The following is a 144,179-nucleotide window of genomic DNA, read 5'->3' as shown; positions in this document are numbered from 1 at the left end:
CTGTCTCAGGATATGCTACAGTTAATCGCGTGTGTTGAAGTTTATTTAAGATTTTTATGGAAAGATTTGAATTTCATGTTTTATAATATTTTTATTTTGTCCTCTAAATATCCTTCTCTTATCCAAATTATATGTAATGGTCTACTTTTTGTTTTGTTTTTGTCAATAATTAGTTTGAGGTGTTCGAAGAAATTTTTCCTTCGGTTACTAGAAATGCGCTCTCTGATAATCATAAAATTACAATGCAGTTTATTTATTCATATAATTTATTTTTCCATATAATTTTATTTCCATTTGTTTATTAGCAGTGACATAATCATCAATAAACGTAGAATTTTTTAATAAATTCGAAAAAAATTAAATAGTAATTCAACTATTCAATTTTTATTTTAAACCTAACCACATAAATTATGAAAAGATTTTTATTTGATGCTTTATCATACTCGTTTTGGCCGTGCTTTACTTACATATCTGTATTTACAAACAAATAAAGTTCTACTACTTCAAATTCATATAAACCTATGTTCAGTAATATGGTTGAATCATTAAAATTAAAGTTTTCTAACTTGGAAATATAAAACCTTTTTTTGGGGTGTACATTCGTAAAGGATGTTTAAATTTTTCTTCATCCAGTTTAGGAATTTGTACTGATTAATAACATTCTGCAATTATCCGATACATAAAACTATTTTTTCTCATTTCTTGGTCAATCCTATAATGAATATAACAAGATATATCTTATTAGTCAATCTTATTAATGATTTAAAATAATAAGTACGTGTCTTATTTTGATATATCTTATTTGAAGACATACGTGTTCCAATAAGATACATCAAATAATGGAAGAACATTTTCCCGCTCCTTTTTTTTTACCTATTAATCTAAAACATGTTTTTTTTTTTATATAATTATTTACGTTAATATTCACTTATACAATCTTCCTACCAATAGAATCATACCTCGGTAATATTATATATATAAATTAATGACAAAAAATTCATAGTTTAAGGAATAACTAGTTTTAGTTTTTGTAAATACTAATACTCTTTCGTTGATAAGGGACGTTTTTGATTTCTTCGTGTCAAATGACCTACGTTATATCAGAAAATCTAAATATAGAATAATGTGTGTATTTTTAACTGATTTATAGTCTCAGGATATACAAATAATCATGTGTGTTGAAGTTTAAGATTTTTACGGAAAGATTTGAATTTCATACTTTATAAAATATTTATTTTGTCCTCTAAATTTCCTTCTCTTATATCTAAATTATATGTATGTAATATTACGAAAATTACATCATGTTTCTGACTTTACTTTATAATACAGGATATTCTAAAAAAAGATGATGACAAGCAACTATCTCTTTTAGGCATGAAGCATCTCTTCACATTTCGTGGCGTTAACCATTTAATTTTACATACAAATTTTAACGAATTTCTTTTTTATTTCTTTTTTTTTTTTTTATTTAACTAGCAGAACTACTCTTTTAATATTCTGACGTTGAAAAAGTTCAAATGAAATTAACCTTTAATAATTGTTACCATAATAATTGTGTATATAATTTATTATAAAGTTTTGAAGAGTTTGAAGATTATATATATATATATATATATATATATATATATATATTCAGGTTGATTCTAAATTGAAAACGGTTAGTTATCGAGTTTTGGCTCGCAAAATATTTAGCCCTGCTTTCTGTTCTCTCTGTGAAATTAAACCGTACTAAAATTATTGGGGTACAAAGTAGATGGAAATTTTGAAAGCTTCCTTATTGTTTTTGATCTAAGAAATTGAATAAACATGGTCCCAGATCTTTATCACTTATCTTTAAAGAAAAACGGGATAAAACACGAAAAGGTTTTGTCGGAAAATGCGCTTGTTTTAGGTTTGGAATAAAATAACTGTTAAATTTACCAATCAACAAATAAATATTTCTAATTAACTTGGTACAGAAATTTAACTTTAAGAAAATTTATGTAAACAACGTCTATTTAAATTAAACATAAATTTGAGAACTTCAGATTTAATTAAATACAAAACGCACAACTCACCGGGCCGGTTTAGTGGTTAACGCGTCTTCGTAAATCAGTTGATTTCGAATTTGAGAGTTCTAAGGTTAAAAGCCTAGTAAAGGCAGTTGTTTTTACACGGATTTGAATACTAGATCGTGGATACCGGTTTTCTTTGGTGGTTGGGTTTCAATTAACTACACATCTCGGAAATGGTTGGCCTGAGCTATACAAGACTACATTTCATTTATACTCATATATATCGTCCTCATCCATCTTCTAAAGTAATACCGGAGGCTAAACTGCTACCGGAGGCTAAACAAAAAAAGTAAAGAAAAAACGCAAAAACTAGATCGAAAAAGCGATTTCAAATAGAACAATTTTCATCAAGTGTTTGAACAACATAATTTAAATGAAATCAAATAGAAAACTTATCAATAACAGAAAAAATTAAATAGAAAATAGAATTTAAAAAATAAAAATCATACTTTTTGGCTTTTTGTAAAAATTATTACATACGAAATGGTTACTTGATAAAGCTGCAAATATTTCTTCAAAACAATTGATCAATGGGGCTGCCGTTCTATTCAAAGCACAGTTAGAATCTATGCTAGCGAGGCACGTCTAATAGCATCATTATTATTTTCCAATACTGGAGCCTAACAGTAGTTCCATCTTCTATTATACGATGTCTCAATTCCTCTTGTGAGCTAGTACGAGAGGAATAGACTAACGACTTCATCCAATTCCAAAGGAAAACGTCCGCTGGCATGAGATCGAGGTAACCATTTTACTTGTCCGCTTCGACCAATCCAATGCTTACTAAACGTGTTACTTAAAAAATGGTGCGATATCATTGAAAACCCACATCTACATTTTACCTGCATGTGGAAAATCTTCCAAGAGTTTCATCAGATTTGTTTGAAAAAAAAATTCAAGTGCCTTACCGGTAAGGATAAAGAGCCTATAAGATTATCACAAAGAAGACCACTCCAGACATTAAACGAAAAATTGTGTTCGAAATGATTTGTAGCAGTCTCATTGGGATATTCTTCTGCCACAGTGTGAAGTGAACGTTTCGATAATTTACAGTGCCATTTCTTGTAAAACAGGATTCATCAGTAATCAGAATATTATTTAGGAAATCGTGATGCTGTTCACATTTTCTAATTAACTATCCACAGAATTTCATCCGTTTATCAAAATCAGTAATAATAACTCTTGTACACATGTTGTACGGCATGGGTATAATTATTGCTCCCTTATGTTCGCCACATACTTGATTGCGAAACATGAAACGATGTGACAACCTTCTGGCACTATAATTGGGAAATAATAGTACTGCATTTAATATTGCTTCTTCAGGAACGTAGCTTGTGGCATTTCTCACAAAACGTTCAAGACCGGTATTGTCGTTGTGGTTTAAGCGTAACGGTTTCTCGAAGTCTCCTCTCCAAAGCCTCAAATGTTTTACGATCCGGTGCTCTTCGGTCTGGATAATTTTCCCGGTATTCACGCACAGCAGCCAATCCATTTTTATTTATATATAAATAGAGTATCCATTTACCAAAAATTGTATTTTTATTTTTATTTGCATTTTTATTTACTTTACAATAAATTAACATGTTCGTCAACTCTCAACATTAAAAAAAAAAATTGTGGTATACCCACTGTGAATGACTGACTGAAGAACAAGCACAACACTGACTAACAGCACCAACACCGGTAATGAATATTCAAATGGTAGACGCTAAACTTAATACTGTTGATCAGCTGAACCTTATTGCTAACTTTGAAAAAATATAAATTTTTAATATATTTTAGAACGATGTCTTTAAAATTTATTTTTAGCATTTGTATGTAAATTTTTCTGTTTAAAATCGTATCCATTTTCCGATCCAGTTTGTGTGTTTTGTTGGTAATTAAAGTTAAACTTCACAAATTTGTGTTTAATTTTAATATACGTTATTTAAATTAATCTTCTCCAATGTTAACTAGAATTTTTTATTTGTTTATTCGTAAATTAACAAATAAAGTTATTTTATTTCAAATCTAAAAAAGTGTATTTTCCGACAAAACTAATTGAGATAGAGGTGTGAGTCTTCTTTTATTCGATTTCTTAGATCAAATCAATAAAGATGCACCAAATTTACCCCTCGATTTGTACCCCAAGAATTTTAGTACGGTTTATTTTACAGAGAGACCAGAAAGCAGGGCTAAATGTTTCGTAAGCCCAAACTCGCTAACGAACCGATTTTTGACCTATGATTATAAGAAATTTCCTTCTTATTTTCAGCTACAGAATCATCTCCTGAAGGATTTCTGTACAATTTAGAATCATCCTAGCAGTAACATCTATATATATTACTGCCTTTTATCGAATATGTAACCGTGATTGTTATTTTAGTTTAGCAGGTAATATCAAGAGTAGATATTTTTTTTTACAGAACAAAAATAACTTTATATGTACGTAAAACACAGGTGCCGTTTTTTATTTATGACCCTAGATTGGTTCCTTGCCCGTTTCACAGTATTAATTCTAACATTATCAAACCGTTGTCCAATAAATATTATAAAATAAGGTATCCAGGCCGTGTATATATATATATATACCAGACAATTTGTATGTAAATTGCATTTTTATAACGTGTGGTTAATATTCTCGTTTAAACAACTAAATAATAACAACAATAACACAATACGAACAACATCGGAATCGTATTGTAATTATATCCCTAAGCCGTCCCCTGGTTTCTGTAAAGCATTCACCGTTCGTTGTTTATTAAAATCGCCATCAGGGGTGCTTTAAGCGTAAGCATAAATAAAACAAGAGTAGGCCCATTCACACACTTAATTTAACAACATTATTAAATCCACTTTAATTATTTCAATGCAATGGTGTAATGTAATATAAATTTGTTATGCAACGAAATACGATGATGTTATCATAAAATTCATTATTGCTTCGGGCAATTTTATTTAATGTATTAGTTCCGTATTGTATGATATAACAATTTTGTTAGTTATTTGTTATTATTATATTTAAAAGGCAAAATTATTTATATTTTTATTTAATTAGTAAATAAATAAATAAATAATTATTATTATTAATTTAATAATATTTTTAATGTATCATTCATTTTAGGGTAAAATGATTTTTAATAAACTTTTTTTTTTACAAAACCTCAATTTTTTTGTTTTCATAATCTATAATAAATATTGTATTGGAACAGCCAAGGGATTTATTGGCTTTTAACCTTTCATAATGACGTCATTAGGCGTAGTTACTATGAGGAAAATTTATAAATAAAAATATTATCAGCTATAAAAATAATTCAATGCAGATTTTAGTTTATCTTTTACAAAAATGAAAATAATTAAAGAAAATACTTTTAAAAAACTTTGAGAACTTTCTTACTTTGAAAAATGAACGTTAGAATCTTAAAAAAATTAGACAGCCTTTTAAATTTGATTTTGGAAAAGTAAACACTTATTCTCCATTACTTCCTTCGTTACTTATTCAAATTAGCAAAGTTTTCGATATCTCGTTCAAACGACATCTGTTGAATCTTTCTTAGAGTTAAAGTAATCAAGATTAGTCTACAACATAAAAAGCATTAGGCTTGCAATTTAAATTATGTATGTAATTCTGATTAAATAAACAAATAATTTTTCAAAAACCTACAAAAAAGTATAATTCATCTCTAAAATTATTCTTTATTTTTATCTTTTTTCAATACAACCTTCGTTTAAAATTATTTGTTTACATTATTTTTACTGATTATTTTTCGTTTATTGATTTATTTTAGAATAATGTTCAAATTTATATTTAATAATATTTTCATGGTTATTTCTAACGGATTATTTATATTTTAAAAGAACTTTTAAGCACAATGTTGTTACGGAACAAAGTTTAAGCTATAATTTTTTTTAAATTTTCAGGAACAGTTATTTGACGACCAACTTGTTGAATTTCAAATAACTGACATTTATCAGGAGAAAACCCAGAATTACCATCCTCTATTTTTATTTTCACATTTTTCTGTGTCATTCATGCATTTAAGAAGAATATATTACTTAATTCATGACAGTTTTTGCTGCCATAATGTTTTATATGTAAATGAACAAACAACAAAGAATAATAAAATATATACCATCGAAACTTATTATTCTTTACGAATAGATTAGTAAATAATCAGAATGCAATTCATATTAAATCTACAGTGCATAGATAATCGAATACTAATCAGGTTAATGACAGATTATAATAAAGCTATTTAAATTTCTTTATGACTATTGGTAGTGAAGTTTAGCTGAAAAATAAAGTTGTCTAGTGAGATTGTTAAAAACTGTCGAACTACTTCTTCTACAATTCTACCAACTCATACAAAACATAATGAAAACATCAGGCGGAGTCATATGATATCATGGTATATCTCCATAATTTATATATCAAGTAGGTTTGATCTCAGTGGTTTGATAAGGCATCAAATAGTATATCATATCGTAAAGAAGTATCTAGGTTCATAAGAACCTAAGTGTTTTGTTTGATGAAAAGTTACCGTTTAGCAACCACATTAGACAAGTAGCGGCGGACGCCGTCTCAGTGATGCACAAACTTAGGAGGATTGCTCGGAAAGACTATGGGGTTGTCGGGCAGTCAAATGTAATACCAAGGTATAATGCCGTTAAAAAAAATGTAATGCCGTCAAATAGCGTACCGAGGTGTCTTCGAAAGCATGATCTCATACGCAGCGCCCTGTATAGGTTGAATATGAATAGAAAACTTGTTTAAAATTTAAGGAGTGCCCAGCGCAGAGCCTAAATTGTATGCACTAGTGTTTTTAAAACAACCTCCTACGAGGCTACCACCATATTGGGAAAGGCTCTCCTAATCGATTTAGTGGTGAAAGTTCGGGCAACCGTGTGGAGATTGCGAAGAGACAATGACTCTTCGCATGAATGAGAGATTGGAAGGCAGAGGTATTTGGGATGCGGTTTCGAGCCGGGCCAGTACCGGAGCGGAACGGTGATCACAATGCACCGGATATAAATTTCGTTCATTTGCCCATCTCCTGCCTGCGGAAGAGGCTGCTGCAGAGCCTTGCGATGGAAACATGGCAGCTGGAATGGAATGCCACGACTAAGGGAAGATTCTTTTTATAAGTTTATACAGGATCTGGGGGATAGTATGTCTCGAGCTTGTTTTTGAGGGAAACGGGTGTCAGAGTGCTCTCCAACCATGTTAATTTAAACCACTATCTGTTTCGCTTCGCTTAGAATAAGGCCAAAATCCAATTTTTTTGGATTTTGGCCTTTTTCTTAACTGCAGTAATAAGCCCTCGTCGAGAGATTTTCAACAATATATGATAAGGGGTACTTATTTTCATCGATTCCAGAGTTATAGCCAAATAAAATTTGAATTAATGAAATATTTCGATCTTAGAAGAAGCTAGATCAGTTCGAATCAAAATTCATCTCCTTTTTTTAATTTTTTTTTTTTTTTTTTAAATTTAAATACATTGATTTTTTTAATTATTAACCTGTGATTGCAAAACAATTTTTACAATAAATAATAATTCAATAATAACACTTAAAAAACTAAAATAAAAAAAAATATCAGAAGTTATTAATGACATAAAATTTTATGTACTTTACATTTAAAAAAAAAAAAACGTGTATTTGTAATTTAATAGATGTACAAAGAACCCACCGGGCTGGTCTAGTGGTGAACGCGTCTTTCCAAATCAGCTGATTTGGAAGTCGAGAGTTCCAGCGTTTAAGTCCTAGTAAAGCCAGTTATTTTTACACGGATTTGAATACAAGAAAGAAAGAAAGAAAGAAAGAAAGAAAGAAACCATGTAGTGTCCAAATCAGATTTTTTTTAACAATTTTAATTAGATTTATGATCCTAATTAATTTGTAAAATTCCCATAAACAAAAATATATTATAAATCCATGTAATACAAATATAAAAAAACTTCTCTTTACTTTAACCGACATCTTTGATAATATAGGTTTTCTTCAATTTTTTATTTAAATTAAAAATATATTGAACATAGAGTAAAAATCTAAAGCGATGTGGTTTAAAATATACAAATTTGTTGACGAAATTCTTATTTGAACGCAAACTTAAAATAATTGTGGAATATTATATTACTATCTATTACAGTTGTACTGGGAAATATTCAATATACAAAGTACAAACAAGAGAATAAAAAGTAATAAAATATTATAAACCTGATGATAACTAGTTTGTTTAGAAAAACGAATTAGTTTGATTAATATTAAAGTGGCAAAATACAATATACCTCATATTTTATTATTTTGGGAAAAAATAAAACTGTGGGGGAAAACTGCTGAAGTTTTTCCCCCACATATAATAATAATAATGTACCATTATTATTATTATAAATTATTGTGTTAATATAAATTTAAACAAACTTTAGTATAAAAAAAAATTATGAAATATTTCTTTAGACATTTCTATTTGGACTGTGATAAGTGAAGTATAATAGTTAATTGCAGATATGCCATAAATTTATATCAATATATTAAAATAGTTCAAATCGTAAACTAATTTTTCTCTCTTTTTTTCTTTTTTAATTGTTATTGTCTAAAGTAATATTTATACCATTGTTTTTAATAAATTGTTTTGCGTTTGTATAAAAATGCTTTGTATAAAAATACAATTCTCTTTTATGTGTTGGCAATTGTATTTTTTTATTGTAAATTAAGTAATATCTGGCCAGGTGGCTTCGCCTTCTAGATCCCCGCTGTGTTCGTAATTCTCATGGTTATAATAATAATATTGATAAATAACAATTAAACTCTGAAAACCAACGTTTCTTTCCTCAACGTTTCCCAGGTTTTTGATGTAGACTCTGGCTGTAGACGAAGCTACCGCCAGAGTCTATTAGATACTTTTTTTAAAAATGAAAAAGTTTACTTCTCTTTCTTGAAATCATGGTTTTTAATTTTTAACAATCCAGTATCGACTGTCAAAATAAATAATCAAAACCTAAAAACAGTTCGCTAAATGTGGTAAATAAAATATATAAATAAATATATAATAAATGTAAAGTAAATAATAATAATAATAATAATAAATCATACAATAAAATATTTAAAGGTATTTATCTTTTTTTTCCTGTTTAGCCTCCGGTTAGAAATTACCTTTCAGATAATACTTCAGAGGATGAATGAGGATGATATGTATGAGCGTAAATGAAGTGTAGTCTTGTTACATTCTCAGTTCCATCATTCCTGAGATCCAACCACCAAAGAACACCGGTGTCCTTGATCTAGTATTCAAATCCGTGTAATAATAACTGACTTTACTTTACTAGGACTTGAACATCGGAACCTCTCGACTTTCAAATCAGCTGATTTGGGAAGACGCGTTCACCACTAGACCAACCCGGTGGGTATGGTATTTATATCTGAACTCAGAGATCTTTTTCTTTTACTGTGGTAACAGAAATATAATGAAGTAAAGGGTTAATTTTTTTTAACGATTATCTTTAACACCTTAACTACCTTTAAGAATATAGTGATAATTCTAATTGGAAATAATAACCAAGCCTCTAAGGTATAATTTTACAAAGTTTTACTAAAGTCTGTCCATTAGTTTTTGCGTGAATCGCGCATAGGGACGACCCTAGTTATCTTTTTATTAGATGTATAAAATATTAAAACAATTTTTTTTTAAGTTTTTCAGTTTACATTTACCTTTATTAAATTTCCTTGCATCTACTTATGATGATTATTTACCGGTTGAAATACGCATTAATCTCCATATTTCTATTTCAATCAAAACCAAATGTACATAAACAAGCTGTGAGAAAAAATGTACAAAACGTTTTCTTAGCTCTGTCTCTCTCACTCTTTCTTTCTCTCAATATATATATAACCATTTACCATAGCTTATTCTTTTTGCTTAAACATTAAAATGATTCAGTCACAATCAGATAACTCTGAGTTTTAAAGAAAAACCTTTCTGGAGAATATAATTAAAGCAGTCAACTGATGTAAAAAAAAAACCGGTTTTTAAATATACTAAGGTAATCAAGATATTTAACAGACAGTAGTCGAAAAAGTAGGATTAAAATAAAATTTTAAGATTTTGGTAAAAAAAAATATATATATATATAAAACTTAAATTCTTTAAGTAACAAAGAACTCTGTAAAAAATAAACCTCATACATCATATATATATATATATATATATATATATATATATATATATATATATATATATATTAATAAAACTTACCCGTAAAAATTATATGAAAATTAATTAGAACTGAGAATAAAAAGAATTAAATTTTTGTTTATAAAATCATTTCTTTGTGTCGATAGCATCTAGTTAGTCTGTTTCATGTACTACCATGAAATTTACAGAACTCCGATTTAGAAATGTGTATAACTTATTTACAGCCGCTCTCTGTATTATTATTATTATTTTTTTTAATGCATACTGTGTAGGCACATTGTAGAAATAGAATTTTTAATTAAATAATTTTAAATTAAATCAATTCTTTTTTTCTCCTATTACAAAAGCAAAGATATTATAGTTATTCAAAAGGATTTTGAAAAATCTATAATCAGCATATAAATATAAGCATGCAGACATTTTGAACAAAATAAATTTAACCTGAAGTAAAATTACACGGTGTAGTTTGTATTTTATAATATTTATTTTAATACAGTTAGTAAAATATATAATATATATATTTTTTTTTTATTAGTTAAAATAGTGTCTGCAGTATTATGTGAGCATGACTGAAAAATGATGCATGTAAATAAGTCATGAAGATAAGATTGGTTGTCACAGTCTGAGTTTTATAGATGTTGTGATTCTGTAACAGATATTCCGTGTAAATATATTTCCTTTTCTTGCATTTATTATTAGTTACTTTTGTTGTAGTTATTTCTATTACAATATTTAGATTGCAAAACATGTTAGTTTGTTTTTGTTTATGTATACCATTATACATGAACGTTGTTCTTTCACTTGTAATACAGCGACAATAATTCCTCATAACTCCCTTGTATGTTATCAGGCAATTTTCCAGTTATGCAATAAAATTTATTTATTTTTTCAAGCTTATACGCAAACCTTTGTGTGTTTCTTGGATTTCTTTACTTAGTAAATTTCCATCAATCCTTAGTTCATCCACTCTTTCATGTTTATCCTTCATGCTCTTTTTTTCGTACTTTGGCACTAACCGTTAAGTTAACAGTATGTCTGTCTGTGTTTTAAAATAAACACGAAAGCAGAATGCTAGCTACTTATTACATCATATTGCTATGTACACGCACATTGCAGCTTGTTCTAGTTCTTGCTATATTTGTTGGACAGTTGTATACACGCACGCCCGCACATACGCATAAAGCTACTATCGCGAATCACCTGTGTTTAATTGAATTTATTACGGATACAATTTTCTTCCTTTCGTAAACAACCCTTCCCGCTATACTTTAATTTACTTCCCCCGCCCATCCAACCAACTTATAATTACAACGGGTAACTCAGTTTACGTTAATTTAATCAAGGTTAATTCTACTTTTACAAATGTATAAATGCCACGCAATAGTATAAAAATAATATGGAGGTATATAACAAACTTAATTTTGTTTAACATTTTTTTTTTATTTTTTAATCATATTATACTCTTGTTAAAGAGCTTTATTTTATTACTCTTTTTTTTAACTACATAATGTTTCATGTTTACTTAAATTTTTGTTATGTTATTTTTTATCTTTATACGGAGGCTATAATTTACGTTAATAGCTTGCGTGAATATGTGTAAGTAAGCCTGTTAATTGTAAATAATAAAATAAATTTAGTACTTTTTAAAGAAAATATATTCGGAATTTAGATATCAAATTATATCCTTTAATAAAAATATTATTTACCAAATTATTATTATTATTATTATTATTATTATTATTATTATTATGATAATAATAAAATTTATTTCATTTTTGAGGATTCGTAAATATTATTATATATTATTAATATAAATATATTAATATTTTATATTATTATAGTACAACTTACTAAGTTTGCGTAAGTACAACTTACGTAAATGCATTTAATTGAATATCTAAGCTATTAAACCTACAAACTATATTATTCTAAAATACTTATACAGGCTTTAGGTCTACTCTCGCATACGCTGATTTTCTCTCACATACATTCACAGTTATTGATTATATATAATCAAACGTAAGACATCTGGTATTTTCAGTTATTTCAATACACTATTAAATTAATTTTAATTGTTGCTTTAATGTAAAGTTTTTAAATAATTATCTAATACATCACGTACCAAATACAATTAAAATATAATTAACGTAATAAAACTATTTAAAATAAATAAAGCACAGAAAAAGCATATATTACAGTCAAAATTTACAATGTCGCAAAATCTATCAAAAAAGTAAAAAAAAGCTGAAAAAAAAGTTTTTACACTTTCCTGGAACTGGTTAATTGAAATAGGCGTTTTAAAAATTTAAAAGATTAATACTTTTTACTTTAATCGGCTTCCCCATCCCTTACACTGCCCCACAGTATTTTTTGGCGGCCAGTTGCATTACTACTATGCTTAGGAAGAAATGTAAAAATATGCAATAAATAAAAATATAGCTTTTTTCGAGTTTTGGAGAAGGGGAGAATTTGGGGGCAATTTTGTTTTAATGGTAAGGTAAACATGTACGCATGCTTATAATAAATGCTTTATATAAAGAGAGGTTATGTGTGCAAAACTTAAGAAAATTGACCCCAAACTTTTACCAACAAATTGCCCTATTTACACGAGTCTCGGTGTCAGATTTCATCAGAATCAGTTTATCTATTAAAAAGTTATTCAGCTTCAAACAACTCAACATGTACATACATTCGTACGTCGGTGAAACTATTAACCCCAACTTCTTTTGTTTTTGGATTCCGGGTTATAAAACATCAGAAATGCAAAAAACCTAGATCCCATTTTTTTATTGATACCATCCCATTTTTTATTTCCTACTGGCAATTCATCTGTAGAGCTGTGACAGGAAACTAAAAATGTTAAAAAAGAAAAGGAAAAACATATAGATTCTGGTATTTGTATTTTCTAGCTCAGAAATGGTTTAAGAGTTTAATATAAAATAAACAACCAATATAAAGTAAATAAACCACATATGACGTATTTAATTGACATGTTGCCTACCAAGAATCCATCAACGTATCTCTCGACAACATAGATAAATAATTTCGATAACTTATTCCTGAAAAATATTATTTTTATAAGTATTTTAATAAATAAACAACTCGTTTTATTTTATTATCAGTTGCGAATTATTATTCAGAATAATTTCCAATGACTCATGTTAAATCTATTTCAAACAACCTATATCATATTAATACATTTATTTATTAAAAAAAATTTCAAAATAGTTTTATTTTATATTTTGTTTATTTAAAGCGTTTATGTTTTATTTTTGTTCCTAATTTTACTAAGCTATTTTTTGTTTCTTATAAGAATATATATTCCTTTGTTTTTAATTTTGAAACTATTTTCAAGATATTGTTACGGAACCTTACTATATATATATATAATAAATGATAACTTCTCAGTTGGATGTTAAAATAACAAGAACATACAATATTTAATCCCAAAATAATTCACTACGCAAAAAATAATGAAATAAATATAAATACGGAGATAAAATATCTAGCTCACAAATATTCAATATTAAAATTCTTCAGGAAAAACGACCATTTTACAATATTATGATATTATTACTTAAAATAAAACAAAATACAAAACAATAACACAAATTAAAATTCTTTAACGAGAGTGTAATAATGATTAAAAAATAAAATATAATGTTAAACGAAATTAAGTTTGTTGTGTTATACCCTGAATATTTTGTGTTACTGTTTTATATATATATATATATATATATATATATATATACATACAGAGTGGTTCAGGAGGAAAGAAGTGTAATTTGGGAACTGATTTCTAGAGGTTGAAATAAGGAAAAAGTTAATACAAACATGTATCCGAATAAGCTTTGTTATCGAAAAATTTCGCTTGAATTTAAGAAAATTATATTTCTGACTGGAGGCTCGTTTTGCTTGTACTAATTGGCATTTTATATCGCTTCTGCTTCGTCTATCTTTAGTAATTTTACTTCCCAGTAAATTTAAGTGGTCAGTACAGAAAAACGGGCGGTACTTACAATTATAAAATCACAGTCATAACTTCAACAATAGCAAACTATTCAAGTTTAAATGATCATTTAAAAGTAAATTAGAATTTTTAACTTTATTAATTTCGAATGACTCTAAAAGTTTCAATTTCAAACCTTTGTTATCAACATGAAGTACTTAGAAATTATTATTAAAAACATTATCTTCATCAATTAAATGACAGGCATAATTAGAAACCCTCTTATTATTGGATAAAAAAAAGTGTGGTGCCTTATACGTTTTTAAAAAGAACTACCAGTCTCTCAAACGTAAATATTTTCACAAGTACCACATTAAAGTTTGTAAACACCTGATTTGTTTTAGTTTATTAGCTTTACTTTAATTATAGGTAATAAATTTATTTAGAGAATTATTAGTCTTGAAAGAAATGTCAACTTTGTTTCTAAAAAATTTACTAATTTTTTCTGTGGGTTTGAATTTCCTTTTATTGGAATGAATTACTTATCAATGGGAAAACTTTGCTAATTATAATTTATTCTGAAACAGTTGATCAACTGCTTCAGAAGTTAATGGTTATAAAACGAGTTTATTTACCGCTATTTGGCTCATAATATTAAGTTCTTTACTAAAATTATCATCTAGAATTGGAACATTTAACAGTCTTATGAATTAGCCGCTAATTTATCTGCAAATGGGTGTAGTGATGTATTATGAATGACAGTTTCAGTTTTTTTTTTTTTTTGGGGGGGGGGGGGGTGAGATACATACAAAACCCAATTTGTTATTGATTTTAGTAATATTAAAATCTAAAATGACGATAAAATCATTTGTTCTACCTCCAATGTGTAATTTGTTAATAAAATTCAAAAATATTCCTAACTGTCTCAAGCTACCAATAAAACTAACTCAAAATATCATCCATGCATATATGCCAGAATTTGAAATATTTAAATAAAGGATAAGCACAAATTTTGTTTTATAAATCATCTATCAAAGTTTCAGCAGCTAACGGACTAAGTGGATTGATTACCCATAATTAGAAACTCCTTCTTTGTGTAAATTTATTGTTAAACCCAATAAAACTTTGATTAAAACATTCATTCAGAGCCACAACTATCTCAGTTCTTGTAAGTTCATTATTTTTCTAGGTAGTCGGTTAATTGTTAACAGTATTAAAAAACCAAATTTTATGAAATATTAAAAAACAATTTTTTACATCAAAAGAAAGTAGAATTGAACTATCCAGAATTTATAAATCCTTAGTATTTTCAACAAGGTAACTTAATCCGTTATTTTAATAATAATATTTATTTAATTGTAATATTTTATTTTATTTTTGTTAAAAATTTTAAATCTGAGAATTCAACTAGAATGAAGAACTAAGGTATTCATAGATTTCGATTTTATTGTAGAGGATATATTCAGAAAGCGAAGGTATAACGGAATATAGATGTAGTAATGTGCATAGCCAACTAAATATAGTTATAAATATTTAATTATAAGATTCATAAAAATAGTCATTAAAATTATTTATGATTCTGCTACATAATATATAGATTTTACCGATTTTCTACAACATCAGTAGAAACTAAGGTTTTATCAAATTAAAAAATCATAAGTAAAAATATATTACGCGTTCGCGTTTTCAACTAGCGCCACTTCACTCAAAAAAATAAAAATAAATTATACAACTTATTTAAAAATTTATATATACTGTAATTATCACACGTTTATCAATAAAATTTATTGACAAAAACCTGTTTTTAGGTGGTTCTATTACTACATATTTATAAAAATTAAGAGAGAAAAAATTGTAACATAATGTAAAGTTAGTTGTTAAAAAAAAAAAAAAAAACATTGAATGTTGGGTATGAAATCCATTAGGATAAGTGCAATAATAATTATAATGACGTGTAATACCACATGGACCAAACTGATAACGAATAAACTCTGGGTGGGAAGGAGGAAAGTTGTTTATTAAATGGTTGGAAAGGCACACACGATCATCTACACCCAAACTATCTCTTCTATTACTGGAAGATTGGATAATCATTTATTTTTACGTCGAGATAATTTTGACAAACTGTACTTGCTGTAACACAGAATTAGATGCGTTAATACTAATGATTTTGGTTTGGTTTTCGGGCAAGAAAACCTACAGTTATATAATCGTTTTAGCACAATTAAGAAAACTATTTTCCATTTATTACTAGCCCACCGGATTGGTCTAATGGTTAACTCGACGTTCCAAATCATTTCCGTAACAGTTTATTTTAGAAGTAAAAGGTTCTGAGTTCAAATCCTTGTAAAAGTTAGTTGCTTTTTTAGGGATTTGAATACTAGATCGTGGATACCGGTGTACATTTGGTGGTTGGAGTTCAATTAATCGCACGCCTCAGGAATGGTTGGCCTGAGAATGTACAAGACACTATACTTCATTTACATGTCAAACATATCATTGAAATCTCATTGGGTGGTGGCGGGAGGGATTACTTATTGTTCATTAGTTGACCAGATTTAAACGTACACAGAAGAAGAAAAAAATAATTTTTATCAGTAAATATATATACATATATTTTGTTGCTACAGGAACTTTAGTAATAAATAATCATACCTGTTATAGCGGTTTTAAGCAAAATCTGTGAACTGCTAATCTTGCCTTTAAATGAAATTTACGTTAACTTTACCGCAAACACTTTTCTTTCGATCGTATTATTACTTCAAATCAACATTTACCTTCAAAAATGTAGATTCGCAGAGACGGATGAAATTTACATATATTTATAAAAATAATCTCTTTCCAAGTACACATCGATGTTGGAAATAGAGAGGTAATGTACATATAAAAATCAATCGCCTATTTTTTGAAATTAGCTGGATACATTTTACACCCTGACATCGGAAATTTACACATAGTAACAGGGTTGTCACGTGAAAATAGCTAAATTTTGTATCGGAATATACGAAGTCTGTCCAGAAAATAACCAAACTTTTTTTTATAATCTTTATTGTTAATTTTACAGATTATTGGTTTTTGTTTCCTTCAAAGTAATTCCCTCTCTTATTCACACACTTTTCTCAGCGGTGTTTCCACTTCACGAACCAGTTCTTTAAGGCATTCTTAAGGTTCTTTAAGGCATTTTCAAATGCCTTTAAGGTCCGTGGTGAATTTGTTTTAATGTCATCAATGGTCTCAAAAACGGCGTCCTTTCATCACTGATTTTAATTTTGGAAACAAGAAGAAATCGCAAGGAGGTAGGTTTGGCGAGTAGGGTGGCTGAGGGAGGACAGTCATCTGATTTTTGACACAAAACTGACGAATTGACAAAGTTGAGTGTACGGATGCATTGTCATGGTATAGGAACCAAGAGTTGTCTTGCCACAATTCTGCGCTCATTTTGTGAATTTTTACACGTAACCGTTGTAAAATACGTAATATTATCGATTTTCGTTTTAATAAACATATCGCCAAAATTAGTATTATCAAATGGTTTGTGACAAATCCATCAGTTAACTATCTATATTTGTCTCACCTACTCTTTCCCTAAACATCTATATATATACCTTACAGAATGCACTCCTTTATCTAGCAGGATGCCGGAAAAAAAACATGTATTATCAAAATTATGGCTGCTATCTTATTTTATATACGTTGCATCAACTCTTTTTTTTTAAGAAAATATTTTTTTAATTTATTATTTATTTATTTGTAATATTCAGTGCCACGAGGGGAAGGTAAACATGTTTTTTTAATAATATAAGGAAAACTGAGGTATTCACTATTAACTTGTACGTACAGTAATTAACAGTGTTTACATCTATAATATTTCTTATCTGTTACTTTGATATTTTTTTTATATATTTGTAAAGAATACAGTACACAAATTTAGATGGTAGAAAAAAAGATATTACCTTCAAACGATTATGTAAATATTAATTCAAAAATATGGAATTTTGTTTTAAAAAAAACTGCGTTCAAGCATTTACGTTCCCATTTACCTTTCAACATATTATGAAAAAAATAACGAATATGGGCAGTTTAAGAGATTTAAGGCGTATTGAGAAGCTGTACAAAGAACTTATTATGAAAAAGTTCAGAAATCTACAAGTTCTACAGTGAATATTAATTCCGTACTATTTGCTGATTATTATGAGGTGTAGGAACTTATTAGAAAAGAACAACGTAGGATCCAATCTGCTAATAATGTATTGACCCCCAAGAACAGATGAATTTCAAATAATTTTATCAGGTGTCAGGTACAACAAAAGCTAATTAACGAAAAGCTCAAAGATTGTAAGATTAGAAAATAAGATTTCAAGGATGTAGTTAAAAACATAAAAAAATTCAGAATATCTTACCAGTATAATTTATTACGCCAGATAGCATGATGAAGGCTAGCCTTTGAGAAGGGCTCAAACGTACTGATTTTTAATAATATAAAAGAAAATATTTGTGATTAATCCCTCTTGTTGTAAAGAAACATTTTAATAAAATCCTTTTGTCAAGAAAAAAATAAATGGAAAGTTAGGCTTACTGAAGAGGTACGGCATCTTTCTATATACGAATACGAGGAACATTCAATAATTAAAGAGACAAATTGATGTAAAAATAAAACATTTTGTAGAAGGAGTTTCGTACTTTCATCACTTTAGGTTGGCATCACTGGGATGAACTAAAAATGGCTGACGGATAAAAATTGTTTTGTTTATAACTTCAATATTGCATTTAACGATGGCGCGTCCGCTTGAATTTTCCACATTAGTTGAACAACGTTCAATGATCCGTTTTTTGCTTTCTTAAGGTGAAAATCCGGCTAAAATCTTTTCTCGAATGATTTTACAGTACGGTGAAAATTGTATGAACCGCGGAAATTTTTATAAGTTGGCAGAACAGTTCAAAAACGGTCAAACCTCAGTGACTGACGAACAACGTCCTGGCCGGCCAGTTGAAGTGTCAACTCCTTCGCTAGAAACCCGCACAGACGACATTATTAGTTAAGACCGACATATAACAGTAGAACATATAGGAAAAACAGTTGCAGTAAGTGTTGCACAGTTCATAACGTTAACATTAAGAAGTTGAAGTACAGTAAAACAAGTGCAAGAATTTAAAGTGTTTGCAGACTTGAACGAACGCTATGAAAGGGGAGGTGATCCTTTTCTAAACAAGATTTTAACGTGTGGTGAAACTTGGGTTCACCATTTTGAACCAGAGTCCAAAAGACAAACCATGGAATGGAAGCACACCAGCTTACCTGCCCGAAAGAATTTCAGAACCCAAGCATCAGTGAGAAAAGTCATGTTGACCGTCTTTTGCAATGCCCAAGGTGTCGTCTTTTGTGGTTATTTGGAAAATCAGAGTACAATAAACAGTGTCTACTACTCAGACATGCTGATGAAAGAAGTCAGCAATAAGAGAAAAACGGCGCACATCTCAAAGAAAAAACGTGATATTGCTACACGACAATGCTCGCCCTCACACCGCCCAGCTCATCCAAGAAACTATTGGAAAAATGGGTTGGGAGATACTACCACATCCTCCCAACAGTCCAGATTTGGCTCCCTCGGATTTTAATTTGTTTGGTCCACTCAAGGAGGGATTACCCTAGAAAAAGGTTCAGCAACAACGAAGAGGTCAAAGAATTTGTGGGAACGCGGCTCAAACAACACGACAGAGACTTCTTTGAATCAGGCAAAAAAGAACTAGTTCGTCGTTGGGAAAAGTGTATTAATATTGGTGGGGATTATGTAGAGAAGTAGTAAAAGTCTCATTTTGTAAAAAATACAAATTATTTTTTGTACATCAATTGTCTCATTGTACATCAATTATATATATATAATTATCCATTTAAAATTTACTATCTAACCAAAAATAACCGAAAGATTCTAATATTTTTCTCTTCATGGAGTTGCAAGTTTTATAATAATAGATTAACTATAAACAAACTTTTCTAAATAATAACAATTATAATATCAAAAACTCGATTAGTTTCATTTAATTTGATTTTTTCTAAAAAAATAAATTATGTAAAAATTGCAATAAATTTCTTTAAACCCAAAAATAAATGAAAATATGAAAATTCAAAATTTAGAAATACTTTCATTTTACTTAATAACTTGTATTATTATTAACACTACTTTTTTTTTAACTAACGACTGAACCAGCATCTTTATTGTCTCGACAAAACATTATTTAATAATACATACCATCGATTATTCAAAAATAACTTATGGATAAAAATTGAATAAAGCAAACTAGAATATTATATTTATCATGAAATCCTATTTATCATAACGCAAACATATCTAGTTATTAAATAGTCATGATATGTCATATGTAACAATGTACTAGTAATGTATGTGTGCGTGAGCGCTTGAATAGAGACTATCTCGTATAGTTAGACTACTAACATGTACCCGATTACTGAAAATAATAGCACATATCAATTTTTTAGTAATATTCCTAATGAATTTTTAAAACAACTTCGACAATTTGAATACGTAACTAAATTATTCTTAAAATATCTTCTAATCCTGCTTTGCTTAGTATAGGGAAATAAATTTTATTATCGTTATTTAATATGCATTTTATATATATATATATATATATATATATATATATATATATAATATGCATTATATATATATATATATATATATATATGTAAGGTAATCGTTAATTAATGCTTTATAATTGTTTTATTTAGAGAATTAAATAATTGTAATTTAGATATTAAATCCCCCGTGTAGTTTATTACTAGTAATTATTTAACTATTATTTATGGTAACATATCATGATTTATAATGAAGGGTGTTTAGTCAACATCATTGCTACCAGATAAAACAGCTAAATTATTGTCCGTCTCTTAACTTCAAATACTTTATAATAAATCAAACCCATAAGGAAACTAGAACAAGTAGCGTAAAGCAACAACTAATGAATCCTTATTTAAAAAAAAAATGTTTTACATTACTTCTACTCAACAGAAGATAGGGGGAAAATGGTTTGCTTATGTGAATTTTTGTGGATGTGACTTAATGAAGTATGTAAAAATGACCTAAACGATTTAAAAAATTATTTTTAACTATAAAAATTTGGATAAACATGGATTATAAAATCCATTTATAAAATCCATAAGTGGCATATTAGAAAATTAAAGTTTTTTTTTTTAATAAAACGTCACAGCAACTTTACAGTGATCAGCAAGATAATTGAAAAATAAGATCTATTTGAACTAACATTAAGTAGCCACAGACGCAGCGGCTGGTAACTTAACGAAATTAAGTAGAAGGGCACTTCGCCAGACCATGAGGCCACCTAACTAAAACTAAGGATACCTTCCGTATCACTCTTGAAAGATCACTGACCGTGTTATCCAATAAATGACCGCCAAATAATTCGGGTGCCGATCCAAACTATTTTCATATCGTAGGCTGACCACACAGATATCCTGCCGAATGGTTCGCAACTTAAGATCATTTTAAATGAGGCTATTTAATGCTTATGTACCAGGGTATGTTTAGTATTTTTTGCAATGTTTTGTTTGGTAGCGTTCAAGTGTGTCAATATTGGAGTTGTATGCTGTACCCCACAATTCAAGCCCAGGCTTCAAAACTGATTTATATATCAATAATTTACTTTCTACTGAAAGCCGATCTATGTCCGATCAGCTAGTACATGTTTTTGAACATGAGATCCAATTGTTTCCGCTTAGATTTGATATGTTTCGACTAAATCGTCGGTTAAGATGAAACCCCAAATATTTACAGTCCTGAGATCTTCCGAATCGGAACATTGAAGATAGAAACAGGAGGAAAGTGTTCCTTTCGAAGGATGAAGTGACGTGCTTTGATTTTGTTTCGCATATTTTCATTTCCCAATATGTAAGCCACGACTCGAGGAGAGTGATATAATCTTGAATAAAACGAGATACAGTAACCGGATTCTCGTGGACAGCAAGAAATGCAGTATCATCAGCAAACGTTTCTCAACTGTGATATCTACTGTAGTAAGTCAGTCGTAAACATAACATACAAGATGGATCCGAACACGCTTCCTTGAAGTACCCGTCGTGATTGTATAAGGAACAAAACCGTCGAAAGCTCTCCATGTTTAAACTGAAAACATCTGTATTCAGCACTACGTAGAAAACATGCGGTAAAATCTTTTTCTGTTTATAGAGCAACCCTACATTCCAAATCTTGTCTAAAGCCTGACTGACAATGAGGAAAACCGCTGAACAGTACTGTTTCTAGTTTAGATTAAATCATAAGTTATAACTTTTTTCGTTTAAAATTATTCAAACCCGGGACCTCCGCATGAAAGTCTGAGACGCTAACACTCCGCTACGGAAAACAGCAGCATTATTATTGGTCTGTGGTGATTTAATCTTTACACGTCAACACAAAAAGGAGTGTAATGTTATTTTAGGGTGTAAGTATATATGTATATTTGTTCCACCGTATCAGCTCAACGACCGGACCGATTTAGATTATGACCCCGCGTTGGAATCTTTACCTTTCCGGGAGTGTCATACGGCATATAAATATGCATTATATAAACGGAAATATCATTTTGACCATCCCTGAATCCATTTTGATTAGTGTGGGCGTGACGTATGCACGAATGTGTCTCGCATAACACAAAAACTATTAACCGTAAAATGTTGAAATCTTCGATTTATGACTGTTGTAATACCTAGCTGTGCACCTTTCCTTTTGATTATAATCGACTGAACAGAGTGTCCAAAAAAGCCAAACAATCCAAAATAATTTGGATTTTGGACTTTTTCTTAACTGCAGTAATAAGCCCTCATTGAGAGCTTTTCAACGGTATATCATAGTTGTACTTATTTTCATTGGTTCCAGAGTTATAGTCAAATCAAATTTTATTAATGCAATATTTGGATCTTACAAGGGGAAGTGAAGGCATATGAGTTCGAATCCGACTTCATATACATTTTTTAAACTTTTTTTTCAAATTTAAATATATAGATCTATTAATAATTATTAACCTCTGATTGTGAAAAAACATTTGCAATAAATAATAATTCAATAATAAAAAAATTTAAAAAACCAAAAGTTATTAGTGAAATAAAATTTTATGTACTTTGCATTTTAATTCAAAGATCTTTACAATGGTTAATAATTATTAATACATCAATATTTAAAAAAAAAAAAAAATGGTTAAAAAAATTATGTATATGAAATTGGATTAGAACCGATATGTCCATGGTTATTGAACCGACACGACGTCACACCACATAACAAACTACTTAGCAACGTAAAACAAAATTAATATATAATGCTGATACTGACACCAAAAACAAATATGATACGATGTGGTGTCCACCACAATGCAATTGTGAACTGTCCACTTTATTAACGAATTGTATCGCATTTTCAAATGAAATAATTTTAAATGAAGTGCAGTAAAAAATGTGTATATGTAATTTAATAGGCGTTCAAGGAAGTCATGTGGTTCCACATCAGTTTTTTTAATTTTAATTTAATTAATAATTTTTTATTTGATTTTTTTAAAAATAAAAATATAGAGCTAAGTAGAAAGTAGCTGATTGTTTATTCCTAGAGGTTTATAATTATAACTATCAATACAGGCATATTAGATATATCTATAATTAAACCTGTTATACTTAATAGCGATCGTTCTATAATATTTTATTTTTTTTAGATGTTTTTTTGTATTTTGATATAACAATTAATAGGTTAGATTTACTTTTAAAATCTTATTGAAAAATATTTATCAGCTACATGTATCTGTAAAGCGAATCTATTTCTTCCATACCTATACTTACAAATATTATTAGAAACGGATTGTATCAGTTTTTTTTTTTTCATCAGCATAAAGTAACTTATTATTTTCTTCTCTTTCTTCATTAATTGTAACCAATATATAATAAAAATAGAACTGGACTTAGTTTGTACTTATAGATACGCTAACTAATATATGAACAAACAAAATGGGACTGAGAATTTCTTACAACTTCTTTTTTCTTTCTAATGAGATTTTCTATCTGTACTTTTTTTTAAATAATGTGCTTGTACCGTTTTGTATAAATATATTTATGCTGACAATGTATATTTCATATAGGATATACATTTAATTTGTATTTAAATTAGTGGAATTTTTTTTTTCCTTTTTGAGATGACGGACATTGATTGCTTTGGTCATTCTGGCCTATGAGAATAGAAATTTTAGTATATGAAAAATGCCATACTTGACCAAAATTCGAACCCGAGATTCTCCGGCTTATGAATAAGTACTGTGTATTTTTATAGTATATTTTAAACAGTACTGAACAAGGATACAGGATTAGATATCTATATCTAATATATTTATAATTCATAATAATTATATTGAATTAAATAAATCTATTTTACACTTTGTAATTCTGAGAATTCTCTTTCGCCAAAATACCTTCAAGTTTTATAAAAAACTAGCGGACCCGATAGACGTTGTCCTGACGTGGCATTGTTCTGTAATAAATGCACAACACATAAATATAAGTAACTTATTTAAGTTAAAATTAGCAAGAATGTGGACGAAATTTCATTAATATGACTATTAGTATGACTATTATCAGTTTGTGATTGTTGTATTATTGTAATGGGTTTATTGATTATGTGTAGTATGGTTAATATTTATTTTCACTAAATATTGAGATATCTGACGAAAATCGAAACGTCGTAAAATTAATAATTAGTGTAATTAATAAATTTTGGTACTTACGTATTAACGCCATCGCAGCTACAGCTTTATTTAAAAACAAAGTAGTCAATCAGATTTCGGTGGAAAATGGGCCGATATAGAGTTTAACATAGATTCAAAACAGTCTCTTTATTAATTTTAATAATGGTTATTTATATTTATTTATTTTATAAATATAATTTAACCAAACTTAACCTACGCTGGCTTCTCTCGCTAACCTTGATTAATTAACAGGAGTGTTTTGATTATTTAAATAATAAATAATTGCAATAATTACTGAATTTATTAAATAAATACTCAAAAAATTACGGTATTAATTAGTCAAGGTTAGCGAGCGTAGGTTAAGTTTGGTTAAATTATATTTATAAAATAAATAAATATAAATAACCATTTATTAAAATTAATAAAGAGACTGTTCATTTTCCACCGAAATCCGATTGACTACTTTGTTTTTAAATAAAGCTGTAGCTGCGGTGGCGTTAATACGTAAGTGCCTAAATTTTCATCCACGTTACTTCTAATTTTCACTTAAGTTCACTTTAAAAAAGTACCTCCTGCATTTTTTTTAAATTTAATAAGTTTCATAACCATGTGATAGCTAAATTAATCAATTAATAAAAAATTAAAGCACTGTAAAAAAAGCAACGTTGTAATTTTTATCAATTAATTTTTAAGCAATATTAGTAGAAATTTTTATCATTTTTCTCATTCTTTATTTTAACATCTATTTTACCAAATTTTAGATAATTGTAAATTAAAAACAATTTTAGAAATTTTTTTATAAAATTAATCAGCTACAAAAATTATAACTTCAATTTTTGTAAATATACTTTAAACTATAATTATTATACGTAAATTATATTTTAATTTTATAAATGTTATAATTTATTTTAAAAAATGACATTTTTATTTTCAAAGAGCCGTTCAATACTTCATAAGTTGCATAGAATCAAAAGAGAACTGACAATTTAAATTTGTAGGTTAAGTTGATTGTTATTGAATGCAGGTGTGTACATCATTAAAATTCATGAAAAATCATGTAAAATACTCACGTCAATACTGCATCTTACAAATTTGCACAATGTATATTTTTTAATTACACTTAAAACGTTATTTAAATAAATAATATTCTCAGTAAGCGCGCAATTCTAGCAGACTCGGCAATGCTTCGCTATTGCTAGATTTGAGTATACATACAAACTAAATGAACACAATTGAAAGTTTCATAAAACCTTAAAAACAATGAACATTAGGAACTGCACAAAATTTAACCTTTCACTTTGTAAAAGTCAGAAGGTAAATAAATCCAAATGGCAAAACAACAGCACTACCTATCGGATTTAATTCACACCACTCTCTAATCACATAATTCGGTGGAAAATAATTTTTTAACGAAAAGAGTTGTGGCTGCTAAATCATTACAATTAATACTCAACATTAAGAAACTTACTAAACATTACGGAACTTCACAAAATTTAACCTTTCACTTTATAAAAGTCAGAATGTAAATAAATCCAATTGTCAGAACAGCACTACCTATCGGATTTATTTCAAACTACTCTCTAAATTCAGTAGACTGTTAAAAATACGAATTTTAATGTAATAATAACATTAAGCTACGACGCAAGTAACTGATATGCGAAAAAGCAATAAAATAAAAAATTTCCTAGAATCCGATCGCACCACCAACTACCGGTTCTGACTGATATGCCAAAAATTAAAAAAAAAAATCTAAAACGCGATCGCAGCGCTGGCTACCGGATTTAATTGTAAACCTTAACCATCGCAAGATCAACAACACATAAATAAATAAATTAATTAATTAAAAAAACATTTTCTATCGGATCAAATTGTGAATCTAAACCATTCTCGAATCAACTTAATTACACACAAAATATCATCAAAATCTGTCCAGCCGTTTAGGAGGAGTTCAGTGACATACACACGCACAGGAGAAATATATATATATATATATATATATAAAGATTTAATCAAATTATCAGATTAACTGGCAATTTATGTACTAAGAGCAGCAGCGGAAAATGAATTTGAACAAAACTCTCTAGGTTGATTCAATGGAATTCTGAATGAAATTTATTAGGTTGACTTTGTAAAAGTCAAAAGTGTTGAATAAAAGTATTTTCTGAGCATATGTCCAATTGCTTTACGGGGGAAAAAACATATTTTTTACCATCTATTTGTTCGGGTGTATTTTAGGTAAATATTAATAGAAAAAAAATTAAAAAACATAAAATTTCCGATGTAAAATAAGGAGTTGGCTAAAATGTCCAAAGACGCCGTGCTTATCTGACGGGCAACGGGCCAGAGAGAGGCCTTCAGGAGCTGCGATCGGTCTTCCGATATTAGACACCATGTTGAAAGGCCAGTAGTAAGTACACCACTTTGAGGCGGTCGCAGGATTCGTGATAGGGGTCCTGAAAACCAAAGTCCGGGAAGAGAGGAACTGATTGATGCTTCCAGGTGGATATTCTAGTACCACAATACGAAGTCCTCAGACTGAGGCGGAAGAACATAACCGGAGGATCGGAGGGTGAAAAATAGCTATCTATGGAGCCGTCGTTCGTCCATGCTTGCGTGGATGGGCAACGGTGATGAAACACGGAGACTCTGGTTCCCTATGGTCCAAAGACACCTCCCGGGGTTGTGCAATGTTTAATTGTGAACCCGACACCAGAAGGGGAGGATCGGTAAGATGATGTTTAGTCGGTAGAGCCCAGGCACACATCCGCTCTCTTAATAACGTCTACCGGAACCTGTTAGCGAGTCTGACACTCCACTCCGCCCGTAAATGGGGTTCGTTAGACTCATCGAAAAAAAAACCAGCAATGAACAATTCTATAACAATCTGGAAGTTTATTTTTTTGTAGATTTGGAAGTCTTTATTAATAGTAAGTAAGGATTACAGGAAGAGAAAATATAACCGTAATAATTTAATAATCCTTTATTTTTAATATAAATGTGTTATTTTTAAACATTTATTTCTGTTTGTTTGTAAATATTAAAAACAATAAATTTAAATAATAGTATTTGTGAATTTTTCTCTTATCATTTTCTGTTACAATACTCAGAAAGAGTTACTGTGAAAAATGTAAAATAATTTTTTTTTATTCTAATATTTTTTTAGTAAATATATTTTTTATACTGTAAATGTTTACATAAATTAGGTATGGCAAAATTTTATATAAGAATTCGGGTTTAAATGATTTTTATTATTAAGTTAAATGTAAATCTTGTTACCTAAACAGAATTGCCTATTTTCTTTAATTTGAATAATAATTTCAGATCAGGCTTTAAATTTGAAAAACAAAAATGGTAATAAATGTGAATACAACATAATTTAATTAATCCATGAATAATTTAATTAATTATACAGGTAAGAGATAAACGTTTTAAGAAATGATACCCTAAATTATATTACATTTATTAAAAATATTTATTTATTTAAAACATTGAGAAGTATTTTTGGAAATAACTTTTATCTTATACATTTTTTTATAATATAATTAAATTGAATTCGATATATTTTTAAACAGATCCTAAAATTTTCTGTTTAACCTCCGGAACCACCGTAAGGTATTACTTCAGAGGATGAATGAGGATAACATGTATGAATGTAAATGAAGTGTAGTCTTGCATAGTCTCAGGCCGACTATTCCCGAGATGTATGGTTAATTGAAACCCAACTACCAAAGAACCTCGGTATCCACGATCTAGTATTAAAATCCGTATAAAAGTAACTGCCCCTTCTAGGATTTGAACCCCAGAACTCTCGACTTTGATATTCTAAAATCTACCTTTTCAATACAAATTACGATTACCTATTTTCTTTTTTTAATTTTATTAGAGAGTAGATATTCTATCACAGTATTTCCAAAGGACATAATTATTGAAAAAGATAAACTTTTACGGAGGTAAGAATAATAGTTAGGCCATATTGTTATTTGCATCATAAAGTTCTGATAAATTTTTGACTAAATTCTATGTATCGAATTCAAGTAAATTTATCTTTAAAAATCTAGAATTTAGTAAACTTTATTTACTTAGACTATAGACAATATCAAATTCATATTTTACATTGTACAGCAAATTTATCAATATCTGTGTTAATAGTATATCTATTATTACTGTATTAATAGTATAGCTATTTATTAATAATCTGTGTTGCGAGTGAAAAGTGAGACATTTTTCTTGACTACAACATTTTTTTTTTCAGTACTAAAAACTAGTTTAGTTTTAAGTAGTTATTAATATTAAAAAAAAACAGGAAAGTTATAAATATTAAAAACTTATTTTTTTTATAAAACCGAATTTACAGTAAAATCTCAAAAAGTAAAACATTTTTACTCAAAAACCGTTCTTCTCAGTTAACGTACTTTGGATTAGCAACACAGAGAATTTACATAATCAATTCCTGTAACTGGATTTTAGCAAAACAATTAGAGTACAATTATAGTAGAATAAACATTTTTTTAAATTTTAACAGTCTCTGTGTGATGTAGGCTTATATTAAAAATTATTAACTAGAAAATTAAAAAATATTTATTATTTATTAGTATTAGGAAATAAGGCGAAGTAAACTACCCTGCACTTTTTTACTACGAATATTCAACAAACATAATTATTAATACATCTTATGTATTAAAAACATTGGACAGAAAGCCTGTTTCCAGTCCATCTGGAGATTCTATTGGACAAATCGAGCTGATTTTTTTTTTATTTTGCTCGAAATGATCCACGAATATATCATCAAAACGTCATCGGACTCCAAACTGAGTCTCCTCTGAGAAATCCTAAAAAAAATCCTCATTTGTTCCTTATTCGAAGAAATTTCAGAGGTTATTATTCAGAGGAAAATCGCTTTGAAACTCCGTAGATGCTTGATTACTTATCTTCGGGCCATACCGACCGGAATAAAACAGAAAATTAGCCCGATCCATTCAGAAGAATGTCTGAATGGACTGGAAATAGGTTTTGAGCACGTAATATGAAAACTAATTTCCAGTCCGTTCGGTTGTTCTACTGAACGGATCAGTTGATTTTTTTTTTAATCTGCTCGGAAAGACCTATAGATTTGTCATAGAGCAATATCAGACCCTAAACTTTAGTTTTCCTGTGAGAAATCCTCAAAAAATTCTTATTTATTTCTTTATTGAAGAACTTTCTGAGGTTTTACTCACACGACATATATGCGGACCTTTCCGAGCAGAATAAAACAAAAAATCAACCTGTGGTAGAAAAGGAAAGAGATAGAGGAGATTGGAAGAAAGACATATTGTAAATTGAATAGGTTTTTAGCTGATCTTTCAAAAATATAACAGTAATTTTAATAATAAGGCTAGCAGAACGGCTCTACTGGGTTTTTACCCGGAGTAGGATTTTAGCCGATTTTTAAAAATATATAACATTATTTTGTAATAATTTATTAGCAAATTTATAATTACTACTCCGATTTTTTAATAAAAATGTTTACTGTTTAAAGATTTTACTGTAAATCCGTTTTTCACAAAAATAAGTTTTAAACATTTTATAACTTTTCTGCTGAAAGTGAAACTTGGAAGATCGGAATACCTGAGTATTAATATTACTACTAAAAAGTTTATAATTTCTATGAATATTTTTTCTGGATGAGAAATTACACAATGTCTTCACATTTAATCTATATTTTATTTAGAAATTCGTCACGTATCGTAAGCCTAATTAAAAGCAGTCAGGATTTAAAAATTAGCTAATTTTTCAATTACAAATATTAGACCTAATAAAAAAAAAATTAATGTAGAGCTAAATTAAAATTTAATTTCTACTATAATTTTTTATTACTCCTACATCAATTTATTTTTTAACTCGCTAATAACTTATTTTTAATTAAATAGTTTAATCATGTTGTACATTAATTATTCTTAATAATATAAGTAAATTACGAACGGTAAAATTTTATCATTTAACAGATATATGATTAAGTCTAAGATTTTAATTTGGATTATTCGAAGAAAAAAACATATATATACAAATTTTCAACTTCTGCTCTAAATTTCAGAAAAATGTAAAGTCTATTCATATTAATTCCGCTTCTTATTTGTTTACTTCTTTCCTTCGAAATAGTACAGAAAAATGCAAATAAACTAAGAGTTCAAGAGTAGTATAACATTATTACATATCTTTTTCATATCATATTAAAAATAGAAAATCGCTCTATTAATTGTTAAACAAGTACTAAGAAATGAAAATTAACTGCAGTAAGATTGTTGTATTATTAGATTAAAAAAAACAGTAATACGATTAAAAATGAAACACGTAAAATACCGAGAATTAAATATACAAACCACTTAAATTAATTTGCTTCTTGTTTATTTAGAAAAAAAATTATGTATTATCTTATAACACAGTATGTGATCTCTAAATAAATATACATTTACAAAAACAAGGCAGCTGTGCCATTAAAAGCTCTCTGCTCTTATATAATTACACGTATGATATTTATCACTTAAAAAAAGTTAAGTATCTGCTCAAATAGAAAACTTATAGAAGGATAATTTATTGTTAAATAAGCATGCGAATGCCGAGCCTCCATGGCGCGAGTGGTAGCGTTTCGACCTTTCATCCGGCGGTCTCGGGTTCGAATCCTGGTCAGTCATACCGTTTTCACACGCTACAAAAACTGTCATTCGTCTCATTTTCTAAAGTTATACTTAACGGTAGTCCCGCAGATAAAAAAATAATAAATAAAAAAGCATATGAAACAGTCTCCATCTACATAAGATTTATATTGTATTGAGTTTATTGATTGGTGTCTTAAGTTGAAAACTATTTCTGTTCGAAATCAGAATACACATTTTTGTTGAAGGCGATGAGCCAGGTTTGTGCGTGCCTATCTCATTTAATTCTTCATATTTAAATTTTGCATTTTTTTTTAACTTCACGTATGTTTTCTGCACGGTCATATTTGTACGGGTATACTTTATAATCTATTTATCGATTAAGTTTATAGTAAAGATACTTTAATTTTATATTATTTTACAGTGCTTTTATTTTTACATTATTTGTGTTGTTTCTGCTTTTTATTAAATATTGTGCCGTAGTTACATAATCATTTTTATATTTATAAAGATTATGCCAAAATTATGTCAATCAAACTGAAAATGAAAATGATAATAAAATATAATTTTTTGTTAAATAAATTTATGATACAGTTAAATTTTTATAAATTGCTATACATTTGAATTCGGGTTTGTTTTTTGATAAAACTTGTTTGTTTGTTATGAATGGGCGGGCATCAACAACTATGGCCATTAGCTCGGTGGAAATTAATAGCGTATTAAAACATGCCTTGCCTGACCGGGATTCAAACCCGGGACCTCCGCACGAAATGTTGAGACGCTATATACTCAACCATGAAGGTCGGCTAATATATCGTTGTTTATTTAAGGAACCACTTCTGAGCAATTTTTGCTTGAAAAAAGACTCCAACCAACGATCTAAGGCTACAAAAATTAACTTACTACTAGGCTACATATTTAATTTTACAATATGGATTTTTTGTTTAATATATATTTACAATATTCTATTTTTTTTTTTTTTTTTTTTTTTACAAAAACGACATACATGAAATATTTTATCATTCTGTAATGTGTTACGTGAACAAATTTAATATTAATTTTCTTTTTAAACATACACTAATGAAATTATAATATAATTCTGCAGATTTAATCATAACTGGAAAATATTATTTTTTTCTTTTAGGTAATTGTTAGTTATAGCGTAAGTTTGTATTGTTTTTTTAAATATTATTTTTTATCATAAAATTCAGAAAAAATTCTCGATTACCGAACGATGTTAAATAAAATTATCTTTCTTAAAAATTAAAGTATGATTATTTTAATTATTTTGATTGATAAAGTTTGTATTAACTGGACCTTATAGTCTTAGAAAATGTTTCTTTTTATTTGTTTGTTTACTTTGTACTTATTTGAAGATGTCTTTTTATTGATACTGTAATTAGAAGTTAATAAAAAATAAACAAATTTCTTTCGGCACGCCGGAAGGCCCAGGTAGATTTCACCGGCGCTAAGTAGGGAGATAAAAAAGATTTCCACCTTAAAGTTAAGAACAACTTCAAATTTACTCAATGCGACAGTGGTTACATGTGAAAAAGGTTTCACATGTTTGGCATACGATAAGTCCCATCTTCTTACAATTCCAGCTACATTTTGTTCATCCCTTACCGTAAGGGTTAGTCATATGTTTCAGACAAAAGTTTTAGGTAATGTTTAGAGGACTAACGACCACTTTTAATCCGATTCGATACTTTGCCTATTAAGGGAGGAATGATTTTTTTCTCTTCGAAACTCCATTTTTTCACCCCCAGGGTTGGTGATATCAAAAACTTTACTTAAATACGTTTTAGGCCCTTAGCTAAAAGATAATAGGAACTTTAAACGAATTCGATAGTTTTCTTAATAAGAAAGTAATAGCGATATTTCGTTTTTTCGAAAAAGTCCCCCATTTCCACCACCATGGTCCGATTTTGCTCATTAATTAAATCGACTGAGATTATTGGTCGTTATATTTTATGTATCAATTTGAAAGTGATTGGCGAAAATTACGGCAGTTAACGTGTCCACAAGAAAATGAAATATATATATAAAATTTTGAACTGACGGTTGTTTTTGGGGTCTGGGGGATGTGAAACGCGATATGTCGAAATTTTTCGGAAGTCGAATCATGGTACCCGTTACAATAGGTAGTTTCTCATAAAATCTACTTAAAAGAGTAATCTTAAAATATTCCTTATTTTTAAATCTAATTGAAATTTTAAGGATGTTTATTAAAAAAAAATGAAAGTAATCTCTACTACAGAAATGCATTAATAGTATTTTAATTTTCTTTTAGCGATGTAAGCATTATTTGTTATTAACATTAGTCATAAAACAGTATTGAATTGGCTTGCATCCTGCGTAGACTGAACTAAAAATTATATAAAATATTTGCTACCAACACGATCCGAATGAAATATCTGTAATTTTTTTTTAATAACATAAAAAAATTTCGATGCTAGTAAAAAAATAATTACTTGTATTTTTAACTGATATAACATTCCTTGTAAAAATAATAATTTTATGTATATAGTTATATTACATTGCTTACAACTTTGCCGTATTAGTTCCTTTAACACAATCAAAACAAACCACATCTTAAGTTATTAAAATAACCACAAAATGTAATGTAGGTCTAGATTAAGATTTGCTTATCTACGTAGTGTAGCTTATCTATCCTGTGTATTATACAGATTATTTCAAGTAGTAACGGACTTAAACAACATTTAGTTTTCCCTAAATTTTTGCTTCTTTTAATTTCGTTTACTAATAAATTATTAAATGCTCTAAATTATTGCCAATTAATGAGGTTGATGTAATTAAATTATTAGTAACTTATTATTGATTTTTTAACTCATTAAATACTTCTTTCAGATATTATTACACCTTATTATGTTGCTATTTATTAATCTTATTCTGTTAAATAACATGGTTAACATATATATATATATATATATCAGTTAATTATTAATCAACCTTACAATTCTGATTAAGCAATTATTATTAAAAAAATACAATTATTTATTACAAAACCAAAGAAGCCATTTAATTTAATTTTCAACTGGCTGATAGGCCACAAATTTCGGCTTTCAGTAGAAAGTAAATTATTGATTTATAAATCAGTTTTGAAGGCTGTATGGACTTTACGGGTTTGAATTGTGGGGTACAGCATCCATTTCTAGTATTGATGTACTTGAACGCTACCAGGCAAAAACACTGCAAAAATTGCTAAACATACCGTGGTATATAAGTAGTAGCCTCAAGTAAAATAATCTGGCGTATAATAAGTTGCGAACCGTTCGGCAGGATATCTCTCTGGTCAGTCTACGATATCAAAATGTTTTGGATCGCACCCGAATAATTTGGCGGTCAATTTATTGAATAACACGATCAGTGATTTTTCAAGGTTGCTAAGAAACAATATTCCCCGTTAGCCTTATCGTTTCAGTAGTGATTTTATGGTCTAATTCACCGGGTTGGTCTAGTGTGAACGCGTCTTCCCAAATCAGCTGATTTGGAAGTCGAGAATTTCAGCGTTCAAGTCCTAGTATAGGCAATTTGACTTTTATTTGAATACTAGATCGTGGATACCGGTGTTCTTTGGTGGTTGGATTTCTATTAACCACACATCTTAGGAATGGTCGAACAGAGACTGTACAAGACCACGTCATTTACACTTATACACTCATACATAACATTCTCATTTATTCTCTGCAGTAATACCTGATCGGTAATTACCGGAGGCTAAACAGGAAAAAGAAAGGTGACTTTATGGTCGGCTGTACGGAGTGCTCTTCTATTTCATTTCTTTCGTTTCGTTGTTATCGTTAAGTCACCAGTTGCTGGGTCTGTGACTACTTAATGTTAGTTCAAATAGATCTTATTTACTTATCTTATAGATCTTATTTAATAGATCGTAAGATCTTATAGATTTTATGATTATCTTGCTGAACAGATTGTAAAGTTCCTGTGTCGTTACAATAAAAAAAAATTCAACAACATTTATTATATAATTATAATATCTTAAAAAAAGTAATTTAATGATCACAATAAAAAGAAAAGTTGGTAACGAAGTTGATATACTTTTCCGGCAATTTACTTAAATTCATCGTAAAATATTTGCAAATTATAGGTAAAATATGGAAATTAAAAAAATTTTCAAAAATTTATGATAGGAGATTTTATTAAAAGTATCCGTGTGTAATTATATTAAAATTTTTACCATTTCCAGCTGAAATATTGTAAAAAAAAATAATAATAAATAGATAAAATTTATCCTTGCAATTTTGGAGTACGGGTGTAAATATTTAACAATTTTTTTAGCTGAATGTTTAGCAAAATTTAATCTTTATATTTTGCTATTTTTTTCTAAATAATTTAAATAAAATGCCAAAAATTGAAAATTCGCAAATTTTCTCCACCTCTTTGGAAAGTTTCCAAAAGATTTTATTAATAGAAACCTATAAATATCCCTATATTGTGGTTACCTAATGACCCAGTTTGACCAAAATCAGTTCATCAAAACCGAAGATATTTAGCGAAACGTATTATGATATACATACATAGATCCATCCGTAAAAATGTTGGTTTTTGTCTTTATTTAAAATTTTTAAAATTTTCTTTTTATTAATTTATTTTTTTAAAATTATTATGTATTATTCTCAGTGTTTTACACCTTCGAAGTAAAATAGTGAAATTTGTTAAAAACCTGGTAGCTGATTTTTTGACTGATACTAATTCCCCATTATATATATGATTCCCTCATATATATATTTATATATATATATATATATATTCACGCGGAAACGTAAAAGGAAACTTCCGTTTCATTCTCATTATGAAAGAGTCTGATGTTGACCCCACATGACTTCTTGTAGCCTACTAAATTATATACACAGATTTTTTTTTTAAATGAAAATTTTACTTCATTAATAACTTCTGATATTTTTCTTATATATTTTTTTATATTGTATTATTGAATTATTATTTACGGTAATAATTATCGTAATTTATTGTAAATTTGTTTTTACAATCAGCGGTTAATAATTATTAATAAATCAAAATATTTAAATTAAAAAAAAAGTTTTAAAAAATGTACATGAAGTCGGATTCTAACCGAATGTGCCTTCCCCTTGTAAGATCCTATCAATAATAAAATTATATTTGGCTATAACTCTGAAACCAAAGACAATAAGTACCAGTTATGCTATATCGTTGAAAAGATCTCAATGAGGGCTTATTACTGTAGTTAAGAAAAAGACCAAAACTCATTTTTTTTGATTTTGATCTTTTTTGGACACTTTTGTCCAGTCGATTGCACTCAAAAGGGGAGGTGCACAACTAGATGTTACCACAGTACTAATATACGTCATCAGTTTAATATACCCAGCAGCATTCGTGATATCTTGTGCAATGATGGCGGGATTTTGGAACGGATGTTTCTCTTTTTACATAGTACTGGGTTACTGCAAAGGATTTAATATACTCATATGTTTTTCTGTAAAGAGAGTTTTTTAAATAATTTTAACCTTTATTTTCGATTTGATTTTTTAGTTCTGTGTTTAATTTTACTATCCGGGGAGGGGATTTTTGCACAACCCATCGGAGTTGGGTAAGTTTTTATACTTTCTTATAAGCTATTATTTTAGCTTTTATATTTTATCAACTTTGTCTGTGGTATTAGTTTTGGGTTTTATTTTGCCTTCTTGGCTTGTTTTAATAAATTTTTATTATATGGTTAATATTACGTTTAAAACTTGTGGTTTATTATTTTGGAGTTATTTTACCCTTTTAATAATAACTACCGGGCGATGATAACACCCAGGCGTTTTTCGCCCACAAACAAGAAAAAAAAAAACCACAGTACTAAGTCGAAGATTTCAACATTCTACGCTAATTGTTTTTGAGTTATGCGAGACACATAGGTATGTATGTACAGACGTCACGTCCATACTATTCAAAATGGATTCAGGGATGTTTAAAATGGATATTTCCGTTGATATCTGAAAACCGAGATTTTTGGTGATCACAATACTTCCTTTACTTCGTACAAGGAAGTAAAAAGATAAAGCATGTTAAACAAACAAAAATTCCTAAAAAGTTGATACAAATCTAATTACTTGGAAATTGTTTTTGAAATGATGGATTTAACAGAAAACTTTATCGTAAAGGTAAACATTTATTTCCATCAAGATAGATTAGGGATTCTTGATCAAATTCAAAAAAATTCTTTGAAACAGATATATTTTACATATCTATGTAAAATATATATTTCTAACAGATTATTAAAAATTGGTTTTCATTCTAAAATTTATTCAAAGCGGAAGAATATCAAATGAAATCATAATAGACCTATTTAATGGTGGAAGCCGCAGCCTTTCAAAATAATTCACAATATTTTCAGTTTTATAGGTAGAAATATTTTATGAGTTTTTGTAGTTTTCTTTGAAAGTTTTTATATTTGAAAATCCATTTTGAGTAAGGAAACTTCAATAAATAAACTCCTTTTTTATTTAATATAATAGAGGTGTAACCTTGAAGAAAAAATATTAGGAAAATCCTTCTAGAAAATCTAGTGACTACTGAATGTGGTAAAATAGTGACTCATAAAAAACAAATATATTTCCTAATTCTGAGGTTAATTTGATTAAAGCAAAACTAAATGAATTGTCATACACTGATTTTCAATTAATTCATAATAATTAATTTGCATGTTAACAGTTACATTTTCCTTAAACAACATTTTTTTATGAAATTATTTCTCTTCTAAGATTATAGCAAGAATTTTAAGTAAGACATATATAAGATTTATGGTAGTTTTGATTCTAAATCAAAATCATAATTTAATCATAATTTTTAGAAATAAGGCTGTGCAATCGGTTCATTTGATACCCGATATCATCACATAACTATATTGAATCCCCAAAACATCAACGCCGTAAACCTCTACAGGGAGAATTTCCAAGAAGCCTGTGAAATATGAAATAGAGAAAATTTTTCCCTTCCCTTGACACAAATTTTCGCATAATAAAACACTTTTTTAACAGGCTATAATTTAGTCACTTGTTACTCACACTTAATTAAAAAAATTAATAGTACCCTATTAGAAATAAATAATTTTTGGATTTATCGTATTTTTTATAAACTTAAACCAGAAGCAATATTAATACAAAAAAAAACTTGATTTTAAGTATATTTACAGATTAAGAGATTTTAAAACAGTAATTAAAATAGTCCGACATTATATTCATTAATTGAAACCACAAGTTATATTTATGTTCAGTGATAACGTTACAAATAAAGATATTGTTAAGAAACATATTTTCCCCGTGGGTTTTGTATAATAAAGGTTGATAAGATTCTTTGTAATTAAAGTAATTCAATAACCTAATACTTGGATTTTTGAAATTATCCTTTTTTAAGCTATATGATAATAGAGGTTAGAAGAAATCAATATTAAACATTAAGTATATTACATCCCAATTATTATCTAAGTAGATAGTCTTTACGCATATAGACTACCCATTAAGTACGCATGCGTGCACACATCAACTTATACGTTCTCGTGTATACAACAACTCGTAAGCTGTTATAGAGATTAGTTCATTAAAATTATTAATAAATTTATACGATCAACAATGATATTTGGTAGCCTACAAAAATATAGGCTGATTTCATCATAGGTAATACTGAAGATGGAACTTTTTCGATTCACCCCCCGAAAACGTTTATACGTTTTACACCTGAAAATAACAGGAAATATTGATATTAACAATAACCAGGTTGGAAAAATAACCCAATAACCAGATATAACAATTTATATTACCAAACTCCAAATAGCAGGAAATATGGCGGTCATTTTAAACATTTTACGTATAAAATTAAACTTATTAAATTACGTATAAATTATAAGCATTATAGCTTATAAAAATATAATCTAATCAAGTTTAACCTAAGTTCGCTTCGCTCGCTAACCTTGACTAATTAACAGTATAATTAACACTACTGACTGACTATATTAACTCTATAAATAATATGTTTTGATTATTTAAATAACAAATAATATCAATAATGAAAAAAAATGAATGAATTTGTTATTTAAATGCCCAAACCATTACTGTTAATTAGTTAAGGTTAGCGAGTATAGGTTTAAGTTGGTAAGACTATATTTCTTCATCAGGATGTCCCGGGTTCGAATCCCGGTTAGGCATGACATTTTCACACACTACAGAAATTATCATTCATCTCATTCTCTGAAGAAATACGTAAGGGTAGTCCCAGAGGTTAAAAAAAAATATATATATTTTTAAATAAATATAAATGGTTGTAAAAATGGTAATATAAATGGTTATATCGGATTATTGAGTTATTTTTCCAACCTGGTTATTGTTAATATCATCAATATTTCCTGCTATTTTGGTTAATTTGCAGGTAAAATACTTGCAAATTTTTTTTGGGGGTGGGAGGGAGAAACGAAATTTACCCTGAAGTTTATAAGAGAATACGTTAGTGATTTTAATTGGATCTAATTAATTCATTTTAATCTTATTTACTGTGAAACTTTGTAAAAATACGTATAACAGTCAATATTTTTTTTCTTTTTTTTCAAAAAAATATAACCGAATATTGTTTTCAATTAGCATTACAAGTCCTATACGAAAATTAAATATTATATATGATTCAATTCAACAGTAATAAAATATTATCATTTCAAAAATTAAAGCGATTAATTAACAACATTCATAATGTAAAAATATTTTTAATAACGATACAAATAAATAAAAATATTTTATAATAATTAATATAATAATATAATCCTAATAAATAATATTATATTTTGTTTAATGATATAAATTAATTAATTCCCTATTGTTCACTATATATTATACTTTCATGCGAAGATAAAATTTAGTTAATTAATTTATTTTAAATAAATTAACATATACTGGCTGGTAGGACATAGATCTCGGCTTTCATAGAAAATAAATTATTGATTTATAAATCAGTTCTGAAGCCTGTTTGGAATTACGGGCTTGAATTGTGGGGTACGGCATGAAATTTCAGTATTGACATATTTGAACGCTACCAGACAAAAACACTGCGAAAAATGCTAAACATACCCTGGTACATAAGCAATAGCCTTATGTATAATAATCTTATAGTTGTTTACCATTCGGCAGGAAATCTCTCTGGTCAGCCTACGATATCAAAATCGTTTGGATCGGCACCCGAATTATTTGGCGGTCAATTTATTGAAAAACACGGTCAGTGATCTTTCAATATTGCTGAGGAACAATATTGTTGGTGTGCCTTATCGTTTCAATTAGGTGACTATGGCTGTACGGAGGCTTTTCTACTTCATTTCTTTCGTTTCGCTGTTAGCGTTAAGTCACCAGCCGCTGGGTTTGTGACTATGTGGGTATGTTAATTCAAATAGATCTTATTTACTTATTGTTCGATATCTTGCTGAACAGATTGGAAAGTTACTGCGTCGTTACACTCAAACTAAGTTTGATAAATTATAATAACTTAGTGTCATAACATTGCCAGAATATAAAATATGGCTATATTAAAAATAATTACATACAATGCATTATCATTTTTATTTCAAATTTCTATAATAATTTATTTCAAAACGTTTGCTGTTTTTGAATCATAAATGCAATCTATATTTATTAATGCAATTATTATGAATTATTTTTAAGTTATGTTGTTTTATCTATTTTTTGAATATTATAAATTGAACACAGAAATATAACGATAAAGAAATCAAAATTAAAAATATTGTTTTCAATTTATAATGGCTACATAGATATAATTTAAATTAATATTAAGGTGAAATTTTTATATATGCAAAAATATGAAATTTAATAACACTGTTTGGTAAATAAATTAAAAATACTTATATTTTTTATTTTACGGTAATGTTCCTTCGATAATAATGTTTAGATAACAGTTGTAAACAACTTACTAACAAGACGTTTTTCTTTTAACGTTGACTTAATTCAACAATTGACAATCAACTCTTATGAAGATAATAGTTTTAAATTTTATTTTCATTTTAATTTCTATTTATAAAAATTTATATTCACAACTACAAAATTCATAATTAATCACACTAATCCGTGATAATGGAGGAATAATCCGAAAGCGCATGAATAATCAGTACTCACAATTGTTGGTTAAGTGAACACCCTATTTTTATATAAATTATATATAATACCAACTGTGCCAAATGTTAAGAAAATTAAACCTTAATAATGCTTAGAACAATTATATATAATTATTCTCAAATTTCAGTTTTAACACTAGATAAGACACTCTTTGAATCATTCATACGATTAAATAGCATGATTTTCTTATATAAGAATTATTTTTTATAAATTAATTATTGAAGATTGTGCGATATGATTTTAAAATGTATTAATTTACAAAGCATAACAGTATAATCCAAACAGTATAATTTTTACTGTCATATTTATAAAATTTTTCATCACTTTTACATATTAACTTAATTATAACTATTGTTTAATATTTTAACGTATTAATATTAATAGATAAAAAATATATATTAATATTATAATTTTATCTTAATTCTATTTATTTTATTTTTGAAAAATTATATTTTACACGAATTGCTATTTCTTTAATTGCTTTATGTATAACCACCATTATATATATGTGGCTTTCCTCCGAAATTTAAACAGAATTTGTGGTTTTATGACGTTCAAAATTGTATTATCGGTTAGACTAGATAGATTAAGTAAATAAATATACCTTAAATTAGTTAAGTTTTAATGTTTAATCTTCATTTACGTACGCAAAAAAATAATTATTACCGATAAAATTAGTTGTTTAATTTCAATATTGTATTTCTCACTTAATGATTAAAATTTACTTCTATCATTACGCTTGTTATTAATACTTTATTGTTATATAGTTTTTTAATTTGCCCGATTTCTCTTCCCTTTGATAACTTACGATTTATTAATTTAAATAAATAATCTTTTACTCTAGTTCTAATTAAATGCTTATTTAAAATTTTAATTAGTAAAGTAATGAAATATTAGTAAGGAATGATAGCTTTATATATACATATCATCTGCATCAATTTGTTTAGAATGTATGTAAAGTCTACTTAAGTATAAAGGCGAGAACTGAACCTAAACATGGACTGCACAAGTTAAATTTAAATTAATTTTATTATCATTTAGGCCTAATAATCAGACTGAATAAGAAATCTAATTATAAGTTAACAATAAATTAAATTACAGAAATTTAATTAGAAATTTATTTTATAATTCGGCAATTGTATTATTAGTTTATTTGATTTATTGACCTAAATTAAATCTTATTAGCTCATAATTAATTAATTAATTATATTCATTTTTTAATAAAATTAAAGAATTATTTTGCTTTATTTTATAATAATATTCTATTGTTTTTTTAACTGATTAAATTACCACGTAAATCTATAATCTATTATTATTGCCTATATTGTGGATTTATTTAATTATTATTGATTACTTATCAAATAAGGAAAAGTAAATCTTAATTATTGTTTTTTTTTGTGTTTTTTTATTTTTAAATTAATGTTAATACTTCCGTAAATAGATTTTGATTAAATTAAGGAAGATTTCAATTAAATTTAATAAGGCCGGTATTTAGATCATAAAAAAAACGTTTAATAAATGATTTAAATCGTTCCAAAAAATAAAAATAAATAAATTATTGAATAAAGTAAAATGGGAATTCTTACGGATAAATAATAATAATATACTTTTTAATAGGCTTTAACAGTTGTATCGTTTTTTCTAACAATTTAGAGTTTAATTTTTTTATAATTTATTTAATTATTAAGAAAAATTATCTTTTTATTAATTGGTCGATTAATTTAACTACTAATTAAGCATCTACTTTTAAAAAATTTCTAGTTATTAGAAAAGTAAAATTATTAACTGGTATTTTGGCGTTATTCTAACTTTTAACTTCAACATTAAAATTTCTAGTTATTAGAAAAGTAAAATTATTAACTGGTATTTTGGCGTTATCTTAACTTTTAACTTCAACATTTTAACTTTATAGTATTTCAAATTTACTCTTAACTACTTTTTAAAAAAAATAACGGTATCCGAACTGAAAAATTCATTAATACGAACAAAATTACTACTTCAGTTAATTCTTTTCATTATTTACTTATTTGTTTATGTTAGTGTATTGAAATTATTCTAACTGCAGTAAAGAAAAAAAACGCATTTTCTGTTATGCTTTGATACAACTTTTAAGTATTTACAGTTTTATTATAATTTTTTACTATTTATGATCTCGTGAACAATACTGGCAACTCAGAAATTGTATTAATATAGAATAACAAAAATGTTTTTTATTTTCATGGATTTCATTGAAACCTTCTCGTAAAAGTTTTAATTTTATTCATCTAGTAACAATGATGAGTTTTAAAATAATAATGCTGATTATTTAAGCGATTATACCTAGCAGTAATTAATTTAAAAAATATTATTAATTAAAAAGATTATCGATACAAAATATAGTTTAATTATTTTCAGTGTAATTTATTAATTACTATTAGCCTCAAAGATTTACTTTGGTTGTTTTCATTTTTCATAGGCTCTCTTTAAATATAATTAAAAATTAACGTTTAAATAATTAAATGCAGCTCATTATTTCGATTAAAAAACAAAAATCTGATCAAAATAAATAAGAAATATTTCAATGTTGTTTATATTGAGGTTATGTATGTACATACCGCTTGATTCGGTGCTGTCCAGTATTTGTTGCGGGGGACGAAGTCCTAATATCGCGTCGATCGAGTGGTGTCTAGGTACGGCGGTCGTATTAGACGCGTGGGTCGTTGTAGTAGTTTTATTCAGTGCGATGTTTAAATTATATGCGGTTACAGCAGCTCGATGTTGCTGGAGCAACATTTCCAAACGGGACTGCTCGGCGTCACGCTCCATCGGTACTGAGGAACGGTCGGTCAGGAACGAGCAGCGACGCGATCACCGTGACGAGGAGCGATGGTATGCCATCGTGTGGTCCAGGGGGCGTGACGTCACAAACGCACGACCAATAGTATAGCGGCAGGGGCGTCGCCATGGTGAATCGACCCGATGCAAGGGACGATGTGTGTTTTGGAATGTAATAATGGGAGCAACAACCAACCTCTCTCTTTCCCTACACCGACATAGGGAGTTTAGTTTTGGTTGTGTGTGCTGCCTTTTAAAAGCCCCACATTCAGTTAATGTCGGTACCCATCATGGCTGGGTAAATGAAGTGGGACGGGGCAGGCTCGGATACAACACAAAAACCACATCCCTATTAAAGTGTCATGACCATTATATTATAATTCGACATTCTGAACTACCACGGCTGCTGCTGCTGCCGCCGTCGTTGCTACTGTTACTATTATTATTGTTACTATATGTATATATATATATATATATATATATATAAAACCCGATTCCACTGGCATCATGCCGGCCACCGATCCGACAACTTTAACTTTTATTATCGTGTCAATCTACGGTACATAACTCTATATGGACAAATTTATTTAAACTTGTTCATAATAACTTATTATTCATAATAATAATAAAAACAAAACAAAAACAGCTAATATAAATCACACATTTTGACAAAGAACTCATTTTATTAAATGTATATAAATAACGTTTTTAATTTAGTTTTTTAATTAAAAATAATTTTTTTTTAATATTATTAATATTTATTCTGATTACACAGAAGTGTTTTCATTTTGACGTAATATTTTAGGCGAATTTATTTTTTTATTAGGAGATAATAGAAATAGTCTTAAAATTTAATTGGTAGACCTAAACTTTAATACTTAATATTGAATTAGGATACATCCAATTTTTGGATGGTTAATAATTTTTTAATTCCTAAAGTAGTAACATTTTGAATATTATAAATCTGTCAATTTGCCATTTTTTAAACTGAACTTCCGTCTCTAAAAATTGTTTAGTCTTACATTAAAGGATTTTTACATTTTCTTCTACAAATATATTTATTTATTTAATTTTTAAATAGGAATAATAACCTATTTTATCTAAGAAGAAATTTATACTCAAGTTTAATTTACAGATTTTTTGTTTATTTCAATATTAAATACATCATCACCTTTTATATTATTAATGTGTATTTTTATAAATTACCATAGTAGCATTATCTCACTAAAATCAAATATTAAATCATTTAATAAAATGTGGCAATGTTATACAGCTTAACGCTTTAAAGTTACTAAATATTTAGACGCTTTAAACGTCTCACTTAAAGAACAATGAAACTTCTTCTTCTACATAACTTTTGGTACTACTTATAAGTTTCCAATTCATTAAAGTATTTGGTAGAAATATTACGAACATCTCTCGTTTTAAAAAATAAGTTAGGGAGCCCTTTAATATGTAATCAGATAATAATTAATTAATTCAGCAAAACAGCAGAAGCCATGATGCTCACTTAAAAAATACAAATTAATAAATACAAAAAAAAAACATTTCATAGATATTAATTAAAGTAACAATAATACAATTATTATATTTACAGAATCGTAATTTGTTTTTTAACCTTGGTAAAGAGAGATCTCCGTGAAGTTAGATTTAAATTCCCTGCTACCCGCCTCAGAGAAATCAATTATATTCCAGAAATTAGTCGCCATTGTCTTACATCTCTTGTAGGGAGCCAGACAGTTGCAGCCTCGCAGCGTTAAACCATGTTCATTATTATGTAGTTCAGCCAGGTCAAAGAACGTAGAAAGGTTTAGAAATCTTAAGACGACAGCAAATGTGGAAAATTGGGGAACTTCCATCTCAACCAAGACAAGAAAGTTGTTTGAACGCTTTCCAGATCATTGCTTGTAAATGTCCGTTTTCTATTCCAGGTTGGAGTAGCACAGAACAGGTGTCATCGGATTGGCGAATTGTATAATGTGAGACACGAACGGACATTCACAAATGGTTGCAGATCATTTTAATTGGACCTAGATTCCGTTCGCTTTATTTATGGCCGCCTTTACATGGCTTTTCTTTAGCCTCCGAAGTAACCGTAAGGTATTATTTCAGAGGATGATATGTATGAAGTGTAGTCTTGTGCAGGTTTCAGGTCGACCATTCCTGAGATGTACGGTTAATTTTAAATCAAAGCACCACGGAACACCGGTATCCACGATTTAGTATTCAAATTCAAATAAAAGTTAACTGCCTTACTAGGGTTTGAACTCTGAATTTCGAAATCAGCTGAGTTGTGATGACGAGTTCACCGTTAGACCAACCCAGTGGATTGCCTCCACATGGCTAGACATCATCCAACAAGACACCAAATATATATTTCTTTCTTTTTATTAGACAATAATAATAATTGATCAATATAATTTTATTCGTATAACGTATTACTTTTATAAAATTTTATGTTTGTAAATTTCATATTCTTCACGTGTATAAAGATTTTTATCTACAAAATCTGCATATTATAATTAATGACTTGAATATTATAAAATTTTCTTAAATACAAAACTTGAAAAAGAAATATATAACATGATATAGATCGAATACACAATATTATTTAAATAAAGACTTTCCTAACCTTTTTAAGACAGGTTCCGTTTTTAACAATGCTATCGGATGTTTAACTGTCTACTGAAGATGGAGCTAATGTAATCCTTTGGAAGAAAAAGTTCTATTAATTTCAAAGTGAATTATTTAATATTTAAAAACTTTCAATTTTTTTTTCAATTAACGATGTCTATATAGATTTTACGAAAATAGTAAATCTGATTCTCAATGGATGATTAAAAACTCTTCAAACTTTTCCATCGGTGAGTTATTTTATTTAATTTTTCTTTATATAATTAATTGAAATAAAAATTAAATTAGATATTTGTATATCACGGAGTTCGTTAGAACTTCGTCGGTAAGAGGTGTCGAAGTCAACGAACTACGTTTACAGTTTTAAACATGACCTAACCTAACAGTGAAATGAAAACGGGGGAAAAATAAGGGTTAAAACATTATATTTCAGTTCAATTAGATTTGTAATAAAGAACACTTTCAAAAAATAACTCGAATTTTGTTAGACAACTTTTTTTTCCATTTGATGAACCGAGGGAATAGAATATGTAATTTTATTCATTTTTTAATGTAACTTTACAAATCGGGCCGCTAGATAGCAGTACTTGATAGTACTAGGTAGCGTAAAACAACTTAATAATGTACTTGAAATAATAAAATTTAAAAGAAAATATACTACACCTTATTTTAATACTAAATGCTGTTATGTAAATGAAAGTACTGAAGATGAAACAATTTTTTTAATTCCCATCACTTCTTTAAAAAAAAAAAAAAATTATTAGTTTAAAAGAGATTAAAAAAGGAATAAATAAAACAGAAATAAATTCGAGTGGTAAAATCGAATTTAACGATAAAATCGAGGATTACATTTACAAAGTAATAGGTGCAATATTACAATATTACATCACGGATCTACGATTCGTAAAGGTCATTATACTAGTTTTATTAAAAATGGAAAAATATGGTATGAAGTGAATGATATGACCATCAAAAAAAAAAAAAAAAAAAATGGCCGTGAAATTCGATTTGTTTGGTTTAAGGCAATAAATTTTAATCATAAATCCATAACATAAAAATCAGTACTTCATAAAATAATAATCTAACAAAACGCAGTGATATCCCCAAAAAATTACAATTAAATTGTAAACAGTACGGTAAGAGTCTCGCAGATAACATTTCTTCCGCTCAAAAAAAAAAAAATTCAGTAATAAAGATAAAACTGTTTTTTAACAAAACGATACTGATATCAAAAAAGGTAAGACACTACATTTTTATTATCAAAATCTGTTATTAATTTTGAATTTTGTTTAAAAAAAATCATGTTAAATATATATAATAGACAATAGATATACAATAATAGATAACAAACGATGTTTAAAAGTTCCATGCAAAAAAATAGAAAAAATTGTTACAAAACTCTTATCGGCCGATTTAATTTATATGTAATACATATCACATTTACAGAAATAATACAATTCTTATGATTATTCGTTGTTTAATAAATGAAATCGGGCCGGTAAGAGTTTTGTAACAAATTTTCCTCCTTTTTGCTTATTATATGGTATGCTTAAACATTTCTTATATCTATTATCTATATTTTTAACATGTATTTTTTTTTTTTGAAGAAAATTCTAAATTAATATCAGATTTTGATAATAAAAATGAAGTGTCTTACATTTTTTGATATCAGTATTATTTTGTTAAAAACAGTTTTATTTATATTACAGAAATTTTTGTTTTTTTATTGAAAGAAACGATATCTGCGAGACTCTTACCGTATGGTTTACAATTTCATTTTAATTTTTTTTGGATTTATTATTACTCTTATAATTGTAATAATATTTTTTTTATTGTCTCAAACTTACAATCGGTTACATTTACATAAACCTTTAGTAAATTGGATCACATCCCAAATCACATAAGTAGTCCTCAGTGAAATTCCTCAAAAATTACACATTAGTATAATAAAAACTTTTATGTCAAGCACATACAAATAGCCACTATAAATTTTACTTTGGAACAACAGAAAGAAAAATAAGATAAAAGTAGAAGTAGATAAAAAAGTGCTGAACAAAAAAAAAAACCGTAACGAATATGTAACAATTTGAAATGAAAATTCGAATAGATAATCCATAATATATATATATATATATATATATATATATATATATACATCCGAGTTAACTGTAAACATTTAAAAAAAAAAAAAACCATTATGACTAAATAACTGTATTAAGACTAAAAAAAAGTAAACATATTAAGACTCTATGTAATCATACGTTCACTTCCTACGTAAAGTTCATATTATAGGCGAACATTTTGTATATATATATTTTCGCATCCTAACATTTCATATATATATATTTTTTTTTCTAAGTACACCAGGTGTGTAATGTATTTGAATATTATCTTTTACTTTGGTTTTTGCGGTTTTAGCTGTACGTAGCGATACACTGATGTTTATGATTTACAAAACGATTCATTTTAATTGACCGATTTATTTAGCGTATGGCACCAATACACAATACCAGTTACAATAAAAAATTACAAACAAACATCTAACAAATTAATATAAGCTACTGATTCTGGAGTCCCCATCAGGCCCCTTCAGGAAAAATAATTAAAATAATTAAATTTTCATTAACAAAAATAATTAAAATAAATCAAAAGAATAAAACAAAATATATGAAAAGGATAAGAAAGGTAATTAAATTTTAAAAAGTAATCATAGTAAAAAAAAAGATTTAACAAAAAAATAAAAGTAAACAATTACTAAACTTTTATCATGATTCCAAAGCTATGGTCATACAAATACCAACCGTAATCTTACCTTCAGCTTTATTCATTGCGTGGGAGCAACAGTTTGCGACACGAGAAACGCCCGGGAATATATGCCCTATTTTGTGGCATATACAGCAAGCAATCAAAACTACAACGTACATAAAACCCTTCAAAATTACCTGATTCAGCGTAAAAATCTTTAAAATTACTCTCCTTTTATTCTTATTGTTTCTGACAGTTTGTAGTTGTCTTCTCGAAATACTCCTGTTTATCAAAGTATATCCGAATAAATAAACAAGACATTTGTCTCATTTTAGTAAAAATAATTAAATAATATTCACTCCACATCGTATTTCTTACTACCTCTTACAGTCGAGAAATCGAATTATCTCTTCTTCAGCAATCGATGTTTGAGGTAAATCTAAAGTGAAAGCCCTATTTTATCAATGATATCTTTAATTCCTCAACTATTATTGCACTTTATTAAACATAGCGGCAAATAATTTTGTTATACCTCAATATTTAACAGTGATTTTATGAATTATGAATGATTACTCCATTGCTAATACGAATAAAAACTATTTTTATACGTCAAAAAATCGATTTAACCACATTCTCTAAAATCTATTAATTTGTTTTATTAAAATTCAAAATTATTAGAATAATGCATTTTTAAATCCTGATACGAATCGGCAAAGGAAATCCAATTATTGTTAATCGCCTCTTCATTGTCACTAATTCCAATGTACCCGTTATATATATAATTATTTGCATAATATCGTTTACTGCTCCATATGTAGTCCAGAATTGGCTATTTTTTCATTGATATATTTCATTTTAAATTATTTTTCATACTTATATCATCAGAGAAGTTATATCCATGGATTATTAGTTTTTTCTTCAAACCTGCGAATAAGATCTTAAATAATGTTTGTGTAGTGTTATGTTTAGTTCTGGTCTAAACTTAAAGGTAAAAAAAAAATAAAATCACTGGAGATTCATTAAAGAAATAATTCAAAATTGATACTGAAAAAAATATACGTCAGGTTTGTGTAAAATTAAAATGAATTTTGATTTTTCATTATATTTTAATATTTTGATTTTTCACGAATATAGTAAGAAATATCTTATCATTGGAACTGGGTACATACTAATATACTATATATTTTAACATTATGAAACCTTTACGGATGATTATGGAATAAATAATTATGTTGTCAGAAATTTTATGGTTTTTGCTTCTTCTTTCATGGTAAGAATAATTTGTTTTCTTTTATTCCAAATAGGTATTTATACAATAAAACTATTCCATTGTAATAAGGAGTTTTTCGTACATGAATTTTTTTTAATTTTTAAAACAATTTCTTTTGTTTTTTAATTCGGATATATTTTTAACTTGCATCCTAATCACATATAAAATATATTTTTGAGTAATTATTTATCTTCATTATGATAAATATTTATGACGTAATTAATAGGTTAAAAATATTAAGTTTCTATAAATCTACGTATTATATCCTCTAAAATCATGGAACAGTTATGGATTAACTTACTGGTAAATGCTAAAGCTAAACATTAATGAATTGAAAATAGTTAATGTATAACCTAATTATAAATAAAAAATCTGATGTGGACACCACCTGAATTCCTTGTACGCCTATTAAATTACACATATACATTTTTAAAAAAAAATGGAAAGTACATAAAATTTGTTTTTATTAATAACTTCTGATATTTCTTCATATTTTTTTCATTGTTATTATTGAATTATTATTTATCGTAAAATTCTTTTACAATCAGAGGTTAATAATGGGGGCTCATTACGGAATAAATTTTCATTATGATACAATTGTTCAATCAATCAAAATCCTACTTTTTTCAATCACTGACCAATCATTAGCGAATATTGTTTAATGTTTTTTTTACTTCGGTTGTAATCTGATTTAAAAGCGGAGATTAATTTAAAATTACACCAATATGTAGATAACTAAAGTTTCTGTATTATGCCAATATCCTTTTGTTAATTATGTCGGATTCTGAGGAAGAAATGTCTGTATACCCATCGATATTAAAGAAAAGGCAAAACATATGGCCTTACCTACTGGCACAGAAAAATTATTTTTTAATATAGAGTATATTATGAAAAAAATTTTAAAAAATATTTCGTCAACAATATAATTCTATTATTAATTTAAAAACAATAATTCCAGTATTTTCTGAGCCGTAGAAAAAATAAGGTATGCAAATCTCCATAATGCCATTAATGTACTCTTGCGAAGTTAACGTCACGAGCCTTAGCGAGTGTCGTAACTTACTTCGCACTAATGCATTAATGGCTATCATTATAGGTTCGTTGCATAATATACTATTATAAGTTGTGTTTTTCTAAATGTACCACTGGATTATGTTTTATTACAATTATTTTGATACATTATTAGTTAAGGAAAAGGTATGAGGCTTATTGTCATATAAGTCATCTTTAAGTATTATATAGCCAGCCTCCGTGGCGCGAGTGGTAGCATCTCGGCCTTTTATCCTGAAGTCCCGGATTCGAATCCCGGTCAGGCATTCTATTTTTACACGCTACAAAATTTTCATTCATCTCATCTTCTGAAGCAATACCTAACGGTGGTCCCGGAGGTTAAAAAAAGAAAAAAGTATTATGTAGCATGAAAAATTTATTTCCATCATGGATTGTTATCCTTCTCGAAGAAAGAATTCTTTGCTTACGTTTTTAATACGTTAGTAAAGTTTTAACATTAAGTATAAGAAGGGAATTTATTAGTTATAGTAGTTTAAAAATAAAAACTTATTTTTAAACAGATTTAAAGATGTTACTGTAATTGTAAAGGTTGATAATTGAAAATTTATTTAAAATCAAAAAGATATTCTAATGTCAACTTATAGGGTTTTCGTGATCGAATGAAGGAAATAGAAAAGTGAAGTTTTGACGTGTTAGTTCGGATTTATATAGTCATATGGTACTGTCAAGGGCGAACAGTTTTCTACTAAGCGTTCAGTTATAATAATATTATTCACTAAAGCCTATTGATTTATTTTTCTTATTTTTATATTTGAATTACAAAAATAGTATGCTTTTGTTAAACGACAACAGTAATTTTATTTTTTATAAAAGATTATAATTATACGATAATATGCGTTGAAATATTTTAACTAATTTCTTAATAAAAGCTAATGTTATTTATAATCATTAATGAAGTTAAACCAACGTGGGTCTCCGCATATTGAATGACGCGGATGTGGTATGACTTTTTTACGGTATTACTTACGTAGAAGTATGATGATTAATAATAAATAAAGTACGTAATATAACTTAATTTTATTATATTATATTTTATATATATATATATATATATATATATATATATATATATATATATATTGCCGCAGTAATTAAATAGTTAAATAACAATATTTTATTATTTATTTTTGGTATAAATATAGGAACACGAAAAAAATTTCAAATTTTTTAACCTCGTGCTCTTGAAAGGTAAAACATTTTTCAATAAAAAAAAACTGGAAGATCTTTTTTAACAGAAACATGTACGTTGAAAAATTGCACGTGTAACATAATTTCGAAGTAAATTTCCTTTCATTCACAGATGAAAAACGGACTTATAAAATATTGGAAACATTTTTCTTACCTTAAAAGATATAAATTTTTTTAATTATTAATAATAACAGAAACGTTTATTTGTAGACTGATATTTTTTTTTAAAGTTTCAAATTTTTTCTTTTACATAGTCTTTTTTTTTTTTTAATATTTGAAGATCTATTTGTTAGTTTCTATGAAAATATATCTTTGAAATTTAAGAACTATTAATTCAATTTGATTGAATGAAAGCTTCGGTTTTACAAAGTTTTGTTATCAGAAGAAGTAACATATTAAATAGAATTTCAAAAATATTCCTATGGGTGGCGTCAATTTTAGGTAAAAAAAAATCATTCCTCACCGAGACTTCACCTTGCTTTTGAGAGATTATATCCTATATAATTTTTTAAAAAATTAAAAAAAACGTTATCAGTCCAGTACTTCAAAAGTTCTTCTGTAATTTCTTTTATTGTTTTAATTCATTCTTACAGGCCCCTAAAAGGCTAATTTACATTTTAAAATACTTTTTTTAATTATTTTTTTAAACTTAAATGTGGTTTTTATTTTTCTTTAAGTGAAAAATGCTATTTGATTTTTTATTCGACGTTTTAAAATAATATTGAAAAAAATGCAATATTTTTGCCGCAATTTTTAATTTAGAATCGGTTCCAATTTACCGAACTTATAAGTAAATTTGAATACAAAATAATCATGACATGCAGATAAGGGTTTCTATTGAAATCCCTCAAAGAACTGCATATCTATATAAATAAAAATGTAAATGTTGGTTTGTTCAAACTCTTAAATCTCCGAAAGTTCTTCACAGATTGCTTTGAAATTTTGACACAACGTTGCATTCGAATACGCGCGTTTTTATATACCTATTATACTTATTACTTGTCACACCTGTGACAAGTAAAAACATCATTTTTTTGAAAAACAGAGCTACTTCTGGACGTAAAAGCAACACACGCTTTACTAAATATTGTATGATTCCATTTCAGTGTTTCCGGTATGTGTGTCCGCTATAAACTAAAAAACTACTGGATCGATTTACGCGCTGGGAAAAAGAGAGAAAGGAAAAAATGGGAAAAAGGAAAAATCGAAAAAATTAAAAGGAAAGAAGGTAAAAAGGGAAGAGGAAGGTATAAAATGGGTAAAAAATAAAAAAGGAGGAAAGGAAAACTGTAAAAGGAAATGTAAAGGGAAAAGGAGAAAAAATAAATGGGGAAAGGGGGAAATATGAAGGGGAAATAAGGGAAAGAAAAATGGGAAAAGGAAAGGGAAATGGGGGAGGGAAAGGTAATATAGTAAAAACAAAAATGGGAAATGGAAAAGGGTAAAAGGGAAAAAGAGAAAGGTTACATTTTTTTGAAATTCCGTAATTTTTATTTTGTTAATGTTTTATCAAACTTTCAATTGTGTTAATTTAATCTATATATATATATATAGATTAAATTAAATAGATTAAATTCTATATATATATATATATATATAGAGCAATAGCGAAGCATTGCTGTAATAAAAATAAATAAGTACATAAAAAGGGAATATTGATAAACTTCAGAAGATAAAAAGCAAAGAAAACATAAAAAAATAATCTTATCAATCACACAAAGAATAACTAATCAAAGAACAGTGAAATAAATCAAACAGCACAAAAGTAAATAGCGAAACGAAATGAAGAATTTTGTCAGTGTACAACACCCTAGGGTTCCTGATTCGCCTTAAATCTTGAGGAACTTACACATTTAATATATGCAGTCGCTTTAGGCGCCTAACGTCCTTGCTGTTATCCAGGAGGTTAACCGAAAGCCAATTCACATATTTGTTCAATCTCATTTTGTATTTTGTATTGAATCGCCGTATCTCCTACCGAACGTTTGGCAATCCTAGATAATCGTGTATTTCAATGTTTTTCGCAAACAACGTCGCTTCTGTTATATTTCCCAGTAGTTTGTTCTGGAATCGCTGTACGACTTCGATATTACTCTCGCTTTTTGTATCCCACAGTTGGATATCGTTAGCTCCAAATCGGTTTTAGGATCTCTAATTACAGCAATTTTTAGTTAAATAATGATAATTACGACCCCGTGCCTAGCAACCAGTACATCTCCCTGAACTTAATGTTAAGCTGCGTCCTTTTCTTCCTGATATGACTCTTCCACGTCAGACGGCGATCCAAATGTAGTCCTACGTCGATAACTAGGACTACAATCATCGATTATGTTAACATACTCGATGAATACGCCATTAAATTGAATTCTCGGGCAGTTATACTTTCCTCATCGAAAAAGTCATATGCTAGACTTAGCCTGATTAACCTTCATTCCACTAAGCTAGCCAGTCGTTAATTGTGGACTATTCAATTTTTTTAGTTTTTTTTTCATCTTAGGTAAGATCCAATTTTCACAGTTCGGTTTCAATTAAACTGTGTCAGTAGTGGAAAAGTCATTTTTTATTTATAAAAGTAAACTATTAACTTTTCTACTAAAATAAAAATAGGATGAAACAACACGTATCAACTTGATGTGACGGGTAAGCTGATAATACTTTTAAACCAATAAATTAACTAAAGAAAAAGTTTTATACCTTGTCTCCTGTTAAATTTTGCATAAATCATTCCCGAGTTAGCTGATTTTCAACTTAGAATTTGTTAAGACTCATGTTTTATTTCCTCCTTTTTTATATGTAGAAATAAGGATTTTCACTTTTTTTCTTACTCTTTACAAAATTTCACTCTTTCTTTTACTATTTATAAATTCTTACTTTTTTTGTTCCTCTTATAAAATGAATTTGTCTAATGCTCTACTGTTAGTCAGTCTTGCTCCATCCTTCAAAGGCTCAATATGTGTTCATTATTACTGTAAAATTAATACAATAATGTTATATATATAAATTACAATTACATTTACAATTTCAATTACTTTGAAATTACAATTTCAAAGATTATAATAAAAATAATTTATATTATAATTACTTTTATAATATATATAATTATTACTATTTATAGTTTATAATATTAATAATATAGTTTATTTGTAATATATATAGTTAGATTATAATTATATTAATATTTTATATTAATGAAGTAAAAACTTTTACGTATTTGAATGAATTAGTGAATAATAAAACACTTCGATTACTTAAATCTAACCGAGGTATTGTACCAAGGCGGCGTATTATTCCACACGTTTCATCATATTTAATATACATAAAAGTACTTTATTATATTGAATAAAGTGAAATGAATAATTATTGTAAAAATATTGGATGACATTAAGATTGAATTTCTTCGTGTTCTTTATCCTGTGAAAAACAGCCATTTGTAGTGTAATAAATAGCCTATTAAAGTATTATAGATCTTTCTTAATAGTACAGAACTTACGTGTTTGGACAGAAAGTATATAACTATTAAGAGGTCGATGTTTGCGTGCTCCCTTTTTTTTGTCACCTTAAATTAGCTTCCGTATATTTCTCCGATATAAACCGTATTATTTGACCTGTTACTTTTTATGAAAAGTAGGGGACTAAAAAACAAACGCAGAAAAATTTCTGGTAAACTTCAACTACTGGTTGACTGAAATAGTTTACTTCGCTTCACTGTAAACCGAATGATAATTTTTTTTTAAATTCCTTCACGTAATTACATTTTATAATGTTTGCGTTTATTTTTCACTGATATTATAGCAAATTTAATATAATTATAACATTTTTAATTTAAAAATATACGTTACTCATACTTAATAAATATATTAGAAGCCGATGACAGCTGATAAAAGGTTAAAATTAGTCTAAAGGTGTGATAAAAAATAATATTTATAGATTTTTATTGGATTACTATTATCAATGACTGTAACGTAACAAACATGTATGACCTGAAAAAGTGACTGTTACTCATATCATCAGAATCATTATTAAATATTTTAACGATCTTTGATGATGTTTGTAAAGTAATAATCATTTAGTCATGATATTTAACATTCAGCTGTATAAAATTTATGATGAAAATAAGTATTTTAGCTTAATCCCGTAACGAATAATTTTCTTTATTAACTTAGATTTACCACTTTTTATAATAAAATTGTAGTAAACAGTAAACATTTTTTTTTTTTGTATTTAAAAGAATGTTTGACTATTGCCCTGCATTTAACCACATTTTGCAATCTTAAATTTTTAATAAAGAAGTTATATATATTGCCGCAGTAATTATAGTTAAATAATAATATTTTATTATTTATTTTTGGTATAAATCTAGGAATACGAAAAAAATTTCAAATTTTTAAACTCGTGCTCTTGGAAGGCTCTGAGTTTATCCTTTTATGTATTTTTTATATATTTTTTGTGTGTTACTCTTCACTAGGTTTTGTTAAATTTTTGGTTATTTTATAGGTAAAGTTAACTCGTACGTAAAACTTTGGTCCTGTTTAACTGATTCAATTGTAAACATTTTCCAGATAAATACAAGATTTTTAAACTTGATTTTTATTGTTTCCATAGACAATTTGCGGATGTATTTAACTTTACATTATTATTTTATAAAAATTTATACCTTAAAAAAACTAGAGTAAAGTAGAATCCGTATTTCCACATTCTATAGCATTTCATGTTAAACCTTTACGCCATTTCTGTAGATTTCTTTCCTTATTTTTATCAATAAACAAAAACTTAGATTATTTTAACAAGGTAGAATAAACGTACGAAAGAGAAATAAATAAAAATAACTTTAAAAAAACATCGCAATAAAACTTTTTTTGTTCAGTTTTCCTTCAAATTTTGGCGCCAAATTGATTTTAGTATGATGTTAGTAGTTGTTTTTCGATTCGCATCCGATTTTTGAGGTTGAATTTTAAAGAAAAATGAAAGCTTTTTTTTTACTTACAGTGCAATTTTTTAAAATTTGATTTTATTATAATTTTTTAAGTTCATTTTATATGTCTGCTATGGTAAAATATATTTGTGAGAGTTCATTAGATAAAATATTAAAGACTGAAGAAATATGTTTAATCTATATTTTTTTTTTTAACAAATAAAAGTTAAAGACGTTGACAATTTATCTACTATTCAGACTTTTTTCAATAAAAATTTCTTCCTGCAGTAAAAAGTGTTTTGTGATAAAAGTTTTTTCTTGTGTACCTAAGTAGTAGAAAATCATTTTTGTCGCCGAAGAAAACTGATATTTCTGATCACTGGGAATAAGCTTTATGAAGTAAAAAAAATATGACAAAAAATTAGTACTGTGAATTTTTTCCAATTATTTAACTGAAGAATAAATGATTTTAAAATCTCCAAATGCATAAAAACTTTTAAAATTAGTATATTTGATTTAATATTAGTTAGTTAAAAAGGTATTGTAATAATTGCTGCAAAAATAGATGTTCTTTATATTACTTAATTATCATGTTTCATTATTAGAATTGTAATATCGCGAAAAAATTCTTTATTGAGTTGATCAAATTCATAGTATACTGAGCTTATAAAGTAAATAAATGTGTTTTTTTAACCTGACTACTGCTAGTTATGTACAAGATATATTTCCACCCATTAATTTATTTTTTTCATTTTACATCATTCATACATAATGTTGGCTACGTCGATGTCATTCTTTCTTAAGAAAATTAGTTTAAATCTTAGACTAACCTATGGTAACAATAAATATTTCCGTATTTTAGATAATTTCATGCTAAGTAGCACTGTCTTTGCGCAGTTTCTGTGGATTTATTTTTTTTTACCAAGAAATATAATCTTAAACAAATTATTTTAACAAGATAAGCTTAAAAGATAGAAATAAAAACTATTTTATAACCTCAAAATATTTCATCCTAAATTTTTTGTTTCATGTATTAGAATACTTGAAACAAATAATTTGTTGATCTTCCTTTACAATTTTTTATCTTTTTATGCCTTAAGATAAATTGTTACAAGACATTTGTCCTTCTCTCGGTTTTTGTTAAAACTTGTTTTATAATATTTTTCTATCACCCAATGTAGCTTCAGTGTCTTTCGGTAATATCACATTTAAAGAATAACTTTTGTATTTCTAACAAATTATCGCTGCTATGACCAAAGTAGTAATCTACATTAATCTTTGCATGAAACTATAACTCATATATGTTAATCTGATTTTAAAATACTCTTTACTTGAGCCATTTTTTAAATATTTTACTTTCTAGATAGAATTTTATTCTATCACATATCTATTTACCTTAATTATTAACTTATTATTTGTCATATTTTTCGTATCATTACTTCTTTCATTTTTATTCATCTTCAAATTGAGTTTCTCTACTATAAGTGAATCTATAACATCAAGAATTTATAATATCTCATTTTTGATTTCCTCTAAAGTAACAATGTCATCAATAAATGAAAAACTTACTCTTTTTGTTTGAGATGTTAATTAACATTCAAATTCATCCAGCAGTTTTCTTTATTTTTCTTTTTGTAAATGAGTTTTAGGGGATATTCAAGATTATAAATTAAAGTTTTTTTCTTCTTCTAGTGATATTAAATATTCTCATTTATTCCATTGTTTTTTGAGATAAATTACAAGAGACATAAAAAATTACATAACCTTTTACAGTTTTATTTTTGCGATTAAAATTCATATTTATCATTATAAAGGTAATATGTCAAAAAACAATAACAATAGAATGAAATAAAATATTATATTGTTTACAAAGAACTACTGTTAATTTTTTATTTAATAATTTTTTTTTGGAAAGCCTTTACAAAAAATCACACGCTTTCACACACAATTAGAACTATGTCATCCAACTCTCATTAAAATAAAATTTATATATATATATAAATTTTATTACGTGAAATTGTGCATAATATGTTTTTAAAGTAAACAGCACTCAAAATAATGTCTGTATAAACAGACGGAATTTTTATGCTCCTCATCTTCAATATATGTGATCTAGTACGAAGATAGATTTATACAAACTCATGTAGATGAGTTGGTGATAGAGCGCGTGTTTTAATAAAAAATAATTGAAACATTAAAACTCTTAGTTTTAATAGAGCACAACACTTAAGGTTTTAGTCAGTATTGTGATATTCAGCCGCCTTCATTCAATAACTTCCTCAATCGTTGTTGCACAGTAACTTGAATAATGTGTTTATCTCTCCCTACTCTTCCGTTCTTGTAACACTGTCATAACCTTTCGCTGTATTACCTTCACTTCTGACTAATCGATTAATGTTACGTGTTATATAGACACACATCGACCCTCCTTCTCTTTAACTTTATATGTCTTCTGCATCCTGATTTTGATGACTTACTTACTTACTTAGTCACCTACCTTAATTATTTCTAATTATATTTGTATGTAGACTGTAAATAATTGGAATTATTTATTAATTTCACATTATTATTTATTAGGAGTATAGTGTGTGTGTGTACACATATATAAATATATATATATATATATATATATATATATATAAATAAATAATTTCATTTATATTATCCTTTTTTTTCAATAATTTTTTTTTAAATAACTCTAATTTTTTCATTAAAAAAATAGATGTTGCATTAAATTCCGTAAAAAAAACAAGAGAAATAAAAATAAGTTATAATAAAAATTTTCAACAGTAAGCCAAAATATTAATTACACAAATTGTATTAGCGAACTGCTAATTAGATTATTATTAATAAAATTATTACATAAAAATCTATCAGTAATAATCATATTATATAAATCTTGAACTGGGAATCGAACAAGAACGAGTTTTTATTTCTTTATAAATTTTACATATAAATGGTTAAAATTTAACCTCATTTTCAATGACGAAACATTTAAATAACGAAAAAAAATCATATTTTAGAATGATAAATCAATCAGATTAAATATCGAAATCATTCTCTGAAGTTATAAAACTCATTTCGCATTCAAACCATTGACATTTTTTGAATGTTATATATAAATTTCAGGGTCTTTTTTAAACTAATTTTATTTAAAAACCTATATTTAAAAATAGCCTATAGAAGTGGGTTTTTAAAAATTAATTTTGAAAATGATTTTCACTATTTTGATAAGGTAAAATAATTCACGTTTAATTAAATAATTTTATAGGTATTTATTATATCTATAATATAAATTAAAAAAAAAAAATTACGTCATACAATAAGGGTACATAAAAGATTACTCTATTGTTATAGGTTCGCTTATTACCAGGTTCCCTTATATTAATAATTGTTATTATTAAAGTAATAATATATTTTATTTTTGTTCCGCACAATTCTGTTTTAAAAACAAAAATACAATTTTTTTTTAATATGGAGAAGAGGTTTCCGTAATTGATATTTTTTGGATTGATGATTAATTCACCACAGAAGTCTACAAAGAAGCTTTCACGTGAAAATTGAACTAATGAAAAATTCCATATCTGACCGTATTCGAATCCGGTACCTTCAAGTAAAATTCCTAGACGCTCTATCACTCCGTCACGTAGCTCTATCGTATAACATTAACACTTCAAATTTATAAACTAGCGCCAGTGGTAGCATCTCGGCCTTTTATCCGGAGGTCTCGGGATCGAATCCCGGTCAGTTTTTATTTTCCACACGCTAAAAATCATTCATCTTATCCTTTGAAGCAATACCTAACTGTGGTCCCAGTGGTTAAACAAAAAAAAAAAAAAAATAAAAAAATAAAATAAAAAGTAAGAGTAATATTATAAGAAAAGTGGAATAAGTGAAATTTACATTTTTTAATTTATTATTAACTTATTTCACAGCAGTATTTAAAATATATGAAAAAGGAAAAGCAAATGAAAATCATTATAATAAAATAATTCTCGTATGATTATAATTAATGCGCTTACTAAGCAGTTATAACTGCAGGAAACTAAAAAATAAAAAATACAGATTCTTTAAATATATTTAAAAAATGTCTATTAATCCAGTGATATTTACTAATGATTCTTTAAATAGATCTCAATATAATTTTATTAATTCTTTAATCCATTTTATTCATCTACTGATGACAATTATTTTCTTTAAAATGAAAAGTATTTTTCATCAGGTAGGCAGTAGACTACCTGTTTTAATTACTTTTGTTATATACTTAAGATAACAATCGAAATGAAAAGAGGTAGTCTGTAATTAATAAAGGAATGAAACAAGGATTTAGTCTTTCCCTCTTGCTTTTCAACTTGTAAATTATATAGAAGAAGCAATAGAGAAATTTAAGTACAGAGTTGAAAGTAGATTAACTCTCTACGGAGAGAAGATAAAGACAATCGCTAAGATAGTCTTGTTTTAACAAAATTAAAATTCAGAATTAGAAGAAATACTGAGTTGTATAGATTTTTTGTTAAACAAAAATTCAATTTACAAATCTATAATAATAAAAAAAAAATTGTAATGAAATGTGATAAAACAATAAGGGAATAGAAATTAAGGTATATAAATATAAGTAGCAGATAATGAAGAATGTTCATGTTACATCCAAAAAAGAATGGCACAAGAAGAGTGATTTTTCGTATAAGTAAGTTGGGTAAAAATGCCATGCCTGAGCGGGATTCGGCCTTTCATCCGGAGGTCCCCGGTTCGAATCCCGGTCAGGCATAGCGTTTTTACACACGTTACAAATCATTCATCTTATCCTCTGAAGCAATACCTAACCGTGGTCTCGGATGTTAAACAAAAAAAAAAGGTTGGGTAATGTTAAACAGGACAGAAATTTATCAGTTAGAAAAAAAAGATGTAAAAGATCTGATGTGTACAACACATGACTTCCTTGTACGCCTATTAAATTACATATACACACTTTTTTTAAATGAAAGTACATAAAAAATTATTTCATTAATAACTTCTGATATTTTTTTTACTTTCTTGTCCGAAGTAAAGTAAGTATTGTAATCGCGAGAAATTTCGGTTTTCAGATTTCAACGGAAATATCCATTTTGACCAACCCTGGATCCATTTTGACTAGTTTCGGTGTAACGTATGTACGTATACATCTCGCATAACTAAATACGAATTGCCGTAGAATGTTGAAATTTGGATCTAGAACTGTTGTAACTTCTAGTTTTGCACCTTCCCTTTTGATTGCAATCGACTGGACCAAAGTATCCAAAAAAGCCCAAAATCAAAAAATTTGAATTTCTTATTTTTTCTTAACTGTAGTAATTAGCTCTCATTGAGAGCATTTCAACAATATATCATGAGTGGTACTGATTTTCATTGGTTCCAGAGTTATAGCCAAATAAAATTCAATTAATGAAATATTTCATTAATCCGGCATTAATCTAACCGCCACATAGGTTAGAATCCAGCTTCATATACATATATTTTTTTAAACTTTTTTTTAAAATTTAAATATCTAGATTTATTAATAATTACTAACCTCTGATTAAAAAGTAAAAAAAGAAAATAAATAATAATCCAACAGAAAAAAAATATTAAAAATAAGTTAATAGTAAAATACAATTTTATAAACATTTCATTTTAATTCAAAAAAGTTTACAGAGGTTAATAATTATTAATAAATCAATATATTTAAATTCAAATTAAAAAAAAAGTAAAAAAAAATATATATGTATGTGAAGTCGGATTCAACCGATGTGTGCATGGTTCGGATCGAACACTTTCTCACTTAAACTACATAACTACTTGAGCGGCATGAAACAAAATTAATATATAAACTAATATAAAATATTGCATTCGTATCGGCGGCATCCTGGCTGAGTCTTGGCTGAAAGATATTATTGCCGAGGTACTGAAGAAGACCTCCGGTAAAGGCCATAGTGACCTAGGTACAGAGGGGGTGGTGTGGCGACCGTCACATTGAAGGTGTCTTCCCCTACTGGGTCAGGATGATACGGACACCAACAAAAAATGTGATGCAATGTGGTATCCACCACACTGCAATTGTGTAACTGTCATACTTTCAAAAGAAATAGGTTTAATTGGTTTAAGTGCAGCAAAAAATGGGTATATGTTATTTAATAGGCGAGCAAGTGATGTAGTGTACATATCTATTTTTTTTTTTTATTGTTATTGATTGAAATATCGTTTATCGTAAAAATATTTTTACAACCAGTGGTTAAGAATTATTAATAAATCAATATACTTAAATTAAAAAAAAAGGAGATTAATATTTTATTTGATGTAACTCTGGAACAATTAATAATAAGCAACACTTATGATATATCGTTGGAAAGCTCTCAATGAGGGCTTATTTCAGTTAAAAAAAATTTCAAAATTTCAATTTTTTTTTTGATTTTGGGCTTTTTGGATACTTTTGGTTCAGTTGATTTCAATCAAAAGCGGAGGTGCACAACTAGATGTTACAACAATCCTAAATCCAAAATTTCAACAACCTACAGCTAATAGTTTTTTAATTATGCAAAATATATACGTACGTACAGACGTCATGCCGAAACTAGTCAAAATTGATTCAGGGATGGTCAAAATGGGTATTTCCGTTGAAATCTGAAAACCGTAATTTTTCGCGATCACAAAACTTCCTTTACGTCGTACAAAGAAATAAATATCTATTTATATAAATTTTAGCGTTTTATTACAAAAAACACAGAAATATAAATGAAAAAAAAAAAATAGGCTTATAAAATGTAATTCTGCAAAGATTTGAAAATTAGGCGAGCTAATAATTTCTAAATAAAGTGGTATTATGGCAAACAGAGGTGATAAATTTTTGTGGTAGGATCTTGTCAAGATATGAACTAGGATAATAGCCATATAATAAGTTTTCCAGGCGTATTTTTCTGTGTTAGTTAACTTGATAATATAAACGTTTAGGGGATAAAAACTGTAGCACTAAAAGAACATATAATAGATAATGAAGAATGCAGAAAGTGATAAATATATTGAAATTTAAAGTTCATTTCGTAATAGAAAGTAGATGAGAAATATATAAAATCATTTCATTGATTGATGTTCCAAATAATAAAATACTACAAATATGTCATTGTATTGCTAAATTAATTGCATTCCTACCCAGAATGGATAGTATATTTTCATATACAATGTTATTTCCAATGTTGACGTGACATTAATGCGATGGACTCAACTAGTCAGGTAAAATATACCAATCACGTTTTTGAGAATAAAGAGAAATTAACTTTATTGGAGTTATATAAAAAATGTTATTTTGGCTACTAATTAAATCATTGTAATATTATTCTTAAACAGTATTTTATCTTTAACGAGGATATCAATGAAATGATAAATTAAAAAATATCAGACCGAAATGATCATAAAGTTGGATAAACCGTGATTTTTATGAAAATATCAAAATTCTCAATAGGATATCAAAATAAAATCAATAATAAATAATTCTCTAGTAATAAATAAACAATTAAATAAATATTTCATTAAGATTATAAAAATTTTCTATAGATAAATGAAATAATAACTTACAGAAATTGTTTACGCCAACGCGTAAAGTTGTTTTATTCCAATAAATTCAAGGTTATGGTCGAGTCTTGTAGTTTACAGGCTTGGTAAATTTATTTCGCATTTTTATAAGGCTTGTACCTGTATTTTTAAAATAGGTTGTTTGGGTTTGTTTTCGATATCATTTCTCTCAGGCTCCAGCTTGACTGACTGTTTCATCATCATATTGGTGTCAGCTTATTTCTATCACGCATTATTTATTGCTGTTTAGTCTTAATGTATATTAGTCTTAAATGTTTTTTTATTCTCATCAATTTCAATATTGTCATAGTTCCTAGAAGTCTATTTCTCTCTGTCTGCCCTGATGTCATTTCTTCAACTTGTGCGTATTCAGAAATTATTTTTTCAGTCTTACGTAATTCTTTAATGGTTTGCTTGGTTGTAAATTATTTTTGTTTGTCTTTGTTCCCGAATTCCACGTTTTCTCTAATCGTTCTCATACTAACACTTAAACACTACTCTTGTTGTCAACACATACACACTTCTGTCCATTGCTTTGTTCGCTTCCCCTACTTCTCACCACGCCACACTTTTAGCATTCTAGTCCAAGCTTTCACGTTGTGCGGATCCACAAGTCTGATCCTCCAGCCTTGGAGGATCAGCTTGCAATTGTCTCTCTCGTATAATGTTTAAGTACTTTCATCGCATTCAAACTCTCATAAACGTTGTGGTATTTCTCTGTCGAAATATTCTCTAGTTCTTCTCGTCAGTATATCGTGATTTCACCGATCTCTAGGTTTTGTTTTGCCACGTTTCTTTGTTAAGTTAATCTTCAAATTCAGTATCTTACGTCTCAGTTGAAAGTGTGTCAATCACTACAAACTGCCAATTCTATCGACGCCGAATCTTCTCCAGCTGCTGATTTCATTTTCATCGATGCAATTTCTCTTCAAACTCGTTGCTGCATATCTGAAATGCTACGTATTTTTCAACTTCTAATCACAAATTGTTACCTCTGTTATTTTTGATTCGCCATTGTAGACCACGCCAAGGATAAACTGTATGTATATGTGCACTTTAATTTCACGAGTTCATTTTTTACCCATATTCATGTTATTATTGTTCATGTGCAACATATTTTAGGTGCTTACTTATACAATTTGTTTTTATTGTAATTAACTCTATCATTTAATCTAACTTAATTTGTTAATCGCAGAGATTAATTCTTATCTAATTCATGTACTGAATTCATATTACGTTTCTTATGTTAATCTAAAAATTATATCTCCTGAAGTGAAGTCGTAATTGTAGACTTCTCTGTAATTATTATTGTAAATTGTTCTAGTAATATTTATTGTTTTTGTATCCCATCCTGTAGTTTGAATGTAGTTATTTAAACTTTTTACCCACGTATTTTAATGCAATATTTTCAAATTAATTTTTTGAAACAAGTATATTTATGTTTTTGTCGCTTATTATTAGAATCGATATGTTGTTTCAGCCGATATTATTTTGCATAAATTCTGCATAGACATAAGTTAAGTTTGTCTCGCAATTTCATTTAATTTCGTTTAAGTATATGATTGTAAATAAGATGTTTTATTTTCCTTTGTTTTTTCAGGCTTTGTTTAATTGTAGATTTTCTACAACTATTATTTGAAAAATGTTTATTTTCATTTGTTATGTATTATTATAAGTTATGTTTATTAAGTATTATTAAGTTATGTTTATTTCATAATTTCTTTTAATTTTTTAAGGTTATGATTTAACATAAGTTCAGTTGTTTTCTTTCCAATTAAAGTCCAATTTCTTTTAGCAAATACGAGCTGTGTGTTCTTTTATTTTTATTAACTTTACCCAACAGAAATAATATTGAAATAGAAATAAAATTTTAATATTTATTTCATAGTGGGTTTAATGGTTTGAAAAAAAAATTAGTCGAAAATTTAGTTAAAACAATTAATTGTTGAGTTATAGACTAGACTAACCTCTGTTTACTCAAGTTTGCAAGATCTGTCCAAAAACAAACTATGGACTCGTTTAAACGCTAATTTATTGCTATGAAGACGATCTCACAAGTCAAGAAAACATCCCGAAGTTATAATCTATGATGCGACAATAATAATAATAATGATTTTTTTTTATTAGACTCACCTCCATCGTCCCTTAAAATGAATGATTCCTTACCTCCCTAAATGGGCATAAATAGTCGGGCAGTAGGAATAAATAAGGAAAAAGGAGACAGCAAAACAGTAGAAGCCATGATATACTTAATTATTTAGCCGGCCGCACGCTGTAGTCGATTCATAGCCTCAAGTGTCGCTTTCTCCATCCCGTCCTGACCACCGCCAGCTCCTCCCTAAAACCATCTCATCATCTTTTATTGGGTCTACCCAAGAAAAGATGGTGATTGGGTCTTCCCAATGGTCAACCAGACGGTGGCCACCTTCAAGTTACTTTACATTTCTCAGTTTTTCTAGTTTGTATCTTGGAGTTACAATCCGAATTTTTAATGCTCACTCCTACCAGACGAATTAACTTCCCAGGAATTCTTTCCGTAATCGTCCAAATTTACTGTCTATCCAGACTGTTATAAGTCCTACTGATATCCACAAACATGCAATACATAATAAACCCTTACTTTCAACACTACTCAATATTTGCCGTGTTGTGAAATTTTGATCTGTGGTGGTCTTTCCCTTCCTAAAACCTGCCTGATACTCTCTAATCCTATCCTTAATGTTTGGGCTGATTCTTTTTAAAAGTGCTTTTAGATAGTACTTAGTACGTTGTACAAGAAATGCGATAAATAATTGCTCTATACTTACTACATTCATTCTTATCACATTTCTTACTGATTGGGCATATCTGCCCTCATACCCTTCTCTCAGTTTTTAAGGATTTTCTCCTCTCTCCACATTTTTAGTATCATTGCACTTCTAGCTTGGCAGCACATTCACCCCCGTGTTTCATAAATTTCGCTTTAACTCCATCGTTTCCCTTGCCATTTCCCAGTCAAATGTTTTAATTGTCTCTCTCGTTTCATTTAACAATGGCTCCTCTACCAAATTTTCAAATGTCAGAACTAACCCCTGTTCCGAAGTTTCCGCTTCTGGATGTCTACATTAAATAGCTTCTCAATATGTTCTCTTCAAACTATTAAACTCTCCGCATCATTCACAACTAGGTCCTTCCTTGCATTCATGATTTAACTTACAGTCGACAAGTACCCCTTCCTAAGTCGCATTGTCCATAAAACGTTATTTACGTTACCCGCATGTTTGTCCTGTTCAGACCTTGCTATGATCTCCTTAAAGAATCCCCTTTCATGTGTTCCGACAACTTTCCTAGTCTCCCTGCTAATGTTCCTGTACTGTTCCACACATTCATCATCATTGTCTTCCAGCATCCTTCCCTTTGTCCACCTTTTTACCTCTATACTTCTCTTTTATTCTTCATCAAACCGTTTCTTCCTATTCCTTCTCTCAGTTTTAATTATTCTGTCAGCTGTCAAAATATAACTCATCATTATATTTTTGACGAGGAAAGTAGTCGTCGACACCTTTTGATTCGAGCGTCCTGAAACGATTCCGTATCTCCACCTGATACTTCAACCATTCTTTAATAAATCTGCTATTCTATATTAAATGACTACCATTTTTAACTAAATATGTGTTTATTATACGTTGACTAGAAGGCTTTTTACCACTTTTTGCACCCTGACTAGTTCTAGTAACAATATTACTGCACTTTGATATTTCTGTTTATCAGCTTTATCAGTACCAGGTAGTGATGCCGGTCCGGCACCAGGAGGGGAGGTAGTGAGATAGGAAATTCAGGCGGTAGAGCGCAGGTACACATACGCACTTAAAAAAATCTTGCGGAACCTGTTGCGAGTCCGAGACTCTGCCCGTAAATGGAGTTCCTCCGACACATCAAAAAAAAAAAAAAAGGTAGTGAGTTGATCCGATCTCCGCACTCCTCAGGGATCTTGAATTCATTTCCCAGCTCCTGCTTCTCTTGTCCACCAGCATATGTTCTATCTGCTTCCTTGTCTTTTGATCTGGGAATGCCCATGTTTATTTATAGATAGATTTATAGGAGAAGAAGGTTCCCATAATTCTATCTTCTTTTTCAACCGAAAATTTCGCCAATGTTACCCTGTTGTTATTGGTAACGTCATCAACTAATAGGTCAGCTGATAGGTCAGCTTTTCTCCACCTATCTTTACATTTGCATCACCCAGTAATAATTTAACATCATACCCCGGCGTTCTATCATAGACCTATTTCCAGCAAATTTTAGAAATCACTCTTAACCTCCCCATTGCTATCCTCTGTCGGAGTATGTTAGCGTATTGCAGAGATATTCCTGAAATGGCCTTTAAGTCTCAACCAGCAAATCCGCTCACTTTCAACCTCAAACTTCATGATGCTTAGGATGATTTCCTATGGCAAAAACTCATGCCAACTGGTGGCTATTATACTATTATCCCTCATCCCACTATACAGGATCGTGATCCTGCATCATATACTCTCCAGGTCATTGTATTTCCTGCGACGCCACATAGTCCTTGTCAAATTAAGCAAGCACATCATGCAGCATCTCCTGTGTCCCAGGAGCATAGAGCAACCTCTATTTATTCGTTATCCGATTATTAATCCCATAAGTTACTATCTTATCTGAGGCTGTGTTTCATAACTTTCGGGTTTTATGAGACGGAATGTCATCCCAAAGCTCAACTCCCAACCTGGAGGACCAGTTCCGAGTCGTGTGGCTCTAGCCTACCTCATCAGTGCTAAACCCACCAAAGAGGCGTTTCCCATCCTGCATTACGGAGACGTACCAGCGCATAATCTTTGCTCCCGCCCTCACTTTTGCTCCCACAGGTGCTAGTAATATTAAGAGATCCACCAGTAAAAGAAAGTGGCTCTGTCCAAAGACAGCCATTGGTAAGGCAAGCTATGATATGCTGAGTAAAAAAGAGGAAAATTACATAGTATTAAAAAAAGTTCAAAAATGCATATAACGCTAGCCAAATTAAAATAAAAAAAGTTAAATTTCAATTTTATTAGATTATAAATAGCAATAACAATAATAAGTCAATTTAAAATCATTTTCAGTTTAAAGATTCAAAATATTCTTTAAATCTTGCACGTATTATATAAAAGACAATCTTATTTTTTAAATATTTTGGGCTGATCATACGTTGGACGGCAGAAGATACAGTTTGTAGCCGCAAACTAAACGGAGAGAAAGTTCTAATATTACTCTTGGACTCTGATTGAGACGCTACTAGGAATAGTATTAAGACCAAGAGTCAAAAAAGTCTCTTCTACTGGACTAGGATGACAATCCAAACGCCGACAGATATCAATGATGTTTAATTGTCAATCAAATTTGTGATGCAGCCAATGTAAGAAATTATTCTGAACACTCTTTGTCATTTTTTGCAGAAATACGCAATCTATTCCAGTTAGTAGTGCAATATTCAACCTGATTACGAACTAAGGATTTGTAAAATATCAGTCAGGTGTTAGGATTTTTAAATGGTCTTGCCAACCATTTAATTACCCCAGGTTTGCAATTACTATCCATTTCCCTTATTAACAACTCCATCTATATGATCTTTTAAATAAAGCTTGGTATCTAATAAGGTCACAAGATCATATTTATTCAGTCAAAATAAAACAATTTTTTCAAGTAAGTGAAGTTGGTATGTTAGAATAATGTAATAAAAAAAGTTAGATTTTGCGTTCAACTGTCTAATAATATTGTTAGACAGTTGGAATATGATTTGCTTTAAAACTACAAAAATATTAATTTTTGGAATATCTTTTTTCAGCGTACATTATAATTTGATAGACTAGGTTGTGTTTTGCTGTGGATTTATAGGCTTAAAAGGAAGACTAGAAGCTAATAAAAAGCCTTTTAGACTTAAGTTGCCTAAGATTTGAAGCATTCTTCAAAAATATTTATTCTATACATATGCATCCTATATAAATTGCATTTTCTTTAGAGGTTGGTTTCCTTTAGAGGTCTTATTCTTAGAAAGAGGTGAGGTTGATTGCAGATCCACTGTGGCTGAATTGTGTAGTACTCACGCGAAATAGGGTCAGTTGATTTTGGTATTGAATGAAGCTACAATGTTTGTCAATCTGCTTTTTAATCTTACTCGTATTTCTCTTTGGGATATTTTTAGTAATTTTTCAAATTGATTATATTTCATATGAATTAAATCTTTTAAGGAAAACTTTTATGGCACTGTTCAATCACTTAAAGGCATATTTCGTGCTTAATCAATAAAATATTCATACCAAATCATAATTTAGAATGATAATATGTTTTAATTCTTATGTTTTATTTGTATGTTTAATTGCAATCCTAAATGTTTCGCTTTTCAGATTTCAACGGAAATATACATTTTGACCATACCTGAATCCATTTTGACAAGTTATGTTGTGAGGTCTGTACGTACGTATGCATCTCGCATAACTCAAAAACGATTAGCCATAGAATGTAGAAATGTTGAATTTAAAACTGCTGTAACATTTAGTTGTGCTCCTCTTCTTTGGATTGCAATCGATTGGACCAAAAGTGTCCAAAAAGTGCAAAATCTAATACATTTGGATTTTGTAATTTTTCTTAACTGCAGTAATAAGGCTTCATTGAGAGCTTTTCAACGATGTATCATAAGTGGTACTTATTTTTATTGGTTCCACAGTTATAGCGAAATGAAATTTCAATTAATGAAATATTTGGACCATGCAAGGGGAAGGCACATCGGTTCGAATCCGACTTCATCTCCTTTTTTAACTTTTTTTTAAAATAAATATATTGACTAGTTTCGTCGTGACGTCTGTACGTACAACTGTATCTCGCACAACTTAAAAACGATTAGCCGTAGAATATTGAAATTTTGGATTTAGGATTGTTGTAACATCTAGTTGTGCACCTCCCCTATTGACTGCAATAGATTGGACCAAAAGTGTCCAAAAGCCCAAAATCCAAAAGAATTTGGATTTGGAGTTTTACTTAACTGCAATAATAAGCCCTCATTGAGAGCTTTTCAACGATATATCATAACTGGTATTTATTTTCATTGGTTCCAGAGTTATATACAAATAAATGTTTAATTAATGAAATATTTGGACTTTACAAGGGGAAGCCACATCGGTTCGAATCAGTTCTTTATCTCAATTTAAATTTTTTTTTTTTTAATTTAAATATATTGATTTATTAATAATTATTAACCTCTGATTGTAAAAAAAATTACGATTAATAATAATTCAATAATAACATTAAAAAAGAATTGAAAAAATATCAGAAGTTAGTGAAAAGTAAAATTTATGTATTCTCATAAAAAAAAAATGTGTTTATGTAATTTTATAGGCCTACAAGTGTTGTACTGTCCACATCAGATTTTTAAATTGAAAAAGAATTTATAAATTTGAAATTAAAAAAATATATATATTCTTTTGTTATATTAAATATGCTTGTACTATTTCTGAAGCAGTAATAATACTAGCGTTTGATTAATATATTATTTGCCTGCTATTGATTATGTTCTTCACTTAAAAGTAATGCAGAAATATCATTAATTCTTTGAAGAAAAAAGTACTAATGTATAATAATTTTTTCATAAACTTTGGTTCAATGTAAAATGATTTGCATCCAAATATTTAGTTCGACTCTATGAACATCAGCAAACATGCTTAAATATGTCAGTTCAGTTCCAATAACAAAGTCTACTTGACTAAATCATCAGTGATTTTTGAACCGGGAAATATATGTGTAAGTATTTGTTTAACAACTCTTCAAAGATTCTTCTGTTAAAATTACGTATTAAATAAATACAATATCCCGTAACGCATCAGAGATCTAAACTAATAAAGTTAGTTGTGTTTAAATTAAGACAAATTAGGTACCTGTTGAAAATACAACCTTTTCAGCCTTTAGTGTATTATTTTGTTACATTATAAACCGACCTGGCAAACACGTGGATACATACAACACGTAGAGTCCACACAATAAATAAATGCAGAATAATGAATCCCAGGAAATTGCTCCTAAATGAAAATATTTGCATACCGCGCAATTATAGTGAATACGTTGGCTACCATTAGTTAAAGTATGTTAAGTGTAAAATTGTGTTCAACATTGCGTAAAAATGTCTACGCCAGATTTATATATGTTAGATTCTTTTGTAACAAAAATAATTTTAACGATTCAAATAAAATTGAATTTCATTACTCTGATAAAATATAATAAATAAAAACTAAAAAACTTTATAAATTGAACTCCTGTTTGCATTCATATTTTTTTTTATTTCATTAGTTATAACTATTACATAGAAACGAGGCAGGTTTAAACACACTTCAAGGATAACAATTTACCAAAATATTTTTGGAATAAATATTTATCACTATATAAAATATTTCTATACATATCTCTTTGCTTCAATCACCAGAATATAAAATTAAATATTGACTAGTCTTTACTAGTAAATGAAAAATCCATGATGTGTTCCATTTATAAATAAAAACAAATACGTGTATGCTATGAATCTATTTCAAAACAGAAAAAATATTTTTGAACGTTTACGATAATTAAACTATATTAAAAGTATCATATCAGCTTAATTTTGGTTTAGTTTTTCGTACATGACACTGTTTGTTATTATAACTATTATATACAGAGCGTTTCATAATGTTCTTAGGAGTTACAAAAATTCAGTATAAAAAAAGTATTTCACTTAGCTAAATAAAAGTTGTAGGAGCTGATACAGGGACTCAAACAGTTTTTGTTAAAATCTATAAATGCTCAATATGTGGTCCTCTGGTGATACGGCACACATCAACACAAAAGTCTAGCTCTTGCCAAACTCGTTCTAACATGTCATTGTCGATAGAGTTGATTGCATTGATTATGCGATCCTTTAGCTCAGCGATATCGTGCGGCATTGGTGGGATAAATAACTTTTCTTTCACGTAACCCCAGAGAAAGAAATCACACGGCGTGAGGTCTGGTGATCTTGATGGCCATAATGTGTTGGTCTTCTTCAGACGCACGTCCTATCCAGCGCCGAGGTAATGTTGTGTTAAGGTACTGTCGAACCTCGTTATGAAAACGGGCAGGACAACCATCTTGCTGAAAAATGAAGTCGTTGATTAGCTGAGGCATAAGCCATAATTTTAACATATCCAGGTATATCATGCCGGTTACTGTCGTTTCCATAAAAAAGAACAGCCCATACACTGCCTCACGAGAGATCGCATAAAAAACGTTTACTTTCGGAGAATCCCAAATGTGTTCCACATAAGCGTGTGGGTTTTCAGTTCGCCAAACTCGCACTTAATGACGGTTTACTTTGCCGCTAATATAATAAAGTCTTTTAAAATAATTTAATGCATTCTTTCTAAACAGCTAATTTTTATTATTGTATAACCCTAATAAATCAGTTTTATTAATCCAGATAATGAATTACTGATATAAAAATTCTGATTTGGTCACTACATGACTTCCTTTTACGGCTTTTAAATTGCATCATATGTACAAATTTTTTTTTAAAATGAAAAGTACATAAATTTTATTTCATTAATAACTTTTGTTATTTTAAAAAAATTTTTTATTATTATTGAATTACTATTTATCGTAAAATTTGTTTATAATCAGAGATTTCTGATTTAATTTTTATTAAATTAATTAATTAATTTGGTTTAAATTTATCAATAAATCAGTATATTTAAATTAAAAAAAGGAAATGAAGTCTGATTTAAACCGATGTGCCTTCCCCTTGTATGCTCAAAAAATTTCATTAACTAATATTCTATTTGGCTATAACATTGGAACCAATGAATTAAATACCACTTACGACATATCGCTGAAAAGCTCTCAATGAGGGCTTATTACGGCAATTAAGAAAAAGTCCAAAATCCGAATTGTTTTGGATTTGGGCGTTTTTGATATTTTTGGTTCAGTCAATTACAATCAAAATGAGACGTGCACAACTAGATGTTACAACAGTCCTAAATCCAAATTTTCAACATTCTACGGCTAATCGTTCTTGAATTCCGAGAAATACATACGTACGTACAGACGTCATGCCAAAACTAGTCAAAATGGATTCAGGGATGGACAAAATGGATATTTATTTGAAATCTGAAGACCGAAATTTTTCGCGATGGCAATATTTCATTTACTTTCTACAAGGAAGTAAAAAATCAAAATTCAATAAATCTAAATTTCGCTTATACAAATGAAATTGCACGTATTAATAAAACCTTTTTGCACAATGCTTACGAAAAATTACTGTTACATTATTTTTTGGAATGGTTCCCATGATCATCTAGACAAATTTGCATGCGTTTATTTTTCTTCTCGGATACTCTCATAATTTGTTCACATGGAATTTTTTTGATGAAATCACGAATAACAGTTTGAAGTATCTGTAGTCTGTGGGGATTTTCCTTGATAAATATTACATTTTGCATAAAAATTCGGTGGGCTTAAGTCTAAAGGACGAGATGGTCACAAGCTGTTAAAAATTCGACCTCTGTAGTAACTTGATGGATTTCGCGCCGTATTGTTTAATCAAAGCATCATTAATTTTGTTCTCGGTAAGCTCTTTAACGTACTGATGAATCATTTCACAATAATAAGCTGATTTTATTGTTTCTGTGACGAATATTGGACAGAATCATCTTCTCCTGGATACTGGGATCTACATCTCTAATCTTCTGGTCACGTACGATTTGGGGGTGACAAATTTCGATATGTGGGTTACGAGGACTCAAACTCAATATAAACTTATGTTTATATTGCAAACACCCTAATACATGCCTCGTCCGAGAGAAAAACATAATCCAAAGTATTATCAGAATTGACCACTAGAAACTGTTGAAACGATCATAGTAAATTCTCAGTGAATTTTTTTTCCAATGTCTGTAGCCAACTGTTGAACCTCTTTCCCATTATAAGGGATGAGACTGAGCTTTTTACGGACTGTCTTGGGTGCAGTTGCAACACGATGTTTTTCTGTTTGGCCCACCGCATTGACTTGGGATTACGTTGCATAGCAGGTGATATCTCTTGCAGTTTTTCTAAATTGAGTACTGATGGTCTACCGCTTCATTCATAGTGCTTTATCGATCCCCTTTCCGTAAATTTCTCGATTATCGCTTTTACGATATGTTGATTAGGATCTAATGAAAAACTGCTATTTCTCTGTTTGCGTGTATTAATTATGCTAACAGAAGATGTATTCAGTTAGACATATTCCATCTTCTAATGACAACATTACACTGAGTGCACACCTCCCAAAAGACATGATCTCGATTCTTCAAAGGTAACGAATACAAAATTCATCAGCAGACTTTTAAAGAAAAAACTGCATACAATGCCGGATCACCAATAGTTGCTGCAAACATTACTAGCAGTGGATGGAATCTGATTTATGTAGATGTATAGTTACTTTTTGAACGCACGGGTATTTAAAAAAAAAATATATAGCAAATTGAATGATGAGATCATTTTTGAATTATTAAGTTAACAAACTCATTTCAAAACTCAATTCTTCAGACCTTAAATTTTAGTCAATACCCACAGACATAACAGTATCGTTGGAAGAGCTCATTAAATCTATTGATTAGTGTGATAACATGAGCAGTTGTGTATAATCTTGTTCATTAGACCATCCATCCTTGGATTATTAGACTATGATGTGTTTTTAATTAGAACACAACAATTGTGATGATAGGGACGCTACTGAGAAACCATTAGCTTTGAAATATAATCGGTAGACCGTCCTCTACAGGAAGTCCTCTACTTTACACGTTATTCCACCATACCGTACGAATGAACCTATTATCAACCAAGTAGGATAACATTTTGATGGGCATAACTTACTTTTTTGGCTATATTAAACATTCTAAGAAACCTTAGATAAAAATAAAATTTTAACTTAATCTTTAGAATTTTACGCATCAGTAATGTAATATTAATAGTGTTAAGTTCACACTCAATTGAAATTAACATTTTCTCTCATGGGATGAGAGAAAATCGAGAAGAAATCCAAATTAATTTTTGAAAAAAATAATTTCTAATACTTGTGTTTGATTGAAAAACTTATAGAACACGTAAAAATTAAAAAATAACTTTTAAAAAGAAGTGTAAATTGAATTTCATTGGTCTCCAAGATATGATTAATTGTGAAATGAAACGTTGATAAAGACTAATATTATAAATTTAATATTATCAGTTAAAATACACTTTATAATATTAAAAGTTACTTGCCAATAATATAATATATATATATATTATGTTTTTAATTATGAATACAAATTCAACTGTGAATTCTTTCTTTAAAAATACTCCCATTGTAGATATAGATCAACGAAATTCTGTAAAATATAATAGTGCTTGGGAAAATTTGTACAGTGGTCGGGCTAAAGGTATCCAAAAGTAACAGTTTTATATTAAGAGAACCAGTTAATATAATTTCATAATTTTGTACACAAGAACTCAGCAAGTTTTATATACGTCAAGTTCAATGTGTGCACTATTGCAGCTCGGCAGACGTCTAGACGACAATCTAACTCTTACCAGGAATTTAGGAGCATGTGAGGTGTTATTAGACCAAAAGCTTCAACAATTATCTGTTTTAAATCGTCCAAATCTCCAAATTTTCTTTGGTATACATAACTTTTAATAAATCCCCAAGAAAAAACTCCAAAGGAGTGAGATCTGGTTATCTAGGTGGCCGTGCAGTTGGACTTCCTCGTCCGATCCAACATCCGAGGAAAGTGTTGTTTAAGAACATGGTAACATCTCGATGGCAATGCGGGGGAGCACTATCTTGTTGGAAAATGAAGCCTGCAGAAATCTTAGAAACAGCAAAATTCTCAAGCGTTATTCTCAAGTAAATTCTCAATTCTCGAGTTATGTGTGTCCTGTCATAGTGGAGTCCAATAAAAAAGTACCTATGACCCCATTGTTTTCGGTGTGTCCCTTTCATTTTTGATTACTATATGGGGGTTTTTAGTATTCCAAGTTGACAGTTGTGTCCCTTAATAACGAAAAATAGCGAAAAATTTCGGTTTTCAGATTTCAACGGAAATATTCATTTTGACCATCCCTGAATCCATTTTGGCAAGTTGTGATGTGATATTTGTACGTACGTAAGTTTGTATCTTGATTAAAATTCTGCTAACCAAATACGCACTGTACCTTTTCTTGTGAGATCCACATCTCGACTGACTGCTACCTCTACAATTGTATTGTGAGTCGGCTTCCCTGTGTATGCGTATTTCGCTGACCTTGAGAGTAAACGTAAAAAATCTTTGCGATATTTCCTGTCGATTGAGCCTACGTTTAAGAAATTACGACGACTGGTATTCTAAATATATGCTATTACTTTTGGATATCTTTAACCCGGACACTTTTATATATCAGAAAGATTTTTATACGATCAACATGAACCACAGGAAAAATCATACAACATTTTACTTCCTTGTACAAAGTAAAGGCAGTATTGTGATCGCGAAAACTTTTGATTTTCAGATTTCAACAGAAATATCCATTTTGACAATCCCTGAATCCATTTTGACAAGTTATGTTGTGAGGTCTGTACGTACGTATGCATCTCGCATAACTCAAAAATGATTACCCATAGAATGTAGAAATGTTGAATTTAAAACTGCTGTAACATTTAGTTGTGCTCCTCTTCTTTTGATTGCAATCGATTGGACCAAAAGTGTCCAAAAAGTGCAAAATCTAATACATTTGGATTTTGTAATTTTTCTTAACTGCAGTAATAAGGCTTCATTGAGAGCTTTTCAACGATGTATCATAAGTGGTACTTATTTTTATTGGTTCCACAGTTATAGCGAAATGAAATTTCAATTAATGAAATATTTGGACCATGCAAGGGGAAGGCACATCGGTTCGAATCCGACTTCATCTCCTTTCTTTAACTTTTTTTTAAAATAAATATATTGATTTATTAATAATTATTAACCTCTGACTATAATACTAAATTTACAATAAATAATAATTCAATAATAACAATAAAAAAAATGGTAATATATCAGAAAATATTAAAGAAATAAAATTTTATGTACTTTTAATTTAAAATAAATGTTAATATGTATATGTATATGTAATTTAATAGGCGTACAAGGAAGTCATGTGTTGTCCACATAGATTTTTTATTTCTACTAATACTACACTACTATTACTACTACTACTTCTACTACTACTACTACTACTACTACTACTACTACTACTACTACTACTACTTCTACTACTACTACTACTACTACTACTACTACTACTATTTTTAATAACAACAATAATAATAATAAAATCTTATTATTTTAAAATAATAGGAAAAAGTATGTTTTTACTGTTTAATATACCAAGGTTTTAAAGTATATCTTACATTTCTGCTCTTATTTTATTTCATTTACACAAATCGATTTTCAAAAAATCTTACTACACTTTTGAAAAAAGTGTATGCTTATTTAAAAAGTGTAAAAGTGCTTATTTAAAAGTGTATGCTTAAGTGAAAAGTGTAGTATGCTTATTTAATTTTATTACAATAAATCTTGCAATTTCTGTTCGTTAATCCTGAATAGATTTATCATGGATGGATATCCCACGATTTATACATATATCGCGTACGAATATTCATTCCAAAATAAGACACACCATACATATCATAAACCCCATATCATTTTCTTTCAGTCAGTCAAGCCGTACAATTCATAACAGTTATGACATAACTGTTCAGTCATAACAGTTATTCATACTGTTATAACAGTATGGGTTGATGATACATTTTGTATCACTAGTGTGCATCAATTTTTCAATAGAAAGATTGTAAATTAACAAAATAAGTTTCAGATAAAAAATTTACTATTGAATTAATATTTATTATAATTTTTTTGTTACCTTCAGATTTTAATAATTATTAATAAATCAATATATTTAAGTTAAAAAAAGGAAATGAGGTCTGATTAGAACCGATGTACCTTCTCCTTGTAAGATCCAAGTATTTCATTAATTAACATTTTATTTGGCTCTTACTCTGAAACCAATAAAAATAAGTACCAGTTATGATATATCGTTGAAAATCTCTCAATGAGGGCTTATTACTGCAGTTAAGAAAAAATCCAAATTTTTTGGATTTTGGGCTTTTTTGGACACTTTAGGTCGAGTCGATTGCAGGCAAAAAGGGAGGTCCACAATTAGATGTTACAACAGTTCTAAATCCAAAATTTCAACATTCTACGGCTAATCGTTTGTGAGTTATGCGAGATACATACGTACAGATGTCATGCCAAAACTAGTCAAAATGGATTCAGGGATGGTCAAAATGGATATTTCTGTTGAAATCTGAAAACCGAAATTTTTTGTGATTGCAATATACTTCCTTGTACTTAGTACAAGGAAGTAAAAAACACAAATTAGGTTTGTAATTATGCCATGTAAAATAAGAAACGGGTTTCTATCATTTAGACTGTAATTAATATTAATTGTTGTTTTTCTAACTGATCTTAATTTTACAACTTTTTTGTTTTGGAATAAAATAAATAATAAAAATTAAACCTCTACACTTTTTTCCACATTTTAAAGGAGAAGAAAATATTTCCTGCTTTCTTTATTATTATCTAATTCTTACAGTTAGATAGCAATATTGGTCTTTAATTTGTAATCTGTTTTTTTTATTATTTCTGTTGGTTTCTGCTTTTTTGGGTCTGGTATATTAGTTTCCTGATTCCTACAAAAGTTTTATAATTTTTTTTTTTTAATAGTAGCCCAAGGTATAATTGACATGAAGATTTGTTTTTACTCGGTCGAACAACTGTACCGATGATATATGATGTTTTGAAAGAAGGAGGAAAGGAAGGAAAAATGTCGGCGGAATTGAGTTCGTCGGAGCGAGTGGAGCGATCAGTATAGAATCAAGAGAAAGAGAAAGAAAGAGTGTGTAACGTTCGGAAAGCGATGGGAAAGAGGACGTGAGGGAGTAACAGAGCGCGCGAGCAATATCAATAAACTACGTTTAACCAACCTTGCAAACGTTGATGCTGTATTCTCCTCAACTTTCTAATTTCACGCTTTCAACGTTCATATTGGAATTTCCAACTCAGAAAAGTAGCGAGTAGCGAACGAGTACAGAGGAAATGGTCCCTTTATGAAAGACTACTGGCAGCAGAAAATTGGTTAGAAATCTTTGAGTTGTTCACTTCATACAACATCACAAAAATCTCATTACATTCGTCCCACCCTTTTACCTTTCTCTCAAACTCCTCTCCTTCATCCTACTTCACCGACCCTCCCATCAATTCTATAACCGACGACGGGTCTTTCATCTTCGTCGTTGTGGAACAAAATTTAAATAAATAATGTGGTAATAGATGGGCTCCTTTGACAGAATTTCAAATGCGACACAGACGACCGACAACTTAGAGCTACAGCAATGTTCCACTCAGGAAATTGCGTTATACATTTCGAACCGTCAAATGCTTGCTTTATTCTTTTCTTCTTTTTAAAATTGCGAATCATTTATTTCTCATAAATACCGTGATATAAAGCAAACAAAAAAAATTGAAAATATACACCCGTTAAAAATAGTAATACGCCTAATAACAGTTACGAAGGAAGACCGTGCTATAATACTCACGATATTTATGTAATTTTTAGCAAGGATTCATTGATTTTTTAATTAGAAAACAAGAATTTAGGCTAGTATAACTTTTCAATATAAGGGAATTATCACATACAGTGATTCAGGAGGAAAGAAAAACAACTTGGAAACTGATTCTGGAGCTTGAAATAAGGAAAAAATTACGTTGTTTTGTAGCGTATGAAAAACGTCATGCCTAACCGTGATTCAAATCCGGGACCGCCGGATGAAAGGTCGAAACGCTACCACTCCTCCACAGTAAATATTTTATTATCATATAATAATATATTATTCAGATAGATCACTTCAGGAACGATTATATATCCCACTCCTGAGATAAAAAGGAACTTCCCAAACATGCTTATATGGATCACGTTAATCTAGGGAAACCGTGGTTAAACCTTAATCAAAGCAGCATCACAAAATTCTCAACATATAGAGTGTTTCACGAAGAAACAAAAGATGCTTTTAATACATGTTCTATTGGTGAAAATAATGAAAAATGTTTATATAAACATATGTCCGAAAACGTTTTGTTGTCGAGTTACGGCTAGCGAATTCTTTCACCCGGATTTCAAATCCCCCATGAAATGAAGTCATACTGAAATCTTTAAGGAGTTATATAAATGGTAAACATGATGGTTTCTTATGTTCATTGACTGAAAAATCGGATGAAACAGGTCCCAATGATCTATCTCCTGTTTAACGTTGATATTCAAAAAATTTAAAAAAAAATTGATGACGAGAAACACGTTTTTTGTAGGCTTGAAGTACAATAAATACAATAAATTTGTTAAATGATTATTCAAACTTCTGAGAACTTAATTCTGAGTAAAATGATGCTATAAAGTTTAGAACAATAAAAAATAAAGTCAACCTCTATTATTAAAAATAGAACTTAACAGAAAAATATTGTGAATTTGTAAAAATGAAAAAAATGTGGCTGAAGGAATGCAAAGATATGTTGGCGATGGAAAATGAACTTTATTAGATCGATTTTCTCAGGATTAAATTCTTTACAAGGTTTTGTAATAGAATTTACTCATTTATTAATTATTTAACATAGGTTTTGTATTTGAAACATAAAAAAACGTGTATTTTGTCACCAGATTTTTCTGTTTTATTATGAAAGCTAGGGAAGATACAGTTCTGGGAACTGTTTTATTCAATTATTCATGTCAAAAAACAACAAATATACCTCTTATATAACACCCTAAAAATTTCAGTATGACCTCAGTTCATCGGGGAAACTGAAATCTGGGTGAAATTTTTCGCTAGCCGTAGCTCGTTAAAATAGCGTTTTCAGACATATATTTATATGAACATTTTTCCTAATATCAAACTCTAGAATCATTTCCCAAGTTATTTCCCTTTCCTCCTAAATACTCTGTATGTATAATAAATATATATTTTATTTCATTGGATGCATGTCTTTTAAAAAACATCTATGTATGTGTTTCTTTTTTATATCTAAGACTAATTATATTACTGGCTATAAATTAATTTCCTGAAAATATAACGAGAATGGTGTCTCTCTCTCTGATTCATCAACATGGATTTTTAAATCTTAATCTCGACCAATAGAAAAATTATAAAAAGACAGCAGCATATCCTCAATAATGATTTCCAATAACTTGATTAAACTACTATGAATGTGATCGACGTATTTAGTTCTTAAACTAAATACAGTATTTAGTTCTTAACAAAGTGTTTCCTGTGTTTATATAAGCTTCCTTTTTTTCACCAACAGCAGTTTTCTTTTGGGGAGCGAAAAACGCTTCGTCAATAGTAGTTTTATTTTGGGGAGCAAAAAACGCTTTCGCGTTGCCATCGCGCGGACCTATAAAAATGAAAAAAAAAAAACAATAGGTCCCAGAACTTATTTTTTGAGTAATCTGTAATAAAATAAAAGATTGGGATCGAAAAAAACGGATATAAATACATATTGATTTTAAACAAAACTTTAGAAAATTTTTTTACTCATTTCAAAATGTACAGATTTGAAATAGGTATTAATAATAATTTGCAATAATATTTTGTAATTCCAGCTAATAAAAAAATCAAATGTAAATAAAATTAATTTTTAATTAGCTTTAATGATACTAGTAGATATTGTTTTATTGATGAGCTGTTTTATTTGATTTTTTTCTCAATTTTTATTGTTTATTTTTCTGAAAGAAATTATTTGTAATACAAAAAAAATTTAAAAAAATGCCTAAATAAAAGAAAAATCTTTTCTAACACTGAAAATTTAACACTGCAGCATAAAATTTCTAACACTGCAGCATATCCTCAATAATGATTTCCAATAACTTGATTAAACTACTATGAATGTGATCGACGTATTTAGTTCTTAAACTAAATACAGTATTTAGTTCTTAACAAAGTGTTTCCTGTGTTTATATAAGCTTCCTTTTTTTCACCAACAGCAGTTTTCTTTTGGGGAGCGAAAAACGCTTCGTCAATAGTAGTTTTATTTTGGGGAGCAAAAAACGCTTTCGCGTTGTCATCGCGCGGACCTATAAAAATGAAAAAAAAAACAATAGGTCCCAGAACTTATTTTTTTCAGTAATCTGTAATAAAATAAAAGATTGGGATCGAAAAAAACGGATATAAATACATATTGATTTTAAACAAAACTTTAGAAAATTTTTTTTACTCATTTCAAAATGTACAGATTTGAAATAGGTATTAATAATAATTTGCAATAATATTTTGTAATTCCAGCTAATAAAAAAATAAAATGTAAATAAAATTAATTTTTAATTAGCTTTAATGATACTAGTAGATATTGTTTTATTGATGAGCTGTTTTATTTGATTTTTTTCTCAATTTTTATTGTTTATTTTTCTGAAAGAAATTATTTGTAATACAAAAAAATGCCTAAATAAAAGAAAAATCTTTTCTAACACTGAAAATTTTATTTTGTTTGGTTAAAAGCGATCACGTTTGGATATATTTTGTTTTAAGAAACCTCAAAATTCTTACTTTTTTATTTTTTATAAAATAAATAAGTAAAATATTTTTATTCAAAATTAAAAAGACAGTAAGAGTTTTGAGAAAAAAAAAATTATAGACTGAGTTGTAACGTATGCGAGTATAAACTATAAGTAAAAGGTTAAGTAAATAAAATGACTAAATAAAAAAAAGAAGAAATAGTAACAAATATTAATCGAAAAATAAACAGTACTCACAAAACAGTACTGTAAAATTAATATTTAAAAACACTTGTGATAATCTTTTAAAATTATTATAAAAAAAGACCAGCGGCTAGAAATACTCGTAAGTTAAATGCTCGTAAGTTCTGTTCACTTTTAAACTGTTTATTATTTTGTAATTTATTTATTAGTTTTATATGTATACTTTTCCTCAGCGTCTACTGATCATAATTGTTTAACAACGAAATGACTACCTTGGTTTAAATTTAAAGGAAAACATCATAAATATTTTTAAGGTAATCTTGTTCCAGTATACTTCCGTAACTGTTTAACATTGCTTTATTTGTTTAGTCCGCAAATTTGTTTTAAATGTTTTGAAATTTTAATGGGTATAATTATTATTGGTTAATTTTTAAGATGTTTGATATTATTTTTACTTAATAGAATATTTCAAAACGTAACGACTCCTCTTTAAATATTTCAATACCATTTGTACGGTTTGTTTAATTTTAAAAGATAACTTTAAAAATTATAAATTTTCAGTTTTTTTTTTTTATAGAAAAAATTATAAGCTACGAAGAGAAGAGAAAACAAATAGAATAAATTTAAAAAGTAAATACAAATATTTTAAAATTGTAAGTCCATTTTTTCGTTTAGCATCAATTAAATACATTTATTAAAATAAAATAAATGTTGTAGCAGTTTTTATGTTGCCGTCTACGAGAAATAATGTTAAATTTGTTTAAATTTTTACTGCTTTTGTTTTGTGTTATTTATTTATAATGATAAAGATAAAAAAAAAAACCTTAATTAAATTTTAAAATAAAAAAAAATTGTGTACTGTAATTAAACTTAAATTAATAAATATACAAAACAAGTTAAAATAATTTAAAAATTAATAAATTAAGGAATATGTAAGTAGGAAAAATATTATATTTTAAAATATTTCTTTATTGTCTACCTTTTTTATTAACTTTAACAATGTAAATTTAATAACTGAACATAAAACGTTATTCTTTCATATTTATGCACAATCAGTCTGTAAGGAATAATATTCATATAAAAATAAAATTCAGATAAAAAGACAAAATCTCATTAAAAATCCTCTTAATGAAACATAAATAAGATTTATTAAATTTTATTATGCTTATATTTTCATCTAATGCCAAATGTTCGTCGTTGTAAATTGAATGTAATATATTTCTAAGAAGTAGAAAAAAGACTATTGTTAATTCAAATCTAATAAAGGGGATTAAGGATTTTTATTTTAACAGACTGATTCATAAGGAATGAAAAAACGTTTAGGACTTCTTCTGTTGGTAAAAATAAAAAAGAAAGTCAAATAAACATAGGTTCGAAAAAGTTTCATTAACGAGCGTCGGCTGGCAAAAGATTTCGCCCTGATTTCTCCACCTTCGGTAAAATTAAGTCGGACTGTGATGTTTGAGATCCGAATTTAGTGGTTTTATTGAAATCTGAGCTAAAAAATTGAAAAAAGTAGGACCTAGAATCGTATTTTTATTTTCAAGATATCTAGGGTTAAAGACAATATAGGGTAAGACGATATCTAGGGTCGTGTAGAAAAACAATGTTTTATATTTGGCATAAAATACCTTTCTTAAACGGGTAATAAATCTAAGGTTTTAAACAAAACTTGGGGAGACTTTAATTCTGAATAAAATAAACAGAAACTAAAGAAATATAAGAATTTCGAAGTTTGTTAAAGACAAAACATTTTCAAAATGTACAGATTTGTAATAGGTATTAATAATTTGCAATAATATTTAGTAATGCCAGCTAATAAAAAAATCAAATTTCCTTTTTTTCACCAATAGTAGATATCCTGAAAGTTTGTTATTCTTCGTTAATCGCTTTATATTGTTAAAGAATTTAAATGTTATTATCATAGCCTCCTAATAAAAACAGAAACAACTGATTTTCAAAAGAAGTGTTTTAGATAGCCAAAATATTAAGGATGATCAACCTTAATTAATGATGTTTGAAAGAGATAATATAAATTTTAATAATAAAAAATATTTATTCTTAAATGACAATGTCAGTTAGGCCTTTGAATAAAAACGATTTTTGTTTAACTAATAATTTTCAGTAATATTACTCAAAAATTGTAAAAGAAACGGAAATATATTTACCAAAGTATAATTTTTTTATTATTAAAAAAATATTTATCTACCTAGTTTAACCGTAATACCAATTTTATTTTGATTTAAGGCACTTGTAAAAATTTTATAAAGTCCTTTTATTTTTATTCTGTTCCCAATAAAAAAAGGAAATTAATTTGTTTTTTTGCTTTAATATATAAAACAACGGTAAGGTATAAAAATGCAGTGTTACGCAATTTAAATAGTTTTTCTAAGAAGTTTTACTTTCTGTAAACATTTTTTTTACGGAGTTTTCATTAGGATAAATTAAAAAATATTAATTCATAAGTTGTTTTTCTAATCACACACTTTGAAGAAATATTTGTTCTATATTAAACAATGTAATTAATTAAAACTAACTAATTGGATATATAGGGGTTCCGATTTTTGGTTGCTCTATAAACAGGTAATTTAAAGTCTATCCAAATATTCACTTATAATTTCGACTTTTCATCACCAATTTTCCATATTATGTATATAAACATTTATTATTATATTCTAAATTAAAATTTTCTCTAACAGAAAATACTATAAATTAATTTTACTGATGATTTTACTCTAAATTACATGAGTTATATGAATCAAATTACATGATGTGGTCAGACACAAAAAAAAAACGATCTTTATTAATGAAATGAAAATGGTTTATACATTTCTTTAATAAATCTGAAATAGAAACAGATCTCAATATAGAAGAGTTATAATAAAAGTAAGTGATTTTTTAGATGTATACATGGTATTTTTCATAGGTACTCCATAAGCTTTTGGGACGCCTATGTATGGAATACATTTAATTACTTAAAATTCATCATTTACTAGATTTTAACAAGTAATTAAAATAAGAAATAAACTAATAATAATAATAATTATTATTATTATTGTATTTTACTATTCTTCTTAATATACTATACTAATTCTTTTGTGTATATACTAGTAAAGTACAAAATATTCATTTCGGCTCAAGACTGGAATAGTCCAACTACGAAGACTAGATAAGAATTGAGTTACAGACTGTTAAAAGGTAGCACTATCTAGAAAATAACAATAATAAAATAATACGATTAAAGTGTAATTAATATTAACTACATTCTAATTTATCATTTTTAATTTCAATATTAGTACTAAGTAGGCTAAAAAAGGGTTTATTTTAAGTAAATTTATACGGGATATAGTTCTTTATACCCCTTTTTTTTTGTATTAAAATGTTAACGTAGATATTACAAAGTTGTTATTTTAAAAGCTGGTTTTTAAAGAGAATTCGTTTTTTTTTAATATTCAATTCCAATAAACAGGATATTATATTATATTATAATTTATAGGGTGAAAGGTGTCCAGGTTAAACTAAAGAAGGCTGATTTGTTTTGGAAAGAGGGAAAATGGTAGAAGGGATTGATTCTTTGAAGATTAATTAAAAACTAAACAGTTCCGTTAGAGTTAACTAACGTAACAGTCCAATTAATAAATCATTTAAAAAATTTATAAAGCAGAAAGAAAGAACTCGGTGGCAGATTATTATTAAAAAAAATATTTAAAAACAGAAACAAAACTTAAAATAAAAATAAAAACATCGTTTTATGCGATATTCCCTTTATATTATCAAAATACAAAGGAAAATTATTAAAACATTTTATCCTAGTGGTTGGTAGGAGTAATGGAAAAACCTTTATTCTTTAGTTTTTTTTTTCTTTTATAATTACTTTAGAACGAGTTGTGATGTTGGAAATTAATTATGCGAAGCTAAAGAGTTTTTGTTATGAAATGTACGTAAGTAAAGACAGAAATAATTAGCCGGCTTTATACCACCAACAGAGTAGAGAGCGAATAGGTGCGCAGTATAGATGCGTAGAACTGAATGCGCGTTAGACGTCTGTCTGGGAAGGAAATGAGGTTGCTGTAGCCTACACCAAAGAGCGAGTGTCGTTGACATTTTTGCGATACTCAATGTAACGGGAGAAAGGGGATTCGAGTGGGTCGGATGGAGAGAGTCGAGGGAAAAGTTAGTTTGATAAGCGGCAATTACCGGCCGCACGCTGTTTTTGGGAAATCCGTTTACTGAGTGCACCCTGATATTCATTCGTTACGTTACGGTTAGTGAAGGGCGGGGAAGGTTAAAATTACTTTCTTCTATCTCAGCTGTATAATAGTGGTCTTTCATATCAACCGGCACTATTTCTCTCCTTCTGGTAAAGTTTAATGAATCGGTTGAAATCTATGTTTATGGAATAAATATATATTAATTGCTCCACTTAAAATTATTAGATTAATAGGCCAAATATTTCATTTACAAACAAAAATGCATCAGAATTAAAATATTTTATTCTTTTTATGAGAAATAATTAAAATAATATGTTCGTGTGCGAAACTTAATTGATGATTATAAATAGAAAAAATTAAAACGTTACTAAAAACTATTGTTCTTCTAGATTTTAAAGGGTTTACAATTATGTTTTTTTTTAAAAAAAGAAATTTAACGCATATAATTGCACGTTATGGAAATATTATAAATTATGTCTAAGTGATAAAAATAAATTAACTAATTTCTGGTGTATCAAATTAATTAATTAGTTAATTCCATATCACATTCAATTCACTTATTTAAAGTACCATCAGTAGAAAACGGACGTCCATACGGAACAATGACAACAGAATTTTTACAAATAAGTTTTAAAGGTTAAATAAAAATTTAATTATAGAATAAAATAAGCATAATAAAATAGAATGAATAAAGATTAAATTGGATGTTTTTAATTTGTTTTTCATTCTAGTAATACTACATTGTTAATACAGTGTTTCGTCATTTATTGTATCCTTGTAACGTATAAATTGTATTAAATTTCTATTAAAATTTAGTTTTTCTGAATTTGGCCATTATAAGAGTATTGTGTATAGATGACCAATTTCTGATTTTCATAATTTTTTAGAGATTGCATTCAAAATACAAATATAAATCTTACGTGATATAAAATATTTATATCAAGTAAACAATGACAAATAGCCGGCCTCCATCGTGGCGCGAGTGATAGCGTCTCGGCCTTTCATCCGGAGGTCCCGGGTTCGAATCCCGGTCAGGCATGGGATTTTGACGCACGCTACATATCATTTATCTCATCCTCTGAAGCAATACCTGACGGTGGTTTCGATTAAAAAAAAAAAAAAAAATGGCAAGTGACTTCTTATTACAGAACACCACTCTCAAAAATTGCTCAGCCATTTTAATAATAAGAATATCATATAAACCTCAACAAGAAAAGTAAGGAAAGAAATGTTTTCGGTTAACTTCAATGAGGCAAAGTATTAATAATACCGGGTGTCCGAGATTACCCGAACAACTTTGATATTGAATAAGTAATTTATTCACTAAGATATAAAAACGGAGTTTTATGTCTTAATGAATTAAGACACAGTAAAACTGTTTCTTATGAATTAAGAAACATTAAAACTGGAAGTCCTTTTACTTGTAATCAGACATTCAATGTGTGCATCATTATTAATTCACGAAATATCCAATCAGTAACCAATTTCATGTCGTGTTCGTTATAACATACCCACATCTATAAGTTCGAATGCGTTAACAATCCTTTCCTTAAGGTCATTAATATTTACTACGGGAGTTTTACATACATTATCCTTGATGAAACTTCATAGGAAATATCTCATGGAGATATATTCGGTTCATCACGTCCAATCCAGCGATTTAAGAATGTGTTGTTGAGGGGTTCACGAACAAATGAACTCCAATTTGGCGGCGCTCCATCTTGTTAGAAAATGATTTCGGTTTGTAACCTTTCAAGATAAAGGTAAAAAAACCCTTCTAACAAGTCTAAATCGATAAATCGCGTTAACTGCCGTTTCCGCAAAGATAGAAGGTCCAATCACACGATCCTGAAGCAGTCTGCACCAAATATTAATTTTTGGTCTATCTCTGATACGATCAACTGTGGGTTCTCTGATCCCCATATTCAAAAGTTCTGAGTGTTCACTTTTCATACACCGGAAATATGGCTTCTTCTGAGAACATAACGTTTTTAAGGTAACAATTATCATTTTCAATTCTTTCAATCATTTCCACAGCAAATTCCTTTCTAACTGTGGTGTAATGTGCTACAATATTAGTAATTTATAAGGACGAAAAATCGTTTCTTCAAAACATCGTGATTGATAGATCGTGAAAGATTTAACTCGCGTATTGCCCTCAGAGTTGACTTCCCTGGGTGCGAACAAAAGATAGTGGTCTCCATTTTTTCATGTGATGTTCTAGACCTGTTTGCATTCTTCTTATGTTCCACACTGCCAGTTTTTTTAAATTTACAATATCATGAACGAATATCTGTTCTAGAGGGTGGACTTAAGTTATACCGAGTTCTAAAATTGGGTCGAATTTGTGTGTTTGTTTTTGTTTAAATAAACCGCTTTACGCATTATACTTTAATCTGTGGATTCATGGCGACGACGTATGCGGTTAGATATGTAATCACAGCGCTATCTATGATTTGCCAAGGGAAAATTTATGAGTTACCCATCCGTTAATAAATAAGATTATTACTTTTTCTAATAAGATATTAATGTTTTTCAGATAATTTTCGGATACCCGGTATTTTCGGTATTTTAATAGTTGTGAATTAATTTTTTTTATATCGATATTTCAGTTTCAGGTGTTTCCTCATCTTCATATGGAAATTAGGATTTCTGTAATTTTAAATGTTAATTTTTTAACATAAAAATTGTTGTTTCAAATTCAGAATAATTAAAATTTTTAAGGAATGATGTTCTACTCAAAATAAATGACCTTTTCTTTTCCTGTTTTAGCCTCCGGTAACTACCGTTCAGATAATACTTCAGAGGATGAATGAAGATGATATGTATGAGTATAAATGAAGTCTTGTACAGTCTCAGTTCGACCATTCCTGAGATTTGTGGTTAATTGAAAACCCAACCACCAAAGAACACCGGTATTCACGATCTAATATTCAAATCCGTGTAAAAATAACTGGTTTTACTTGGACTTGAACGCTGAAACTCTCGACTTCCAAATCAGTTGATTTGGGAAGACGGGTTCACCACTAGACCAACCCGGTGGGTTAGACAAAATAAATGACTGGATTCTCAAAACTGTACGGTACGTATAATGTTTCATAATACATTTATTGTAAGTTAATATATCATAAATCATCAGTTACAAAAGTAAAGAAAATTGGAAAAATTTAGAGGATCCGGTAGTGTTGGCAGTAGAATGTAATCTTGGAATTATAGCAGATTAAGAATTTTAAATAATAAAATTTCATTTATAAGACCGGTTTATATATAATTTAAATGTTTAAAAACAAATTTCCGTATGGACTGGTTTAAGTATTACAGCCATTATTAAAAAAAAGTTATTTCAATTCTCATTAAAGGTAGAAATTCTGTTTCTCACAGAACTACATATACATTACTATTATTATATCAAATATAGTTTCATATTTAAATTAAAAATGGGATGAAAAATGGTCTGTGAATTTTAGAAGAATTTTCATTAAAATTGTTGAGAATTCAACAACATAAAATTTGTTGAGACCTTCACTTAGAAAAGAATACTCCGTTTACATGAGGATACTATAAACCTTGTACTTGTTAATGCAGGTAGTTTGATATGAAACTATTATATGTTTCATCAAGAGAAATATATAAATATTGATACTCTCAAAACCATTACTCTGTAAGCAAACTGTTTTTATTTTATCTTTTCTGAGTTCTTTCTTTTATTAAACCACATTTCTCATAATCTTTCTATATTTCATTATGCTTTTTTATCACCTAATCCTTCATTTGTACAATAAAAGGCAATGATTCTGTTATGCAGTACACGAAGTAAATTACCCACTGATTAAATTCCTGTTTAAAATTTATTTTTAGATAAGTATTCTTATTATACATTTTTCGTTTTTTTTACCCACAAGGAACATTCTATACAATTAAGGACTAAAAAAAAAAAATAAACTAAATCTTGTTTAAAGTTAAATTACATTTAACAGCATTATAAATAAAACCTTCATGGCTGCATTCATTCACGTTGGTTCATTAAAATAATTATAATCAGATCTGTAATTTTTTGGCATTCGAAGTTTATTTTGAATCTAAATATTTCCCAAAAAAATGTATAAGCTTCACTGAACTATTCATTTAGTAAATCAAATTTTAATATTATTTATTGTGTTTTGATATTTTAAGTTGGTAAACGAGGTTCTGTTAATAATATCTAAAAAAAGGTTCCGATGGAAATAGCTTATTCGTTCCAGCTAATACATTTTATAAGGTAGTCTGAATTTTCTACTTTCATGAAAGTTCTATCACAAACTCAACTTAACTTTTAAAAAAATATATACATATAAAACACAGCTTTAACATCCCCTAATCAAAAAATAATATTTTAACATTCATTCATTCAATGTATATTTTCTAAATTTTTATTTTAAAAAAATTTTATTATTGAGTTAATATTAAAAACCGTAAATTAATCTAAATATTTTTAAGAACCTTTTGTTATTTTTCAATGGGAAAATTTCTGCTGAAATATGTTTTCTTTATGATATACTCGGGAAAAATGTACCTAATTAAAGATAATTTTTTTTTTTTTATTTTTACAATTTAGAAGTATTTTATCGAGACAGTCGGTGGTTAAATTTAAGTCGAGTAGAAGGAGGCTTTCTTGTTCCTCCCTGTAAGAAAAGTTTTTAATTTACTTTCTGGGAATGCTTTTTTTTGCAAAAGTGTATATGGAAGTAGAATTAAAGAAAATAAAAAACCTTTGATTACGATATTTTTTAAAAATAATTTTCAATGTATGTTCTTTTAATGTCTATTAACTAATGAACAAAAAAAAATTGGTACCCGGAGTTCATCTGGGTGGTTGAACTTGTTAATTATGATTTTATTTTAATATAAGAAATATTACATGATTTTTTTTTATTTTTAAGTTTTGTCTGAAGTAAATTAATTTAGAAATTTTCTAATTGCTGAAAGCTAGAACGAGTAAATAAACTAGTTAGTCGTTTTAATCGATGGCTCCAAAACATTTTATTATTAGTATTATTATTGTTACTAAACAAATTTGACTAAGAGTTACTAAGTAGCAAAGGGTAGCTAGCAGGTCTAAATTGAAACAAATCTAATTAACTTCTGCAGTTGTCAGCATCTTAACCTGCAACTCAAACTGGGACTAAGAAGCCACGAAATAATTACTTTTAAGCGATGGAAAGGGTGAGAGACAGCGCATGAATAGAGTACGACAATGAAAGAGAGAAATGTATATGTATATGAAGAAAGATTGAACGAGAGGAGAGAGCATAAACGAATGAGTAAAGGGTTTTGTAAGAGACTGTAAAATAGAGTGCGGTCATGAGAAGTTTCTAAAGCACTCGCAGAACGCCACTTGTTGCTTATTGTAAAAACTTCTTTAAAATCATTCTCTAATAAAACTTATTTACAGTAATAAATTATCATTTGAAAATAATTAAATTAAAATCGATTACAACTTATGTGGTGTTTTATTTCAGATTATTTAATAACTTTATTTTTGACTTGAATTTACTTATTTTCGCTAATTCGTAAACTTACTAACCATTTTTTTTTCTAAATTCTTACGTACTAACGCATATATGACTTCCATTTTATCAGTTGACCATAAAAGGTTAACATTAGGTTATCATGTACTTAATTCATATGTTTAATCTATTGTAGTAAGTGTGTGTATGTTTCAAATATATTTGTCACTAGATTTTAGGAAAAAGTAGGCGGTAATAAAATAATAATAATAAACAAAAAGATACACCAACAGTTCGAACATAATTTGGAAGTAACTTATTTAAGAAAAGAATAGCTCTATTTAAGGGCTATTTAAGAAGTTTCAAATGCTAAACTGCCAAATCTACTGTCTAAACCTAAAAATATTAAATATTTTAAACTATTTTATAAGGTCCCTAACCTTTAAACTAAAATTTAAGTTTTAATCCTCATTTCAACAGATTTTTCTGGAGAAAAATCCTGTCTAAAACCTTTTGACTAGTATAATGCTCCTTAAAGGCGTTGCAGATAATGAAAAGTAATTTTTCCATTTAAAAAAAAGAATTATGTAATCAAACGTTCAGGATTGCTTATATTACTGAATTTTATCTTAACTGAATTTCAGAATACTTACCTCAATAATCATTTACTTTTAATATATATATTTTTTTTCTTTTGTCTTCGTCATTAGACTGGTTTGATGCAGCTCTGCAAGTTCCCTATCTAGTGCTAGTCGTTTAATTTCAGCATACCCCTTACATCCCTAACAATTTGTTTTATATATTCAAAACCTTACCTGCCTGCACAATTTTTTCCTTCTACCTGTCCCTCGAATATTAAAATGACTATTCCAGGATGCCTTAATACGAGGTGCGACAATAAAGTAATGAGACTGATGTGAAAAAAATGTTCCTTACCGTTTTAATCATGTTTAGTGTTGTCTCCTTCAAAGTAGTTCCCCTCTGATTGCACACTTATTCCAGCGCTTCTGCCATTGATGATAACATTTCTGGAACTCATCTTCTGTAATATCCTCCAAGACCCTCGTCACAGCTTTTTGGACATCTTGTGTTGTTTGAAAATGGTGTCCCTTGACCGCCATTTTGACTCTTGGAAATATAAAAAAGTCGCACAGAGCGATATCTGGTGAATAAGGTGGCTGTGGTAGTACTGAAATTTGTTTTGAGGTTAAAAATTGCTGTACTGACAGAGCAGTATGGGATGGCGCATTATTGTGATGCAGAATCCAATTATCAGCAATGTCGGCACGGACACGAAGAACTCGTTTACGAAGTCTTTCTAAAATTTCTTTGTAGAAATATTGGTTAACTTTATTAACCAATATTTGTCCTCCTGAACAAATATTGTTTGTCCAGGAGGCACCCACTCTTTATGAACAATTCCTTTGGAATCGAAGAAGCACACAAACATGCATTTCACTTTTGACTTTGACATGCGAGCTTTTTTTGGTCTGGGTGATCCCTTTAAGCAGCATTGCGAACTTTGGCGTTTTGTCTCTGGATCGTATTGAAGAAACCAATCTTCATCACTAGTGATAACACGACTCAACAAATCTGGATTGATTTCCGTTTGCTCTAACAGATCGGCTGCCACATTTTTCCGTGTTTCTCGCTGTTGTTGTGTGAGATTTTTGGGGACCATTTTTACACAAATCTTTCTCATACCAAGATCTTCAGTTAATATTAGACGAACCGTTTCTCGATTGATGTTGAGTTCTTCTGCAATCATTTTCACGGATAATCTTCGATCAGATCGTACAATTTCACGCACTCTGGTCAAGTTGACATCTGTCCGTGAGGTTGATGGTCGTCCACTGCGGTCTTCCTCTTCAACATTCGTTCTGCCTTCACTAAAAATGTTATGCCACCGAAAAAACTTGAGCTCTTGACATAACCTACTCTCCGAAAGCCTTCTGAAGCTTACCATAAGTTGTCGTCGCGTTTTAACCCGATTTAACGCAAAAAGAAATGGCATACCGTTGCGCAATATTTTGCGGTTTCATTTCTATGACGAGAGACACAAACACGTGTTCACTTATTACAGCACAACTCAGGACTGAGCAGTAACATCAATGTGCCGCTTGGATTAGAAGTAGCTTATATACCAAGGTCAAAGATGGTGTGCCTACGCAAGCTGCAGAGTTGTCACATCTTGCAAAGAAAAATCAGTCTCATTACTTTATTGTCGCACCTCGTATGTGGCCTATACGTCTGTCTCTTCTTTTAACTGCATTTTTCCAAATGCTTCTTTCTTCATCAATTTGCCGCAACATCTCTTCATTTGTCAGACTTCTAACATTCCACGCTCCAATTCGTAGAATGTTGTTTTTTAATTTTCTTGTGACCCCTTCCTTAGTAGTCCCCATCCGGAGATTCGAACGGTGGACTAGTTTACGTCCGGAATATTTTACCAAGGAAGGCGCCTCCATCTTTGTTATATGAAAATGCAAAGAGCTACATTTTCTTGGAAAAAAAGCTCTGTAGTTTTTCATTGCTTTCACCTGCGCAGTACTCAAAAGATTGAGTGATGTTGATGTGGCCGTTTAAGTAGTCCTAATCACGCCCCTAACAACTACTGAAAGAGCTGCTGCCCTCTTTCAGAATTCATTCCTTAGCCTGGGGCTCTCAACAGATACCTCTCCGATATGGTTGCACCTTCGGTCCAGCTACTCTGTATCACTAATCACTCAAGCCCCCTCACCATCGGCAAGGTCTCATGATTCATAGACGGAGTAATATTTATTATTTAGTTTATGAAACTTTATGTTTTTCTTTAATTTATTGAAATATATGACTAGTGATAGGTTTGATCGATCTTACCGAATTGAAACCTTGAAATCTACTCGTTCCGATAAGAAGTTTGGCAATCATACTCTTATTCTATCCGTGTAAAAAATATTTTACTTTTTTGAACTATTTTACAAATGATTTTCATTTTAGTCACACACTATATACATTACATAATAATACACTATACATATTAATAAATTATATTATGTATAAATTACTCATACGTACAGTGTGTATGATGAAAATAAAAGCTTTCTTGCACAAGGCAGACAGTCGCTGTGCAGGCCATTACATTATTTTTTTCTTGTAACATTAGGCTCATTCAGAAATCGTGTATTCTGCAATACAGTATGTTTAACTATTTTCATAAATAGCAAAGATTCTTAGCACAATTAAAATTTATTATTATTCTGTTTAATTTTGGACAGTAATTTCTTTTAAAATATTTACGTACGGTACTTAAATACTTCTTACTGTATTCTGTATACAAAAAAGTATAGTTTATATTTGTATTAATAAAATGAATGGCCACTTTATAAATAAAGGTTATGGAAATATTTCTTTCGAATTATAAAGTATTTACAAACAAACAAATTACAATGAGATTGTAAACTGTATGGTAAATAGTTTCGCAGATATCATTTCTTCCGCTCAAAAAACAATAATTTCTGAAATTTAAAAAAAAATGTTTTTAACAAAACGATTCTGATATCAAAAAAGGTAAGACACTACATTTATATTATCACAATCTGTTATTAATTTAGAATTTTGCCTAAAAAAATATATATGTAATAGACAATAGATATAAAATAATAGATAATAAAAAATATTTAAGCGTTCCATATAAAAAGCAAAAAAAAAGAAACATTAGTTACAAAACACTTACCGGCTCGAATACGAATAAACATAGAAATTGCATTATTTCTGTAAATGTGATATGTATTACATATAAATTAAATCGGGCCGGTAAGAGTTTTGAAACAAATTTTTCAATTTTTTGCTTATTGTATGGAACGCTTAAACATTGTTTATTATCTGTTATTGTATATCTATTGTCTGTTGCATATATTTAACATTTATTTTTTTTTTAAATTCTAAATTAATAGCAGATTTTGATAATAAAATTGTAGTGTCTTACTTTTTTTTATATCAGTATCATTTTTTTAAAAACAGTTTTATTTAAAATACAGGAATTTTTGTTTTCTGAACGGAAGAAATGATACCTGCGAGACTTCTACCGTACGGTTTACAATTTCATTGTAATTTTTTTGGATATCACTGGGTTTTGTTAGATTACTTTTATTTTTTTTTTATAAATACTGATTGTTATCTTACGGGATAATTATTAAAAGAACAAACAAATTGAATTTCCAATTAATTATTTTTTGTTTATAGTCATATCATTCACTTCATACTATATTTTTCCTTTTTTAATAAAACTAGTATAATGATGACCTTTACGAATCGAAGATTCGTGATGTAATTGCACCTATTACTTTGTAAATGTAATCCTCGATTTTTATCGTTAAATTCGATTTTACCAATTGAATTTATTTCTGTTTTGTTTATTCCTTTTTTACTAAAACGAGTATAATCTCTTGTAAACTATTTTTATTTTTTTTTAAAGAAGTAGTGGGAATTAAAAACGTTTTTCATCTTCAGTGCTTGCATTTACATAAGAGCATTTACTAAAAAAACAAGCTGTACTATATTTTATTATTTCAAGTACATTATCAAGTTTTTGTACGCTACGTAGTACTATCAAGTACTGCTATATAGCGGCGCGATTCATAAAGTTACATTAAAGAAATGAATACAATGACATATTCGAGTCCCGAAGTTCATCAAATGGAAAATAAAAAGGTGGCTAACAAAATTCGAGGTATTTTTTGAAAGTATTATTTATTAAAAATCTAATTGAACTGAAATATAATGTTTTCGTGCTTATTTTGATTATTTTTTCCCCGTTTTCATTTCACTGTTAGGTTAGGTCATTTTTAGAACTATAAACGTAGTTCGTTGACTTCATCGTCTTTTACCGACGAAGTTCTAACGAACTCGGTGATGTATTCTCGCCGTCAAGTAACGACAAGCTTGGAGTAGAGACGATTACTGTCCAACGTAAAAACATGTTCTTCGCTGTTAGTAATCCCCCTTACCAAATAATTGTTCTATTTTTAAGAAATGAATTCAGCAATTTTGAAATTAAATACAGTCAGTTAATTCTGTACTGTATATTGCAAAATATACTAATATTACTGATTAATTATACGGTAAATATTGTGGTATATAGTTATAACTGTACCTTTAATTACTTACTGGAAAATGAGTTATCCGTTTAATTCCTCAGCTAGAATGCTTTCCTCATTGTAACCACTATCTTCAGTGTAATTTTCATTATTGTCACTGTTACTACATAAAGAGACAATGGAAGATTTTGTCAGAGAATTTATTAACTATGCTTGGCTCCAATATTCATCTTCGAGTTTTTTTAACTTTTTCATAGTAAGGATTCCATTGTGATAAAATCAATTCGAATTGATTTTATCTTCACACAATTTTTGCACTTCTGACATCTTAAACGTTGTGTTGTGGCTTGCAACATGTCGTTTTACCTCTGACCGTACCAACTCGATTGGTTGATATGGTCCAATTAACAATTAACAGAATTTGTTAACTGTTGGCAGCTCCCCTACCTTTGAATGAAATCTATTTACAGTTCGCCTAACCACACCTTTTTCAAAATCATCTAATCCGATAACTGGTTCGTTCATCACCACATAGATTTCTTCTACGTGGTGATGAACGAACGTCCTGGCTCCGAGGACCCAGAATGACGTTCTATATTTTTTTTCTTAGGCTTTGAATTTGAGCCCTGGAAATGCTACAGGAAGTTGTGGTTCTCTCTTCACACTTCTGTGTACAAGCAATTAATTGCTTGTCATTTTTTAATTTTATTACAGCTAAAGATTCTTTCTTCATGAAATCAGACACGTTTTTTACAATATTTCGCGCGCCAATCTTCGAAGTCTTTTACCTTTCACAACAGACTTAAATTCAACTGTTCGTACCTGAAGAACTATTTTAAAAAGTTTAACCGTAAACCACGATAAAAATCTTTAAAAAAATATCGTATCGTACTATGTAACAAAATACACGACACACGCTAAAAGAATCGTACCGAGAGGCAAAACCACAGAATTGAACGTATATAAAGATTTATATACGCTTTTCTATGTATATAAAGATATACGTAGAAAAGCAAAAGAGAAAAAAATAAAATAAAATAAAAATAATTGTTTTGTATTTGAAACATGATGTCACTTTCTTGATACTGTAAACACACAAAAATACAATGCTTACTAAACAACAGTTGCATCATGTTTATGCTGATCATAGTGTGCCAATGTTTTAGAGAACAGTAATATAGCAATTACGTGTGGGCTGATCATGCGTGCAAGCCCGCCGTTACGTAGCGGCGATTGTACTTGTACTAATGGCTATTAGTATTGTTGATGATGTTTATAATAATAAATATTATCATTAAATAATAGGCCTATACCCTAAAAATTATAATAATTTATTAATAGCTTAGTCATTTATATGTATTCTTAGAATATCTAAGTAATATTTGTATTGCATTGTTGAATAATATACAGTACTAATGTTTACTTTACATTTTAATAAACTAATTTAGTTCAATTCTTGGTTCTTGGCGTGCCTGGTACGAATGATATAGTAGTTTCCGTCTGTAACGTGTGGTGTGTTAGTTAATGTTTTGTGCGCATTAGTGAATTCGTATGTTTTTTATTTTTTTTTACAATGTTAGAATTAAAATCCTTAGTAAAGAATAGAAATCTTTGTAGTCAAGCTCGTATGATAGTGGGTACGATTTTATGAAGAAAAAAGCTATAAAGTTAGGAAAATTAGATGACAAACATCTAATACGATCTCAAAAATATGAAGAAAGAACTGTTGCAACTTGTGAGATTTCATGATTTCAATGAATGGTCATTTCATGACCATTTCAAAAACTCCCAAAAGAAAAGCGCTGGATCTTGTTAAACCTAAATCGCAGTCGTGCTCATTCAGCACACAAAAAAAGCATTAACATTCAAAACCGGTTAAAGGATTACACAAGTTGATCAAGGCGTTGTAAAAAGAACATTTAACGAGTTTCACGCAAAACGTAATTGCCTACATTAAATAAATTTAAATGTCAAGAAAAAGTTTTTGAAAGTATACGTTTGGAGTGTCGCTTTATATGGAAGTGAAGCTTGGACAATCGGAGTATCTGAGAAGAAAAGATTAGAAGCTTTTGAAATGTGGTGCTGTAAGAGATGCTGTAAGAGATAGAAGAACAATCGCTAACATTTACAGGAACCAAACAGCAACAGTAATAATTGAAGAACATAAGAAAGAAGCCGTAATAAGAAAGGTAGTCCGATAAGGATGTACCCTGTCACCGTTACTGTTTAATCTTTACGTGGAACTAGCAGTTAATGATGTTAAAGAACAATTTAGATCCGGAGTAACAGTACAAAGTGAAAAGATAAAGATGCTACGATTTGCTGATGATATAGTAATTCTAGCTGAGAGTAAAAAAGATTTAGAAGAAACAAAGAAACAATGAACGGGATGGATGAAGTCCTATGCAAGAACTACCGCATGAAAATAAACAAGAACAAAACGAAAGTAATGAAATGTAGTAAAAATAGATGGACCACAGAATGTGAAAATAGGAAGAGAAAAGATTATGGAGGTAGAAGAATTTTGTTATTTGGGAAGTAGAATTGCTAAAGATGGACGAAGCAGGAGCAACATAAAATGCCGAATAGCACAGGCGAAACGAGCTTTCAGTCAGAAATATAATTTGTTTAATCAAAAATTAATTTAAATGTCAGGAAAAGATTTTTGAAAGTATATGTTTGGAGCGTCGCTTTATATGGAAATAAAACTTGGATTTGGGGGAGTACCTGAGAAGAAAAGATTAAACATTTTTGAAAGGTGGTGCTGTAAGAGAATGTTAAAAATCAGATGGGTGGATAAAGTGACAAATGGAGAGGTATTGCGGCAAATAGATGAAGAAAGAAATATTTGGAAAAATATAGTTAAAAAAAGAGATAGACTTGTAGGCCACATATTAAGGCTTCCTGGTATAGTCGCTTTAATATTAGAGGGTCAGGTAGAAGGGAAAAATTGTGCAGGCAGGCAACGTTTGGAATATGTAACACAAATTGTTAGGGATGTAGGATGTAGGGGGTATACCGAAATGAAAGACTAGCACTAGATAGAGAATCTTGGAGAGCTGCATCAAACCAGTGAAATGACTGAAGACAACAAAAAAAATACTAATTATGTAATAATCAATTGTAACTAATGAAACATGAAAATGCTAATAAAATAAACATATACAAATAAAAGTACAACGATTATTATTGTTTTATCTATTAGGCAGGTGTAAATGTTTTCAGGTTCGATAGTAATTCAGTCTTTACCTTCCGCAACACAAGCTTTTGTCTTTATTGTTTGACACTATACATTTTAAAAGAAATTAGAAATTATTATTATGCTTAAGGCATATATCGCCGATGTGTCATCTTTCCTTGATGCTAATAAAATACTTTTCTGCGTACCAATAAATTATAAAGAATGTTTCTAAAATGGTGGGCTGTCTATACTTTTTCGGATTTTACTTGTAAAACTAAACAAAAAATATACTTAGGAAAAATGGCGATTTCTCCTTCGTTCTCCTCCGTCCATCATTCTGTTATTTTATATAAATTTGTTATCTCAAGTTTGGATACACGAATCACATTAATATTTGGTAAGCGTCTTGGTAATAAATTTTCAAAATTTTAAAATTAAAATTTTATTTTTTTAAATCGGTTTAAAAATAGTCTAATATGGCAGAAAATTGATGTAATTTTGTATCTGTTTTCATGTCTTCCACTTTACGTTCAATTCGATTAAATATTTTTTTTTTTTATTTATTTTTAATGATAGTATTGTAAATTAGTATCAAATTAAGTAATAATTTTCTCACAATAACAGACCTAATAATTGTGACACAAAATTACAACATTAATTTTCTCCCATAACTTGACTATTTGTTAACCGATTTAAAAAAATAAAATGTCATTCTGTTTAAAATAAAAGGCTTAATATTTTATAAAATACATAAATTTTGATTAAACTAATATTTACGGAGATATAACGAATTGAAAAATAAAATGGCCGTCATTTTGTAATTTGTAAAGGTATTTAATTACTGATTTTGTTCTAATTTTAAAACTTTATTATCAAGAAGCTTCTCAAATACTAATGTGATTCGTCTATCCGAACTTGATATAAAAATATTTATATAAAAAAAAGAAAAGACGGACAGTGGAAGAGCGAAGGAGAAATCGCCATTTTTCCTAAGGATATTTTTTGTTTAATTTTACAATTAGAATCCGAAAAAGTATAGCCAGCCCACCATTTTAGAAACACTCTGTATTTTAATATCTGTTAATTCTCAAAATCGGTCGCATTGATACCCCTTATTTATTAGAAAAATGTTCATTTACAGACTGCTTTTATTTTTTCATATATTTTTTTTTTGCGTATAAGCGTTATTGCAGAAATTTTTATTTCATCAGAACGCACACATGTCAACACTTTGAATTAAAACATATTTGAAAAGTTAAAATATAGAGATGAATAGTTCGTTATAACAGTTAATACAAAAGAAAGAAAAAAAAAACTATAAAAAATAAGTGAATATGAGAATTTATTTTTATATATAATTATGTTTTGATACTAGGATACAATTTTTAGACTATATATTAACACTTCTATACTTCGGACAGTCCTTTAACATAGGTATCTTAACGTTGATTTTCCGACTACCTCTTTTATAGACTTATTTCGCTAGTATTCCCAATTTGAATTAAAAGATTAGGATTCTTCTCGATAGCATCTTATTCAGAGAACTATTTATATATAATCAGATTATAAGAAAGTATTTTACAGTAAAATAATGAGCCGATTTTAGGTTATAATTATACTTAAATGTTAATCTTATAATAATAACATTGTTATTTTGTATTCAAGAAGATAACATTGATATGAATTTTAAATAAAATTAATGGTTCTTTGATATTTATTTGATCGGAACAAAGAAAATGGTAAGCGTTCGTTAAAAAAAAGATAGAGATTACTATATTGATTTACCCCCTAGCGTTGAATATTCGTATAAATCAAAGTAATGACATTTGTTCGTTTAGCCTACAACTTTCAATTATACGTTATTTTTAATTTAGGTTAGTTTAAGTCAATTATGTTAAGCTAGCTTGATGGAGTTATAATAATTTTTTCGTTCGTTTTTGTTGCTGTTTTTGCCGAGGGTGTTTTAAATAAAGAGAGGAACAGATGGCTGGATTGAAAGGAGAGTTTAGTTGTTAAAGGAGTGTGAGGATCAACGGATGAAGAAGTGGAAGCGATGAGGTATGATGACGGAGGGAGAGAGTATATGGTGAATGAATGAACGATTGAGTCACCGAGTCATTACCTGGCATTGTTATTCAATAACATATCGAAGTGATATTCAACAACATACGCGGCTCGTGAAATGAGCTACAAATTGAGTTTCAATTTTCCCCACCAATCCTAATCTTCTATTCCTTTTTTCTATTCTTTATTTCATTTTTTTCTTTATGTAACTTACTTTATTTAATCTTTCTCATTTTTTTCATTCTGCTTCATTTTCCTCTTTTACCTAAACAAGATTATCTTACAGCGTGCGCAAAAACAAAACGTAATCATCATTGTAAAATCATCGCATTATAATTATTTATTAAACCAAAATATAGGTAAAAATACAATATAAAATGACTATATCAAAATTTATTAAAAATATCACTTAAACAAATAACTTATAATAAATAAATAATTTATTACAAAATAAAGTTATTGGAGAAATCATTTTACGGTGAAAAAGTGGTCATGATTTATGAAATATTTTTTATGGTTTGAAGATATTAACATATAAGTAAAGACTATTATACAGAAAGATGTTTATTGCATTAGGAAATCCTCTTGTCTGAAAAGAATTTACTCTTTTGGGTTTTTGCCAACTAATTTCAGCTGGCCGTCATAAGAACGGATTTATCTTGATATTATTGCCATCTGAAATTTCTCTTGTGCTTTCGATATAAATTACAAGTGTCGTATAGTAGTGTCGAATAATAAGATAATATAATATATATATATATATATATATATATATATATATCTAATTTAATATATTATATATCTTTAACATATTAGGTACATAATCCTGCTCTTCGTCTGACAATTACTTTCCTGTTTAGCATTAAAAATAAGGTATATTTTAATACCCTAAAGAGAAAGGTTTGTTTTATTTAACTTGGGAGAAAATAACATTTGTAATATTATTCTTTTGTTCACTAGTACGTTGCATTACGATAAACTGAAGGTATGATTATTATAAAACATTTAATTTCCTATCACGCTCAGGGTGCATTATAGATTATTAAATAAGTATTTTTTTTTTTGTTTTTAAAACTATTATTATTATTTATAGATTTTTGTTAAATGAACTAAGAGAGCTATTTGATTCTAAAAAGGGTTTAATTTATGGGATGTAAATATGTATAAAAAAAATACAGTAGTTAGTGTACAATAATTATATAATAAATTATTTGGAATAAATACATGAGGTCCTTTCTGGAATAAAGACTTTTCTTGATAGGGTGCCCTATTTCATTTGATCCTCTCAACAGCAACAGTTTTCTCAGCAGTTAAAATCATTAGAATATTGTTTTAACTCATTGTAGTTTTTCGTTTAGTGGGGATTCTGTAATTCCTGCTGATAGATCAGATTCCTTGAACGATTGATGTCAAAGATATATATATATGTAACATTATAAAGTACATAAAGCTTTGGATGTGCTAAAAGTATTTGCACATCAACGTCAAAAGCGATAGAAAATTATATGAGATGGCTGTTGCAACAAACGTAATTTCATCACACGAAAAAAGGAGATTTTTGTTAAGAATATATAATTCTTCATATTTACCTTAAGTAATCACATAAAAATATATTGTAGCACTTATATTTCAATACACCAAAAGAATTGCTGCCGTAAAGACATTTCTAACAATAGAATTAATGTTCCTAAAAAATAGTTTAATACTTTAATATTACAATGAGATCATTTTATCTTGCAGATCGTGTTACTACGCAGTATAATACCACTATGAACTCGTATAATACAGAGATACTCACATTTGATTTGATTCATGGAATGCGGTTATGCCCAACTGGTAATGTCTTACAGCAGATGTTGGGAATGTCCACCATTTTCCTGAAAGCAGGACCGAGCCGTTCGGATCGTATTTTTTGAGATAATTCTCATCAGCCCTGATGTCTTAAATATATGGTGTCCATGTCTTAAAAATGTGGTGTGAAGAGTTCGGATCTACCTTCAGGAAAATAGTAAACATTTATAACACTTGGTCCAAGATATTACCAGTTGTGCATAACTACATTCCATGATTCAAATCAAATGTGAATATCTCTATTATAATTCATAGTGGAATTATAGTCCTTAGTATCATGATGTGCACGATAAAATGATTGTATTAGAAAAATGAGATGGCAGATTAACTGTCATCCACAAACCTCATTCTCCGTTTATCTGCAGTAGAATCATTTCTGCATTTCTGCAGTAGAATCGTTTGCAAGAAATGTAAGTTCTGCTTTCTCCTTCAAAATATTGGTGATTAGAAAAAATTGATGCGGACACCACATGACTTCCTTGCACGCCTATTAAATAACAGATACATATTTTTTGCTGCACTTGTTTCATTTGAAAGTAAGATACGATCCTCCAATTCTTTAAAGTGGACAGTTACGCAATTGCGTTGAGGTAGACACCACATCGCATCACATTATTTTGTGGTATTGTATCAGAATTTTATATTAGTTTATATATTAATTTTTTATCGCGTTGCTGAAGTAGTTATCTGGTGTAAGTGAGATCGTGTCGGATCTGTAACCTTGCCCACATCGGTTCGAATCCGACTTAATATACATATATATATTTTTTTAATTTGAATATATTGATATATTAATAATTATTAACCTTTGTAAAAATTTTTGAGTTAAAATGAAAAGTACATAAAATTTTATTTCACTAATAACTTCTATTTTTTCATTTTTTTTACAATCGGAGGCTAATAATTATAAATAAATCAATATACTCGTACTTAAAAAAAAAGAAAAGTTAAAAAATCTGATGTGGACATCACATGACTTCCTTATACGCCTATTAAATTACAAATACACTTTTTTTTTAAATGAAAAGTACATAAAATTATATTTTATTAATAACGTCTATTTATTAATAACGATATTTTTTAATTAAATTTTTTTATTGTTATTATTAATTTATTATTTATCGTACAATTTTTTTTTACAATCAAATGCTAATAATTATTCATAAATAAATATATTTAAATAAAAAAAAAAAAAAAGGTAAAAAAAGGAGATGGTTTGATTTGAATCGATGCGCCTTCCCCTTGTAAGATGCAAATATATCATTAAGTAAAGTTTTATTTGGCCGTAACTCTGGAACCACTGAACATAAGTACCACATTATATATATCCTTGAAAAGCTCTCAATGAGGGCTTATTACTGCAGTTAAAATAAAGTCTAAAATCTAAATGTTTTGGATTTAAATTCAAAATTTCAACTTCCTGCGGCTAATCGTTTTTGAGTTATGCGAGATACGAACGTCACGTCGAAATTAGTCAAAATGGATTCAGGGATGGTCAAAATGGATATTTCCGTTGAAATCTGAAAACCGAATTTTTTCGCGATCACAATACTTCTTTTATTCGTACACGGAAGTAAAAAAGGACGGACGAGATTTTTACTAACACGCTACACACTACATTTTACACTACTCTATTACCATACTACATATTAAACGATTAAATACGTTGGAAATGAGCTATGATAGTCTAATTTGGGTTTGTCTCTGGTCAATGTTTTGCGGATGTTTCAAAAACTGATAATTTCATTTCTAGTGAAACACGATTCATCTGTATCCAGAATATAAATTAGAAAATTCTAATTGAGTACAAATATATACAATTTTAGAAAATACAATATATATAAATACAATAAAATACAAATACAATATATTTTTTAGAAAATATATTATTTTCTTATTAATCATCGAGAGAATACTTTAGACCGTTTATTACGATTTAGTGGTATTATATTTTGTACTCATCTTATATAAAATAGGTGCAATTGATCATACATAATGTTTCACTTTGGTTTGTTAACCATTGCTGAGTAATATTTACTAGATGTTGTTTCAACATAACTGTTTCTCACCGATGCCTTTCTACAACTTCAAACGTTTTACGAGTTGAAATTTGTTGATATGGATATTTTTTTGCGGTATTTTTGAACCGCAACCGTATCGTTGTTGTTTTTTTATCAAATATTATTAACAAGTACATTAACATTAAACAAGTTACAAAAATTCATGTAAATTGAGTATTATAAAGATTAAATTAATTTATATTGTAAACAGCCACAAAAATCGCTCAAAAATGATTCATTTACAATTTAAAAAAGTCAGTTGTTTGCGAATTCATGAAATAAAAATCTTCTCAGGTAATTTAATTTGTTTTTTAAGTTTTTGTTATTATCTTTAAATTTATTTTATCATTTTGAATAAGATATATATTCTTTTATTAACTATAAATATTAACTATTTTAGCTAGTTTTTTTTATTTATTTAAAGTTGAATTTCTGAAAGTTGATGTATTTCTTTTCAACTGACTACATGAATTTTCTGTATTTTAAATTTTTTATTATTTCAATGACAATTTAACTAAGTAAATTTAAAGGAATCCTAAGAAATCGTTCTTTTTTCGACTGCAATTTTTGGGGTTTTGCAACAATTTTCTAGGAATTACTAAACATACAGCTATTGGACCCGTTTTATTCCTTATTTTCAGTCCATAATACATGTAAAACCACCGAATATAACATTAATTTGAGTCTTAAAAATTTAAGTATGGCTTCATTTTACTTTTGGAGCAGAAATCAGAACCAAATATTTGTCCAACTAATTTTTATAGGTACGTTTTTCCTTATAATAACGTCCAAAATCAGTTCCAAAAATATTTGGATATTGCTTTTAAAATTTGATCATTAGAATTTTGTACAATTTTAGAGAAAATTATTGAACACTGCTTTTAACTTCTAAAATACGTGTGATTAAAATTTAATGGTAATATTTCAGTATATTTATATTTTAATTTGTATTTAGGTTTTAACTAAGAACACAATCATTTTATATATAAGTTCCAACAATTTTTAAATTACTAAATTAATTTTTAAATGAAATTATCAGAAAAACGTTGTTTTTATATTAATGTCTTTCTTTTTTTATTGTTTAATTTTCATTCTTCGTTTCTTATTAGGTGTTTTTATTTGTTACTATTTACAATATTAGGGTTATATGCTAGCACATAATTTGAAGGATTATTAATGTAACAAGTTATTGTTGGTTGTAGATTTGCCGACAGCTAAACAAAATACAAAAGAAAGCTTAGAGACATTTTACACAATTAGATACCCTGCTGGGTTTTAGTACAATAGTATAGTCTACTATAGTGTTATATTATTGTTATAATGTTTTCTGTGGTCTAAAAACTACTCAAGTGTAAATAGTTACCAACTATAGTAATGAACTGATCCTTTCTTTATTTCACATTACATTATGTGTTTATATCTCTATTTTATGCTCGTTATAACAATTTTCTTCAGACTGAAATTATCTCTTTTTTAACATAATCAAAAGAGGATTTTTTTAATTTTAATTGGGCTAACGTGTAATAAATAAATGTATTTCCTATAAACTAAAATCGATTGATTTGCCAAATTAATTCAATAAAAGAACATTTTACAATTTTAAATTATTTTACGAATATGTATTTTAGAAACTTAATCTGTAATTAATCTGAAAGGTAAGTACGGTAAACTGTAACGTAAGGTAAGGTAAGTACTTGCTTCTTTTGAGGAGTCGTTTTACTGTTTATATTGTAGGAAATAGTAATGAACGCTTTACTATTTCTTAGTAACTATTTAAATAACAGCAGAGTCTTCAGTTTGTAATAATAAAAAAAAAATATTGTACTGTTAAAAAAGTTAAATTTTACCTTTTAATGCATCAGGATATGTATACTGCTATATCATCTTATTTGTATGATTTCTTGGGATTATCCTTTTATTTAGAAAGCACGCAATTCGCTACTAAAAATACCTACCTAATAAAAATATCTAACATTAAATGTTTTTAAATAATTATTTTACCCAAATAAAGGCATTTGTAGGCATTTAATAAAATGTTGGTTTTAAATAATTTTTTTTTTCGTTTTCTTTTTTTTGTAATATTTTTCGTAAAATCCTTTGTTAGATAAATTATTAAAGGTTTCTGTAATAAAATACAGTTTATTTGAAATCTAGTACAATTTATTGGAATAGGCATAAATTAATATAATATAAAATTAATATATAAAAGTGTATTAATTTCCAACGGTGTAGAAATTTATAAATGCATAAATGCACTTATCTCCCGAATAATTTATATAAATTAATTAAAATATTATCAGGAATTAAATAGTTAATATAGTAATATTATATTAATATTGTCTAAATTAAATTTCTGGGGTTTTGATTATTGTCTGGAACTAATTACTTAATTGTTTAACAGTTTTTTTTTTTTTTTTTTTTTTGTCTTCAGTCATTTGACTGGTTTGATGCAGCTCTCCAAGATTCCCTATCTAGTGCTAGTCGTTTCATTTCAGTATACCCTCTACATCCTACATCCCTAACAATTTGTTTTACATATTCCAAACGTGGCCTGCCTACACAATTTTTCCCTTCTACCTGTCCTTCCAATATTAAAGCGACTATTCCAGGATGCCTTAGTATGTGCCCTATAAATATGTCTCTTCTTTTAACTATATTTTTCCAAATATTTCTTTCTTCATCTATTTGCCGCAATTTTTTTTTTTTTTTATCCACCCATCTGATTTTTAAAATTCTCCTATAGCACCACATTTCAAAAGCTTCTAATCTTTTCTTCTCAGATACTCCGATCGTCCAAGTTTCACTTCCATATAAAGCGACACTCCAAACATACACTTTCAAAAATCTTTTCCTGACATTTAAATTAAATTTTGATGTAAACAAATTATATTTGTTACTGAAGGCTCGTTTAGCTTGTGCTATTCGGCATTTTATATCGCTCCTGGTTCGTCCATCTTTAGTAATTCTACCTCCCAAATAACAAAATTCTTCTACCTCCATAATCTTTTCTCCTCCTATTTTCACATTCAGTGGTCCATCTTTGTTATTTCTACTACATTTCATTACTTTTGTTTTGTTCTTGTTTATTTTCATGCGATAGTTCTTGCGTAGGACTTCATCTATGCCGTTCATTGTTTCTTCTAAATCCTTTTTACTCTCGGCTAGAATTACTATATCATCAGCAAATCGTAGCATCTTTATCTTTTCACGTTGTACTGTTACTCCGAATCTAAATTGTTCTTTAACTTCATTAACTGCTAGTTCCATGTAAAGATTAAAAAGTAACGGAGATAAGGAACATCTTTGTCGGGCTCCCTTTCTTATTACGGCTTTTTTCTTATGTTCTTCAATTGTTACTGTTGCTGTTTGGTTCCTGTACATGTTAGCAATTATTCTTCTATCTCTGTATCTGAACCCTAATTTTTTTTAAATGCTGAACATTTTATTCCAGTCTACGTTATCGAATGCCTTTTCTAGGTCTATAAACGCGAAGTATGTTGGTTTGTTTTTCTTTAATCCCTTCTACTATTAATCTGAGGCCTAAAATTGCTTCCCTTGTCCCTATACTTTTCCTGAAACCAAATTGGTCTTCTCCTAACACTTCTTCCACTCTCCTCTCAATTCTTCTGTATAGAATTCTAATTAAGATTTTTGATGCATGGCTAGTTAGACTAATTGTTCTGTATTCTTCACATTTATCTGCCCCTGCTTTCTTTGGTATCATTACTATGACACTTTTTTTTTAAGTCTGACGGAAATTCCCCTTTTTCATAAATATTACACACCTGTATAATCTATCTATGTGTTTGTATAATATATCAATCGCTTCCTCACCTACACTGCGCAGTAATTCTACAGGTATTCCGTCTATTCCACGAGCCTTTCTGCCATTTAAATCTTTTAATGCTCTCTTAAATTCAGATCTCAGTATTGTTTCTCCCATTTCATCCTCCTCAACTTCCTCTTCTTCCTCTATAACACCATTTTCTAATTCATTTCCTCCGTATAACTCTTCAATATATTCCACCCATCTATCGACTTTACCTTTCGTAATATATATTGGTTTACCATCTTTGTTTAACACATTATTAGATTTTTATTTATGTACCCCAAAATTTTCCTTAACTTTCAGTTATATATTATATATAACTGAATATACTGTACAGTTATATATTTTTTATTTCACTTACACGGTTCACGATCATATTTCTAAGGTCTATAAATAAAGTAATGAGACTAGTTCAAAAAAACTTTTTTTTATAATCCCAATTATACATGGACTCACCTTCGAAATAGTTCTCTTGGAAAGCCACGCAACGCTTCAAACGGTTTTCCCACTTTTTTTAGCAGTGTTGGAACTCAGAAACCGGAATATCTTTCAGATGGACGGTTACATTTTTAAAAAATGTTTTCTACTGTTCCAAATTGTGTCCTTTAATGTTGTTTTTTTAAAGTCGCGAACAGGAAAACGTCGCAGGGAGTCAAGTCAGGTGAATAATGTGATTGATGAACTACAGGAATGTCTTTATTGGCCAAAAATTTATTAATTGAGAGTACAGTGTGGAAAGGTGCATTGTCTTGATGGAGCATCCAGTTGTCTTTGATGGCTGTTCTCACGCGGGCAACTTTTTTCCGCATTCTTTCAGGAGTTTCTCGGTAAACATATTGATTTACAGTCTGTCCTGTAGAAAAAAATCCTTATGAACAATGCCGTTACTAACGAAGAAACTAACACGGTTTTGATTTGCTCATTTTTGCTTTTTTGGGACGTGGTGAGTGTGTGCTACTCCATGCTTCGGCGTTTTTTTTCTGGGTCGTACTCAAATATCCAAAATTCATCATCAGTAATCAATTTTTTTTTTTTTAGAAAATCAAGATCAGCTTCAATTCGCCCTAGAAGATTGTGGCACACTTCCACCCTGTTGTTTTTCTGTTCAACAGTGAAGTTTTTTGGGGCCAATTTTGCGCAAATGTTTTTCATGTCTAATTCGTTTGTCAAAATTTGATGAACTGTTGTATGGTTCAAATTCAATTGTTCTGGAATCATTCTGACAGTTAATCGTCGGTCGTGCCGTATCATGTCTGATTAGCTCAACATTATCGTCACTTTTTGACGTTAGCGGTCTTCCAGAGCGTGGATCGTCCGCAACTGATTCTTGGTCATCAGAAAATACTTTAAACCACCTAAAAAACTTGAGCTTGTAACAGAAAGTCACCGCCGTACGCCCTTTTCAACTTTGAAAAAAATTCAGTAGCATTCTCACCGAGTTTAACACAAAAATTGGTTGCACAACGTTGCTCATTATTTGTATCACTCATTTTTGTAACGCACAACAAAAACTCGTTTCACGAAAAGTTAGTTTACGTCTCACGTGGCAACAATAACTAAAAATATTAATACCCAATATCAATCAGCTGTTCATATAACCATACACCGTGGCTATCCGGTGTATTCGACTAACCACCTAGATGCTAAATCACATAGGAATACTGAAATAATGAAAAAAAAAATGGATTAAAGCATTCTCAACTTTGTTCGTTCAGTACCGCCTATATCCAAGAAACCTCTATTGAGATACTTGACTGGCGTAGCCCTCTACTATTGTCAGCAATCTACTGTCCCTCTCTGAAGCGATTTCTGATATGATAGTACGAGTACTTCGGAGCACTTTCTTTTTCCTGTTTAGCCTCCGGAAATCCTCCTTTTCCTGTTTAGACTCCGTTCAGGTATTACTTCAGAGGATGAATAAGGATGATGCGATGAGGTCGTGGGCGCTCCGATCCCGCGTCCGATGGTGACCCGCGAGGTAAGTTTACTGTAGTGTCCGATTGTCTGTGAGTGTTTGTTTGTGTGATTACATGTTGATTACATGCTTTGATGTGATGTGTGAAGTGTGTGACGTGAGGTATGTTTTCTGAGTGATCATTGGATGTCATGGAGTGTGGGGTTAGATTTTAGTCTGATGTTTGGTATCTTGTGGGTGTGAATTCCTGTTTGTTGAGATTGTGGTGTCTGAATATGTGAGAGGTCGTATTTCCTCCTTCCTGAAGTGCATACCTGAATCCAGCTGTACCAGGAAGGGTGGGTAGCCAGAGATGGAGGTTTAGTCGGTAGTGCGCAGGAACACATACGCATTTAATAGCATCTTGTGGAACCTGTTAGCCAGCCCGACACTGTCCAAGCGTCCATAAATGGGGTTACTTTAACTCTTAAAAAAAAAAGCCGCCGTGGTTTGTATGGAATAGTGAGATTTACGGGCATCTGTGTATCCCGTTTGTCCGTGAGGAGACTAGGCGTCTGAGCTCGGGATACATTACCCCGACTGAATTCGAATACTAATCATCTTTAAATTTACTCGATATGGCTCATAAGGGTCCATTTTTTGGACGTAGGCGACGGATATTGATGGTTAAGATGATTTTCCTCTTTCGGACAAAGTTTTTGCGTTATAATCGAGACTAGTGTGGGTGTTAGTTTTAGTTTTCCTTTTAATTTATTGTATTGTGTTTATCTGTGGTTCGCTTCATTTAACTATTATGTTTATTTTTAGCATTTTTCTTACTGAACATAACTAACCGGTGTTATTGATATTGTATTCTTTGAGGAATTGGAAAAGATGCTGCCTTTAAGGCGACTGTTTGAGGTGTGTCATGGATCCTAATGTTGATGAAGTCCTGTGTCTCAGATTGAGTATACAAGGGGGGAGTCTACCCACGATACAGTAAAAAAAAAATTATATAATTTTTCTTTAGACATTTTTATTTTATGGAATGTGCTCTTTTTACCTCTAATTATTTATTTTTCCGTTGATCACAAAAATGTAAATAAAATAACATATAAGCCTGTTTCCATGGCAATATTTTGTATTTTCTCCGTGTAAAATACGAAATTCAATATCTCGTATCTCAAGAATGAAAAATGATAGAAATATGACTATTTCACCAATTTAAACCTCGTTTTTTATTGTATTTAGTTCACATTACATCGTACAGGTTACGAAACTTTGAAGTTCATAGGATATTGCTGAAACCATGCAATTTAAACGGTAGGGGCTATGGTATACTGCAATCTTTAATCTCTGTTTTCCGAAAAATTTAATTTCTCTGTTTTGTTAAAACTAAAAAAATCATAACCTTAGTTGTAACTGAGATAACTGCATGAATTTTTACTTTACATTGTACAAAGATATTTGTCTAGATGCATATTATTGCATGTGAAAATCCTCTTGTATATATAATTATGAGAGGGATTGAAATTAAAATGAGGATGATTTTTTGTTTAAAATATTAAAAAATTTATAACAAATATTCTACAAGATATATTTTTTGTGTATACACAAGGAACTAGACATTTATATTCTCTTTATTTTGATGCTTTTTCTAAGTTTTTGTCTTTAGTAACAAATGAGATACACTTATTCTTATCAAGAACTGTTTTTTCACCCCAACCCCTATTTTAGAGATTGTAGTGAATGTAATTTTCGGAAAATTTACAGAAGTACTCTTCACTGTAAACTAAATAAACTGACCAAGTATAAACTTCATATTCCAGGTTCTACAGAAAAACGTTTTTTGGGTTGCCCCCCCCCCCACCTTTTTAATATGTTTTTCAGTGTATTATTATTTATTTTTTTAAAAATTATTCATGTAACTTAAACACAATTTATTATCAGTTACGCGTTATCTATTCTTATATTTACTTTTTTTTAATCTTGAGGAATATTTTGGAGGATCGTCTTTCATGTCATAGTGGGTCATATGATTTACTTATCGTTCCAGTTGGGGAAACCGATTGTAGATAAAGAGTTACAAAAAAAAATCTTTTTGATGAAATATAGGTTCAAGTGGTATGTCATTGAACGGTGCTGCTTTTTCTGTAGATAAAAAAGTAATGATGTTTAATAATTTGTCTAATTTTAATTCTGTCGTTTAGTTTATTAAATTTTAAAATAAAAAGTAGATTTTCCCCAAAACTGATACATTGTAATTATAATTTAAAACCTATTTATAGATCGTATCAGCGGATGATATCACACCATATATGTATTATTATCGAGTCAAAAATATTCTCAAATTAATTTTTAAATTGTTTCAGCTATAGAAAAAAAATTATCAACAAATTGGGGATAGCTTAATTAAAATAATTTTTATACGTAAAAAAATTGTTATATAAAAGTTAAATGAATTTTTACTTGATTTAAAAAAAACAATGTTGTTGTTTAAACTGCAAAATCAATTCTTTCTGTTGTGCAAAAATTCAGAAAAAATTAAATTCTTAAATTATAATTTCTATACAGAAGTATTATAAGTGTAATTTCGTAAGTTCTTATCTTCTTATCATTTGTGAAAATTGTATATGATTTAAAAAAAAATCCCTTTCGGCACGCCGGAAGATGGAGGTAGATTTCACCGGTGCTAAGTAGGGGATAAAAAAAGATTTCTACCTTAAAGTTAAGAAAAACTTCCATTAACTTCCAATTTAATCAATACGACAATGATTGCATGTGAAAAAAAGTAATACATGTTTAGCACACGACAAGCCCCATCTTCTTACAATTCCAGCAATATTTTGGTCATCCCTTGCCGAAAGGGTTTATCATATCAAAAATTATTTCAGACAAAAGTTTTAGTTATATTTAGAGGACTAACGACCACTTAAAACCGATTCGATACTGTGCCTATTAAGGGAGGTATAATTTTTTTGTCGTCGAAACCTCAATTTTTACACCCCCTGGACCAATGATTGGTGATATAAAAAACTTTACTTAGATAAGTTTTAGGCACTTATCCAAAGAATAGTAGGAACTTTAAATGAATTCGATATTTTTCCTATTAGGAAAGTTATAGCGATATTTTATTTTTTCGAAAAAGCACCTTCATTTCCACTCCCATGGCCTGACCTTGCCTATTAACGAAATCGACCGAGATTTTGGGTCGTTATATTTTATGTATTAATTTGAAAGTGATTGGCGCCAAATTACGGCAGTTATCACGTCCACAAGAAACTGAAATACATATATATATATATATATATATATATATATATATATATATATATATACAATCGAAACCTACCAGTACACGACGACATTGAGGATGCCAATCATGATCGCCTTCAATCTAGAAAGCCTTCTATCAAATCAGCAATTGCTGCCACAGAGGAAGAATTCAACCTGACTGACGCCTGGCATCAAGATTGGATCACAAAGCAGAATAACCAAATTCCATGTATTACCCAAAAGCTGCTGGGTTTTGACTTGCCGCGTAAGACATTGTTAACGTTAAACAGAATACGAAATCCGCATGGTAGGTGCGCCTATTTCCTGTATAAATGGGGTAAAACACCAACGCTCCTTTGCGAGTATGGTGAAAATCAAACTGTTAAATACATTACAGAAGTTTGCCCTAAAACAGCTGAACGGACTCCTGATGGCGACTCCTGAATCAGTAGCTTATATTAATTTGTTAGATGTTTGTAATTTTTTACTATAAATAGTGTTGTATCTTGGTGCTATACGCTAAATAAATAAATATATAAACTGTTGAACTGACGGTGGTTTTGGGGTCTGGGAGATGTGAAACGCGAAGATATATCGAAATTTTTCGGAATTCGAATCATGGTACAATTACAGTAGGTAGCTTTGTTATGAAATCTGCCTAAAAATTGTTGAATAAATTGTTCTTGTAGAGTTATTTAAAAATTAAAAGTATAATAGCGTTCACATGAATTATTAAATGTATAAACTATAACCCCTCCCACAGATTATTTTAATGTAGCTTATGTAATTCCGTTTCATTTTTAAGCCACATTTAAGTTAAAATAATATCTATGTTTTTAACGTGTTTACTTTCTGTATAGAGTAAAAAAAAAATATATATATTAAATTATATATTTAAGTTTTAAATGTTAAAGTGAGTCCGTTATTAAAACTATTAATGGTTTTCTCTTCAAAAGCTAATCTTATTAAATTAGATAGAGAAACATAAAATTTTTCTTAGTTATATCACTTTATATTAATTTTACATTTAAGAATATACTTTATCGAAATAATTAAATACAGATGTAATCGTATTCATTACATGTAAATATAATTATGTGAAAATTTACATTGTTATACGATAAAGAATGTGTCATGTATAATAGTATTTAATAAGGTACAATGTGAAACACGGCGTGCTAAGTATATATGAAAACTTAATAATCATTGAAGTATTGTTGTACATAGCAGAAGATGGGTGAATAATTCTTTACTAACAATATATAGTTTGTTTAGGGCAACAACACAATCCTGTAGCAGTCGAGTACCATTGTAACAATACGTTTTTATTTTCAAATAACAACACACAAATAAATATATAGATACCGGACTGTACGGTTTGTATAAGGATCTAAGCAGATTAGGGTGAATTCTGGTTCAGAACGCTAAAGAATGAAATGAAAGGAAATTACTGTTCTGTATCGGGTACGAGCGAGATGAGTAGATAGTGTTCGGTTTAAACGGGGAGGGGAGACAGTCGAAATCGTTTTACCCTACGTGATTTCCCCTCTTTACTTGTCAAGAGGGAAAACATTTTGAAAATCATCGAAGTGGAAGTGTGTTTACTTACGCCGATAGGTGAAAGGGTTTGCAGCCCTTTGTCGGGATGCTGATGGTCTCCTCTCGACAGTACCATTATAGGCCGAGTCGAGTTGTCAACGTCGTGCCCTCTACCGTAGCGATGAGTTGTCATCGCTTTCGTTGTCCTCGTTATTCTTGTTATTGAAAGAGACGGCGGGCAGGCGAGACCCAGTTTTCTATATGAACCGCAAAGGAAACGAACCGAAATGCAATTTAACCTGCATTGTAAACGCAAATCAACCGTCTGACAAATACATGCTATTTGACAGTTTATACTGATAATTCGCGTATAGATGTGCGCATCAATGTATGTACTTACAAGAAAATATTTTACGGTAGAAAGGAAAATGAAAATATAATATTTTTCTATTACAACAAAAAAATAACTTTTAACTTATTCATCTCATATTTTCACAATATGTCTGTAGAAATTTCCTTTTGGATAAAATGGTTTGCTTTTGAATAGAATGAGACGTCCGGAAAATATTCATGTAAAATAAAATACTTCAATAAACACGTAAATATCTGCATTTTGTACAAAAATATATTGTACATATTATTACAGATGTACAGATTTTCTACAGATGTAAAAAATATGAGAAGGGCGGTAATAAAACATTATTACTAGATTAAGTTAATTTTTTTTTCTGCATTGTTAAATTTTCAATCAGTTTCAATTTACCAACCATAAGTAAATTTGACACAAAATAAACTACATGCAGGGAGGGGTTTCCATTGAAATCCCTCAAAGTACTGTATAAAGATATTCTTATCAATCGCACAAATAATAACTAATCAAACAAAGAAACAGTGAAACAAATAAAAGAATCAATAAAAGTAAGTGACGAAACGAGATGAAGAATTGGTTCACTTTAAATTTCGGAGAACCTACAGATCTAACACATGCAGTCGCTTTAGGCGCCTTACGTCCTCGCTGTTATCCCGGAGATTAACCGCTAGCCAGTTCAAATGTTTGTTCAGTGTCATTTTGTATCTTTTATCGAATCGCCATATATCCTCTCGAACGGTTGGTAATCCCAGATAATCATGATTTTCAGTGTTTGTTTGCAAACGACTGAGCTTTTTTTATATTTCTCAATAGTTTGTTCTGGAATCTCTGTACGACTTCGATGTTACTTTTGCTTGTTGTACTCCACAGTTGGATATTATTCCACACCGATTTTTAATAAATGAATAAAGGTACATTGGTGGTACATCAGTTCTAATCAGTCTTCATCTCCTTTTTATATTTTTTTAAATTTATTATTTTTAACATTCTTTTTTTTAAATTAAATATATTGTGCCTCGAGTGGTAGTGTCTCGGCCTTTATTCGAGTTCCCGGGTTCGAATTCCGGTCAGGCATGATATTTTCACACACGCTATAAATCATTCATCTCATCCACTGAAGTAATACCTAACGGTGATCCCGGAGGTTAAACAAAAAAAAAATATATTATTTAGAAATTATAATTTAGAATCATATTTCTTTTAGAGTTTCTAGATTTTTAATTTCTGTTTAATTTTATTTACATTGAAGTTAAGTATTGAGTGACTGAAAAATAGACCCTCACAAGAACAACATATACACAGGCATACATGCCCAATCTAAACTGTAAAAAATTCTTATCTTTTAGTTCATTACTCCTCTGAATTATCGGTTAGTGTTCTCCCTAAGTCGGAGTTCATCATCACTTCGTTTATTTGTTTTTTGTTGCCAATGATTCAATCGCTCTTTGATTTGATATAATTCTTCCGATCTTAATTTGTGTACACATTCTTTAGTTTTCAAATTTTCTCTCTCTTGATATTCTTCATCCACTCTTAATTTTTTATTCATTCCTTGGTCTTAACGTTTTCTTCCTCTTTATATTTATCAACTAATCTTAATCTTTTAATTCTTTCTTTGGTTTTAACATGTTCTTCCTAATAATTATTATTAACCTCTGTTTGTAAAAATATCTTTACGATAAATTAGAATTCAATAAGTTATTAATGAAATAAAATTTTATGTACTTTCCATTTTTAAAAACTGTATATATGTAATTTAATAGTCAAACAAGGAAGTCGTGTGGTGTCATCAGATTTTTTTATATATACACAGTTCAAAATGAAAAATTTGCACTGTGAAAAATATTGCGATAACATTGATGTGGAATAAATTATAAATTATTGGGATACAGTAAGACCAGATGGTTATCTCTTAAACCAGCCATACAAAAAATGTTCTTACTAAAAATGAACTTATTTAACCCTTTAAAGGCATATTTTATAAATGAAGAGAGATATCCCGCAATATTAAAACAATTATTTTTTTAACGATCCATGCTCAGAAGTCTGGCTTTTTTTAAAACATAGTAAGGCTTCTATTTTTTTATAACAATATTTCCAAGATTGAATCTCAAAAAATATACATGCAAGAAGTATCTTTGATTACCAAGAATCTAACATTTAAATTAAATGTGCGAAGAGAGGAATTATGTTCACTTTTAAATGTTAAAAAAAGCTCATGTGTACGTACGTAAGAAGTTATAATTCTTTGATGCGAATAAAAAAAATAATTTTTTTACGCATTCAAACAAATTTGAACTGTCAAACGATCGATAGAAGATATTAAATACCATGAATAAAAGTTTGAATAACACTTAAATTAAATAATATTTATTTTATACAGTTTAAAAAGTATTAAAATATTCATTGTCATACTTAAAAAATTCATCGAATGTATTTCGATTAGTTTAGTTCCATTACTTCTTCGGATGACGACTGAATAGGCACGAGGGTTAACAGCGGCTTATGATATGAAAAATATGATACAGATAGTTTTATTTTATAATAGTGTATTTTATCAAAAAGTTTGTGTTTGGAAAATTTTAAATTATTTATCAAAATCAAGAATTTATCTGATGTGTGCTATTTTCTGTCATTAAAAAATATAATTTTACTCAAAAACATACTTACATAAATGTAAGTGTTTTTTTTTGTCTTGATACACAATTTTCACAAAAAAATTAAATAAATAAATATACGCTACAATATAAATAAAGTTTTATGAATATAAACAACAATATTCACAGTTTAAAATATCCGTTTTCAGAAATCCGTGTATATAAATATATATTTATTACGAATCAATATCTGTTATATTTGCAACACATGCTGATAACTTAATTGCATTGAACGACTGACTGAATTAGACACTACACGCATGTGCTTGCAAACTGATCTGAACTGAAATAAAATTTTATGTACTTTTTATTTTTGAAAAAATGTGTAAATGTAATTTAATAGGCGTATAAGGAAGTCATGTGTAGTTCACATCAGATTTTTTTTTAGCTGCTATTGACGCAGAGCGGACCACGTGGGGCGCCGGGCAGCTGTGCTCAGCGCACGAAAGATTCATTCGTTCGAACGATTTATACTTTTGTAAAAGAACGGTTTATCTAAATTTATATTTATGTTTTGGGTATAAAAAAGGAAAACATTTGGGTTAGAGGTGTGTCAAAAATCACAACTCAAGAAACAACTAAAAATGTTCAGGATTTTGAAAGTTTTCGTTGTAAAGGTTTTTGTTTTGTTAGTACGCTAAATTCATGAACGTTATTTAGTTGCAGTTGATAAAAACATTCAACAAAATCATGTGTAATGAAATATAAACCATGTAACATTTTTGCGGCAGGCCAGAAGCCCGCCTTTTTTCTAGCCTTTTTCATGACTTCCTTGTACGGCTATTAAATTACATATACACATTTAAATTTATTTCATTTGAAGTGAGATACGATCCTCCAATTGTTTAATATAATATGGACAGTGACACAAGTGCAAAAATATTAGTTTTTATTAAAAATAACTATAGTGACCTTTTTCTATAAAATGTTAAATCTGTATTAAGCATCTAAGATCCATATTATATAGTTAAAAAAGGAAGGCACGGGATTCAGGACACCGATGTGAACAATATTGCGTGTGTGAATAGTACACAGCTTACGTGTCCATCACAAAATACTAACACGCTATATTCAATTATACTCAAGAAAAATGGGCCTAAAACTATCCTTAGAATTTTTAATAGTTTAAAATTAATTATGTTTCATCTCGCCCAAGTAGATATGTGGTGTAAGTGAAAACGTGTCGGATCCATAACCATGCTCACATCCGTTCGAATCCGACTTCATAAAGATATATATATATATATATTTTTTTTTAATATATTGATTTATTAATAATTATTAACCTCTGATTGTAAAAATCTTTGAATTAAAATGAAGAGTAAATAAAATTTTATTTCTCTAATAACTTTTTTTGGATTTTTTTCTGTATTGTTATTATTGAATATTATTTATAGTTAAATTTTTTTCTACAATCAGAGATTAATAATTATTAATAAATTGGTATATTTAAATGGTAAGTTAAAAAAATATATGTACGTGAAGTCGGATTCGAACCGATGTGCCTTCCCCTTTGTAAGATCCAAATATTTCATTAATTAAAATTTTATTTGGCTATAACTCTGGAACCAATGAAAATAAGTACCACTTATAATATATCTTTGAAAATCTCTCAATGATTGTTTATTACTGCCGTTAAGAAAAAGTTCAAAATTTAAATGTTTAAAAATTAAAACCGGTTATTTAGAGGTCTGATTGTATACGCATTTTTGGACAGTTCGATTGCAATCAAAAGGAGAGGTTACAACTTGACGTTACAAAAGTCCTAGATACAAAATTTCAGCATTCTACGGCTAATCGTTTTTGAGTTATGCGAGATATATACGTACGTTCAGACGTCACACCGGAACTAGTCAAAATGGATTCAGGGATGGCCAAAATGTATATTTCCCTTGAAATTTTGAAACCGAAATTTTCTGCGATTACAGTACTTCCTTGTAGGAATTAAAAAAGATGGTGCGTGGGTTTGTTTGTCGTATGTGCTCTCATTTTTATTTTAGCTGCTATTGGCGCAGAGCGGACCAATGGTTGTACGCCGCATACGACTCTCTGTCAGCCGAATTTCCCTGGTTGGCCGTTGTCAATTAATTTACAGATTATTTCATTTCTAAGCGTAGATTATTTTTATTTATTAATTTTATTTATTTAAAAAATGTTGATATGTTTCCTTTTGACATTCTGTATCTCAAGTCAGGTAGGCCAGCCGGTAGCGGTCGCACATACACTTGATCTTTTATAAACCCCCAAAGAAAGAATCGCACGGGATCAAATCGGACAAACGTGGAAGCCATGGCAAACAAGCTCTGTCATCTTGTCCCTGGCGACCGATCCAGAGCTTGAGGAAAACTTTATTCAACCGATAACGTACAGCGTTATGCCAGTGAGGAGGCTCACCATCTTATTTCCTAATAAAGTTCTGTGGTTCGTATTGCTGTTGAGAAAAGAGCCATATTTGTAGTATTTTAAGATAGTTTATTCCAGACACACTTGCTTCCACGAAAAAGAACGGCCCGTAAACTTGCCGTCGGAATATAGCAAAAAAACATCAGTTTTGGGGAGTCTTGATCAGACTGTAATGCTTTGTGAGGATTTTCTGATCCCCACATACGCACATTACGGTTTACTTTTCCATTAACATGAAATGTTGATTCGTCACTAAATACGACACGATAAAAAACGGCTTCATCGTCACGGTGTATCATTCTTTGCGAAGCTAATTCGAAAGCCATAACTCTATAGGCTTTAGAGTTTGTAACACTTGCAAACTATATGGACGCAGTTGTAAGCGTTTCCTTAAAGCCCTCTATCACTGGAATTGCATATTCGCGGCTAGCCTTCCTTAGACTATTTCCTAATCCTTAGACGGATTTCCTAGAGCTACGCACAAAATACGCTTACACTCAACATTGTCTTCGGACACAATCGGTTGTCTTGTATTCTTCTCTTTACAAATACAGCCAGTGGTTTCAAATTGTTTATACAATGTAAGAATGTTATTGTTACTCGGGGGATACCAAAGAAACTTCAAACGGAACGCACGTTGAATGGTAGTTACAAATCTACCTTTGCAAACTGCAAAGCAGAAAACTCTTTCTACGGGGGGGGGGGGGGGTGTTGATTCGTTACTACTAGCGCTTTCAAGCGGAAGGTACAGAACACGGTTTATGAACTTTTTTTGTGTTCGGTCATTTGACTGGTTTGATGCAACTCTCCAAGATTCCCTACCTAATGCTAGTCGTTTCATTTCGGTATACCTCCTACATCGTACATCCCTAACAATTTGTTTTACATATTCCAAACGTTGCGTGTCTGCACAATTTTTCCCTTCTACCTGTCTCTCCAATATCAAAGCGACTATTTCAGGATGCGTCAATATGCGACCTATAAGTCTGTCTCTTCTTTTAACTATATTTTTCCAAATGATTCTTTTTTCATCAATTTGCCGCAATACCTCTTCATTTGTCACTTTTTCCACCCATATGATTTTTAAAATTCACTTATAGCACCACATTTGGAAAGCTTCTAATCTTCTCTTCTCAGGTACTACGATCGTCGAAGTTTCAATTCCATATACAGCTATACTCCAAACATATACTCTCAGAAATCTTTTCCTGGCGTTTTAATTCATTTTTGATGTGAACAAATTATATTTCTGACTGAAGGCTCGTTTCGCCTGTGCTATTCGGCATTTTATATCGCTCATGCTTCGTCCATCTTTAGTAATTCTACTTCCCAAGTAACAAAATTCTTCCACCTCCGTAATCTTTTCTCTTTCCATTTTTATATTCAGTGGTCCAACTAGATTATTTCTAGTGCATTTAATTACTTTCGTTTTGTTCTTGTTTATTTTCATTTGGTAGTCCTTGCGTAGGACTTCAACCATGCCGTTCATTGTTTCTTCTAATCTTTTTTAGTCTCAGCTAGATGAACTCTATGATTTATGAATTTACAAACAGCTAACTAAAACTGTTTGAGTTGCTTTTTCATTTTATTTATAATTAATCAAGTACCTGAAACTTGCGAAATATTACCCAGATTTTAAATATCGATATTCATTTTGAATATCCCACATTTTCTTGTATTGGGATTTAATATATATATTTTTATTATCGTATGAAACCAAAATGTTGTTTTAATTATTTGATTTATTTAATGCTATTTTTAATATTAGATACATTTCTTAAATTTATTTTAAAAATTAGATAGAAATTTCGAAGTTTTAAAGCAAGAGGCATTCAGATAGTTTACCAACAATCAAAAGAAAAAGTAATTTTTAAAAATAAATAACTATATGTTACTACGAACTTATATATATATATACGTAGAAAAAAATTGGAATAATTGTCTATTTAACCGTTGCGGAAGAGATTTGTTTGCAACAAAAACCGATTGGCAGGACCTCTGTTGGATGTCCTGCTGAGTTAATAAAAGATTCTTTACCGGATACTGAACCGGCTACAATGTTTCGTTTCCGCTCAAACACTATAAATCGTTTTTCCCACTACGATATTCATTCGACAAAATCTCACTCCCTCCTCTTTCCTCTCTTCTTTTAAACTCTTTGTGTATAGTCAGTTTAACAAAACGTACTTGAACCAATAGCAGCTTACTTACACAAACAATATTGGTACGATACGTAATTCTAGATCTCCACTCTAATTTACTGTTGCTGTTGTTAGGTTTTCTTTTTTTTTTTTAGAATGACAATAGCTACATCCGAGTTACTTATTCAATTATTATCAGATAAACTAAATGATATTATCATTATGAATAACTTCTTATTATGAATTACGAATAAAGTAATAAAAAATTTAACCCAGAATGACTACAATTTTTAACAGACATACGGTTTACGTAAAATAGTTTTTTATGAAATATAACTGAGGTAGTTGAATATTTATTCACAACATATGTATCACAAATTTATTCCGGTTATCAACCTTAAAATATTATTAATATTAAATAAATTAAAAAAAAAATTATTTGCTAAAAATAATGCTTGGTTCAATGACTGAACCAACTGAATAAAAAAAAAGATTTTACATTAAAATTAAAATAGAATCGTTGCTTTCAATTTTTGATATTAGAATACGATATTATAAATTATTGTTACTGACCTATTTGGCAAACTGGTAGATTTCATATGGAAGTTTTTAGGTTCAAATCTCGGAATTTACTTTTTTTTTCGTCAATCTAAAAAAAATAACAATAATTAGATGCGAAACTATTATCATTAGAATAATAAGTTAAAAATTGTTACGCGGAATTTTTTAAAAGTATCAGAAAGGTAGTCTCGACAAAAAAATTCAACGAAGGTTTCAGAAAAATTTCGAAATTTTTGTGAATGATTTCTTTTTATAATTCTATAAAAAAAAGAAAGAGTATATTTTGACAGTAAATAAGGTTTTAATTACTTCCTTGTACGAAATAAACGAAGTATTGTGACTGCGAAAATTTCGGTTTCCAGATGTCAACGGTAATATCCATTTTGACCAGCCTTGAATCTATTTTGACTAGTTTCGGCGTGACGTCTTTACGTACCCATGCATCTCATATAACTCAAGAAAGATTAGCCGTAGGATGCTGAAATTTTGAATTTAGGACTTTTGTAACATCTAGTTGCGCACCTCCTCTTTTGATTTCAATCGACTTGACTTGAGTGTTCAAAAAGCGCAAAATTCAAAATATTGGATTTTGGATTTTTTCTTAACTGCATATAATAGCCTAAGTAATAGTTAACTGTAGTAATAAGCCCTCATTGAGAGCTTTTCAACGATATGTCATAAGTGGTATTTATTTTCATTGGCTCCAGAGTTACAGCCAAAGAGCCAAATAAATTTTAATTAATGAAATATTTGGGACTTACAAGGGGAAGGCATATCGGTTCAAATCCGACTTTATCTCCTTTTTTTTAACTTTTTTTTTTATTTAAATATATTGATTTATTAATAATTATTATCCTCTTAATGACAATAACATTTTTGCAATAAATAATAATTCACTAATAACAATAAAAAAAAAAAAAAAATAATAATAATGTTATTAATGAAATAAAATTTTATGTACTTTTCATTTTAAAAAAAATGTATATATGTGATTCAATAGGCGGTACAAGGAACTCATGTGGTGTACACATCAGATTTTTTTTTGTTTAGTTATAAGCTAGATTTTTTAAAACAAATTCTTTCTTCGTGTAGGAAAAAAAATTAAAACATGTTTTTCTTCAAAAAAATAAAAAGAAAAGAGTCGGTCGCATTCTCATATACAATCACTTTATAATTAATTAGAGCGCGCCCCACGCTTTCCTATTTAGTCACGCATAATAGAAAATTTCTTTAAAAGTAATTTTGAAAACTAAACTATTTTTTACTTTCAGTACGATTTGTTTTTTTATAACATTTTTTTTTGAAGAAAATCATGTTTATAAAAATACTTTTTGTTGTACTTATTAGTTATAATTAAATGTTATTGTTATCAATATTACATTATTTATATATACTAGAAAAAAGGTGGATCTATCGCTCACTGCAAAAATGTTACGTGGTTTGTGTCATTACACATGATTTTTTTAAATATTTTTGCCAATTACAACTGAATGACGTTCATGAATTTAGCGTACCAACAACAGAACTTTCAGACGAAAAGCTTCAAAATATTGAACATTTTTAGCAGTTTCTAGAGTTGTGATTTTTTAACACAGTTCTACAAAATTAATCGGATGGATGGCTATTTATTATTGATTCAGTTCCCTTCCACTGTTTTGCTTGTATCTCCGACAACTTATTTATAAATGTTCTTCAGAAATATACAAAGTATAAAAAATGTAGAATTATATATAGAATATTGTATTGTCACCCAACTTAAGTCGATGTATAAAACTTCACTATTGTATGAAGTCGGGAAATGAGTTTAATTAAGGTTGCGAGGTTTGCAGACACGGTCAAATCACTATAAGTTAAAAATAGCACCCACCGAGTTGGTCTAGTGGTAAACACGTCTTCGCAAATCAGCTGATTTCGTAGTCAAGAGTTCCAACATTCAAATCCTAGCAAAGGCACTTACTGTTATACGGATTTGAATACTAGTCCGTGGATACCGGTGTTCTTTGGTCGTTGGGTTTCAATTAACCATACATCTCAGAAATGGTCGACCTGAGACTGAACAAGACTACACTTCACTTACATATCATCCTCATTCATCCTCTGAAGCAATACCCGATGGTGATTCCGGGAGGGAAACAGGAAAAAAATAAAAAAATAACATAGGATGTAGTAAGGATTTTGAGGTTAAAGAACAGTGGTGAATAAAAAGAAATCAAGAATAGTATCATTCTAGTAAATGATCTTTTCTATGACAACAATAGGTTTTTAAATATATTGTTGAATTAAGGTAATGATCTTCAAATCGATCCAACCGTACAATAATCATATGATCTCATCACCTCCTATTTCCAGAGACCTTACTTATTGGTATGTTTATAATATCCTTTTTCTTCCTTTCATTTCTTAAATTTTTATCCACAACACTTAGAAAAGTAACTATATTTGGACGCCATAGGTTATGGTGTATCAACCTAATTTCTTCTTTAAATAAATCTTGCTTTGAATTAGTCAATCATGTATATGATTCACTTTAAAAACTCTGAATATTAAATTTTAACTATACAAAAATTGGCAAATTCTCTCCTGAACGTTACATTAAAAAATATTATATTTATTACCATTTTTTCTTTCTTATCGTCCATGTTTCTCTACTATGAAATGCTACACTCTATACAAATATTTTCATGAATTTCCCTACATTTTAAAATTATATTTCAAATTAGCTGACTCTTTTCATTTTTTTATGTAACGTGAATTTTCTTGTAACATCTATATAATATTTTTTATGCGTTGTTTAATTCGATCATCCTTCACAATTTTACTACCTTTGTGATATATTTCTTCAAATATCAAACTTTTCCTTTTATAATATATTTTATTATCATTGCTTAAATTTTATTTTATTCCCTTAAAAATTAAGCCATTTTTTTAAATATTTTAATCTTACTTAGAATATCAGCTAAAAGAATAACATTTATTATCTTTCTATTAATATTATAATATGTATGTTTCTCTCTTTTTCACATTGAATTAATGCTCCGACCTAACCTTTTTTGGTTTGTTATATTTTTTTTTTAATCAGCTTTCCACATCCAAATTTTTAAAAAAACTTAATTAAGAAATACTATTCTCATTTCTAATTTTTTTCTGTCCTAGAACTCGCGTATTCAGGTTTTATCTCTTTTATAAATAGCCTGTTATCTCTGATAAATATTTTTGTGATTATACTCGTAGTGTAACTGTGATCATTCATGAACTGGTGGGCATCTTAGTATTATCCTACCCTTCTGAAGGGCATTAGTATGTGGGTATGTCTGTGTGTCCGTCCCACTTAGTTTAGCACCGGAATGTACCGATCACTACCGGAAAATCCCGAATCGTTAGTACATGTTTTGTGGTGGCCAGGTGTATACTTGTTATATTATTATATGTTTATTACTTGTACTTGTTGTTATTACTTATGCTTGTAATATTTATTTATTTATTTAATCGATATATATGCGAAATATATATTAATAATATATTTTTTTTATTTATGTGTTTGTTTTTCTTCATAAAATAATGAACTGTAACCAAAAAGTGGTTGCTCAAATTAACCATGATAAAAGTGGAAAACTCATTCTTCTGACTATCCTTCATCATCCTTTTCTCATTTAATTTAATTTTGATATTCATTATTCATCGAATATTCATTTTAATTTAAAAAAGAAACTGCTACACTTTTTTTATTATTAATACTGATGTTTTAATTCACTTTATAAATTCTTCTTTTCAACTATTATTTCATGTTGAATTTTCATTAATTTTAAATATATTTTTATAGTTTTGTTTAGAGCCCATTACAAAGTACTTTAACTGAATTAAGTGTAGTTTTTCTTTTAAGGGAATTCTTATTCTAATATTTTTAAATATCATCTTTTGTTTAATAAGTAATAATAGTACTTTTTTGGTTACAAAATCTTTTTTTTTACTAAGTATATGAAATCAGAAATACTAATTATTATTATTACCGCCGAAATTAACCGGAAGAAGCAGTAACTTGAAAAATTACCAGTAACCGAAAATCTATTACACAAATTGTCCACACTGGGCAATAAGGAACAGTAAAGTGTATTTTAGTCCTGGTGATGAAGAGGTAATCAAATTTGGACACCTAATAATCCCATTCCGAGACGTCGCCCGCCAGGAGAAGCTGGTATATATATATATATATATATATATATATAATATTATTAATTATATTATTACTATAGATATGTTGCATTATATTTAAATTCTATAAAAACAAATCCTAGATGTTATTTGGCATTTTTTTAGAATTGATTATACGCGTATTTACGGTTGAGGAAGCAGACTATCTCTAACCTATTTTTAAACTGTAAACTATCAGCTATCTCTAAACAATCTTAAAATTATAATTTTTGATTTTAATTATCTATATCAAAAAAATTTGTTATTTAGAAGTAAAGAGTCTCCGAAAGGAATGGAAATGCAGTAACTGAAATAGTGTTTTAATAAAATTTAACAGATTTATGTTGCAATTTAATAATTAAGACTTAATTTTAAATTAAAACTTGCGGTTAAAGTAATCGTCATTTAAATAATGCACAACAGATAACTTGTTATTTACTGTATTATAAATGAACAATATAATCTGTAATTTCAATATTTCAAGGATCATATTTCTTTTGTTACGATCAGTTCAGGCGTTTATGCGTCTAATGGATACAGACGAGGAATTTGGGTTAACATATAAGCAGATTACTTTCCTTGATATCATTAAGTCGGGTTAAAGAAATAAATATTTTGAGGATAATTTTTATATTCAGTTGATTATATTTGTTGCATCTAATATTAACAAATTGTCCTGTTCAGATTATTTTATAATTTATGTTAGTAGTTGTACCATTTATTTAAGAAAGTTTTTTTCCAAGTACTATAAAGCTTATTGTAACAATAAAAAGTTTATCTTTATAATGATTACCAAAATAAAAAAAACTATAGATATCTTTATTAACTTTTCAAACAAAGGGATTTTTTTCATTCAGACTTCATAATTAAATTACTTTAATATTTAGTTTAAAATTAGTATGTTACAAGAAAGAAAAATAACCGTTGATTGAACGAGAATAAAAATAAAAACAAATCTTCAATTTCATGCTCCTTTGTTTTTTTGTTTTTTTTTCATTATCTGGCTTTGTAGTATCTTTTACCTGAGAAGATTATTGAATATTATTATTTTTTTTTTATAACAACGTTTTTATTTCCCTGGTTTCGTTTAATAAAAAATCTTTTGAATATCTTAACCATTCTTTAATTCACTTTTCTATATTTCCTTATTGATTTTCTTTCCGTTCACCCTAAGAGGGTTTTCCCCTATTTTCCATTTTTCTATCTTCATTTATTACCTGTCAATTTACAACTTATTACACTTTTTAATAAAAATATTATAATTTTTTTTTTGTTTGGAATTTATTTTTTAATAATTTTTTCGTACTGAATAATTGACAACTTATTTCATATTTTCTTTTTTTATAATAAGTAAATATTTATCAAAAGATAAAAAAAAATTCTATTTTTACCTAGAAAAAAAAATTAAATCCTCTATCTTTACAACTTAGTTAAAATTAAATAAATTTTTACGTATATTTAACGCTAGCTTAATCCTTTACGTGACTTTTAATAAAATACAGTAAAAACAACTAAAAAAAATTATTAAAATATTATTAAATTAGATTTCTGAAACACATTTAATTTTTTTTTTAAATCTTTTCAAAATATTTCAGTCAAGCTCAATTTTCAATAATGTGTTATAATAATTAAGATTATGTTTATAGATACTAGGAATCAGTGTTATTTTAAAATTATTTTAATTTATTTTTTATTAGAGATTACATGTATTACTATTCGAGTAAAGATTTTTTTATTTTTTTATTTAATAATTATAAGATAATTCAAATCTTTGAAAGGTTTCCTCTTTTTTACGTTAAAATACGGCTTGAAACCGCACTTCTAAATGATATTTTTAGCATTTAAAATGTTTCCGTAAACGCATATTTTTTGCTAGTGAAATAACACTAGTCTACAAAATAAAAATATATTTTCTGTTTCGTACACTCAATACTCTGTATCTTATAGTATTTTTTCTGGGTTGATTTAAAATCTTCAAACCAAGATTTAATGGAAAGTAGAATTTTCTATTAATAAAAATTTAAAGAAAACTTGACTTTTATTTCCTATTTACTAACTTATTTGGCAAACTGATAGATTTCATATAGAAGTTTTTGGGTTCAAATCCCGGAAATTACATCTTTTCCATCTCACCAATCTAAAAAAAATAACAATAATTAGATGCGAAACTATTATCATTAGAATAATAAATTAAAAATTGTTATGAGGAATTTGTTTAAACTATCAGAAAGGTATTAAAGGTGTCTCGACAAGAAAGTTCAACGAAGTTTTAAGAAAAATTTTGAAATTTTTGAGAATACTATGCTCTCTTTTTATAATTCTATAAAGAAAAAATAAATAAATAAAAGTATATTTTGTCAGAAAATAAGGTTTTAATTACTTCCTTGTACAAAGTAAAGGAAGTATTGTAATCACAAAAAATTTCGATTTTCAGATATCAACGGAAATATCCATCTTGACCATCCCTAAATTCATTTTGACTAGGTTCGTCGTGACGTCAGTACGTACGTACGTATGTATCTTGCATAATTCAAAAGCGATTAGCCGTATAATGTTGACATTTTTATTAGGACTGTGGTAACTTTAGTTGTGCACTCCCCTTTTGATTGCAGTCGACTGGGCCAAAAATGTGTATACAGTCAGACCTCTAAATAAAGCGGAGTTATAATTTTGAAAAATTTGAATTTGAACTTTTCCTCAACTGCAGTAATAAGCCGTCATTGAGAGCTTTTCAAAGATATATCATAAGTGGTATTTATTTTCATTGGTTCCACAGTTATAGCCAAATAAAATTTTAATTATTGAAATATTTGGATCTTACAAGGGTATAGCACATCGGTTCGAATCCGACTTCATATCATATATTTTTTAACTTTTTTCTTTTATTTTAATATACTGATTTATTAATAAATACTAACCTCTCATTGTAAAAACATTTTACAATAAATAATAATTCAGTAATCAATAAAAAAAAAAGAAATGAAAAAATCAGAAGTTGTTATTGAAATAAAATTTTATGTACTTTTCATTTTAATTCAAAAATCTTTACAGAGGTTAATAATTATTAATAAATCAATATGTTTAAATTTAAAAAAAAAATTTAAATAATATATGTATATGACGTTGGATTCGAACGGATGTGTGCATGGTTAAGGATCCGATTCGTTCTTACTTACATCACATAACTACTTTTTATGTACGAGGTGTGTGAGAAAAGTAATGACACTTACGTTTTACTTACCAAAGTTTTTATTTTTTCAAACAACAATATTATCCCCTTCAACGTAATTCCCGGGCAGCTATACACCGGCGGAATCGTTGTTCCCACTCCTGGTAGCAGCGCTGGAAGGCTTCAATTGGTAGGGCTTTTAACTGGTCGGTCACAGTTTTTTGAATGTTCTCCAGAGTTCCAAAATCACGTCCTTTTAAGACATATTTCAATTTCGAAAAAAGGATAAAGTCACAAGGACTCAAATCAGTTGAAGAGGAGGGTTGACGAACCGTAGAAATGCGTTTTGAGGTAAAAACTTCCCTAATGGAAATGGCCGTGTGACACGGGGCATTGTCATGATGAAGCAGCCACTTGTCTCCAATGTCTGGTCTCACACGAATCACTTTTTTCCTGAGCCTTTCAAGGACACCTTTGTAAACACTTAGTTGAAAGTTTAACCTGGAGGAACAAATTCTTTATGCACGATACCCCTACTGTCAAAAAAGCAAATAGCACGGTTTTGATCTTTGATTTGCTCATTCGACATTTTTTCGGTCGAGTAGATGACGGAGTGTGTCACTCTTCGCTTTGCCGCTTTCTTTGGATCGTACTCAAATGTCCAGAATTCATCACCTGTATTCACACGATTGAAGAATTCTTGGTCATTGTCAATCCTCCAAGAAGATCAACGCACACGTTTCTTCGATTGTCCTTCTGTTCCGTTGTGAGGTTTTCGGCACCAACTTCGCACAAACCTTTCGCGTGTCCAAATTGTTTGTCAAAATTTTATGTACGATGAAAGTGTTTAAATTTAACTGTTCAGTCATTATCCTTATTGTTAAACGACGGTCTGATGTCACAAGAACCCTCACACGCTCAACGTTTTCGTCAGATTTTGAAGTTGAAAGTCTCCCTGAGCGAGGTTGATCTTCAACGTGTTCTCAGCCTTCTAAAAATGATTTGTGCCAGCGGAAAACTTGTGCTCTTGATAAGCAATGTTCCCCATAGGCCTGTTTCAATTTGTCAAAGGTCACACTGGCGGATTGCCCAAGTTTAACACAAAACTTGCACAACGTTGCTCTAAATTCCGATGCTCCATTTTCGTAAGACACAACTTCACTGATGGCGCTGTTAAAAATAATGTGTTGGCTGAACGGAGTTGAAACTCGTACTCAGCATGTGGAAGGGATGAACAGACCGGTCTTGCACAAATCGGTAGACACAGCGTTACCAGATCGCTCGCAGTGTTACCAATCTCATTACGTTTCTCACACACCTCGTATATGCAGTTTGTAGCAGTTCACGAGCAATGAAGTGGTTTTCTGAGCTAAGGAGCATCCTCATTTTGTCCGTGAGTTGGAAAAGGAATTCACCATATGTCATGATATAGGCCGGGATTACATCGTGGTGCTTGTTCAAACCGTATGTTTTTGAATAGTAAGTGAATGACGATTCTTATTTGCAAATGTTAAAAAGATGGTTAACAACTCAATTTCAGGAAAAAAGGAACGAAATAATTATGTCAAGTTGGGAGGTCAGCTGATTTTGCTCTTTGAGTGAGAAATCTTCTAAATGAACGATTTTCAGGCTGTTAGATTGGCATGTTTCAATAGTATTAGGCCAAAGCTCGTCTGGAGCCAGCCTTGTGTCTGTAGCTCTAGTAATATAATAATGAACTCCACTGCCGTACAATGGTTTTGAATTCAGAATTTTTCTGAAAAAAATTATGTAATTACGAGTTTTTAGTATATATAAAATAAATAAAAAATTAAAAACCTTAGCAGTCGATGCCCGTAAAAAGTTAAAAAAAAAAAAAAAAATCAATTTTATTATAAATTAGACTCTAAAACATTAAAAAATATTCATTATTAAAATATTTATTTGGATATCAATATACTTCTTTTTCTGTTTTCTCTGGACTTCAAAATCAGATGATTTGCGATAAAGTTTTCACCATGGGTTGGTCTAATGGGTTAGTTCGATATACTACTTATCTTGAATAAATTATCCATGTTGGTTAGTATTATAAAAATATTTTCTCAAAAAATCAAATTTATGCCCAAATTTTTATTTTTTTGAAAACATTATCTCTAGTCTTTAAGATTGGATAACAAAATGTTAATTGATTTAATCATTCCAAAATTTTAGTACCCTCTTATAACCACAAATTTTATATTTTTCTAAGATTAAACATTACTATTTTAATTTCTTAGTTTCTTTCTTTTAAGCCAAATAATTCTTCTTATTAATTAGTATTATTTTAAGCTATTTAAATTCCTGCTATATTTGATGTATATTTTTTTATTATAATTTTCCTCTTCCTTCGTTCTCATCTGCTAATTATCTCTTTCTCATTATCACATAAGCACACACATTCATACGTGCGCGCGTGCTCGCGCGCCGGTACAATAATTAAAAGTTTCACAAAAACATATTTTTGCAAAACAAGCGCGTATCAATAATCTTCCTCGTATTTCTTTTTATTTACACTTCATTTTCAACTTTATCTATTTAATATTTCTTTTTAAAGATACTTTTTTTTATTCATAGATGAAGATCATAAATTTATGAATAATGTAAATTTTACTTTCAAAAGAATGGCATTTTAGAACTGTTTACAATTGAGAACAAGAATTTTATATTGTCGAACAACTTTATAAAAATAACAATATGTATTAAATTTCGATGTAACCATTATTTAGCTTAAACAAGGTAGGCATTTTGCGGAATTCTTTATTACTGAATAGATATCTCCAATGACACATGATCTGTTCGTTTGGTAATATCAATCCGAGTAGTATTAGGTTTTATCTGAAGATTATATAACATTATAAACCATCTGATGTTGTAAAGTTTAACGATCTTTTGGATCGGTCGGACACCGTAGGGGTTGTGGTGGTAGCTTGAAGTGGGCGAAGGAAGAAGTAATTGGGTTGTTAAGGGAGCCTTGGAGGGGCGAGAAAGAGAGGATGGCAAGAGAAAGGGCAGGCGGTCAGATGGACTTACAAAGCAAGATACAGTTTCAAAGTGGGGCGATGTTTGCGGAGAGAGGCTTTGTGGACCGTAGAATCCCTCCTTTGTGACAAGTCTTGGATTAGCAGTTTGAGGGATACAAATATCACGGCCTCTCGCTCACCATCAATACAGAATGTTTCGCCCCTTAACACATCTGCAATCCACCCCCTTCTCCCTTTTCTTCTCGCTCTATAATAGACATTCTGTTAGCTGCGTGCTCCATTAGTTTAGATACAATTCATTCTCTCAATATAAAAGTACTTCATCGATTCCAAACACTTATAATGAGGTCATCTCTCATAAAGTATATATTTTCCTATCTAATATCTTTAACACCCTGTTTCTTTCACAATTTCTTTTTAAGTTAATCGGCTTTCTTATTTTTTGTGCTCCAGGCCCAGTTAGAACATCACTGGAAGTAATTGCAAACTTCCAGTAATGCAATTATTAATTTTAAAGTTTCACGACTACAGATTAGTTAATGGTCTTCTGTTTTATATTTATTAATTAGTTTTATTTTTAGGCTATTGCATGCTTGATTGAATGTGTTTCAGAATTAAACAAAAATTATCTATCTGTTAAATCTGCAAATCAGGTAAAGAATATTTTTTTATTATTCAATTTTACATCATTCCATCTGTGCATTTAGTCTCTTAAGTTAAAAAGGCAGGCTTCAAATTGCCATTGAAAAAATACAGTATACTCTAGATTTTTAAAACTCACCAAAATTGTTACGATGGAGCTCGGAAGAATTAAGAAGGGAGCAAATTTAGGTACTCTTTTATTCTGTTTAGCTTCCGGAAATCACCGTCAGGTATTACTTCAGAGGATGAATGAGGATGATCTGTATGAGTGTAAGTAAATTGTAGACGTGTTCAGTCTCAGCACAATTTCTGAGATATGTGGTTAATTGAAACACAACCACTGTTATCCACGATCTAGTATTTAATCCGTATAAAAATCTTTACTAGGATTTGAACATTGTAACACTCGAAATCAGCTGATTCGTGAAGAAAAAATTTAGGTACTGGGTGAAGTTATCCAACCAAATGGAGTGGACAAGGAAGCAAACATCGACAGGATCAATAAGATTCTAAACTCCTAGGGCAAGATAAGGTCCGATAAATCCGATCAGGAGTTTTATACGGGGCAGAATGCGAAGCTCTGAACCAAGGAAAAATAGATAAACTGTAACTTGATGAAAGACGGATGCTAAGGAAAATCAAAGTGCTCAAAAAAACTAACGTTGGTTGGAAATTAAGGAAGAATGAGGAATTTTACCGAAGAGATAGAATCACGGAAGCCAAGACTGGCAATCTACGGACATCTGACAAGAATGGATTCAAACAGACTTACTAACAGAATTTTTGACAACTATAATGGTGAAAAGACGTACGTTAAAAAGCAAGTTATAGAGGACCTAAAGATAGCAAAGTAAACGTGACATTTAAAAGACATAAGAAGGGTGGTTAGGAAAAAATCCTAGAATTCAAAGGGATCCAGAAGTAGAATGAATCCGTTAACCTAAAGTAGTCGGATGAAAGAAGGAAACAGCGCAGTGAAAGAATGAAAGCGTATTGGAAAGCTAAAAAACTAGCCAGTAATTAACTATTCTAGTACTCCTACAGTGACCGGTGTCGAGAAAAACACTAATTTACTGGTTTTAAATTGATTTTTTGTATTATTACTCGAATAAAACGGAAACGTTATTGATACTTTATGAAACATCAAAAGCTGTTAATATTTAATAACCCTGATCTATTTAACAAATGTAATTTGTTTTTATTACAGCAGGTAAACAACCGAATTAGTTATAATTTTTTTTTATGGGGATTATGTTGTTAATAAAACGAAGAAAAAATTTATACTTCTCTCAAGTGTCGAATCTTTTTATTTTTTTAGCAATCCGTCAGTAGAGGTTTCATTCATCTTTATTCATTTTCTTTATTTTCATTCATCTTTATTCATTTTCTTTATTTTCATTATTCTTTATTCATTTCATTCTCTTTATCTTTAATTCTTTTAAGTTTAACATCTAAATTTTCAATTTAGATGTTAAACTTATGATACATTTGTTTTCATATTATTTAAGCGCGCCATTCATTATTTAATCTGTTCCTCCTTCCTTTGGTGTGATAATTGCAGTCTTTTTAAAATCTTATTTTATTTTTTCATTAGTAATGCTAAAAAATGTTACTATTAAAATATAAACATTTATTGTATTAATTAAAAAAATAATTAAATAAAAATACAACCGCCAATAAAGACTGAGCCAAAAATAATATTTCAAGTCGTAAATTTTTTAAAAAAATTTAGTCATTTGGTTTAAATTTTTAGTGGCCACTAATGGTTAGTGGTTGCTATGGTATTGGCCACTAATAAATTCCATTAATAAGTAACGAATATACAGATAGATTAATTTTGGTGATCCTCGAGAATAATTTTGTTAAAAGAGATTTTGGTATTTAATTGTTTACTTGTACCTTTAAATTGAAGGGCGATTCTCTATATTGATATATTAATATCTAATATTGATATAAACATCTATTTTTCAAAATGGACATGCAGTTTTTAGTATTAATAGACATGATTGCTTACAATTATTTTGATTATAGAGCTTAACATGTAAAATGGTTATAGAGCTTAGAGTTGTAAAGTGCTGTATTCAGCTGCATGTACGCCATTAAATTTTTTTATTAAATAGCTTTATTTTAAAACATATAATAAATAAAAAATAAATTACTTATTTCTTTCTTCCAGGTTCAATTATTATTCAACAATTTTTTGTTTGAATTATAATTATTTACGCGGGATTTTTTTGAAACATTTGTCATTCACAGCAGTAATCCAATTTCTGAGTCTTTGTTTCGTGGAAAGTGAGGAAAGTGACAGATTGGCTACATTCTGTTTTCCTAATACATAGGTCGAAGGCTACGGATGTACTTTTTAAGATGCTTTTTAATATTACCGGATAAACCTCAGTTTTGTACTTTTTTATCTTTGTTCTTTTAATTAGAGTCTATTAAATAAGACTCATTGATTTGCCGTAGGCAAAACAATGACCACTTCGGTCTGGACCAAGACAAAACTTGACCCTATGTCCCACACCCCAACACCGAAAGCAAAGCTGATCTTAGGCAGGTCGAGTCACCCGGCAGGCCACCCAGTCAATGCGGATGCGCCCGTCAGATAGTAATTTCTGCGCAAGAAGAGGTGGCATGGCCAAAGTGATCACCTGTATTGACCCGTAGGCCGCGTAGACAGAATTATCACACGGTTGCCCATAACCTTACTTACTTCAGGGAATAAATAGATAATAAAAAATAAATAAAATATATCTAGACGACAAAAATAGGAACAAAAATTAAATAAAATTGCTATTAGGGTGTAAGATGATTGATGTTAACTATTATGATCATTAGTCATTAATAAATGATAAGATAAAGCAGTTAAACTATCCAAAATTTCTTAACTTCTGTAATATTCAGGAATGGCTTTGGCTTCGGCCGCCGACTTTTTATTCTTAGATTGTCTATTTAATTATTTAGATATCCTTTTAAAATTTCTAGATATTTTTGAATGTGAAGCCATCTGCTTGTAAGGATATAATTAGCCTGTACCCGTATCTTTGTTCAGGACCAGGATTCGATTGTTATTTTAAAATATAAATAAAATCCTTTAAATAAAGAAAATATTCTAACAAAGACTAATTTAATTTCATTTATGAAAATTAAATTTAATAAAGCAATTAATAATTCTACAATTTCATTTTTTGCGCCTTTTTTTTTTGTATAAATAATTTTAACTTCAAAATCTCTGAACCACAGAAATAATTTCGTTCCATATAATGTAATGTTCAGTATACAGGTACCATGTAATAACCTTTGAACCGATTATTTGCTATTATTATTTATAATATCAAATAGCCTTCTGATAATGAAGGATCGTCATAGAAATGAGATGAAGGGGAAAGAGAAACGGGAGGAGAGAGAGTTGATATAGTTAACATGAGTATACGATGGGCTAAATTTACCGGCTACAAGTCATACCAAGTTAGTCATTCGGTTATGGAACGGGTCAGATATCAGGGATTGAGAGCAATTGGATGTCAGCTGACCGCACAGGCCGCCTGTTGTTAGCTTCAAAGTAAATGAAATCAATTGTATATTTGGTGTTCTTTGTGTCCTCAGAGGGTTAATATGGGAGTAATTATTATCTCTGCGGGAGTCAGATAGCATCGTTGTTCACTGTTCAATAGAGAAATAAACAATTTTGTTTCAAATTAAAGTTCTCCCCTGATATTGCGACTGATTGGGAACATTTTAGGTAGGTAAACCTAAAAGGCCGTGGCATATGTATGTATACATATACTTATATACATGCGCATGTATACGGCGCGCATGTATGTGAAATTTATTTGGAACTAGTTATAAAATAACAATAATAACGTTTGTGAGTTTATAAAACGCTTTATGATCATACACTCTCATTTATCATTTTCTAATTATAATAAATCTTTGTTATATTTTTCGTTGATTGGCAGGCAGTCGATTTAAATTTTGACAGTGATATTTTGATTATAAAATAATGTTAATAAGCTTCGGTTTATGAAAAGTGGCTTCCACGTGATTGTTTTTGATCATAAAATATTTTGCGATTATAAAGGTTTAATTAAAAAAAGAAAGAAGATAACGGCACAACTAGAGTGAAATAAATTAATTATAAAAATAATTTCAGCAAATGAAAATTTTGTTTTTAACTTTCATAATATTTATATATTTTTTAAATTTACTTACTTATCCCTCTGTACTAACGTGATTACGTATTATTTTAATTCATTAAATACTAATACTAATTTTCATAATTGCATTGAACTTCTTTTGTAGCTTTTTTTTTTTTTTTTGATAAATGTTAAATTAAATTTTGTTTCAAAGTTTAAAAACAGTTTAATTTTGTGCAGCGGATATATTATTTTATAATCATATGCGTTATTCCTATAAAAAATCAAAACAAGAGAAGGCTTAAACATTTCTTCTTCTTTTTTTTAATGAGATGAATGGGCATCGACTGCTATGATCATTTAGCCCAAATGGAAATTTGCAGCGTATGAAAAATGATATGTCTCCGAGATTCAACCCAGAACCTCCGGGTGAAAGACGGAGACGCTACCACTTGCGCTACGGAGGCCGGCTAGAATTTCTTATTTTGAAACCTACTCTCACACCAATTTAGAATAGCTACTTCTAATTATCTCTATACCAATCATTCATTGAAAAAAGCTATGAATTCGTTGGATATAATGTTTTTTTTTCTAAATGTATTCGGTGCTGATTCGATGCTTTGTAATAAAATCATATCTGTTAAAAATAAAAATATGGTATTACTATATGATTCAGTCAGTATCAACT

The sequence above is a fragment of the Lycorma delicatula genome, chromosome 3, assembly GCF_047948215.1.
Source record: "Lycorma delicatula isolate Av1 chromosome 3, ASM4794821v1, whole genome shotgun sequence".
In the NCBI taxonomy this organism is placed as follows: domain Eukaryota; kingdom Metazoa; phylum Arthropoda; class Insecta; order Hemiptera; family Fulgoridae; genus Lycorma; species Lycorma delicatula.
Note: the sequence above shows the minus strand (reverse complement) of the source record.